Source organism: Brassica rapa, chromosome A09 (assembly GCF_000309985.2).
Source record: "Brassica rapa cultivar Chiifu-401-42 chromosome A09, CAAS_Brap_v3.01, whole genome shotgun sequence".
Taxonomy (NCBI): domain Eukaryota; kingdom Viridiplantae; phylum Streptophyta; class Magnoliopsida; order Brassicales; family Brassicaceae; genus Brassica; species Brassica rapa.
In genome coordinates, this window is record NC_024803.2 from 2,339,210 (window position 1) to 2,464,066 (window position 124,857).

At 33.6% G+C, this 124,857-nt stretch overlaps 22 protein-coding genes, 1 long non-coding RNA gene, 1 other non-coding gene and 2 pseudogenes across 35 annotated transcripts; 11 read left to right on the forward strand and 15 right to left on the reverse strand.

Annotated features, from left to right (window-relative positions):
* Positions 1 to 11,482: 11,482 nt before the first annotated feature.
* Positions 11,483 to 13,306, forward strand: LOC103837200 (NAC domain-containing protein 59). 2 transcript variants are annotated; one of them, XM_033281294.1, is made up of 4 exons: positions 11,483 to 11,907; positions 11,986 to 12,263; positions 12,557 to 12,683; positions 12,717 to 13,306. In XM_033281294.1, the coding sequence occupies exons 1-4, from the start codon at positions 11,709 to 11,711 to the stop codon at positions 13,064 to 13,066; spliced, it is 954 nt and encodes a 317-aa protein (XP_033137185.1). In that variant the 5' UTR covers positions 11,483 to 11,708; the 3' UTR covers positions 13,067 to 13,306. The 2 variants fall into 2 exon arrangements, with proteins under 2 accessions (XP_033137185.1, XP_009111778.1); XM_009113530.3 differs by having other exon boundaries at positions 12,557 to 13,306.
* A 114-nt stretch (positions 13,307 to 13,420) lies between these two features.
* LOC103837201 (phosphate transporter PHO1 homolog 9) lies at positions 13,421 to 19,485 on the reverse strand. Its single transcript, XM_009113531.3, has 13 exons — positions 18,747 to 19,485; positions 18,361 to 18,619; positions 18,236 to 18,284; positions 18,093 to 18,164; positions 17,886 to 18,015; positions 17,697 to 17,817; positions 17,358 to 17,616; positions 17,153 to 17,257; positions 17,036 to 17,080; positions 16,803 to 16,955; positions 16,190 to 16,468; positions 15,960 to 16,099; positions 13,421 to 15,892 (listed from the first exon to the last, which is right to left on the reverse strand). The coding sequence occupies exons 1-13, from the start codon at positions 19,423 to 19,425 to the stop codon at positions 15,796 to 15,798; spliced, it is 2,388 nt and encodes a 795-aa protein (XP_009111779.1). The 5' UTR covers positions 19,426 to 19,485; the 3' UTR covers positions 13,421 to 15,795.
* Positions 19,486 to 21,240: 1,755 nt separating this feature from the next.
* On the forward strand, positions 21,241 to 23,005 carry LOC103837202 (transmembrane emp24 domain-containing protein p24delta11). The gene is made up of 4 exons (XM_009113532.3): positions 21,241 to 21,520; positions 21,647 to 21,856; positions 22,019 to 22,095; positions 22,608 to 23,005. Exons 1-4 carry the CDS (start codon positions 21,302 to 21,304, stop codon positions 22,750 to 22,752), a joined length of 651 nt encoding a protein of 216 aa, XP_009111780.1. The 5' UTR covers positions 21,241 to 21,301; the 3' UTR covers positions 22,753 to 23,005.
* A 2,461-nt stretch (positions 23,006 to 25,466) lies between these two features.
* LOC103837334 (uncharacterized protein At5g39570) lies at positions 25,467 to 31,109 on the reverse strand. Its single transcript, XM_033281298.1, has 2 exons — positions 26,734 to 31,109; positions 25,467 to 26,511 (listed from the first exon to the last, which is right to left on the reverse strand). The coding sequence occupies exons 1-2, from the start codon at positions 27,073 to 27,075 to the stop codon at positions 26,158 to 26,160; spliced, it is 696 nt and encodes a 231-aa protein (XP_033137189.1). The 5' UTR covers positions 27,076 to 31,109; the 3' UTR covers positions 25,467 to 26,157.
* Positions 31,110 to 32,381: 1,272 nt separating this feature from the next.
* LOC103837203 (pectinesterase 31) lies at positions 32,382 to 34,812 on the forward strand. Its single transcript, XM_009113533.3, has 6 exons — positions 32,382 to 33,139; positions 33,212 to 33,316; positions 33,478 to 33,555; positions 33,887 to 34,074; positions 34,159 to 34,332; positions 34,402 to 34,812. The coding sequence occupies exons 1-6, from the start codon at positions 32,879 to 32,881 to the stop codon at positions 34,562 to 34,564; spliced, it is 969 nt and encodes a 322-aa protein (XP_009111781.1). The 5' UTR covers positions 32,382 to 32,878; the 3' UTR covers positions 34,565 to 34,812.
* A 107-nt stretch (positions 34,813 to 34,919) lies between these two features.
* Positions 34,920 to 34,991, forward strand: TRNAP-AGG. The gene has a single exon. It is a non-coding gene; the product is annotated as a tRNA-Pro (tRNA).
* A 149-nt stretch (positions 34,992 to 35,140) lies between these two features.
* LOC103837204 (vesicle transport v-SNARE 13) lies at positions 35,141 to 36,870 on the reverse strand. 3 transcript variants are annotated; one of them, XM_009113536.3, is made up of 5 exons: positions 36,660 to 36,870; positions 36,325 to 36,429; positions 35,973 to 36,031; positions 35,691 to 35,879; positions 35,141 to 35,620 (listed from the first exon to the last, which is right to left on the reverse strand). In XM_009113536.3, exons 2-5 carry the CDS (start codon positions 36,416 to 36,418, stop codon positions 35,297 to 35,299), a joined length of 666 nt encoding a protein of 221 aa, XP_009111784.1. In that variant the 5' UTR covers positions 36,419 to 36,429; positions 36,660 to 36,870; the 3' UTR covers positions 35,141 to 35,296. The 3 variants fall into 3 exon arrangements, with proteins under 3 accessions (XP_009111784.1, XP_033137190.1, XP_009111783.1); XM_033281299.1 differs by having other exon boundaries at positions 36,325 to 36,446; positions 36,658 to 36,870; XM_009113535.3 differs by having other exon boundaries at positions 36,325 to 36,424; positions 36,660 to 36,863.
* A 1,716-nt stretch (positions 36,871 to 38,586) lies between these two features.
* LOC103837205 (chorismate mutase 1, chloroplastic) lies at positions 38,587 to 40,632 on the reverse strand. Of its 2 annotated transcripts, XM_033281293.1 has the most exons (6): positions 40,606 to 40,632; positions 40,021 to 40,499; positions 39,842 to 39,928; positions 39,261 to 39,404; positions 39,088 to 39,180; positions 38,587 to 39,020 (listed from the first exon to the last, which is right to left on the reverse strand). In XM_033281293.1, the coding sequence occupies exons 2-6, from the start codon at positions 40,435 to 40,437 to the stop codon at positions 38,772 to 38,774; spliced, it is 990 nt and encodes a 329-aa protein (XP_033137184.1). In that variant the 5' UTR covers positions 40,438 to 40,499; positions 40,606 to 40,632; the 3' UTR covers positions 38,587 to 38,771. The 2 variants fall into 2 exon arrangements, with proteins under 2 accessions (XP_033137184.1, XP_009111786.1); XM_009113538.3 differs by lacking the exon at positions 40,606 to 40,632 and having other exon boundaries at positions 40,021 to 40,599.
* Positions 40,633 to 44,370: 3,738 nt separating this feature from the next.
* Positions 44,371 to 45,603, forward strand: LOC103837208 (UPF0301 protein Plut_0637). Its single transcript, XM_009113539.3, has 2 exons — positions 44,371 to 44,674; positions 44,747 to 45,603. Exons 1-2 carry the CDS (start codon positions 44,530 to 44,532, stop codon positions 45,487 to 45,489), a joined length of 888 nt encoding a protein of 295 aa, XP_009111787.1. The 5' UTR covers positions 44,371 to 44,529; the 3' UTR covers positions 45,490 to 45,603.
* Positions 45,604 to 45,691: 88 nt separating this feature from the next.
* On the reverse strand, positions 45,692 to 47,256 carry LOC103837209 (histidine-containing phosphotransfer protein 2). Its single transcript, XM_009113540.3, has 6 exons — positions 46,980 to 47,256; positions 46,586 to 46,716; positions 46,424 to 46,495; positions 46,282 to 46,353; positions 46,126 to 46,198; positions 45,692 to 46,042 (listed from the first exon to the last, which is right to left on the reverse strand). Exons 1-6 carry the CDS (start codon positions 47,043 to 47,045, stop codon positions 45,986 to 45,988), a joined length of 471 nt encoding a protein of 156 aa, XP_009111788.1. The 5' UTR covers positions 47,046 to 47,256; the 3' UTR covers positions 45,692 to 45,985.
* Positions 47,257 to 47,431: 175 nt separating this feature from the next.
* Positions 47,432 to 49,210, reverse strand: LOC103837210 (plant-specific TFIIB-related protein 2-like). The gene has a single exon (XM_018654845.2). The coding sequence runs from the start codon at positions 48,871 to 48,873 to the stop codon at positions 47,890 to 47,892; it is 984 nt and encodes a 327-aa protein (XP_018510361.1). The 5' UTR covers positions 48,874 to 49,210; the 3' UTR covers positions 47,432 to 47,889.
* A 340-nt stretch (positions 49,211 to 49,550) lies between these two features.
* On the reverse strand, positions 49,551 to 53,988 carry LOC103837212. 4 transcript variants are annotated; one of them, XM_009113543.3, is made up of 7 exons: positions 53,817 to 53,988; positions 51,421 to 51,463; positions 50,678 to 50,879; positions 50,515 to 50,563; positions 50,204 to 50,415; positions 50,041 to 50,118; positions 49,551 to 49,942 (listed from the first exon to the last, which is right to left on the reverse strand). In XM_009113543.3, the coding sequence occupies exons 2-7, from the start codon at positions 51,437 to 51,439 to the stop codon at positions 49,750 to 49,752; spliced, it is 753 nt and encodes a 250-aa protein (XP_009111791.1). In that variant the 5' UTR covers positions 51,440 to 51,463; positions 53,817 to 53,988; the 3' UTR covers positions 49,551 to 49,749. The 4 variants fall into 4 exon arrangements, with proteins under 4 accessions (XP_009111791.1, XP_009111792.1, XP_033137187.1 ...); XM_009113544.3 differs by lacking the exon at positions 53,817 to 53,988 and adding an exon at positions 51,620 to 51,682; XM_033281296.1 differs by lacking the exon at positions 53,817 to 53,988 and having other exon boundaries at positions 51,421 to 51,562.
* LOC103837211 lies at positions 51,646 to 53,823 on the forward strand. 2 transcript variants are annotated; one of them, XM_009113542.3, is made up of 6 exons: positions 51,646 to 51,784; positions 51,863 to 51,995; positions 52,076 to 52,110; positions 52,183 to 52,258; positions 52,463 to 52,579; positions 52,720 to 53,823. In XM_009113542.3, the coding sequence occupies exons 1-6, from the start codon at positions 51,699 to 51,701 to the stop codon at positions 53,665 to 53,667; spliced, it is 1,395 nt and encodes a 464-aa protein (XP_009111790.1). In that variant the 5' UTR covers positions 51,646 to 51,698; the 3' UTR covers positions 53,668 to 53,823. The 2 variants fall into 2 exon arrangements, with proteins under 2 accessions (XP_009111790.1, XP_018510360.1); XM_018654844.2 differs by having other exon boundaries at positions 51,677 to 51,784; positions 51,866 to 51,995.
* Positions 53,989 to 54,236: 248 nt separating the features above from the next.
* Positions 54,237 to 55,759, reverse strand: LOC103837213 (ninja-family protein AFP3). The gene is made up of 2 exons (XM_009113547.2): positions 55,086 to 55,759; positions 54,237 to 54,684 (listed from the first exon to the last, which is right to left on the reverse strand). The coding sequence occupies exons 1-2, from the start codon at positions 55,555 to 55,557 to the stop codon at positions 54,389 to 54,391; spliced, it is 768 nt and encodes a 255-aa protein (XP_009111795.1). The 5' UTR covers positions 55,558 to 55,759; the 3' UTR covers positions 54,237 to 54,388.
* Positions 55,760 to 59,874: 4,115 nt separating this feature from the next.
* On the reverse strand, positions 59,875 to 61,456 carry LOC103837214 (malonyl-CoA:anthocyanidin 5-O-glucoside-6''-O-malonyltransferase). Its single transcript, XM_009113548.3, has one exon. It carries the CDS (start codon positions 61,392 to 61,394, stop codon positions 60,042 to 60,044), a length of 1,353 nt encoding a protein of 450 aa, XP_009111796.1. The 5' UTR covers positions 61,395 to 61,456; the 3' UTR covers positions 59,875 to 60,041.
* Positions 61,457 to 62,659: 1,203 nt separating this feature from the next.
* Positions 62,660 to 64,351, reverse strand: LOC103837215 (annotated as a pseudogene).
* Positions 64,352 to 64,639: 288 nt separating this feature from the next.
* LOC103837217 (probable disease resistance protein At1g59620) lies at positions 64,640 to 69,025 on the reverse strand. 2 transcript variants are annotated; one of them, XM_033281292.1, is made up of 7 exons: positions 68,609 to 69,025; positions 67,563 to 68,425; positions 67,302 to 67,448; positions 65,416 to 67,176; positions 65,218 to 65,318; positions 64,990 to 65,125; positions 64,640 to 64,890 (listed from the first exon to the last, which is right to left on the reverse strand). In XM_033281292.1, exons 2-4 carry the CDS (start codon positions 68,416 to 68,418, stop codon positions 65,486 to 65,488), a joined length of 2,694 nt encoding a protein of 897 aa, XP_033137183.1. In that variant the 5' UTR covers positions 68,419 to 68,425; positions 68,609 to 69,025; the 3' UTR covers positions 64,640 to 64,890; positions 64,990 to 65,125; positions 65,218 to 65,318; positions 65,416 to 65,485. The 2 variants fall into 2 exon arrangements, with proteins under 2 accessions (XP_033137183.1, XP_033137182.1); XM_033281291.1 differs by having other exon boundaries at positions 67,563 to 69,025.
* Positions 69,026 to 69,289: 264 nt separating this feature from the next.
* LOC103837218 (ubiquitin-like domain-containing CTD phosphatase 1) lies at positions 69,290 to 71,878 on the reverse strand. The gene is made up of 7 exons (XM_033281295.1): positions 71,410 to 71,878; positions 70,792 to 71,225; positions 70,604 to 70,685; positions 70,201 to 70,267; positions 69,936 to 70,121; positions 69,798 to 69,858; positions 69,290 to 69,694 (listed from the first exon to the last, which is right to left on the reverse strand). Exons 2-7 carry the CDS (start codon positions 71,183 to 71,185, stop codon positions 69,528 to 69,530), a joined length of 957 nt encoding a protein of 318 aa, XP_033137186.1. The 5' UTR covers positions 71,186 to 71,225; positions 71,410 to 71,878; the 3' UTR covers positions 69,290 to 69,527.
* Positions 71,879 to 72,918: 1,040 nt separating this feature from the next.
* LOC117128367 (probable mediator of RNA polymerase II transcription subunit 15c) lies at positions 72,919 to 73,928 on the reverse strand. Its single transcript, XM_033280590.1, has 2 exons — positions 73,777 to 73,928; positions 72,919 to 73,693 (listed from the first exon to the last, which is right to left on the reverse strand). The coding sequence occupies exons 1-2, from the start codon at positions 73,893 to 73,895 to the stop codon at positions 73,498 to 73,500; spliced, it is 315 nt and encodes a 104-aa protein (XP_033136481.1). The 5' UTR covers positions 73,896 to 73,928; the 3' UTR covers positions 72,919 to 73,497.
* A 160-nt stretch (positions 73,929 to 74,088) lies between these two features.
* LOC103837219 (probable mediator of RNA polymerase II transcription subunit 15c) lies at positions 74,089 to 82,566 on the reverse strand. Of its 3 annotated transcripts, XM_033280587.1 has the most exons (11): positions 80,906 to 82,564; positions 80,708 to 80,810; positions 80,535 to 80,631; positions 79,508 to 80,239; positions 79,333 to 79,403; positions 79,156 to 79,230; positions 78,400 to 79,059; positions 78,049 to 78,306; positions 77,770 to 77,955; positions 77,609 to 77,697; positions 76,937 to 77,527 (listed from the first exon to the last, which is right to left on the reverse strand). In XM_033280587.1, exons 1-11 carry the CDS (start codon positions 81,013 to 81,015, stop codon positions 77,326 to 77,328), a joined length of 2,583 nt encoding a protein of 860 aa, XP_033136478.1. In that variant the 5' UTR covers positions 81,016 to 82,564; the 3' UTR covers positions 76,937 to 77,325. The 3 variants fall into 3 exon arrangements, with proteins under 3 accessions (XP_033136479.1, XP_033136478.1, XP_033136477.1); XM_033280586.1 differs by having other exon boundaries at positions 77,609 to 77,955; positions 80,906 to 82,565; XM_033280588.1 differs by lacking the exons at positions 76,937 to 77,527; positions 77,609 to 77,697; positions 77,770 to 77,955; positions 78,049 to 78,306 and adding an exon at positions 74,089 to 74,450 and having other exon boundaries at positions 80,906 to 82,566.
* Positions 74,450 to 76,565, reverse strand: LOC103837335 (probable mediator of RNA polymerase II transcription subunit 15c). Its single transcript, XM_033280589.1, has 4 exons — positions 75,975 to 76,565; positions 75,655 to 75,760; positions 75,058 to 75,573; positions 74,450 to 74,972 (listed from the first exon to the last, which is right to left on the reverse strand). Exons 1-4 carry the CDS (start codon positions 76,112 to 76,114, stop codon positions 74,517 to 74,519), a joined length of 1,218 nt encoding a protein of 405 aa, XP_033136480.1. The 5' UTR covers positions 76,115 to 76,565; the 3' UTR covers positions 74,450 to 74,516.
* An 11,293-nt stretch (positions 82,567 to 93,859) lies between the features above and the next one.
* Positions 93,860 to 97,078, forward strand: LOC117128452. Its single transcript, XR_004451751.1, has 2 exons — positions 93,860 to 95,431; positions 95,511 to 97,078. It is a non-coding gene; the product is annotated as an uncharacterized LOC117128452 (long non-coding RNA).
* A 1,958-nt stretch (positions 97,079 to 99,036) lies between these two features.
* On the forward strand, positions 99,037 to 107,051 carry LOC103837220 (cytochrome P450 85A2). The gene is made up of 9 exons (XM_009113554.3): positions 99,037 to 100,872; positions 101,017 to 101,341; positions 101,669 to 101,818; positions 101,902 to 102,147; positions 102,233 to 102,319; positions 102,415 to 102,493; positions 102,746 to 102,852; positions 102,953 to 103,077; positions 103,182 to 107,051. The coding sequence occupies exons 1-9, from the start codon at positions 100,682 to 100,684 to the stop codon at positions 103,267 to 103,269; spliced, it is 1,398 nt and encodes a 465-aa protein (XP_009111802.2). The 5' UTR covers positions 99,037 to 100,681; the 3' UTR covers positions 103,270 to 107,051.
* Positions 105,261 to 107,710, forward strand: LOC103837221 (myb-related protein 305). The gene is made up of 3 exons (XM_009113555.2): positions 105,261 to 105,495; positions 106,261 to 106,390; positions 106,845 to 107,710. Exons 1-3 carry the CDS (start codon positions 105,318 to 105,320, stop codon positions 107,338 to 107,340), a joined length of 804 nt encoding a protein of 267 aa, XP_009111803.1. The 5' UTR covers positions 105,261 to 105,317; the 3' UTR covers positions 107,341 to 107,710.
* A 251-nt stretch (positions 107,711 to 107,961) lies between these two features.
* LOC103837223 (truncated transcription factor CAULIFLOWER A) lies at positions 107,962 to 116,121 on the forward strand. Its single transcript, XM_009113556.3, has 8 exons — positions 107,962 to 112,218; positions 113,594 to 113,672; positions 113,759 to 113,823; positions 114,233 to 114,332; positions 114,505 to 114,546; positions 114,756 to 114,797; positions 114,970 to 115,097; positions 115,299 to 116,121. Exons 1-8 carry the CDS (start codon positions 112,034 to 112,036, stop codon positions 115,402 to 115,404), a joined length of 747 nt encoding a protein of 248 aa, XP_009111804.1. The 5' UTR covers positions 107,962 to 112,033; the 3' UTR covers positions 115,405 to 116,121.
* Positions 116,122 to 116,366: 245 nt separating this feature from the next.
* On the forward strand, positions 116,367 to 120,377 carry LOC103837224 (annotated as a pseudogene).
* The last annotated feature ends 4,480 nt before the right edge of the window (positions 120,378 to 124,857 follow it).

Below are 124,857 nucleotides of genomic sequence, written 5' to 3' on the forward strand. Positions count from 1 at the left end.
TAAATGAAAACGAATATAAAAATAAATGAAAACAAAAATCCCCGCGGTTGCGCGGATCAAGATCTAGTGACATTTTAAATTTGTATCTCAATTGGTACGGTTAAAATTGTCATATTGTTTTTTTTCCTATTTCGGGGAACTGTTAAGACGTTTTTTAAAGATGGATAAATTTTCTTTACAAAAGATTAGCTAGAAACTGCAAAGGTTGGCTTGATTAAGATCCATCCGCTCCAAGCGAGCGGATTGCATTTCTAGTTATTGACTTTAGGATAAACTGATATAAAAGTTACATCCATTCAACATTTTACGTGTTTTTGTTATTAAATGTTTTTAGTTATTTATTTTTATGGATATAATTCAGAGTAAGAATCAGATGAATTAAAAAAAAAAAGAATACTATGACTAAGACAGTTAAATTTAAATTCTAGACGACATAAATAAATAAGTTTTTATATGTCAAAATTAAGTTTTTTTTTGGTCCTAGAATGTCAATATTAAGTTGTATAATATATTATGCTATATACATTTGATGGCAATATTTGTTGGTTAGCTTTGATGCGCAATCCTACTATATAAAAGAAGCTAAATCCTAGCTTTTCTAGAAGTGCCACATAGGCAAAATATTCTCCACCTATCAAACTGCCATGTCACTAGCGGATTGGGCTTCGAATTAAAATTGCAATAAAGATTTGGGCTTTGTTGTCGCTTACAAAAATCTCGGTTTGTCTACGATTTGCCGGTGGGCCAGGTAAAAAAAAAATCTCGCAGCCCAGTCCATTAACCCAAATCACCGTCTTCGTAAAACTATTTCCTTCGGACAATTACTTATTTCAACTGTCAAACTATTTTCTTTTGAATTTTCTATTTTTTCAGACAATTTATTATTTCTACTGTTTCCTTTAACAATGTGTGAACCGGCTAAGTTTTCTTTCATCTTAAAATTGTCCGTCCAAAATAACACAACCCCCTCATTTCACACACAATCACTATAAATTTCTAAAAAAAAACTAAATTCTACTATCAAATGCACCCAACAAATTTACAACTACCAATTCCAGTTACTTATGCATCGACCTCATTCAAATAATTATGGGCCGGCCTACTTTAATTTTTAAATAACCATGTTAATAATTTAAAAAAAAACAAACAAACCATAACTATGTTCACTTCAAAAAAATATGAAATTAATAAAAGATGGGCAATACAAAATAATTCTCATTCTTATATGTGCAGAACATGCAGCAGAATATCAAAACAATTGGGGCGACACCCTCAGACCGCATCCAATAATCGTTAGGATCATTAGGATGTGGCCCATCACAAATCACAAAAATAAAATTGCTTTCCTATGAACAACTTTCATTTGTCTTGATATCCAAGTTTGTCTTAAAAATATTTACTTTTAATTATTCAAACTACATTTCAAATGATGGTTTTTAACCACTAAACAAGAACAAATAATTGAAGGGAGGGTGTCTATTTCTACGTCTGACACAATCCACCAACGCTTCGAGGAAGGGAAAATTTATCACATTAGATATTTTAATCTTCTTCCCAATAACCAACGGTACATGTTTACCGCTAAACCATACATAATCAATATCAATGAGACAACAATTATTACACTGATTCAAGAAAACATTCAACCGATCCCTTCATACATATTCCGGCCCCAACGCTACCACCAGTTGATAAGCTTAGCAAATGCAACCAACTTCCTCCCAGGTAAAAAAAAACCAATAACTCTCTCACATACAAATAAACACTAAATGTTTGTCCTTAAAACCAAATTATTCCTACAGATGTTGTTGGCCGCATATGCCTCATCCAAAGAAGTGATTTATATAACCACTACACAGATTCAAAAATCACCATTGGATTGCGTTTAGACAGGTACTAACTTTTTATTAAATAACAATTGGTTTACAACTAAACAAAATATAATACAATAATTATTTGTAGATCGAAATTGGTAAGTCTAACTTTATTGGACAAGGAGGCCTCTAATTTCAGGGAGTTAAATCACATATATACCAGGAAAAAACAAATCGTAATCATCACAAGTATTATTCCACAGTTACATGAAAGTAATAAACTAAACATAAAGTTTATGTCAAAATAAATGCTTACAAATATTTGACTTTTTCATGAAAACTATCACTCACAACCACATCTAGATCGCGCTTCTACTTTGACAACGATATTGGTATCATACAACGCTTCCAAAAGAGGAATAAACTGCTATCTTAAGCTTCATAGCAAACGACACCAGTCAACTTTTAAAAATTTTACGTTACCGATTCTTACGTCAATTAAATAGGCACACTGAAATACTGTTTTCTCTTACGAATATTGAATTCCTCAAAACAATTTATTATTAAAACTTACTGTTGTTTAAAAAAAAATGATTACCGCTTCTAACGTCTTCGCATTATAAAATAAACAAAACATAACTTACCCTTTCAGAAACTTCAAAACCCCCAATTTTAATTGAACTGGACTTTTATTAAACATGTAATCCGCGCGAAGCGCGGACACCGACCCTAGTAGACATAATTACCAGTATTTTGGTAGGCCTACATTCAAATAAAATCACAATAAGTCGGAAGGAAAACGAAAAATGAGACGACAGACGCGTAATATTGTAATAAATTGGTGATAACATTTTGTCTTGGACAATTTTAAGCCCACGTATTGAAGTCATCGACCTGGCGTGGCAATTTTCTTTTCCTAAGTTGGGTGCCAAAACTTTATGCGCACATGCAGATTTAGATTATAAATTGAATCTAAAAATTATAAATTGTACAAAAAATAAAACACATTAAAATAAACTATAGTTTATTGGTAATGTTATGTTATCACTATTTAATGGCATTTGCACATGTGTTAGTCGATCCTAAACCCTTTGGCCAAAAAAGCTATCACTATTTAACTATAAGTTTCAAAGCTATATTATCCATACTATTGATAGAAAAGTTTAAAAAAAACTAATTATTTAATTGGTCACCTGGAGCGGACATTTATTATGCAGTCATTCATATGTGTATATCCAAATCGACATATACTTTTGAGTAATTCTTCTAAAGAGCACAAAAATATATTATCAAAATAGTATACAATAGAAAAATACTACTCAGGAGTCATTTATACAATTTAGCCAAAAATTCATTTATACATTTAATATAAATAAATATTTTTATTCTAAATATATACCATTGTTTGCAAAATAATTTTTTTTTTGCAATTGAGCTCTCATGTTAAGAATAAGAACGGCTAAAGTTAATGATACCATTAATGATTTTTATATAATTAAAAATTAATTTTATGTTAATAATATTAGATTATATGTTATTTAAGATAATTGATTATAAAATATATTTTAAAATAAAATAATTCTTATATATATATATATTGTATTTTTATTTATCATAATATTTTATATTATAAATTTAAAATAAAGATATAAAAAATTATAATCAAGTATTAATCAAACAAAAAAAATTATATAAAGATATTTTCTAAAATATTTCTAGTATATGAGGGTTTTCAAAATTTCAACACAATAATAAACATATATTTTGATGAAATAAATTTCATATCTAAATAATTTGATGTTTGATTTAAACTTTTTAAGAACATAAATAATAACTTATTATATTAGTTTTAAAATTACATGAATTAATAAATTTTTCCTAAGAAAATTATGCCCGCATACGCAGAGAAAACACCTAATTTTTTATTATTAATCATAAATTCTAGATCCAAAATCTTCACTCCGAAAATCTAAATCTTAAATTTTAACTATTTAACCTTACTGGTATCTGTATTTTCATATCCACTAATAAATACAAGTTTGATCATTTTTCTTTTTGTATGCTATTTATGGTATAAAAACATGTTTTATTGATAACTTAAGATATTTATAAATATTTTTCTTGCAAAAGCAAGCCATGTTTAACTGGTTGAAGATTTTATTTGTTGGTTTATTATATAATTCAAAAATTCTCACTACAATTTTTTGGTTTAGTTATTTTTAATTGAATGTTAAATTTATTCATCTAAAAAATTCTTATTACATGAAATGCACGTTTTATTTGATAAGATTATGAGATCTAAATTACATTAGTCATAGTTTCATTGCGAGTTTGAAGCCAAGTGACTAGTTTCTCTTCTGACGAGTATGCCTGGTCCGGAGCATAGGTAAAAGTTAAGACATCACGATTTTTATTCGATGATTTTAGTTTTATGTAAAGTATTATAAGAACTATATGAAGAATAAAAGCACAAATTTTTATTTGAGCGTATAGGACTACAATTTTTTTTTTAATGTGAGATTGGTACTGCTGACGAGTACAGTCAGTGGAATGGTACTGAACCTGTTTCTTATGGGTTTCGTCGATGAGTTTTATTAGCCGATACGTAAATGAATGTAGTTCGCCATGCTTTTGCCGTTTTTCTGCCTCCATATGTAATAAGGGAAAGCTTGGAAGGTGTATCTTAGGATCAAGGTTCAAATGTATGAGTCTGAATCGGCTAAGACGATGTAGATGATAGCTCTCTCAAATACAAATGCCAAGAAAGAGATTCCTTGGATAAGGGTCTTCTCTTAGCTTGATTAAGAAGGGCTTTGCTCCGCATGAGACAAAGTTATCAAAAAATACTTATTTCAATTTCGATAACCCTGATTAGAAAGAATCTCTTAGCCTTTTTTTTTGGTGTTGTGAAAAAAAAGAAAGAAAGAATCTCAATCCATTGTATGCTGCTGAGAAGTAGACCTTGCCAGAGAGGAGTCCATATCTGGGTTGAGCATAGGCATGAGAAACACTTTAGTGATCACCAACACAGTATATTTGGTGGAATTTATACCAAATAGCCGGTGAGGCAATTTATTTCCAATCACGAATAGTCGAATATGTTGAGCTAATAAATTTTTTTTTTTTTTGCTAAAACTAATAAATTCTTTTACAGTAAAAAATATCAAAACTTTAAAATACCTTTCAGAACGTAAATAGAAATCACAAAAAATAGTGATTTCCTTTTCAATTAAAAATTTAATAAATAAATTCAATTCGGGCAAATACGTTTATTATCAAACATGTGCCAATCGAGGAAGTATTAAATATAAAGCAGATCGATGAAAGTAACACTTTGGATATTGATAAAGAAAATTTCTAAATGATTCTGCGTGCGGTCACGTCTACCGACAAAACTCGTAACTTGTTTCTCTAATATAGTGAGACCCCATCATCCCAAATGACTTGTATATATGTTGGTAAACGAAATATGCCGCAAAGGATTGACAATGTGCTATAGACCGAAGAATCATAAACATATTGACAATGATATTTAGGAGATGATCAAGAGAAAGGCAGTACCGGTTTATGAAAAATGTGGTGTACGAAAAATCGGATGGACGTGGACTGAATGAACAAGAAAAAACATGTAACGAAGAATTTTTTTTTTTTGGGTAAAATGAAACAAAGATATATATATATATATATATATATAGAAAATGTTAGCATTACAAGTTTTCGCATGAAAACTTGTTTCAAATTTATATGCTATTAGCAATAGAAAATGTGATGAATTGGAAGCATGGTACATTATATATATATGTTACTAAATTAGTAAAAATAAAATATGGCACCAATTCTGTTTTTTTTGGGAAAATCGCATTTTAAACCCTCAGAGTGTCACATTCTCGCATTTTAAACACTGAACGTTTTTGACTAGCACTTTAAACTTTCAAAGTGACATTTTTATCATAACAAAACTCCAATGAAGTTTACTTGTTTACCAAGTCAACGAGGTGACATGTACTGTTTATTTTGTGATGACGTGTCAGTTTTTTTTAATAAATAAAATAAATAGAAAATTCAAAAAATCGAAAAAATCGATTTTTTGAAAAATTCAAAAATATAAAAAATAACATTTCAAAATTAAAAATAAAATAAAATATTTTAAAAAATTAATCCAATTATAAACCAATAAATATATATATAATATAATAACTTGAATGGTGATACTAGATTCTGTTTTTTTTTTTGGTTTTTGATTTTTTTTTTTAATTTTTGATTTATTAATACTTAACTTATTAAATTTTTGTGAAACTAGAAAATATCTCATAGACCACTTAAAATGTTTTTGACCTTAACTAAAATATTGTAAGTTAGTTTGAAATATAATTAAGAGATAGAGAGGTATGCCTTTAGATTTGTATATGTTAGGTTTTGGTATGAGTGGGGCTTCTTAGATAAGTAACATATATTTTAGTTTCTCTAAAGTTTGATTAGTTATTTATTTAATTTCAAAGTTATTTACTATTTTCAGAACTTCACTTATAAGTTAATTTCTTTTTAAACAAACTTAAAATTACTAAAATAAATATCATTTTAATAAATAATACCAATAATAGGATTAATTTTGAAAATTTAACAAGTTAAGTATTAATAAATAATTTTTAAAAAAAAATCAAAAACCAAAAACCAGAATCTAGAATCACCATTCAAGTTATTATATTATATATACTTATTGGTTTATAATTGGATTACTTTTTAAAAATATTTATTTTATTTTTAATTTTGAATTGTTATTTAATATATTTTTTTGAAATTTTAGATTTTTTGAATATTTTCGATTATTTTCGATTATTATCGATTTTTTTTTAATTTTTTGTATTTTATTTTTTATTTAAAAAAAACGACACGTCATCACAAAATGAACAGTACATGTCACCTAGTTGACTTGGATGTTTGTTATGATAAAAATATAACTTTCAAGGTTTAAAGTGCTAGTCAAAAACATTTAGTGCTTAAAGTGAGAGAATGTGACACTCTCAAGGTTTAACATGCGATTTATTCGGTTTTTTTGTAAAGTTAATTCATGTACACAGTAGCATGTAATATACAACATGCGAATATTTTTGCATGTTTTACCATTATACGAATGTAATCTTTGGCACAATTCTCCTAAAACGCATAAAATAGCTCTCTCATTAACTGACTTTAATGAAAAACGACTAAACAACATTCATTAAAAAAATTAAAACTAAGTTATCCTTAATGAATTATATTTTTAATATAAAAAAAAATTAAACATATTTATTTAAAATAATATTACTTTAGAATGTATACTTTAAATTCTAAATCTTTAATCCGGAACTCATACATACCCCCTAAAAAACCCTTAATTTTAATCATTTAAACATACGTGTATATATGGTTTTATATCTTTAACGAATACTATTTTAGTTATTTTCCCTATCAATACTATTTTTGTTTTGAAACAAAAATATGTTTTAGTGTTATCATATTGATTTTTTAAGTCTTAATCCATACTCAAATTTTGTCTAACACTATAGTACCACTTCTCACATGGATGGAGCATGGTGGTTGTCTGGTTGAAATATATTGACTTTGACATGACGCTAACTCAACTATTATGTCGGTGGCTCAGTTTATCAGCATACTTTGTTTAAGAAAATAATTTTGTATGATTAAAATTAATTAAGACCTTATCTACCAAAATCCTGACTAATTCCTTAAACATGTAAACAGTCGGGATATGTTTGCCAATCATAACGTCTATGATGGCGCCAATCATGGTTTGAAGTTCGAACACATCTTAGTAAAGTGACGTGGCCGAAGTTCGTAAGATATGAGACTATAAGGGTAGGATGAACTGAAAGAATATAGAAATAATTTATATTTATATGTTGGAAGTTGGAACTCTGAAATCAATCTGGGTTCATATGAAAATAATAAAATTCATATTTAAGTGGCCCAATATTAGTCCATCGAATATAAAATATGGCCCGGACATTTCGCCACGATCCTTAATGTGTTGTGTTAAATTTCGATCATGTAATCGAAGGTGGTGATGATTAATTATATATACAAGTTACCTCATTTAAAAAAAAAAATCTACATTCTAGGTTCCATGCAAATTGAATGGTAAGGCGAATTGCGTGGCTTGTGGTATCCATTCGACTTTTAGATTTAATGTATGTAAGCTATATTATTTCAAACCTTTTCTTTTAAACTCTTTAAAATAAATGTATGATAATTTAGTTTATTGCATATTTTCACATATAAAATTGTTTTTTTCCTTAATTGTCACCTAACATGTCGAAGAGTCAGGGCTAGGAAAAATATCCATAAACTTTTTTATTTGATTTGTTATTCGTTTCGATTCGAATAAAAAAATTTGGATATCTGTAACTCTACGAAACAAAACAAATACTAATATTTTTATGAACGGAGATCTGATCCGTTATATACATACATATATACATATATTTTTTAAAATATATATATATAACTTATAAAATAATATATTTTATATAAGTGCTAAATACTTTTTATTTATTAAATTTATTGTACTCCCTCCGTTCCTTAAAAATATATATTATAGAGAAAAATTTTGTTTCTAAAAGATTCATTTTTTACATTTTCAATGTATGTTTTATTAACTAATTGCAAACTTCCAAATTTTTAATTAAACTAATTGATATTTTTTGGCTTAAAATTGTGAAAAAAGATAAACACAAAAAATTATGCAAATTTAATGTGTTTTATTAAAATGTGTGAAAAACTAGAATATGGATCTTTTAGGAACAAAGAGGATATTTTTTTTTTTAATTTTAGTTTTATTTATGCGGATCGAATTGGCTATCCACTTAAAAATCTAAAATTTTTTAGATATCTACGGATTAACTCAGATTGGATAATTGATTGTTCGGACAAATATATCGGATTACAAATATTTCCAAAAACCCTTTGAATAACATGGCTTGTATATCTAAATGAGCCAAGGCCCAATAAATATGGATCATCTGTTGGATCCATATCTGACCTTATTTAGTGGTTGCAATATATTATCAAGTTGCCAGCTCCATTTTCGATACTCCTGATTAAATTGAGACTTTAGAGAAAGGAAGCATTAAAATGATAATTAGTTTTTTTTATTTCAAAATGTTACATATTTGGTTCTCAATAATGAAAGTAAACAAGATCAGGAAGAGGTGGAGATTCCTGTGGTTGATATCAATCCTTTGTTGGTAAACACTGAATCAAGTAAAGAGACACCGGTGAGCAACATGCCTAAGGTGAGCACAGATATATTGCCAATTCAAACAGTAGCTAAATTTTCAACAGTGCTTCAGCCTCATCATTCTCCTTCCCAATCCGAAGGTTCAGAAACTTCCTCAGAATCTCAGGGAGCTACTTCTCCTAAGAATAGCTCCATTGCTTTCGAACACTTGTCTCCTAGTGCCAAGTCAACTTCAGCCTCTATACTAGCAGGTTCACCATCTGCTCACACTACTCCAGCCCAAGGTATGGACAATGTTCCATCTGCTATTATCAGTAATGAGGGTGCTACACCCTCAGGAAATGATCCAACAATCATGACCCCTCACTCAACCAAGTTTATCCAAGAGCATGGTAATATGGAAAGTGATTTCCATATTAATGAGCAAATGGATGAATATGGAAGTGTGTCAAGAGGGGGTAGGCTGCTCAAGCGTACACAAAGGTACCAAGAGATGGAATGGCATACAGTTCGTGGACGAGGAAGCCGAGGTCGTAAGGGTCGAGGTTCCTAATCAAGCGCACAAGAAACCTTTCAAGTTTGGTTAAACTAAAGAGTTGTTCTAACTCATTGGGTTTCTATAGCTCTTTCAATGCTTACTTTATGTACTAAACTTTCTCAAACTATGTGACTTAACAAATCACATCTTGTACTTTGTTTTTTTTTTAATTGAAAGCTTTTTCACAAAAAAAAAAAAAATGTTACATATTTTAGATTTATTGTACATTTTAATAAAATGGATTAAATGTGTATAATTTTTTGTGATTATTTTTTCCATGATTTTAAGCTAATAAAAATCCAATAAATGCAACTAATTTTTTTAAATTTTGCAATTAATTAATAAAATATATATTGAAAATGTTAAAAATAGATTGTTTGAAATAAAGTTTTTTTTAGAATATGTAATTTTAAAACAGAGGGAATACTTTAATATGGCCACAAAATTGGGTCGCCTAACATGTCTTTACATGACAAAATATCCATTAGTAAGCCGATACGTGTGTCGTTCCGAATCGCTTACTGATGTTTCGCGCCAGGAAACTGGTCGAACCCCACTTTACGAAGTTAAATTTAAATGATTAACAGAGCTTCTTAGTGCTAAACCTTTTGAAGACCATTGAGATCTATCTAATCACGTGTCTTCTCTGGCTTTTTCATCTACTATTTATGACGTTGACCGTCTACAGTAAGTACCAAACCGTTTGATCAGAAGAAAATTAAAGGTTGGAACTCTTGCCGGTTATAGACTATAGAGACAAAACCGCCACGTGATTTTGAGGGATAGGGGCTCAGAAGAAATAAAATATTTATACAATTGTTTATTTCTATAATATAAAGAAGTCACATATTACTAAGTTCATCTCCAACCCGACTACAAAACATTATTTTAATATAATTTTAGATCAAATCTTCTTGAACTGCAAAAATCACATTAGTTTAGTACAACACTAAAATTTAACATCAAATTTGGTATGACATTATTCACTACACAAAAATACTATTTACTTATTTTATTACTAAAATATATAATTAAATAAGTGATAAATAAAAAAACTTAATACATATAATATTATAAAATAGTTTTAGTGTGAAGTTTAGTGTTATGGTTGAAAAAGACTTTGGTTTTAGTGTTGAAATTACACTAAAATAGTATAGTTTTGACACTAAAATAATGTCAAGGGTTTATACAAAATTTTTTTTGGTAATCTATACATCCTATTATTCTTTGAATTCCATTGATTAAAACCTGGTGCATCATCCATGTTATTCATTTAATTAAAATTACTGAATTATTCAACTACCTGGTAATTAAGATATATTATTTCTATTAAAATTACGACCATATATCATAATATTGTTTTAAAGTTTGATAGTTAGCTTAAAGAATGGACAAAAGCGTCATCCGTGATGTGATAAAGATTGTTCTTATCGCATCAAGAATAGAATTGGGTAGCCACCGGTGAACTGTTCTTGGTCAAACTGTGAAAGCTACTTTGAGATTATGTATTAAAGTTTCTAAAAAAGAAAGATTTAATTATATATTAATAAAACAAAATATCTTCATAATTAGCCATCTTAAGGTTCCTATCGTTCTACGCATCTTACTCTCCTCTATCTAACTGTTAAGAAAACTAAATATAGGATCAAACCAAAATCTAATTTATAAGAATTTTTGGGAGCTATGTTATAGTTGTGTTGGGTCTACAGTTATAGACTTTTATTAACATATAACTGATATTTCTATATTATATAACTTTTTTGGTACAATATTATATAACTTTGTTTCTCTCTTCTGCTTATAGTTTCATTTTTATAATCATATTAATTAATTAAAATAGTTTTAGAAAATAATAATTTGATACCAAATAGTGACCAATTATTGGTGGATAAAAAGTATTTAGTTTTTGGTTATTCGTTTGATATAAACTACTATAAGAGCTTGGCTGCTCTGTTTCGAAAAAAAAAAGAGCTTGCCTGCTCAAACTAACTTCTCTTCTCTCTTACAAAAAAAATCAAGTTCTTCCTCTTCTTTCACATCAAGAACTCTTTCTCTATCTTCTTGTTTCATCTTCAACACCAATAACGAGTAGCTTCACCTTTGATAATTTCTGAAGGAAATGGATGGCGAGGTATCAAGAACCTGGGAGATAACAGAAGATTCGGAGCAGATTGATTTGCCACCTGGCTTTAGATTTCACCCAACAGATGAAGAACTCATAAGTTACTATCTGAGACCAAAGGTTCTAAACACCTTCTTCTCCGCTATAGCCATTGGTGAAGTTGATCTCAATAAGGTTGAACCATGGGACTTACCATGTAAGTTTAGCTCTTTTTTTACTTTCTGTATATTTCTATGTTTTTTTTCGTTTAATCATTGTTTTCATGGTGGAACAGGGAAGGCTAAGATTGGGGAAAAAGAGTGGTACTTCTTCTGCGTAAGAGATCGGAAATACCCGACTGGTTTAAGGACGAACCGGGCTACTAAGGCCGGTTATTGGAAAGCTACAGGCAAAGACAAAGAGATCTTCAAAGAAAAATGTATTGTTGGTATGAAGAAAACTTTGGTTTTCTACAAAGGAAGAGCTCCTAAAGGAGTAAAAACCAATTGGGTCATGCACGAATATCGCTTAGAAGGCAAATATGCAATCGACAATAATCCTAAAACTGCTAAGGTAAGGTAACAATGTAATAACAGTTACAAAAAAAAAAGAAAAAAAAAGAAGAAGGTAACAATGTAATAGTTACAGTAACTGACCTTTGATACACATCACACTTGTTGCTCAAGTGACACGCTATCTTACATAATAGTTTGTTACGTATGTTACATGCAAAAACATCTCTTATTTATGGTTTTGTCACCATATTACAAATTTAAACGTTATATTGCATACTTGTGTGTAATTTTTTTTTCTTTTGTTGTGAAGTTGGATTTGATATATGAATGTGTTGTTGTTTGTGAATGCAGAACGAATGGGTTATTAGTAGAATTTTTCAGAAACATGCAGATGGTAAGAAGATGCATATCTCCAGTTTAATGAAGCTCGGTTCAGGGATCAACCATATTGAACCGGTCGGTTTACCTCCCCTGATGGATTCTTCTCCATACCTCAAGAGCGGAGGAGGAGACACTTTCGCCGGGTCGTTGTCTCACGTGACATGCTTCTCCGACCAAACAACCGAGGACAAGAGTCACCTCTCCGAGTCAAGAGATGAATGTAACTTTACCATGTTTGGTTCTTCATCGACTCACTTGATGATACCGAACATTGGTTCTATACTACACTCTGATCCTATGATTATGCAAGATAATTCTCCAATATTGAAGATAATGCTTGACAGTGAAGAAACACAGTTTAAGAAAGATCTCCAGGATTTCAGTACATCGGAGAACGAATTAACCGCGAGTTCTTGGCACGGTCACGATATTTCTGGTTCAGCAGCTCCGGTTGAGATGGATTGCTTTTGGAATTTCTGAATTTGGAAAGTGTAACATATCAAATTGGGGGAAGACAATTATAGGGTATTTTAGGGGGTTATGGTGTTTTGGCTTTGCTCTAGGTTGTAGACTCTAGGACTTTAGGTTATAGAAAGATATTGAAAGAAACTTGTAACATTTTGTATAAAAAAACTAGCCTGCGAAGATTGATTCTCTTACCATGTACAATAACTTACCAAATGTACTCTTATTTAGACAAGGCTCCATGATTCTCTTTCCCTCTTTAACATGACAAGAGGAGCAAGGTTCTCATTCCACATAATACTTAATACCAAGGCGCAGGTGGGTTTATTTGTATATATTATCGATAATTTTTTTTATATATATTTGATCATTTTATTTATACATATACAATGTTTTTGTTGTTATTATATAATTTTTTCCGATGGACTGGATCAGTTTTTCATTAAAAATTGTGAAACTAAAATATAATTAATATATCATGGGTTGATCGGATTGAATATTAAGCAAATTATTACACAAAAATCTTATTTTTTTCCACCGAACACATTCTTGAAAAAATTGAACGGTGTTGTTTCCACAGTTGAATTGTTTTGATTTTTATTTTCCATATAGTTTTGAAAGGTTTCAGATCAATCATCAAATTAATACATGTTATTTTAATGATTTTAGTCGTATGTTTTAGAAAAACTTACATTTTTATAATTTAAAATCGTTTTAAAAAATTCAAAATATAACATATAAGAAAAAATCTAACATATAAGATTTGATTTCCTCATTTTTTGTAATTTAAAGTCGTTTTAAAAAAATTAAAATATAACATATAAGGTTTTCTCATTTTTGTAATTTAAAGTCATTTTAAAAAAATCAAAATATAACATATAAGAAAAAATCTATTTTTTTATTATATGGTTAATATGATTGTTTAACTTTTTAAAATAATATAAAATTAAATAAAAATGAAGAATGATGCAAAAATTCTTATCAAATATTTATTATTCATAGTCATTAATTGACATATATATGTTAATCATATTAGATAATTCTGTAGTTTTTATTTAAGGAAAAAATACATACTTCTTAAATTTAGGTTAATATAATGTTCTCTAGTAATTGAATTTAGACCAACATTTTTTTCCAATTGATTATTAAGCTGCCACGTAATCTAAATTGACATCTTAATTGAGTGACACCTAAGAATGATCTCTTTTTAATTAGTACAAAATTAAGATTACAACTTTTTAAATGATTCTCAATTAATATATCTAGCGCGTCCGCGCGGGTGTATGTTCTAAATAATTATATATTAAAAATTCATGTTACAGTTTCATAGTTATAGAGTTTTGAGATTGATGTATTTTGTTCAGTTTGTTTAGTATGTCCAAGTAGAAATTAGGATGATTTATAGGGTTTGGAACAACTTTTCTATTTCATTAAACATTATTTAATCACAATATAAAGTATATTTTATATACTTTATAAAACTTTTGTGATTTAAAGTATATTTTAAAGTAATAATTAAACAGTAATAATCTAAACTAACGAAAAGGTACCAAAAAAACAAAAAATACATGGTTCTGGTAATTATAGCAAACCCAATATGCTATATTTAATTGGGCCAGTTTGTTATCATTTTAAAAATGGTACATCATATTTAACAAAAAAAATGTGGACCTTTTAAATTATTTGATTTAAATGTGATTTGCAAAAGTATAAACCAAAAAAATATCATCTGCTAGTTACGTGAATGATTTGATATTGTGATTGTTAAGAAGATTTGATTAAATATAGGAATAGATTTTGGAAGGTCTTTTTATTCTAGGAAATTAATAAATGATTAGTCTGGATTTTGAACAAAATAATTTATACTGGTATTATCAAATTGTTCTGATGTTGAATTTTTTAATATATATAAATCATGAAATATATTATGAACGAAAGAATAAATTTTCAAGCTTAATCAAGTACATCAAATTGTACAGACTGAAAAAACAGGAGCTGTTATAACAATGGAATATGATGTACACGAAGAGGAAGGAAAGTAGTATCACAGCCAGCATATAATAAAGTTAAACGTTATGTTTTAGTAATAAGGCAAAATGTTGTGTTTTATTCAGTGTACACAACTATATGTAGCAACCGAGGATTAAGTGGTTTAGTGATGGCTTTATAAATCTAATTTATTTAAGCAATCGTGTGTGCCGGTTTAATTTAAATGCAAAACTCTGTGTCTAATACTAGTGGTATGAGAAGGTAACTTTCGCGGAAAACTTACGGCTAAGTACAAAATTTTTAATAGATTAGATGAATAATGTATGATTGGTTACAAATATATAAGATAAGACAAAAAATAGTTAAATATAATTAAATGGTGTAACAATTTTGTTTAAGTAGATTTTTAAAGAATTTTTCTCTTTTAATAGCATAGATAGGATGTATAAAGATTACAAGCACAACATCTTCATAGATGCAGAACCTAATCACATCTTATATATTTCATTAAAAAATAAAAATGCGGAAGAAGTCCAGTTCATCTACATTTTGAATTTTGTCTGATAATATGTTTATAATATTAACCTTTTATATATTTTTGTGTACATATCTGTTAATTCCACATTAACAAATAAATAACCCAAAATTAATTTATGAAAATTAGGAAGAATCAATTTTCATACGATATAATAAAAAAATTAATCCAAATTCAGCTGCTATTTGTTTTTGGTTTTGGGAGAAATTATATGTATAGTTTACATGCTCTTGTTTCCTCCAGCTTCTTGAAAAGGCAAAGGTACAGACTTGAAGGCTCTGTACTTCCCCACATTGTTCAAATGCTCATTCTCCAACCTGGTTGCAACACACCAAATTATAACATAAATATTCATCTTTCTTGATTTAAAAGTAAAATTTGAACCTGAAAAAGTTCCAAATGCCACGACGAATAATCTCTAAGATGGCAACAACAGCAACCAAAGCTCTTTTGTGCAAAAATGGAGCTTCTCTAATCCCAAGAACCGTCTGCATCCAAGCCAGCCTCAGCACCACATTCACCACCTTCATTTAATTTACAACATCTCAGTCCAACAGTTAATAAGTTATAACATTCCACGAAAAAGAAAAGCTTCTGTGTTTGTTTTTAATTACCATGACAATGAAGTATGTGCTTTTGTGAGGGATTAAGAGTTTGTCACGAAGCCAAGGATTTTTGGAGTTGGGGTTCATGAGACCCCAATCCATGAAAATGTCCCAGTAAGTATTGAACAATGTGGCAATGGTCGACGTTGCTACAGCCACAGTAAGCAAGTACCTCCCTTTCTGCATCTCGAAGATTGTCCTAGTCGCAACCGCCAATATAGTCGAGAGATACTTTAGCGCGTTTAGGCCCTGATTTTTGTCTTTCTCCTCTACCAACCTCCTTATACACTTGCAACCAAAACAAAAAAATAGTTTTGAACATTTTGAATATATATTAAGATAAATAGGCAATCCAAGTCCCAAAATAGTAGACAAAAAAAATCTAATACTCCATATAAATAGTGTCCAACTCCTCTTATGATGATGAGATATTTTGAAAAAAAAGCTTTCCAATTTTTTCTTTTACCAGGGCTTAGGTTTAAAACGGATAATATCATATTAAAAGGAGTTGGCATCTGGTGACGAACATCTAACTCTAATATAAGTCTAGTCCAGGGAAAGACGTCTGATTGGTAACATATACAAACATTGCTTTTCATGTAAACGTATATAGATTTAGTACCTGAGCAAAGCGGAACCAGTAAGGAACGATGGCAACGACAAGGTAGAGTTTTTTATAAATCTCACTCTCATAGCATTCATGTGTTCGTTTCTTGAAATCCCCGGCCCATCCATAATAGCAAACATAAAACAATAAGCTTCTAAATGCTTGCACCTGCCAAACCAAAACCTAATGATATTCTAAAGAAACACACAAACTTGATAACCGGATCCTAAAACGAACCAACTCGTTACCTGGCTCGTTAATTGATCTGCGAGAAAGAAGTCCGGGAGAATAACCTAGCAATATACAACAAAGTCATCAACTCTATGGAACAGTATACTACAGAGATTACTTGGATCGCACGTTACCTTGTAGAGCGGGCTTAGAACACAACGGATGACGGATCCGATGAAGAAATATCGGCTTGCCCGATATATAATATCGAATGGACAGAATGATACCGTCAACAAGCACTGTGATCATAAGCCAAAAATAACATTTCACAGCTAACAACAAGCACTGTGATCATATATAATATCGGATGTACATTGATATCAATGATCAAGAACTTACGAAGAGAAGAGCTAAAGGAACTAGCTCCGTGATGACACTAAAACTTTTGGTTCTTGGATCCATTTCCATGTCGAGATTCGAGAGTACTCCTCCGAATGTTAGAACTGCTAGACCAGCGCCAACTAGAAGAACTTCTCTGTAACCAAGATCGGTCCCATGCTCAAAACCAAAGATAAACGGGTAGTTTACTCTATATCTACTCCAGAAGTATATGTTTCCTGCAAACATAAACAGATGAACCGCAACGAACCCCAACAAGCTGCGGATAAAAGGCGTTACAATAACCGCGGATTTGAACTCGCAAAATGATGAATGTAACGTTTAAAAAACGAAACGAACCTGTAAAGAGGGAAGATGTTCTCCATGTACTGATGTCTGCCTTCGCTTTTTGCTATGCCTCTTATATGTACAACAACGGCTATTGAAATTGCGAGAGCGGCAGCGCAACCAGACAAGAAGCCTGTAGACATATGAAGATGATGTTTTAGTCTACCAGAAAGAAATAAAACTTAAAAGATTTTTGAGTACCGAGGCAGTATGTGACTCTGTGTTTCTCCCTCTTAGTTTTAGGCCTTAAAGATTTCATCCCGTCTCGGTGATTTCCATTGGCGAAATGTTTAATAAACGTGGCTTCCACTCTTGACATGAGCCTCGAGACCTGAAAATGTTAAGAGATCAAAGTCTGGTTTTAATGTAACATGCAAGAGGGGTTGGTTGGTTGGTTCTTATAATAACCTCATCGCAGCTGCCTAAATAAGAATGGTCCACTGTGTTTAGATAAGGCTTTGATGTATTCCTCGAAGTAGTCTGTGAAACATTACAAAAATAAAATATCAAATCAAAGCAAGAACAGATGCTTAGGTTAGGAGGTTACAAACCTTGTCATACTTCTTTAATATCTTTGAAAATGCCAACTGATTCAAGAAGCTGTAAACACATAGAGAGAGAGAGATGATGAGAATACATAGTTTTTTGGGAAGATCTAAAGAGTAACAATTCTTACCAATAACTCTTTAGGAACCTAAGTTTCTGGTAGAACTCAACAAAAGCGCGGCTCATAAGCTCCTCAGCACCCTTAAGCTCAACTTTGCTGAAGGTTTGCTGGCTTGTGAGACCCATGATCATGCATTTAAGAGTTTGCAATGGAGTTTCCGCTTCGATCTTGATCTTTATATGATCCAACATTTCCACTGGAGCAGGTTTGTAGACTTTCTTGTCTTCCTTTTGTTCCACTTCTTTGATCACTTCCAGTGGTGAAGTGGCTATACATCAAAACATTCACAAAAGTTGATTCTGAAAGTGACTTAAATCTCTGTGCACCAGTAAAATGCCACATATCTAGAAACCCTTATTATAAAACTGTTATTTTGATGAGAGATAGAGCTAAACCTGGAGCCCTAGGGGTTGAATGTGGAGAAGAACTAGCACTAGAGACAGCACTAATGTTGGGAAAAACAATGTTTGGATTCTCAACTTTAACCCTAAGAGCGATCAAAACGTTTAGTTGTCTACTAAGCTCATCAGCTTCCTCCATAACACTCTCCACTTTCTGCTTATAGAATCTCAACACCTTGTTGAACTCTCCATCAAGCCGCCGGAAAAACTGAACGTCCATATCTCCTCCTTCCTCGGCCGAGCATAGAAACGTCGTCGTGTAGGTTCCCGTCTTGTCTTCGTTGATGAGAATGACTTGATCCTCGTCGTCGTCGAAGAGATGGTAATGGTGGTGGCGTTTGCTGCTTAGAGGATTGTTTTGTTTGTGTGATTTCTTCGGGGAGCCTCTGGATCGGTTGGTCAGACCGCTAAATGCGCGGTAGAGAGATATGGTTCTTGATAACCCTGTTGGACCGGTTTCCTCTCCGACTTGGTTTGCGCCGCCGTTGGGCTGGAGCGACGGTGCACTCTCTCCGTTTTGTTGAGAAGGAGGAGGAGGTGGACGTTGTTGTTGTTGTTTTTTTTGGTGGTGACGGAGGATCTGTTTGACGATGGCTTTGAGAGAACGGTAATCCATGTAGGCTTCACGCCATTCTTGGATCATCTGCGTCTCGTATTCTTTTCCAAACTTCATCTTCTACCCCTGGATCTGGTTTATTTTCCCGTAAAGATTGGATTCTCCCGGGAAAGCCCTAGCTGAAACAACAACAAGAAGTTCTTGTTTTTGGTTGTTAATCCTTTTTTTGTTTTTCTCTTGAGAATCTCTATTTTTTCTATAAAAAAATTGTTTGAGTAAGAACTGGAACTAGATCGGTTTCACTAACGTCACATTCGAGTCTGTCTGACTATCTTTGTATGTATGTACACCACTTTTTAATATATCTATTTTTTTAACACCTTTTTTATGTATATAATTATTTGGTTTTACATGTGTGTGAAAATTTATTTGTCAGAAGTGATCTTTAGATATATATATATCGGAATACTGTAGATTGCGAAAAAGTTGTAAATCCATAACACATATTAAATTCCTTTATTCTGGAGTATTCAAAAATTCAGGCTTCAGATCCCATATAAACGTTTGATAACTATCCTAGTTCTAGGAATTATAATTTGCAAATAGATATCTATAGTATGAAAAATAAACATTACTAGTAAAATTTGCGTTGAGAAATCCACTTAAGAAAACTACTAATAAAGATGCTTTCAGGGTACTTCATCTATTCATGGGCGAGATTAGGAGAGTTTTACCCTATTTTTGGGTTTCAGATCTTCATTAGGCTGTAACTGGTACTCAAGTTTTGGAATACTATGAATTAAAGGAATTGAAGAAAATGGAATGCTAAATAATGGAATGATGGAAGTTATGGAATAACAATTAATGGGATGAATAATTGCAGAGAAATATTTTTCTAACACAACTGGTAACTTTTTAAAGGAATTGAATGGAATGAGTAACTTTAGTTTAAATTAAATTAATAAGAATATGTTAGAATATATCAATAAAACGTGTATGATACTAAAATAGATTTCATGTAGCATGATTTGTTGCTTTCTTATCCATCATATTTCGGTTGAAAAAACTGGAAAATTTAAAGCTTTATGATCTCCAAGAAGAAAATATAAAAAATAAAGTTTGGAGAAGTTCTCTCCTGTAAATAGTTAAAGCATTGAATAATTAGAAGTGTTAAAAATAACAAAAAAGGTATTTTGATGTTATTTTGCCCAATTAGTAACAATCGCATACGAGAATTTTAAACTTCAAGAATCTTAGCAAATCTATTAATTGATTGCAGTAAATAAGTTACATAATATCTAAACTTAACTAAAAGTATTTTTTATTAATTTGATTCCATTCCATCTCATTCACGTTACTTTTTTATCATGAATGAATTATAACTACCTTCCTTTTGATTCCATTGATTCCACATGAATTTTTGGAATGAGATTTATTTTGGCTGCAACTGGATGCACATATTTTGGAATAGAATTGTGTGGAATGAGTCATTCATGAAGATTCCACAAAGATGTTACCATTTGAGATGAATTAAAAATAAAATGCAAGGAATGGAATGGAATGGAATATGTAGAATGTAATGGAATATAGTTGAAAAACATTCAGCAACAAAAAGTCTCATGAATGTAAGGAATGAAAGGAATGAAAGATAAATTAAGAATTTTATATTAATTAGAGTTTTTATTTAATTTAAAATAAATCTATTTTCATTCCACTACATTCCTGCAAATAACTACCATTCATGTTAAGTAGATACTTATATTTCCATTCCATTTATTTTTATAACTGCTACTGTTCCATTTACTCGTATTCCATTTTTTTGAATTCATCATATTCCTCATATTCCTGTAACTTAAAACCAGTTGCAGCCTAAACTTATCAGTTCCTTGTTACACGGAAGCTGATCGTATAAGCTACATGAGAATCAAAACAACTACATATATTTTCTTCCAACCATTTCTTTTTATTTTTTAATTTCTTGTGTTATTGGAAGATGGATTTGCTAAAGATTCAGCTGACAACGTTAAGATGGATCATAATGATGACACTGATGCTGAGAATAGGAGAATCGATGAGACTGGATCTGGAATCAGGCATCACCAAATGCATCTCCGACGACATCAAAATAAATTATATGACTGTAGGAAATTACTCCGTCGTCAATCCCAACGAAGCTCTGCATCTTCCTGCTTCCCACAAAATATATGTTACTGTAAGCTTTAGTTATAAATTATAATCTATGATTCAATATTGTTAAAACCGGATCAGTAACTAAACCGGAAAAGTTTTAACCTTAACAAAAAAGACTCATTGTTTACGTATAAAATGTATGTATAAGGTGACGTCGCCTAAAGGGCACAGTCAGCATCATGCAGAAAATGTGGAGTCTGGAAAATTCGTTTTCACGGCGATGGAAAGCGGCGATTACACAACGTGTTTTGTGGCTCTCGGTTTTAGACCTACGGCCAAGTTCGCAGTTGATTTCGAGTGGAAAAGTGGCGTGGAGGCTAAAGATTGGGCCACCATCGCCAAGAGAGGCCAGATCAACGTACAAACTATATATCTAAACCTTGCTTTTTGTTTTTTTGCCAAAACCATATATATCAAAACCTAGCTAATTAGTTTTTTTCTCCGTTACTAAGCGCATGTCGATCTAAACCGTATTTCTCTATGTGTAATTTAATTTTAGTAAGATGATGTTTATGCTCAGATGCTGGAGGTGGAGGTGAGGAAACTACTAGACGTGACAGAATCTATACACGACGAAATGTTTGAACTCCGGGAAAGGTACAATTAAGCAATCGAATTTTAACCTAAAATGTTATTTCTTCTTCATTATCTCTTCTTTTGTTTTAGAAATCATAATTTCATTTGATTTTTCGCCTGTACATTTGTTGATGATAAGAGTATTTTGGTGATGAGTTGTATACAGTATTTACCTTTTTAGGATTTTACGTTTGGAAACACACAATTCACTATTTTACCACTTCAGACATTCATCAAATTGTATAGTTAGAAAAACCTAAACGTCTTCTGGCCCAAAAAATCTATCAAGTAATGTTCTCTTATATTCTTTTGAAATTCTATAAAAAAAAAGTAAAATGTTTCTATTAGTTGTTTATTTGTCTATTTCATCATTCCGCTACTAATCTAACATACATTGCAAGATACATAAATTTTTTAGCCCATTTTAATTAGATATAGGTTATAAAATTATTGAGTATTCGATTTACACGATCCATTTTAGGAAAACAAAACCAGTATGATGAGTTCGTAATCGCTAATGTGAACTGTGACAGGGAACGGGAAATGCAGGAGCTAAATCGATCGACAAACTCGAGAATGGCTGCTCTAAGTTTACTGTCATTCGTGTTTACGTTGTCAGTCGCTTGTCTACAACTATGGCATCTCAAGTCATTCTTGGAAAGGAAGAAGCTTCTCTAATTGTTGGGGGTGGATTTACATCCTCACTCAAGGCCCATTAGACAATAAATTAGGTCCATTTTACTATGAAGCCCTAGCTTCTTCCCTGTATAAATAAAGAGATACCTCTCTTTATCAAGGAATCTTTTCTTCTATATTTTAGACCTAGAACACTTCTTACAAAGGGTTTATGGATTATTAGATTTATTTACACTTGTAATCCTACATGTAATACAATCTTAAATCAATAAACTCTTTTGATGTTCATTTCTCATTTGATTCTTTTAAGATTTCTCCTAAACCTCAAGAATCTAAGCTTTTATCTTTAGATTCTTTATTTGATTGATTCCAACAAACATCACAAAGATAAACACCATTTTTGGATCAAACAATTGGCGCTAGAAGGAGGGGGTAAGGAGAATTATTTTCAAAGCGAATCGAACTTGGGAGCATGATGGATCTCGTCGGTTTCTACTCCATCTCGGCTTACAACAGCCACAGATCTGGGCTCAAAGACAATGAGAATTTTTGAGAAAAGAAGCCCAAGTTAGGCCCAACCATATCTCGTCGACACTTCACCCTCATCGGGAGCTCCGGGAGAATCACGACGACGGAACCGCACACGAAACAGTCAGGAGCCGACTCTCCCTTTGGCGGAGAACCTGAGCGGCGGAGAGTGATGTCTGAGCACGGGGGTCGCATCCTCAGCTCTTTGCGAAGAAGCTGTTCGCGGCGGAGGAGTATCTCGCCATCTGGTTGCACGACGAGGAGCCTTCGGGGATTCTCATCAGCTTACGGTCTCATCCTTTTGCTCACGAAGACTCTGTGGCGCTGCTCCAGTCTAGGTCCGCCGGCGAAGCCGTCAGGACTGCTCGAGCTTCTTCCAGTCCATGAAAGCTCGTACTGTTTCCAAGCTCCGTCAATGGCGGCTGTGAGCTGATAGCAGCTCTGTTCTGATTTCGGTGTTTGCCAGAGAAACACGACTTCTTAACTGTGTCTGTGCCGCGATCCATGGCGATCCATCTAGAACGGTTAGAATGATGGATCTGTACTCGCCGATTTCTACTCCATAGTCGCCTACAACAACTATGCAATTTTGGCTCAAAGACGACAGGTCTCGTATCATCCCGTCATAAGCATCATCTCACCGTTTTGTTTGTAAAGAGAGAAGAAGAAAATAGGGATCTTGCTAGCTAAGCTCATTGCTTTCTGATTTGGGTCTTTGCCATAGAGATCAAGCAAAGCTATTACAGTATGTTCCGTCCATAGACAAAGCTTCTCCTGAAGTAGCTGTGCCATTCAGACAAAGCTCTCGAGACGGTGGCGTAGTCGTTCTCAGGCAAAGGAAACAGAGGTGGCTCTGGGTTGGTTCTTAAGTTGATGAGGTATCGGAGCAATGGATCAATTTTGTTTCTGCCATTTCCGTCGTTAGCTATCGCCGGGAAACAGAGACCAAGACGAGATTCTTTGTGGGATAACCGTCAAGACGTCGCCAAGTTCTGGCCTTTCTTGAGAAGTTGTAACTAGAGAAGAAGACCTGATTCAGTTGATGCTTGACATCTCTCATGAGCATCTATCCAAAAGCTACTCTTCATCTCGTCGTCTGTTCCGCACCAGCAGCCACTTCGGCAAGAGCATGATCTCCATCAGCAATTCTCTACAGAGTTCTCAAGCTTCTCGTCACATAAACCAAATTGTGATCTAGGCGTTCTCGGTTCATCTCGGCAGTCACGGTTTGATATTGGGAAAGCTCCACAAGCTTGCCACAACCGGTTCATCTTAAAGTTTGGTATCTCCAGCTCGTGATCACATGACAAGCATCACCAGCTCATGATCACAAGACAAGGCTCTTTTACTCGCCACCATTCACAAGACGTCAAGCTCTCCCACCGCTTGTTTCATCTCCACCGGCAAAGAGTTGATTAGATCACTGAGCCAAAGAGAATCAACAAGTGACTGCCACCATCATGTCCTCATGCTTCGAAGGACGGCCCTGAGCTACGAGCTTGTCGGAAGCGGTACAAGTGTCACAAGCCACAACGTTTCTCAACGTCATCATAGCCTGACGAACACACAAGCCAACAACTTGCTCGGCACACATGATCTCAACACGAGACTTCGGATCGGCAATAGTTCGGTAAACGTGTATTTTAGGCACGAGTTTAAATTGAACTTGCTTTTTATTAGGCACGAGTTTGCGGTCGACTCGCTTATTGTTAGACACGAGTTTACAAAAACTCATCTTTGGCTAGGCATGAGTTTACAGAAGCTCTCCTTCCACTAGGCACGAGTTCTCAGTAAACTCGCCTCTTGTCTTAGCATGAGTTAAGTAAACTCGTCTTTCGCTAAGCACGAGTTTAAAGCAAACTCGCTTTTTACTAGGCACAAGTTCAAAATATACTCGCCTAAACCGTCATAGGCATGAATGTGTCTAGTTCATTGTCTAATAAACCCTATTCGTAAAATTCACAGAGATCGACTTCATCTCTCTCTACGAACTTGGGGGGACTTATTGTTGGGGGTGGATTTACATCCTCACTCAAGGCCCATTAGACAATAAATTAGGTCCATTTTACTATGAAGCCCTAGCTTCTTCCCTGTATAAATAAAGAGATACCTCTCTTTATCAAGGGATCTTTTCTTCTATATTTTAGACCTAGAACACTTCTTACAAAGGGTTTATGGATTATTAGATTTATTTACACTTGTAATCCTACATGTAATACAATCTTAAATCAATAAACTCTTTTGATGTTCATTTCTCATTTGATTCTTTTAAGATTTCTCCTAAACCTCAAGAATCTAAGCTTTTATCTTTAGATTCTTTATTTGATTGATTCCAACAAACATCACAAAGATAAACACCATTTTTGGATCAAACACTAATCAAACAAGTTGTTTCTCTTACTTTTATCAGATTTTTGTGTCCTCGGATTTAGTTTCTTTTTGTACTAAAAGAATAACTTTCTTTATCTTGGATTTTGAGAATTTAACATTATATATTCTGGTTATCCCAAAGTCGTACTAATTAATGTCTTGTGTCTCATCTTTTATACTTCACTAATGGTTAACAGTGTTGTAAGATGCTCTGCCTGCTCGCATGGGATAGACAAATCTCTCGTTCCTAGCCGTATATGCGGACACCTAAACGGGGGGACGGAAAGGAATATAGCTAGACAGCTCATACTGCATAAAATCCTCTTGTAGGTCATTAACAGGACGGAAAGGAATATAGCTGGATTTGTTAAACCAAAAGACATCATCACTAGAGAACAAATGATATCATGGCTTCTTGAAATCTTAAAGATGGTAGCACAATTTCGAAACAAGAAACAAAATAACAGTTGACAAAAACTTAAGAAAAAAGTGTGCGTTGGTTTCTTAATCAGGGATAGACACTTAAAGAGATGTAATCCCGGAGCAAGATTAGTCATCGTATTCACGATGTCCCTTGTTGTGTTTGTAGTGATCCTTCTTCTTATTCTTCTCATCATCACTATCATGATGGTCCTTCTTCTTCTTCTTTTCATCATAACCATCACGATTGTCTTTCTTCTTCTTCTTCTCATCATCATTGTCATAATGATCCTTCTTCTTCTTTTTCTCATCATCATTGTCATAGTGGTCCTTCTTCTTCTTTTTCTCATCATAATCATCATTATGATGATCCTTGTATTGTTGCTTGTCCTTCTTCTTCTTCTCATAATCATCGTCATCTTTCTTCTTATCCTTCTTCTTCTCCTTAGTCTTGCTCTTCTCATCATCAGTGTCCTTGCCACTCTGCAACATTTAAATAACGATCTAGATGCAAGATTTAAAGACAATAAACATTCAAAGGATCTTCTCTGAGACCAAGATCAATGAATATAACAATAAATATCACTAAAATATTATACATTCCATGTTAATACATATTTTCAAACATTTTGCTTCCATACGCAAATCACTTATTAAGTGGAAATGATTGTTGACAAAAAAAAAATTGAAAATAATCAAACTTACGTATTTTTGTTGGCCTTGGCTCTCTTTCTTATCATCATCATTGCGATGGTCATAGCTAGCTTTCTTACCGGATCCATGCTTGGTTTTGGGCCGAGCGTAGCTACTGTACTCGGTGTTGAGAGCCTGGTCGTCATAAGCAGAAGGCTCGTGGCTGGAAGAGAACACGGGCCTCTGGTACTCAAAGGCGTCACCGGAGAGAGACAAGAGAGGGTAACAATTCTCGTCGGACGGCGGGAGTGAGCGGCCGTACGTCACGGTGATGTCATAGCCTCCGCTATACGGCGTCGGGTCGTACTCGTCGAAGTCATCCACGTCAGCGTCGTCTTTGGTGTAGTACGGCATCGTTATAGAGTCTCCTTCTCTTCCTCCTCCTCTGGTTGATTCTGTTGTGATCTCTCTCTCTATCTCTCACGTTGTTGTTCAGTTTGTTTCCCTCCTGTTTACATGGCGATCACTAAGCGGGAAAGTCAATTCTGCCACGTGGCTTTTTTCTTTGTTGTCTAAGTCAAAATTAACGATGTGGCATATCCGGTCGAACCGAAAACCATACTGGATTACCCTGACCGACTATCTTGAATCTTATTACAAGAAATAATACTTTACCACAAAAACTCCATTAAAATTACAAAATAAGATTTATTAAAAATTAAAGATAAATATCTATATACAATACTAAAAGCCCCATATAGTGAGCAATTAGGCTATCCACATCAGCAATTATAATCAACCAATCACAACATTTTGTTTTGACACATCAGATGGGCTCAGATAGATGGGCTCAAATGCTTAATTTTTACATCGCATAATAATAATGCCCTTTGCTACGCTATCTAATATGCGCACATTTACATCGCATCAAACCTTATGCTTCATGTAAACAATAGTACAAATTGATACAAATCCATGTGCATATATATTAAAGATTTCAAAATTTGGAGTGGGCCATGGGGCACGGTTGCACTGACCACCCCCAATACTAAGCCTCCCCTGGATCCGGGTTCAGTTATTTATTGGGCTTGCTTATTTCCCCTTGCACAACATCCAACTTTCTTTGCACGATTGCTTTTCCTGCGAAACAAATGGTTTCACTTCTAGATACATAACAAAGAATAAGCTCTCATAAATAATCTTAAATGCAATCAAATAATTTCCTACATCACTTTTCATATGTTGCAAAGCAAAGTAGGTATCAGTGACATCCTTTCACATATCAATGGACATGTAATTAAGTAATACAGTTTATCTTTTAGGCTTAGATGTCTTTTACCGTCGCTTCTTTAAAAAAAAAAAATTCATTGATGGAACACGTAAATAACAAGAACAACATGACCTTATACCAACCACAAACTGGGTGTTCCAAGAAAAAAAACACAAACTGCAACATATAACGTAGTTTCAAATTACTTTCCCTCATATTATTCATTTCTATTTGTTGTTGTTTTTCAAGAATTACAAACGTCAATGTCTCTTTCCTTTCGTACACTGTAAACACTAAAAGATTTGTATTATTATTATTTTTTGTTTAAAACAATACTAAAAGCCCCATATAGTGAGCAATTAGGCTATCCACATCAGCAATTATAATCAACCAATCACAACATTTTGTTTTGACACATCAGATGGGCTCAGATAGATGGGCTCAAATGCTTAATTTTTACATCGCATAATAATAATGCCCTTTGCTACGCTATCTAATATGCGCACATTTACATCGCATCAAACCTTATGCTTCATGTAAACAATAGTACAAATTGATACAAATCCATGTGCATATATATTAAAGATTTCAAAATTTGGAGTGGGCCATGGGGCACGGTTGCACTGACCACCCCCAATACTAAGCCTCCCCTGGATCCGGGTTCAGTTATTTATTGGGCTTGCTTATTTCCCCTTGCACAACATCCAACTTTCTTTGCACGATTGCTTTTCCTGCGAAACAAATGGTTTCACTTCTAGATACATAACAAAGAATAAGCTCTCATAAATAATCTTAAATGCAATCAAATAATTTCCTACATCACTTTTCATATGTTGCAAAGCAAAGTAGGTATCAGTGACATCCTTTCACATATCAATGGACATGTAATTAAGTAATACAGTTTATCTTTTAGGCTTAGATGTCTTTTACCGTCGCTTCTTTAAAAAAAAAAAATTCATTGATGGAACACGTAAATAACAAGAACAACATGACCTTATACCAACCATAAACTGGGTGTTCCAAGAAAAAAAACACAAACTGCAACATATAACGTAGTTTCAAATTACTTTCCCTCATATTATTCATTTCTATTTGTTGTTGTTTTTCAAGAATTACAAACGTCAATGTCTCTTTTCTTTCGTACACTGTAAACACTAAAAGATTTGTATTATTATTATTTTTTGTTTAAAACAATACTAAAAGCCCCATATAGTGAGCAATTAGGCTATCCACATCAGCAATTATAATCAACCAATCACAACATTTTGTTTTGACACATCAGATGGGCTCAGATAGATGGGCTCAAATGCTTAATTTTTACATCGCATAATAATAATGCCCTTTGCTACGCTATCTAATATGCGCACATTTACATCGCATCAAACCTTATGCTTCATGTAAACAATAGTACAAATTGATACAAATCCATGTGCATATATATTAAAGATTTCAAAATTTGGAGTGGGCCATGGGGCACGGTTGCACTGACCACCCCCAATACTAAGCCTCCCCTGGATCCGGGTTCAGTTATTTATTGGGCTTGCTTATTTCCCCTTGCACAACATCCAACTTTCTTTGCACGATTGCTTTTCCTGCGAAACAAATGGTTTCACTTCTAGATACATAACAAAGAATAAGCTCTCATAAATAATCTTAAATGCAATCAAATAATTTCCTACATCACTTTTCATATGTTGCAAAGCAAAGTAGGTATCAGTGACATCCTTTCACATATCAATGGACATGTAATTAAGTAATACAGTTTATCTTTTAGGCTTAGATGTCTTTTACCGTCGCTTCTTTAAAAAAAAAAATTCATTGATGGAACACGTAAATAACAAGAACAACATGACCTTATACCAACCACAAACTGGGTGTTCCAAGAAAAAAAACACAAACTGCAACATATAACGTAGTTTCAAATTACTTTCCCTCATATTATTCATTTCTATTTGTTGTTGTTTTTCAAGAATTACAAACGTCAATGTCTCTTTCTTTTCGTACACTGTAAACACTAAAAGATTTGTATTATTATTATTTTTTGTTTAAAATTTGTATCATTAAACTATTTTATATTAAAACTATTTTTTTGACATGCAATTCACCATTGATAAAAAAAAAATTTAGTATCGTCAGTCCATTAATTGTAGATTAAGATATCAACATATAGTGATGTATTCGTATATGGAAGCAGCCTTGGACATCGTGGTGGATTTGTTGTTATCCAGTTGTCTGATATTATAGTCGATGTGCCGTCTCGAATTGTTTTATATAACTCTTTTTGTATCAACAACTTCCGACTAAACAATTTGTTGCAAATAGCACTGAAGTATTTTTAAAACATCGTCATTTTAATACCCGGTATAATAATGACTTTGGTCTGTGATTTATATGTGATGTGCTCAGGTGATACTTGGCGAGGAAGTTGTAGCGTCTAAGCTCACAATTTTTGGACATTTTTAAACATGTCTAACATGCAGTACAAGCAGGAGCAGGACAAAGTCTAATTAACGAAACTATTATGTGAAAGATTTTGCAGTCATATACCTTTTATAGGCACCAGCAAGATTCATGGAGTCATTCTCATTCTGAAAAGGATTATAGAAAGTGTTCATGAAGTCTACTCATTGTCAAATGTGATGATTTGATATTATAAACGTATGTATTTAATGTGTTAAGAAAAACATATGTATTTATCATTTTGTAGCTCTTTTCTTCTTTCTCAATACTGGATGTTGTTTTTAGTATAGATATCTCATGTCTACTCTGAATTTTGTGATGCAGGAAATTTACGTATTCCTTATGCAGGATGTAACTGTTTATAAGATTTCTACAGGCTCTCAACTCGACATCTACTATATTTGGATTTCTTCCCTTATTCACTGACAAACAGGTTTGAATTCTTGGTCAGTAGATTTTTTTTTTGTTTTACCAAAGAAGCAAACAAGTATGGATGCTTACAAGATGCTCATTTGTGTTGTTACAGTTACTTCTCCATCTTGAGTCTGATGATTCTGCTCAGGTAGCCCATGTAAGAAGAAGAAGAAACCAACATATATGCGATAATAAGTTATTAAGGAAAATTTGGAATAGATAATGCTATTCAGAATTTGGCCAATACATTTGGTTAGTAGACCTCTTTAAAATTTGTTGACCGGTCTTCGTTTTGCAGGCAACTATTGGGATTGATTTTCAGTTCAAGACAATGTACCTTGAGGATATGACTCTTTGTCTCCAACTATGGTAGATCATCTTCCTTTTTTGTTCCTTGCACAAGTATTTTAGAGTAGTGAACTAATAGATGAGGGTCCTCCAATGTTTCTTTGATTCCAAATTGTTTGTATGTTCCAGAGTTGAATCTTAAGAGTTTATGATTGCATTTCTCTCTTATGCAATCCCAGTCAATATGTTACTATTTCAGAACGTTTTGAGCAGCTTCAGGATCACTGCTGATTCTTCACATATAGGTATTATCTTCTCTTCCCCTTGCTAAAGTTTTGAGATTCCAGTTGTTCACTCATGTCTAGCTGCTACCTAATATCTACTTTCCGTTTCAAACTTAATTGTCGTTGTTGTTCTTTCTATCAAGAGCTGAAGAAATTCTCCACTCAAACAAGTGATATAAGCGTATAACAGCTGCTGCAAATAAAGCTCTTAAAAGATTCAGAAACATCTACGCCAATAATCATTTCAGGAAGATTGGTAATTGTCTCTGTCTTCTCTTATTACGAATGATACATCTCAAATGTGATTTGCCTATGAATTAATTATCTTATGATGATAACAAAAAACTTATACGAATACCCGGGCGTAGCCCGGAAAAAGTCCCTAGTATCTATAAGATTTATGGTTTATGGTTTGGAGTATGATCTAGTTTTAGGATTAAAGATTTAAGATGATAAATATTATATTTTTACAACTATTTTATTTATATTCGATTTATTATTAATAAATATGTTTTCATTTTGAGAAAAAGACTAGAATAGCACTAAACCAAGTTTATGTTCCCAAAGTAGCATTCAAGGCTCAAAGTCACAAAAAGAGGTTTCATTAAAGAGGTAAATATACATTTATACCCCTTGGGTTAATTAATCGAAACCTTAGGGTTTAGAGTTAAGGGGTGGGGTTTTGAAATTAGGGTTTAAAATTTTATAAAAAAAAATATTAAAATAAAAAATAAAAATTTTAAAAACAGTTTTAAAAAGTATTTTTAAATTATAAAAAGAAAATTTGAAAAAAAAATAAAAAAAAAAAATTTCGAAAAAAAAAATTATAAAAATTTCGAATCTGAAAACATATAATCTGAAACTATAAAAAAAAATCTTTTTTTCATTTTTTTAATTTTTATTTTATTTATTTTTATTTATTTTTGTTTGTTTATTTAATTTTAAACCAAGAGTATTAGGGATATTTTACCCTTTAATGAATGTCATTTTTGTGACTTTCTCCTTCTAGTGCTATTTTTGAGACATAAACTTTAAAAGGTGCTATTATTGACAATTGCCCTTTCATTTTTTCTTGAATATTTTTCGTATTTTCTTTTTATGTGCTATTTTATGAAATGTTTTTGTGATTATTAAAATTTGTTCAAAATATATCAACTAAAACTATCGATAAGTTTTTCAAATTGACCATTAGTAAACTTATATTAAATGACATACTAAATAACTTTTGAAACATTAACTTTGTTCAATTGGGTTAAAGATTGCCCTTCGCGAACTACGGGGTGCATTTGCAAATAACTGAAACCCGAAGGGTGAAACTTAAAATAAAAGTATCTAACCCGATCACGAGAAAAATACGAAGAACTAAACAGAACAGCACACGGATGGTATGATTGGTTGAACAATACGAAACCTATTAACCGAGTTTAAAGCATCTTCCTTTCGAACAGCCCCACCAAGATTCTGTTACTACTAGGTTCTTGTCACTAGATAGAGAAGAAAGATGAGTTTGGAGAGAATGGCGACGAGTCGAACGGTGACGGTTGCGCAGGATGGTTCCGGCGACTACTGCTCTGTTCAGGAAGCAGTTGACTCTGTTCCTCTTGGAAACACGTGTCGTACTGTGATCTGTCTCTCACCGGGGATTTACCGACAGCCGGTGTACGTGGCCAAGAAGAAAAACTTCATCACTTTCACCGGAATGTCCCCGGAAACCACCGTTCTCACTTGGAACAATACGGCTTCCAAGAATGAGCATCATCAGGTTTCGAGGGAATTTTTTATTTTTTTTGCTGAAAACGTTGGCAGATCATCTGATTGGTTGGCTTGTTTGCAGGAGGCTAGAGTCATCGGGAAGGGAACGTTTGCGTCCGGGACTGTTATTGTCGAAGGAGATGACTTCATCGCAGAGAATATTACTTTTGAGAACTCTTCTCCTCAGGTAAATGTCTAAAGTCTCTACCTTTTTTCACATAGTAAACTAGAGAATCCGACAAAGTTTACATTTTGTTTACCAGTTCTGTATGGTAAATTTTCACATTGTAAACTAGAGAAATTCTCTAGTATACTATTTATGTTTTTATTGTTTTGACCTTTATACAGGGATCAGGGCAAGCTGTGGCGATAAGAGTCAGTGCAGACCGCTGCGCCTTTTATAACTGTCGGTTTCTCAGCTGGCAGGTTCGCTTAAATCAGTCCTTTTATAACGTCAAATGAATATGTTTTCACAAACAAAGTGTTTCACTATATACTGGAATTGATGTACTTGTTTAGATTTTAGATGCGTGGTATATAATCAAACACCACGCATCATTTAGCTGATGGCAGAGGCATCCATAAAATGTTGGGGGTCATAGACATTTTATTAAGGTTTTAACAAAAAAAAAAAATTCACAAATTTGGGATCCTTTTTTTAATGTAAATTCTTTAAAAAAATTTGGGGATACTATCCAGTATTTCATTTCGCTATGTCCAGGACCAGCCATGGCTAATGGCAAACGTTGAAATGCAGGATACTTTGTATTTGCATAGTAGGAAACAATATTTGAAAGACTGCTACGTCGAGGGAAGCGTGGATTTCATATTTGGAAACAGCACCGCACTCTTGGAACACTGCCATATCCACTGTAAATCTCCGGGTTATATAACAGCACAAAGCCGAAAATCACCTCAAGAATCTACTGGTTACGTATTCCTAAGGTCTTTTATTTATATCAAGGATTAGTTAACTTTTTATACCTTCGAACATTCTCCCAAGGAAACACATCTTGTAACATGTTGCAGATGTGTGATCACGGGCAATGGTCAGAGTGGGTACATGTACCTCGGAAGGCCATGGAGACCATTTGGGAGAGTGGTCTTTGCGTACACTTATATGGATGCATGTATCAGAAATGTTGGTTGGCATAACTGGGGAAACGAAGATAATGAGACAAGCGCTTGCTTTTATGAGTACAGGTACATCATCTGAGATCTCTTTACTTGTAAGAAACAAAGTTTTTGATATTGTGGATGTAAAAATCTCAGGTGCTTTGGTCCGGGTAGCTGTTTGTCTGAACGGGTTACGTGGTCGAGAGAACTGATGGATGAAGAAGTTGGACAGTTCTTACATTATTGTTTTGTGGATCCAGATCAGGACCGACCTTGGTTGTGTCCGAGAACGGGAGGCAGGACACCTTGCTCGGCGTAGAGTTACATATTAGGATAAGAAAACTCAAGAAATTAAAACTGTTTTCTTCATTAAGTTAATGTGAATGTACATATGATTCTGTGTATATATACAAAGTATAAGTTGCCTCCTTATAGCTGTATAAATATAAAGGCAATATGTTCAGTATGTATATCTAGTAGTACTTGAAAAAAATGTTGTAATTGACACCAAGCGTAGAATAACAAAGGATTTTGGAGAATCTACTGTAAGCCAAGTATTGAACTTGAGATGTTATCTGTCCAAGTGAACAAGTGCACACACCCAAAACAAAAGCCAAAAAATTCAATGATTATTATTGTATAATAAATTATATGTAGTCAGCTAATAACAAAAAGGGCGTTTGGTCTAGTGGTATGATTCTCGCTTAGGGTGCGAGAGGTCCCGAGTTCAATTCTCGGAACGCCCCATCTTTTTGTTATTTTCCCTCTGACGAATCAATTTAGCTAAGAAGAGTGGAGAAGTGACTGACTATATATCTGCCTCTTCTTCAATGTCATTCAGATTCTTCATTTGCTTTTACAGATTTTGATGAACTTGGAGGGGAACACAAAGCAAAACGTTAACAAAGAGCTTCCTCACCAAATCAATCACAAGAGGTATACAAATAGTAGTAACTTTGATTAGCATAGTCATAAGACCAAAGGCAGTAACATACACTCAAGAGAAGACACAAGAGTTGTTCAGTAACATAGATATTTGACCAGGGAGGCTTCACCTGGTGAGTTTGAAATACAAGATGAAGATAATAGCAAGGACAAGGACCGTGATGATAGCCCCAATGGTCCACTTGTTCCTATTCATCCTCCTCGTCATTGCTGTCAATATCTTCTTACTCTTCCCCACGTTATCATCAACTCCATGAAGCGTCTCATGTGCGCGTAAAAGAGACTGCCTCTGCCCATGCAAATCCTGAAGGATCGAAACACCAAGCTCCTCAGTCTCCAGCATCGTTTTCCGACTGTCCTTGATTCTGTCTGTGGTTCTGCCTAAACGGTCTGTAGACATCATCAATCTCGATCTTTGATCAGCTGAGGCCTAAAAACCAAAACCACAGAAATCAAAACATGTCTTAGCAAAATGGTATCAAGAAACAAAGTACACATACCGTCACAGTGTCTGCCATACCAGCTTCTAGCAACTCATCTCGAGCAGATGCGTTAAGGTTCCCAGACGTGATCCTCTTCACTTCAGTCTTGAAGTTATTCAGGTCTGATTTGTATTCTCTTAGCTTCACAAGGAGGCTGGATTTAACACTTGGTGGAAGGCTTCTCACCTCAAGGTCCATCTTCTTAATCTGGATTAAGATGTTGTAGAGCAGTTATTTAAAGAACATGTCCATATTTTGATATTTGGAGCTACATAGATGAGAGGAGAGGAGGGGTCATACCAATGTTTCCGCATCCTCAACTCCGGATTTGATTTCAGACAGCTTCTGCTTCTTTTGTTCTGTATAAGGAAAAGATCTATTCATATATCATTATTTGTGTTGATATCACTTTCAATAATAAAGATTTGTTATGTTCGTGTGGACGTAGCCAATTTGGTGAACCACGTTAAATCTCTGTGTCGAATTACTTTTTTGTGTGTTACATCATTTGTTTCTGGCATCAGCTATAACAATTTAATTATTCATAGTCGCATTCACAAGCTAAATAGCTATAGTTTATATGAATCTTCAATCATTTATTTACATAAAATTCTCTAAGAAACGTTGAGGTTGTTGTTATCAAATTTTTTACCTCCATCAAGAGCAATAGCTGAAGTACATTTCTTGGAGAGATTTGCAGAAAGCTCACAGTATTGCCTCTCGTATCCTTCGAACACGCGACTCATCGTTCACTAGTCTCAATTTAAAAAAAAACCTTCAAGACAATCAGAAACACACACGATTCACAGCATAGTTCCTTATATACAAGTATGTATCCGGTTTAATCATATATACATAACCGGTTTAAATAATAACTCTAATAACATCCAATCCTCGAATGATTATCGTCTACTTTGAGCTAGATCGTGGCAAACAACATCGAAAATGAAGCCCGAACCAGAGAAGACGAAGGGAAGATGAACTTACGGGACGAGAATCGATCGGTGAAGAAGAGGAGCGACGGCGACGGGATGTGGATCGACGCGGAGACCCGGAGGCGTTACGCGATTTCTGGAAGCAGAACGATAAAAAGATTAATTTGTTTTTTTTTTTTTTGTTGTAAATGATAAAATAGAAAATTGGTTAAGTTTGTTGAGAGATTATACCGGACGGTTATGAGTATGGTTTATTTGATGCACCAGCACGTGTTCATTTTGTTTCTAAACCAGAATAGTACTTGGTTTAGTGATAGTGATATGAGTCAACATCTTACCAAAACAAGCTAGTTCTATTAAGAGTTATTCTTTCGTTCATTGAACCAACCAATAAAATTTAGTTATTTTAAATCTGATATCTTTTAAAAAAGAAAACAAAATATTGTCAAATTATATTACGTTTTTAAAATTAAAAAAAAGTATAAATGAATAAAAATAATAGTAGCTGCAAAAAAAAGTTTTCAAAAAAAAAATTAATACCATAAACAAAACACTAAACTCTAAATCTAAACCCTAAACCCTTTGGTAAACCCTAAACCCTTTGATAAATTTTAAATTTTTGAATTTAAAAAAAAAATATTTTTAATACAATCAACAAAACACTAAACCCTAAAACCTAATCCTAAACCCTAAACCCTTGGGTAAACCCTAAATCCTTGGGTAAACTCTAAACCCTTGGATAAATCCGAAACTCTTAGATCGAATCTTAAACTTTAAGATTTATGATTTATTCAAGAGTTTAGGGTTTACCTAAAGGTTTAGGGTTTAATATTTGTTGGCAGCGTTAAAAATACTTTTTAAAAAAATTCTTTTTTTTGCGATTAAAAAATCTTCTTTTTATGATTAATACAATTTTTATTTTAAGAATATAATATAATTCGATATTATTTTGTTTTCTTTTTTAAAAGATATTGAATCTAAAATGACACAATATTATTGGTTGGTGAACCTACAGGTTCACCTAGGAAGTGAACCCAAGAATAAGTCTTCTATTAATAACCATATTTATCAACAAAAATATGTTTTTTGAGAAAATGTTTTCACTATCTCAATTTTTTTGGTAAAAAACATGCTACGGTATACATGGGTTGTGGTAACCCAAAACCTTATACAATGAACTTCCAATCATCATCGTTCTCACAAAATTATAGTGTTTCAAAAAAAAAAAATCAGAGTTTTACTTTAATGATGATCTTGGACTTCAAGAACAAGCAGGATAAGGGATGCCACAAGACGCTAGGGCCAAGCGACCTTGCTCGGAAGTAAAATATGGTTTCAAAGCTGGATTCTTTATGAAATCACAAAAACATGGTTCTTGTACTTTCAGATTCTTGCAACACTGTGGCGTTAACTTATCTCCAATAATTATAGCTGGAAAGCATCCTGTGATATCGATAGTGGTGCAAGGTGGTTTCGTAGATTGGGGTTTGATGCCTGTTGAGTTGATCGGTGCCATAGACGACAAGAGGGTTACAGCAAACGCGATGCATACTAGTGTTGGAATCTTCATGCCTTGTGACTTTTCTCTCTACTTCCAATGCTTTTCTCTTAGCTTATCTTGTGCTTAAAGAGATTTTTATGAGTATGTAGTGTTTAACTAGGGATGGTGGAACTATTATATATAAATTATGAACATCTGAACAATATGAGATTGTGCAATGAAACATTTCTAAATATATATCAAAAATGTAAAGCAATAATATTTGAAAATTTGTTTAGTATATATATCAAAATTAGAATGCAATATTTTTATTGAAACTAGAATAATTTTTTACCTCTCTTAACAAAAGTCAATCAAGACATGAGTTTATAGCCAAGATGGAAGAATCCAAGTGTATCATGGAAACATCTAAGTGTTTATGATGTGTATATTATATCTACACTTGGTATCCAATCATCACTAACCACGGGGCACCAAAGACACAACATGTCAACTCCTTGTATGTACATAAACCACACTGTTTAGCATGTAATGATGTAACCTTGAAAACTACTAGCAATCATCTTTGTACAGTGGAACTTAACACGGAACAGAGATTTCTAAAATTGAAAAACATTCCCAAAGAAGAAAACTTTACTACATTACTACCAAAGCCATTTTTTTTCAGTCTAGTCTTCTGAGCAAGTACTCCACTTGAACTTCTTTTGTCAAAGGCATAATCCAATCTCCATACAAGTGCCCCACCAAGATGGGACTGATTTTGTAAACATGAGACTCATCCACCTCTTCTTCTTTCTCCTCCATGCCCACTTTCACTTCTTGACCATATGTTCGAGTTTTCATCTCAACTCTCTTCTTCACCGCCTCCTCCACCGTCGGGAACGTCAGCATATCCATCAACGCATCCTTATCCTATAGAGAGAGTGAAAGCACATCATAAACTTTGTGTATAAGAAACTATGGAGAAGTGGATACATACTTGTGCTTTGATGGCAGACTCATATGCCTCAGGCGACGCTTGGAACTTGGCCTCTGCCACAAACTTACCATAATGGATCCTCTTTGAAAGAGACTGTAACGGACATTAAAAAGATCATCAAACCTTGTTTCTAATAACAAGCAAAAAGGTTATTGGGATGTTTAAAAACGAACCTGAAGACAGATAGCGTCACATACAGCTGTTGAACCGTAGTTACCATCATCCCCTTTCCTCACTAGCCTTGGGAGAAGGTCTCTAAAGTACATGTTCCATATCTTCTTGTTTATGTTGATCGAGTCAGCAGCAAAATGCAAAACCTACTTAACAAGAAACAAAACTGAACCCCCTTAGCACCTAGTACACACAGGGGCCTGTCTATAGGCCAGTGACCTATATGACCCCCAAATTTTTTTAATTAAAATTACAAACAAATACGCCACCAAATTTATATAATTTTTTTTTAATATTAAATCGTCAATAGCCACCAAAAAATTTGAAAAGAAAATTACAAAGAAATAAACAGCCAAATTTATAAAACTTTTTTATATTAAATCGTCAATGGTCTCCAAAAATTTTAAAAGAAAATTTCAAAGAAATAGGCAGCCAAATTTATACTATAATTTTTTTATATTATCTTCTACAATTTTAGGCGCCAAATTTATATATTTTTTTTTTATATTAAGTCGTCTAAAATCTCATGGCCAGCCATGAAAAAAAAACACTAAAGACTCAAATATTTAAATTAGTTAATCACCTTTGGGTACTGGAGAGGAGGCAACATAGGCTCTGGCAAATCCTCAGGGAAGTAAGGATGTTCATCAGGGCTCTGGAACCTACCAACCTATTCATCAAAAAAGGTTCCATCAGGTAACCATAATCTCGAGATATACATACCATTAGTGATTTTTATCATTCATTATGTTATTGTTGTACCTTAGCGTGAAGCGTCTCAGTGCCTTTGACCATGTACTCAACCAGTGAGCCTTTGAATCCGTCCATGTCGAAAGCAGTGGGATCATATGTATCTTCGTTGTAACAGTACTTGGCTCTCTCTAGCAGACCGAATATAATACTGTCCTCTTGTCGGATCAAAGAGTTTCGGATGCCTTCGAGAGTTAAGCTCTCGCTTTCGTCCACTCGTTTCTTTCTTGTTGATTCGTGCCCGTTGAGGGTCGTGACGGCGTGAACGGAGCTGGTTCTGTAGCGTGGTGACTTTGAGGGAGGAAGAGAAGAGAGGACAGAGAAGGAAGGTTTGGATAACTGAGGAGGGGATAGCACGCGTCGATGGTCGAGGAATCCAATCGCAGGGGAATAACAAGATGATCTCGTCGACAACAGTGACGACTCCATTGATGAGAAAAAAAACAGAGGAGGTGGAGAAAACAGAGGATTGAGAATCAGAGGAAGAGACAGAGGATCACGATTCATGAGCAGAGGAAGTAGAGATGTTTAAAGGAGTAATAGGCATTTGGGGTAGGTGTGTAGTTGGTGAGGAGAGAGAGAGAAAGTTGGAGGGGTCAGAGGAGGTGGAGAAAGGTAGGCTTGTTGTCGGCATACACGACTTTAGCCCACTAAAAAGTGTTATTATGACTTGAAAGGTTGGTGTTCAAAAAAAAAGAAAAAACCTAATTAGCCCACTAAAAAGTATTTTTTTTATTTGCTAAAACTACCGAGTGGTTGGTTGAGTTTATTTTGTTACTTTAGCTTTATTTATTTTTAAATTATTACTAAATTTTACTAATTATATTGTAGCTTTATTTTTAATAGTTAAAACTTAAATCAAGTTTCTATAAACTTTTACCAATTATGCTTTAGTTTTATTTTTAAAACTACAGCAAAAAAACTAAAGCAAAATTTTTTTTAATGTATTTTAGGTAAAAAATCTAAAGCTTTCTTTTATAGATAGTAGAATCTGTGAAATAAAAAACTATCTATAATATCAAATAAATTAGATAATCATAATTAAAAATATTTATAAATATTTAATTCAATTTTGGATGTTGTAAAAATTATTGAAATATTTTAAATAAAATATATATCATTTACATATCACATTTTAAATAACAATAAACTTTGAGAATTTATCAAAATATTAATATAAATTATTTGATTGATAAACAATAGTTATTTTATATATACATCACATATTTTATTTTAAAATATCTACAACATATAATTTACAGCTACAACAAATTTAATTACAGCAAATGTCTCTGCAAATTATAGTAACAATTTTACAGCTACAACCAATTTACCTATAGCTAAACTTTTACAGCTAAATTTTTAGAACCACAGTTAAACCAATCATCACCTATATCCCATATAAAACAAAGCAATTAATTGGTGTGGTGTTACTTACTGGTCCGAGTGCTGTCGTTTTAGTATTTACAAGTACAACTAGTCAGTTTTGCCACACATGCCCTTAATGGTTTCATATACAAAACATATAAACTTATGAAAAAATCAATTATTCGTTGACCAAAAATATATATGAAAAATCCACTATTCAGTTTATAAGAGTTATGGAGTTAATTGTAAAGATTATCATGAGATTTATACAATCGGTTTCCATATCACATTAATATTTTTTTAAACTCATTGTTAAATCTTTCATTGAATTTGCAAATAATTGACCATAAATTAGTGAATACATTATTTACATCAATAAATATCCAAATAAGAGGTAGAAATTTTTTGTTGTCATCATTAAAGAAATGCACGATAAGATTAAAACTGTAGAAGAAAATATTGAAAACAACTAAAATGCCCAAATTTTGTGATATTTTATACTTGCTATATCATTTACTAAAAGTTTTTAAAACATATTTCTTAGATAAAAAAAATATTTCTAGGCCCGGTCGTACATGGAGGCTGCTTTCACCTGCACATGCCACTCCATCACATTGCTCTCTGTTCACTCAATATGGAAGGTCTATCTTCGAGTCTCGCCAGGGTTTGAATACTCAGAGGTGACGGTCAGCTGGAATGAACTGGACATCATCAATATTTTGCTCCATCTGATACACGTAAACGCATTCCTCAAAAGCAGTGGGTTTCTTGGAGAGTGGAAATACTCCAGAGAACTAAAAAAGAGTCTGAATATCATCATATCCTAGCCATTCGTAATTGGATTTCTCGATGATGTCCTCGATCCTTGAATCTGAGAGAGAGACTACTATAAACACAAAAGCTTCGATATAAATAGAAGATATAATCCTGAATCTGAACATCTGAACCAACAAAATCCTAAAGGATCGTTCTTGGATAACAAGAAACAGAAGACAAAAGGAAAAGAATGTACAGGTGAAGGTTTTCCGCCATGAGAAGAGAAGCTTCGATGGTAACTCCATATACTTTGAAAAAACTATAGATGATGATGATGATGGAGAGGAAGAAGAAGAAGGTTTACTTCATAAAAGCTCCACCTCTACTAACAAACTCTTTAACAACATAACCGCCTAACTAATGCTATCTCCACGTCAGCTTTTCTGGATTGGATTACATGACTTAGAGGATTTAGCACTTCTTTTTTGGATTACATGCGGGTTTTTTTTGCTATAAGTATTGTTGATGACTGAGGTTTTAGCACTTCTTTTGGATTAGATGCAACTTCTTTTTTTTGGGCTAAAAGTATTGTTACTGGCTTGTGATTTGACATTGTGGTTATCTTAGAGAAATGGAGACTACTTTCTTAAGAAATGCTTAGATTTGTGAAAAGAAAAAAAACTAACCAACTCCTCTACAAATTAGCTTATAATGTGTAAAACTAAAGGTAATCGAAGTCTACAGATTAGTTTCTAATGTGTCAAACTAAGGGTAATCGACCTCATTCAAAATCACAGATGGCACTGTAAACACATTCTAATACTAAACAACAATGAAAAAAACACAGTAACTTACCACCACATTCTTTCTCCTCCCAGTTCAAATACTAGTCCGGTAATACCCATTTCACCTTTGGAACACACTTGACTTTATCAACCACATATTGGGGAAATAAAGCTCCAAAGTCGTAATAACACCTCGTCGATACGGAAATATCCTCTTCTTAGCCTCATCTTCACTGCAAAACAAAATAATCTCAAGGTTTAAAAAAGGAAAAATGTATGATGATTAAAAAAATTGGGCTTGGAGAGTACTTGCCAACGATTTGAGCTAGTGTTTTGATGTAGTTTCTCTATCTTTTGCGCCACATATCGTTTTGATGTATCTTTCTATCTCTTGCGCTCACGTATCGTTTTGAGGTAGTCTCCTCAAACTAGGTTTTGATGTAGTCTCTCCATCGCTGAAGACAAAGATTATATTATATTCGATCCTAAACAAACATACACTAAACAGTCTCAAACGCATCCGCATTGGACAATGGTCTTCCATGCTTATACCATATCCTTGTTTTGACTAATCATGGATCTGTCTCGAAAAACATTGAGTTCTTCCATTGATTTTTCTTCGAGAGGATCGGTTGCTATGATACCATTGATAGGTCTTGGACCAAACTCATCTAGCTGTAACAAGGAATGAAGGAGAGACTGAAGAGTGTTAGTGAGAAGACAGAAGTTTTTGGAATTTACATTTTTGATTTTTATGATTATTTTTTTTATAATCGTTTCTTACAAAGATAAGATTAAATAGAAGATATAACAACCTATCAACCCATTTAAATGTATAAACGATGCCCAATAGATTGGTCCATCTTCATCATCGACTTATCAGAATCCTCTCTGATTCCACCCCTCTCTGCCTTCTGCCAAGTTCCGACAAGGCTTGTCCTCTACTCAGCAACACATCGCGCCGAAGCTAATCTACTCTCTTTCTCTCTGCAGCCAAATAACGTTGGCTGTTAAGTTTTTTTAATAGAGTAATGCTTTAGTCTTGGTTCAATGTACTAGTTAGTTATCTCATTCCGGTTAACTAAAGTCTATATATAGACGCATAGATTGTAACGAACACTAATGACGAATAACAGAATCTCATTTCATCATGTAACAAACTCTTCTCTTCTCTCTGTCACTCAGCTTAATAGATGGGGGGTTCTACGTGAAAAGGTTAAACAAAAAATATGGTTAGGTGATCCGGGGAACTTGAACTGTAATAGGCTTAGTGACATGTAGTTGGTGGATTTAGTATTTGTATTTTTTTTTTCTACCACATGTGTGGTTTAACTGTTTAAGTAACTTCAGAGGCAAAAGGTGAGTGGCCACTAGGCATACACATCATCCAAAAAGTTGATAAAAAGATTTTGTCTCTTATCCAATATCCAAATGTCTATCTTAAAATACATCAACACCTTGAAGTTAAAGTATATCCATTGCCCATCCCTCTGACTAGGACCCTTAGAACCAGACGCATACGTTCTCATCTGTCCACTATCTTATATGTAGATGTTACTTTTATTCTCTGTCTTCTCTTCAGAGGAACTAAAGTGAACTGAGTCAGAGAAACATGGATGCTTGTTTTCTTACGTCAAGATCAATCTCTGGTGTCAAAGAGCTTGTCCCATTCATCAAAACCAGAATCTTTTCCTGCCACAAAAGAAATTCCAGCCAGTTTCTCACCAGGAAGGTTGCTTCTCCAATCTCTATAAACTGTAAGTTGTTTGAGTTTCACAATCACAATCACCTGTTTCAGGTCTAATGAGAGTATTGTTTTGCTTGTGTAGGTTCTCTTTCGGATTCATGGAAGCCACTGGAGGATGATGCTGATCTCTTCAAGGACTGTGTTAACAACAGTTCTACACCAGAGGCTGCTGACTGGAGAGAGTTCAGGGCAAGGCTCGTAGCTGGAGAGCAAGCTGCAGCCCCTGAGAAGGACTCTAACAAATGGGCACACAAGATCCAAGAGCCAGAGACAGGATGTCTCCTAATAGCAACAGAGAAGCTAAACGGAGTCCACATCTTCGAAAAGACGGTGATCCTCCTCCTCTCCGTTGGCCCCTCAGGTCCCATAGGAGTCATCCTCAACCGCCCCTCGCTCATGTCAATCAAGGAGACCAAATCAACGGTCCTAGACATGTCAGGAACGTTTTCAGACAAGAGCCTCTTCTTCGGTGGGCCTTTGGAAGAAGGGCTGTTGTTCCTGGTGAGTCCTGGCGAGGACAACGAGGTTGAGAAGAGCGGGGTGTTCAGACAAGTGATGAAAGGGTTGTACTACGGGACGAGGGAGAGTGTAGGATTGGCTGCAGAGATGGTGAAGAGGAAGGTGGTGGGGAGTAGTGAGATGAGATTCTTTGATGGGTATTGTGGTTGGGAGAAAGAGCAGTTGAAAGCAGAGGTGTTGGGTGGGTATTGGACTGTGGCTGCTTGTAGCTTGAGTGTTGTTGAGGTTGGTTCTGCTGTACAGAGTCAAGGTCTTTGGGATGAGGTTGTTGGTCTTATTGGACCTCAAACTGGTTCTGTTATCTAAATTAACTGTGTTTTTTTTTTCTGTAATGGTTTATATCAGTGAGTTATGAGTTATAACTGTTGTATATGTTCCATCTCTAATTTATTAATGTGAGTGTTTCTACTTTCTATATCATGAGTTACTGTTGAAAAACTTAAATGTTTTAATATTTTTCTAAATTTATTATGATATTACAGTTACGGAAAAAAATTAGATAGACTACTTTCTACAACCGACAATACTACTTTCCTTATTTAGATAAGCGTCTTTCAATAGCAACATCACCCGGAAGGGAAGTTTCTGATAACAGAAACTCGGTGCAGAGAAACATAGCCAATCTCATGGTAGCTTCATTCATCTCATGTCTCTCAAACTCGGTCATAATAGATCTTTTGAGTTTCTTCTGAGCAAACAAAGATCCAAAAAAAATAAAAATAAAACTGAAGAATGCAAATTTGAGTCATCATCATCTTGTTCTTCTCTTCATCCACCAGAGGATGTGCAAGTCTTGATTCTTTTAGTTAATATCCACTTGAGGAACGATACCACCAGCTTGAACTATTTGTTTCTCAAGCTGCAACCAACAACACAATTGCCATGAAAATTTTATTCACTCTTCACCAAAATGATTCACTAAAAGCAAAATCATCAACTCACATTGAACATATCTTGAAGCTTTGCCTTTAACGTCTTGTACTCTATATCCACTTGCTGCAGACATCTCACACACCTGTAAGAAAACATCAGAGATTAATCCACAAATCCTCAACCGATGAGTCTCCATACAAAAAAAAAGAAGATAAAACCACTCACCCTTCATAGTTCTTAGCCTCACAAAGTTCCTTGAAGTTAATACACAAGCCTTTAACCCTCTTGGCACCAACACTGCACATTAGAAACAAAACAGAGCTTCATCAATCAACCACAACTCAAGAAGATAACTAAAGAAACATACCTTGAGCTACTACCCTTCAACTGATGCACATTAGCACCAACCTGACTAAAATCTACAGTTCCTGTCTGGTCCCTGAAATAAAAAACACACGCAATGATGATAATGATGATGATGATGGTCTAGCAGATGTATGATGAACATGTATGTGAGCAGGAGACTTACAAAGCTCTAGCCATGTTACCGACAAGCTTGACACAATCATCAAAGAAGAGAGAGAGAACCTCAGCCACAAAATCAGGACTTCCATCATCTTGCAGACTTTTCAACTCAGTAAACTGATCATCCAGAAAGCCCTTCACAACCAAAACAACAAACAAATCAAAACCAAGCAATGATCTAACAAAACCCATCACAGTTTCCAACCAAAGATTCAACCTTTATTCACTTTAAAGCATCTCTAGATTCGATTATCTATGTGTCCCGACCAAAAGGTTCAACCTTTATTCACTTTAAGCATCGCTAGATTTAGTTACCATCGATTATCTATGTGTCACGACCAAAGAGACATGTGGTGGAATGAAATGGGTTTTGTGTGGGGGGGAATGATGAATCAAACCTGTTGGTAGAGAGAAAGGATGTAGTTACGATATTGCATCTGCAGCTGAGCGACGTGAGCGTCCATGGGGTAGAGAGAGAGAGAGAGAGAGAGAGTGAAGCGAAGAAACTGAGATCGAGAGAGAGAGAGAGAGAGAGAGAGAGACAGAGTTGTCGTTTTGTTTCTTTTGGACTGGGTTTGACTTGAGTTTCTAAAAAATAGCCAATCCCTAGAGAGAAGAGACTTTTTGTCCTTCTTACAAATTATAACGCCTCTCGATCTTAAAGACTTCTTAACTTAAAAAAAAATAAAATAAGACACCTATATTTGGACATTTATATATTTACAAAATAAATGTATGAACGGAATAATAGACTAGTTAAAATTTAAGTGCATGAACGGAATAATAGACTAGTTAAAATTTTAAAATAAACAAAATAGCCTCATTTTTTCATTTTAATTTTCCTTATCGCTTTTATTTATTTTTTTAAGAGAAAGTCCAATAGGAAAACAATTCAAAGGAAAAAGGTAAATAAAAACCCATTTTCCCTCCTCAAAATGAAACAAGCAAAGAATAAATGGTTTTGAGGATAAATCAGTCGAGACATTTTAGAATATTTTAAAGATCTTCATTTGCGTTCATATCATATTTACTAGATTGTTTTTAAAACATGATATCAATACAATTAAAATACATTGAGATATGTAAATTAGTTTATTCAGAATGTGAATTACTAATCTGTTCTTAGTTCTCAGTGCACTTCACCAAATAATACTTCTCAACAAGCTCAATATATTCCTTCATTCAACCATTGTGTATGTCAACAAAGTTCTATTATACAATTTGTTATGTAAAGCAGAAAATAGACCACATAGATCTCTAATCAGAACATATCCCTTAACTATCTTATACTATAAGTTTTGCACCATCTCAAGTACCTATGAGACCTCCTCCTAAGCTCTTGATAATGTCTTCTTCAGAAGCATACCATTTGGGTATAATCTTGGAGGCGTAAGGATACATATCATTAGCAGACTTCTTGATCGTATTCTCCACAACTTCAGAAGCCAACGCAATTTCTGCAATAGGTCTCCGTTTGGTCTGAGATAGCTGACAGATCATGAAGATGATAGCAGCAAGAACCGACTTAGGGTTTCTCCTGATATCGAAATTCTCAGCCATTTCAACAGCTTCTTTAACAGCCTTCCTCTCTCTTTCGCTTATGTCGAGTTTAGAACAGAATCTTCGAACAAGTTCTCCTGTCTTCATTATCACCTGAGGAGCGGCATCAGAAGAAACAGCCTCCTCTTGATCTGACCTTAGGAGACGCTTTATCGCCATACTAGCTTTGTTTATATCCTTCAAACTCACACCACTAGCCACCGTGGAGATCTCTTTCAACGTCCTCGAGAGTTTCAGCTCACGACAAGCCGTTGAAACGGAGGCCGCGCAGAGAGCAGTTAACTGCTTCCCTCTCCGTAGCTTCTTGCTGCTGTCAACATCGAACTTGGAGACGATCTCGCAAGCCCTAAACTCGACGCCGCTTATTAGGTCAAGATCTTCAGTCATTCTCTTGATTGCGTCGCACGCTTTCTTGAAAAGGTCTTCTTCCTTGTTCCTAACGAGGTTATGTGCTCGGGACAAACCGAGTAAGTCGTTCTTGGAGACGGAGGAGAAAGTGTTTTCTTTGATGATGGTGCCGATACCGCCGGATTTGAGAAGAGGGTTGGTCGGAGCGCCGACGCGGTTAGGGTCTTGGTCGCTGTTGTCGTCGTTAGCGAAGGTTCTCCATTCTTGGCAGTCGTCGATGTAGTGATCGGAGATGACGAGGCTGCACTCTGTGCAGATTGTGTCGCCGGTTCTTAGGTCAATCACCGTTTCGGTAGCTTTCTTGCAGTCCAAGCAAGTCTCCATTCTCAGGTCTCAGAGTTTTTTTCTTTCTTCTTGGTGTAAGTCTTTTGTTGTTGTTGCTGTTGGATGGATTGAGATTTGAGGATTGATTTGTTATCCAAAGAATTGTATTTATAGAGGATGGAGACGGATGAGAGAATAGAGTAAAGGTAAGTTTCCTTTTTTTTCAACTAGTGAAAAGGAAAATTTCCTTTTTCGATTTGTTTTTAAATTCCATCAATTAATTTAGTTTATTATCTCATTTTTATTGTCACGGTTTCAAACAATATATGAAATTTTTTAGGGAAATTGCACCCTATATACATGAAAAAAACATAAATACACTAATTAACCAAAATTCCCCCCTCTCTCTTACTTTCTCTTCCTATCTCTCTCTACTCTCTCTCCCAAAATCTAATTTTTTATTTTTTTTGGTTATTTGGCAAATAAGCCCAATTTTTTATTGGTCATTTATTTGAAAATAATCTTTCATTTATTATATGGATTTATATCTTAAACATATTGTTTTATCCACTAACAAACTATTTATACATAAAACGACCGTAATTTTATAAAATATATTTTTAGTTAAAAATATTTTTATTAAATATATTTTTAGTAAAAAAAACTATTTATACATAAAAACACCACCTACTTTAGGTATACCATAGTTTTGCGCATTTTTACCTTCAATATACTCATCTACCAAAGTATCCATATGCATATCTCAAAGAGTCATTACATAAACATCTTTGAACCAAAAAAAGTCATTACATAAACATCAAGGTAATTTACAGATAATGGGCCATAAGGTACATATTTATACAAAGAAAACTATATATTAAAAGGTTTTCTTCCAGATCATCCCCTATATTTACCTCCCCCTAAAAAGCCTGATGATCACAGAGAAAGACATTGTAGTGGCTCAGGTAGGTTCCCTGGCTTTTGTAAATCAACGTATCTCTGAGGAACTGATCTTTTAGTATTGGTCTTTGCACGGCTATGAAACTTGGCCAGACGGTTTATCACCGAGAATCTTTCAATGTCCTGGATTTCTAAGATGATGTCTAACATCGATGTGGCACTCTCCGAGCTGTATAGACATTTTAGAAGAAACAAAATGTAATATTCAAGAATACATTTATCTCTCTTAAAAGATAATTAACACTCGGCCATCAGCTTGATCCTTACCTTTGGAAGTCCTCTTCAAGGTGTTGGAACTTCTCCATGAAAGCTTTGACAAGTGCAGTATATCCTCTTTCTTGATCACTAGACGTATTAAAAATAAGGGAAATGAGCAAAAAAAAAAAAGAAACTGAGATAATTTAAGATTAAAATCATAACTAGAACTCACTTTGTGCTCTTATCAAAATCCGAGTGGCACGTGACAGAACATGCATCAGCGAGGGTGATTCTGGACTCAAAGTAAAGCATAATCTCGTAGTTGAAAGCTGACTTGATGTCCGAGAAAACAAACGTTGGTGCTGGTTGGAGAAGTTGTTGCATAAGATTTGTGGATAATACAAGCCTCTTCTTTGAAGGAGAGACCACCTCATTTGGATCGATCTTAGCATCAGATGGTACCAACCAACAAAAAAGCTCTTTATTTGAAAATAGAGATTTTTTGGTAAAAGAAGAATTGATTAGTATAAGAGATATTGGTACCTTCTCACAGAGTGTATTTGCCGCAAGGGCCCACTCTTGTTCTGACACACTATATATACAGAGCAAATGTATTAAGCATCAAATATGGTAAAAGAAAACGATCACTCTTCACCTAGAATGTGATATTCGAGTTATATTATAAAAGACGTTAGGAGGTAATGACCTGATGCTGTGACATAACTTTGAAGGTTGCAGATAGACTTTGTGCCATGGTGATTGTAAGAAGGTTGAATCTTTGCGCTTCCTCGGTCTTGAAACATTCATGTTTTGGTTCATAGTGCTTGAGTTACTCGGTCTAGCGTTTAAACTCGAAGCATTACTATATATCCCCTGCATTTCCGGATCCTTGGCAGCTTCGGAATAGCCTGCATTACACGGTGAATATTAAACAAATTGTAAATAATTTAAAAAAAAAATGTAAATAGTATTGCTAAGAGATTTTAAAATGTAGTTGACGCTGCTGAATCTTCCTATGATCCATTCTAATACAAGATTCAAGAAGCCATATAAGTTTATATATTTAATGGCATTACAGTGCTTCGACATTTATCGACAGATCAAGAATTAACTCTATAGATCTAAATAAATATCAAGCAAAAAAGTAGGATACAGAAACATTTAGCCAGTAGAAGCATATGATAAGGATTCAGCAGTTGATAATGCATGCAAGTCATTATCTTATATATATGAACATGCAAAGGGGTTTAACATCTGAAAACAGACAATAGAGTTCAGATGGAACCTTGGAACATAACTCATAAACAGACAAAAAAAAATTTGGATTTTTTTCCAACAAAAAAAAGAAGAAAGAAAAATCAGTAGAGAAAGAATACAATACTATAAACCAACAAACAATAACAAGAAAGAAAAGTGAATAAATATCCAGAAACTAAAATGACACTTTACCTATGAAGTGCATCAACATTGAACAACAGTCTCTCTTGTCTCTCTTTTCCGGGGAAATGAAGGAGAAAATGGAGTTAGTTGAGCAGACAAGTTTGTATTGGGCACAGTTTTTTTATCATCTTCCCGATAAAACCCCAATACTTTCCCTATCTATCATAATCAACCCCAATTAAAAAACTAAAGCCCAAATGAGGCCCACCAGTTTTAACTTGGGCCGAACAAAAAGAAGAAGATAAACACATTCTTTTGATTTGTTGTTTCCTTCTTTCGTAGCCGTGATGACGGGGGAAGACGACGAGGCACGTAGGGCTTCTCCGATCGAATCAGCTATAACGAACGATGATGCTTCTCGGCCGATTCAAAGGTAACCGATTTAAACCATTCCCAATCATCGCTTGCTAAACCAATTTCGCATTATAATTTTTTTTCTAAACCGACGCAGTAGAAAGAGAAATTGGGATCAGCTTGTTGCGTGTAGGATTCGGGATGAGTTGATCATAGCGAGAGAAATCGTTATCAACGATGCTGAGGCTTCTCTTAGGCACAAGCTTACTCTACGCTCTACTCAAGAAGAAGTAAGTGTGTGTGTGTGGCTTTCTATACATATTGTGATTACAGTTTCTAGTTTAAGCCTTGTTTATTCTTCGTCTTGCAGATTCAGAGGTGTACTGGTGCTGTGGTGATTACTAGGTTTGTAAAAGTTTTTTTTTTTTGACAATAAGTAAATTAGACTGATGAATTTTTTTTTTTTTGTAATTGAAGGGGAAAGTATCGTTTTCTGAATGCACCTCTTGATGGTGAAAAGCCGTTGTATCTTCACATATCTGCTGCTTCTCATGTATGTTATCCATCCTCTTTAGCTTTGTAGAACACTAACTAGTCAAGGGGGAGTTGAAGTTAATAAATAGGGGATGATTTGTGCTTTGAAGTTGCTTCGTTTTTTTAAATGGATATTTATTGGTATTACCCAAATCTCAGAAGCTTTATGTGACCTTTGAGAATGTGGTCTGGTCTTTTAGTGTTTGTTAATCACAAAATGCAGTTAAAAGAGACCACAGAACGTATTTTAGCCGTTGATCGTGCAGCGGCTATGATTGAGGAGATGATGAGACAGAAACCAAGTTCACAGCTCGGGGTTGTTGGTTTTCACACGGTCAAGGTGAGGATTGTTTCCAGTTGCTGAGCACGAGACATGTTCTCATATTTCTACATTGGTTTCTTGGTAGATTAGGACATAGGATTGGTATAGCTGTAGATAATTAGCATATTAGTGAATGAGTTTTTGAATTGTTTTGGCAGGATTTAATGAGCAACAATGTGAACATACATTTTAAATGCCAAGGTCGCATGTATAGTTTAATGATAGTGGAAGAGATAACTCTGCCAGTGCTAGAAGCAAGGATATGCAGAAAGGTTGCGTTGGATGAAAGTACGGTGAAATTGAGATTGAGTTACATTCCACTGCTGGTGGGTTGTGAGGAGCAGTTTACTATTTCTGACGACGAGGATCTTTGTGTTTATCTAACATCCGCTGATAGAGAGAATCGTAGATGTGTTTTGTATGTGGATGTCATCACTATCACAGAACACCCCGAGCAGCTTTCGAGAGCCGGCGAAGGAAGTTCTTTAGGTATAAACTATGAAGAGCTGAATTCAAAGGACGATGAGATCGGAGCTCTGTACGTGAAACAAATCGAGGCGATTGAGATGATGGAGGAAGATGAGGACGAATATGTGGCAGTTCGACCTGTTTCAGAAGCGAGTCAGTGTGTAGAGGCATGGGAAGACGGTTTGAATATCACAATACAACAAGAGTTTCCTGATAAAAAGGCAGTGCAAGAAGTGGTGTATATGGGTGCATGTTCAAATGGTTTTGGGTTTGATGTGAAAAAGTCTGATAAACAGCGATTAGTGCTAAAATGTCCTAAAGAAGGATGTAAATGGGGTTTACGAGCTTCAAAGATTGAAAAGACTGAAATGTTCTCGATTAGAAGTTACACCAAGATGCATACGTGCTCTCGTGATGGTCAGGGTAAAAGCAAGAGGGGGAAAGTCACGCCACAGTTAGTTGCATCTCTATTGCATGAGGCTTATCCAGGAGAGGTGCAAACTCTGACTCCTAAAAGTATCATTGATTTTGTTTGGACAAAATTAAGCGTGAAAATATCATACGCCACTGCATGGAGAGGTAAAAGTTTGTATTCAGGCTCTTTTGAAGATGAGGTGACTATGTTAAAGAACGAGTAGAGCTGCAGTATTTTCTCTTGGTGTTCGTTTGAAAATCTTCTCTTCTCTTGTAGGTGTTTAACTGTGTTAAACATATCTATGTTATGTTTGTTATATTTGTTAAACTCTTATGATAATATATATCTATGTTAAGGTTTACCGAGTTTTACCTGGTAATACTTGAATGTAATATTTGGTTGAGAACCTTGAGAACCAATATGGTGAAGGTAATATTTGCTTGAGAACCGTCGTACCAAGAAGGCGTGGTTCAGGGAACCTTGAGAACCAATATGGATAAGGTAATATATGCTTTATTTGTGTTTGTGTTTGGTTTTGTCGTGTCTTACTCTACTTAAAAGGTGTTATAATGAGTTATTACAGATGCACAGCAACCATTGCATCTGTTATTTTTCTGAAACCTCTAAGCTAACTAGCTGATTCTGGTATATAAATCAAACTATAAAAAGACTCGATATACAATCAGTTTCTATCATGTAACTCGTTTATTTGGAAATTCAGAGCTTAAAAAAATAGAAATAGTTAAAACCAATATCAAAGAAATTCCAATAATGTTCAATTATTGTAAAACAAGAACGAATTAGAGTATTTCCTTTACGTATAAAATCTGAAATGGGAGTTGGATAAACTTTCTGTTTATACACTTCGAAATATTTTATAACATTTGTTCCGAATCGATACAACAATATGGTAATAAGACACTATCCCAAAGAGACCATAATGGTCACAAGAAGGGAGATGGATTTACAACAATGTGCTTTAAGGGATGCGCCACGTCTCGGCCACCTGCATGCTTAACGAACTCAGCAGGCGTTAGGAAGCTTCCGTGGCACACACACACAATCCTCACCTCATCGCCTTTCCTGTACCGATACAGAAACCCATCTATCTTTCTCCCGTTGGGTCCATCGCCTGTTGTTGACACGCATGGCATGTCGTCTATCATGTTACGTGCTGCTTGATTCTCGGGCAGAGGTTGAGTACTTGATGGGCTTCTTTCTATGGATGCTTTTGTTGTTGCTTCAAACACAAGTAATTATCTCAATAAAACAAGCCTAATCAAAGACAAACAAAACATAACCAAGTGAAAGACCCTAAGCCTAGAAGATATACTAGTATGAGTTTGACCTTATCGCTAACCCTCTAAATACATTTTTTTTTAAAAACGGATAATCATAGACCCAAGCCAAGACTAGTTTTGTGAGTTACTTGATCTACAGATCATACCTAACATTATATGCATTTTGATGAAAACACAAACAAATATAAAATAAGAATATAATCATCATAAAAGAATGATATCACGAATTCAAGATTTTGTTACCCTATTGATCAAGAATCAAAGAAACAAGGCAAACAATCCCCACCAAGACCATAGAGAAAGCATTTGTTATTGAAGATCATGACAATATTTGTGGTACCTTGAACAGGAGGAGAAGGGGAGGTGTCGAGTTCGGACAAACCAGAGGAACCACTTCCGGAAGATCCAATAGATCCTTCTTCTCCTCCTCCTCCACCAGCTTTGTGTTTCTCCCTAAGTACTCTCACGTTTCTCTGCTTCTCTAACCTCTTTCTCTTAGCCTCAAGCCTCCTCAAGCTCTGCAACTCCTTCCTCTTCCTCCACTCCTCCGTCTCCACAGGCAACGAGCAAGTCCTACTCAACTCCGTTCTACCACCGTTGACCACAAGATCAGGAATAGAAGATGATCGTGTGAGCAGCCTTGTCTTCGCAAGTGGGTCCACACCGAATCTACCGTTGAGAGAAAGCCCTAAGTCCAGCTCAATCTCTACCTCTCCGGCTTCAACCGACGACTTCTGTTTCTTGGACATGAACCTCTGCAGCAGATCTCTAGGGATCTCTTCTCCGTTGTCCCTTTTCTCAGCTCCGGACATATTATTTACAGAGAGATTGGAACTTCAACAGAATCTTGATAGAGCAATTCAAATCCCAAGAAACGAGCAAATATCTATTTTGGAAGATTCCATTTTCTTCAAATTGTGACCTTTCCTTTACTTAAATAATTCCCACAAATTTCAACATTATTACCGAAATTTTCTCCGACAAATCTCGAACGAACACTGAATATTAAGGAAAATAATAAATCAAAAATAAGATATAAATATCGAAAGTACGCTTTATTCGGTGTAATAACGACACGTGGTACCATGGCAAGGACTTTTAGAGCACCCACGTGGTGTTCCGGAATTCAGACATCGAGAAACAAAAACAAGACTCGTAGCCGAAAGCGTAGACGTGTCACATGTTCAGTGGTATTCACGTTGCAAGATGTGGATTTTGTAGCGACAGGTCGTCACGTGTCATTGTTTTTTACTAACAATCACATTATCTTCTTTATCGTCACATGTCCACTACGTTCTCTCATGGAAAAGTTGACACGTGGAATTTGCTCTTGGAATTGGGCTGTTCCTATCTGTCGCTTTTGCTTTGATAGAAACTTTTTGTTCGTGGAAAAAAATAAACTTTTTCTTTAAAGTAAACGCAAGTACGCAACATGACACAAAAGTCTTAAAGACTTTGTATTTTTTTTCAAATGAATTAATAATCAAAATTTATGTTTATCTTCTACGGATTGCATTGAGCTAACCAAAATAACTGTAGCTTAGATTACGCTGAACACATGGACCAATCCACCATTCAAACTCATATATTGTAATATTCTGAAATGTATATGTTGATACCGGTCAAAACAGTTAGGAAACAAAATTCGAAAAAGATGAAGACAAAGCATGTGAAAGATACGTATGAAATTTGACAACAACAAAAGTGTAGATACTTTGTGACTTTTACGGAGTAAGAGAATCTCTAGACAACACGCAAGAGATCAGATGGTAGGGCCTCACAACGATTTACCCTTTTAACTCAACTTGCAAAATCTATCGACGCAATTCCTCTGGATGTTTGACACATGTGCACACTCGACACTCACACACATGTCTCCTTCCGATAGCATCACAATAACTAAGCAAAGCAATCAAACCAACCTTTTTTTTTTTTCACTGGAATTTTATCGAAAGGGTTAAAGCCCAACAGAGCCCAACCCAATACGTTTACAAACAGAAGGGCCAAAACAAAGATCACGGAACAACACACAACACTAGGGATGTTAACATGGGTAATTATCCATGGGTTTACCCAAACCCACTAATAACGGGTTGGGTTTTTACCCGTCTAATATTTATTGGGTCGATCATGGGTATTAATTTTGAAACTCATATTTATGTTGGGTAAATATAAAAGGGTAATGGTCTACCCATGGGTTTTCAGTTATATTATTATATTTTCACCATTTAAATTAAATTATATAAAATTTACAAAAACGTTTTTTCCATCAAAACCAAAAAATGATTTTTTCCTCCAAAACCATAAAAATAAATTTTCTCACAGAAACCAAAATATGAGTTTTTCCGCCGAAACCGAAAAATCGAGTTTTTCTGCCGAAACCGCAAAACCGAGTTTTCCTGCAAAAACCATAAAACCAAGTTTTTCCATCAAAACCGCAAAACCGAGTGTTCTCACCAAAACCGCAAAACCGAATTTTCTCGCTAAAACCGCAGAACCGAGTTTTTCCGCCAAAACCTTAAAATCGAGCTTTCCGACTGAAAACCGCAAAACCGAGTTTTCCCGCCAAAACCGCAAAACCGAGTTTTCTCCCCAAAACCGCAAAACCGAGTTTTTCCGCCAAAACCTTAAAATCGAGTTTCCCGACTGAAAACCGCAAAACCGAGTTTTCCCGCCAAAACCGCAAAACCGAGTCTTCTCACCAAAACCGCAAAACCGAGTTTTTCCGCCAAAACCTTAAAATCGAGTTTTCCGACTGAAAACCGCAAAACCGAGTTTTCCCGCCAAAACCGCAAAACCGAGTTTTCTCGCCAAAACCCCAAAACCGCGAAACCGAGTTTTTCCGCCAAAACCTTAAAATCGAGTTTTCCGACTGAAAACCGCAAAACCGAGTTTTTCCGCCAAAACTGCAAAACCGAGGTTTCTCGCGAAAACCGCAAAAACAAGTTTTCCCGCCAAAACCTTAAAATCGAGTTTTCCGACTGAAAACCGCAAAACCGAGTTTTCCTGCCAAAACCGCAAAACCGAGTTTTCTCCTCAAAACCGCAAAACCGAGTTTTCCGCCAAAACCTTAAAATCGAGTTTTCCGACTGAAAACCGCAGAACCGAGTTTTCCCGCCAAAACCGCAAAACTGAGTTTTCTCACCAAAACCGCAAAACCGAGTTTTTCCGCCAAAACCTTAAAATCGAGTTTTCCGACTGAAAACCGCAAAACCGAGTTTTCCCGCCAAAACCGCAAAACCGAGTTTTCTCGCCAAAACCCCAAAACCGCGAAACCGAGTTTTTCCGCCAAAACCTTAAAATCGAGTTTTCCGACTGAAAACTGCAAAACCGAGTTTTCCCGCCAAAACTGCAAAACCGAGGTTTCTCGCGAAAACCGCAAAAACAAGTTTTCCCGCCAAAACCGCAAAATCCAATTTTTCCGCCAAAACCGCAAAGCCCAAATTTCTTGCCAAAACCGCAAAACGAGTTTTCCTGCCGAAACCGAAAAACTGAGTTTTCCCGCCAAAACCGAAAAACCGAGTTTTCCCGTCGAAATCGCAAAAGCGAGTTTTTCCGCCAAAACTGCAAAGTAAGTTTTTCCGTCAAAATCGCAAAATCGAGTTTTCCCGCCAAAATCACAAAATGATTTTTCCCGCCAAAACCGGAAAATCAAATTTTCCTGCCGAAACCGCAAAGTCGAGTTTTTCCGATCGAAAACGGGTTTTCCCGTTTGGCGTAAACGAGTTTTTGCGCTAAAACAAGTTTTTCTATAAAATTGCGAAATCTTATTTATATATTAAAACTGACATTAATGATATTAATATTTTACATAATATTTTTTGAGTAAATAAGATAATACTTTGGGTACCCATGGGTAACCCTATACCCTATTGGGTTATTTTTTGGGTTTGGATTTCAATCTTGATGTTTCTGGGTTTTTGCAGGTTGGGTATAAACTGGGTTGGGTTATCTGCGGGTTGGGCTGGGCTGGGTTATTTTACCCTACGTTAACATCCCTACACAACACTATGGGCCAAAGCCCAGTAAAAAAAAACCGTCGAGGAACAAGAGACACGCCGCTCACCACATGTTCGATCGCCCAGCGATCAATGAACACGTGTCAGACGCGCACCGCCTGCTTCCACCGGAACCAGAGAAGATCGCATCGTAACTCCGCCGACGGCGAAGTCGAAACAACGGGAACCGTTCAACCAGAACGGCTAACACGAAGCTCGAACCGAGGAGACAGCCTGGCAGATCTGCGAAACGAAGAAGATACACAACCGCCTACAATCGATCGAAATCCTCTGACTATCTTGAAAACTCAAACGGACATCTTTAAAGATACCAATAAGCTTGAAGATGCAACAACCCAAAAATGCTTGGGGGAAGAAACATCAGAGAAACGATCGAGAGGCGATGGGAAGAAAAAGACCGGAGACACAGATCTAGACGGAATCTGGATGAACGCGGAAGATAGCCGGCGAGATCGATGTTGGAGAAGCCACCGTCTCCCGGAGACAAAAGCTGGCGAAGTCTGCAAAAGGAAACACGGCTTCCCAGAGACAAGAGCCCGACAATGCGGGAGTCAGAATCCGGTCAACACCGGTGATAGCTTCGTCTCGATCTCATCTCTGTGAAAGATGAAAAGAGAAAGAACAGAGAGGAGAGAGACTAAAGGAAGCAATCTGCACTTTTTCACAGTTCGCAATCAAACCAACCTATTAAAAAGATAAGAAAGCCGAGAAACAAAAGAAACTAGAAAGATATTTATTCAGACGTTATAGTGTAATTTCAATCCAAGTATTTTTTTCACGTGTAACTTTTAGTACTCTACATCATTGAGTTTATACAAGTTACACATGATTTATTTAAGTAGTGGTTTGTTAATTGAAACAAGTAAATATGTATGGAGTGAAAAGTAGGAAATAATGGAGAAAGGATCTTGTAGTTCTGTTTCAGATTGGAACTTATAACAATGTAAGTTATGTAACCATTTACGAATAAAACTCACTTTAAAGCGATTTGAATTATGTATAAATTAGATTTTGAAAAAATCGTTTTGGATATTATCGATTTGCCGTCTAACCATAGAATAACACCATACGTGAAAGATGGTTTTTAAGGAAGTGCGATGATTGTTTATTTCAGTTTGAAAATATTTTAAACACAAACATGTCCAACCAACATGTAAACGAACAACAATAGAGATTGCAAGACTACTTATGTATGCAACTCAAAGTAATTAATAGATTGGAAAACTAAAACCTCATTTTAAAAGAAAATATTCATGTAAAAATGAGAATCACATTTCTCATTGCGGTTTCAACCCGCGGGAAAATAACGAACCAAACCGTTCCACATCATCCTTCCTCAAGCAAAGCCCAATCTCAACTCCGCCGGTTCCATCTCCACTCTCCGACAACGAAACCGACATGTCCTTATCAATCGTCACTATCTCCACCTTCACCGGTTTTCCCCACCCAAAATCCGACCCGTAAATTCCCAACCGGGTCGACCCAGCAACTGATATCATCTGTCTACCCGGTTCCATCCTCTTGAACGCCTCGAACGGCGAAAGCATATTCTTCTCTATATTCTCCGGACACAACCCGTTGACCCATCCGCTCAGACTCTCCACCGCCGAGACAAACCCTTCTCCTTCTTCCAGTATTGGCTCCGCCTTCGCGTCGAAATCTCCGGCACCGACAATGCAGTTCCCGAAATACGTCGGCGGCAACGGAGGGTTTAGCCGTGACCGAAAGTCCGACGCGAAACCTATACACACGCGCCGGGTCGGATCACCGCCACGCGCTTTAACCAAACATGTTATGACGTAGGCGTACGTGATGACGAAAGTCGACAGACGCAGCTCGGCTCCGGCTTTTGACTCGGTCTCGACTCGTTCGCGGAGCTTCTGGATGTTTTCCCGAGTCAAACGGTACGTGACTCGGACAATGTCGGCGCCGATTTCCTTGGAAGGGAACAGCTTTAAGCTTGGTTTGTTGTTGGAAGCGGACATCCACCGGTTCAAGAGTTTTGTCTCGAGTCCGGTTGGGTCTCTGACAACCGTACGATCCATAGAAGGGGTTAGATCGTGCGGTAGAGGATCTTGTTCTTGTTTGCAGTTGTGGGCCCATGCTTTGAGAAACATGGCTGTTGTTTTCCCGTCCAAAACGGCATGATGTGCGGTCACGCCGAGGGAGAACCCTTGGTTTGGGAAGAAAGTTATCTGAACGGCGAGAGCACGAGCTGACTCGTCGGAGACAGGTAACTCTGGGACTAAAGGATGAAACTCGGTGGCGGTGCGAGGTTCGTTTCCGGTGAGACGAGTGATATCACCGTTGGACTCAGCTACCGTGACGTAGACGGCATCTTTTTCGTCAGGAGAATAGACAATTGACGGTTTTGTGTCTGTTGGGTTCCACACGAGGCGGCCGGCGAGTGGGAGATAATGGTGGAGTGTGGCGGAGAGAGAGGATTTGAGTTTAGATATGAGGACAGAGCGAGATAACTCGGGGACGCGGTAAAATAGAAGACGGTCAACGGGGTGGAGTTTGAGCCAACCCAAGTCAAAGAAAGTGAGTGGAAGTGTGATTGAGTCAGAAGGCGGTGGGCTAACTCGGACCACCTCGAGTATGTTAACCGTTGGGCTGGACTGCACCATGACTCGGTATCAATGTACAAACTTATTTGTTTGACTTTTGCTTTTGTGAGTGTTGGACTATGTATAGGCGCACAAGCTTTCTTTGGAGGTTGTGGTCTTTGTTACTTGCTTTTCTTCCAAGAAAATCAACCACCGGGTAGGTTTGCTGAGAAATTTGCACACTTTACCCAACCGGTGGGTGTATATTCGATATTATCATTTAAAATCCTAGTAAAGCATATTATATACTATATATATTGCTTTTTTCTTCTTCTAATTTTATATCAAAGGTACCTACAAGAACTAGATTGCATATGCTAAAAGGTTTGAATAAATTACAAAGACCCCACCCTTTGTAATTGCACTATCCACAAATAAAATATATGATAGTCTGTAGTAAATTTTACATCACCCACAAAACCCTAGTGCATTTTTTTTTGCTGTAAATTCCACATACTATTATGCTTCTTCTGTCGGTATGATGGAATTTTAACCACCGTACGTCAAGAGAATGGGAGAAGCAGCTAGCGAGTCTTTCGTCATGAAACGAGTATTGAGTTGACTTGAGAGATCTTGATATTTAGAGCCATTGATGATAAACAAAAACATATACTTTTTCTTGATTAGAAGTAAATAAAAATTACACATTTCTGAAATAAACCTTTTATAATTCATAGGCCCCATTATGATATAACGCTAGATTCGTTTTTTTTTTCTGCAAAAACGAACTTTAGTCTTTTATAAACCAAATAGCTACACAATACTACAAGTGGAGTACTAGAATATGATTTTGACTTAAGATTCAAACCAGCTTTCCTCTAAGCATGTGGAGATGCTTGGCAATACATTTTATAAGTTATGTGGTTTGTTTATAAATTTGAGATGCTTTATTATCAAACTTAACTTTACACAATTTGCTGTTTTAAACGACAATATATAATTTTTTTTTTTTATAAAAACCATTATTTTTTTGTTTATTTGTTTATAACTATAAATCATGTCAATATGTTTTGGAAGATATATTTCGATAACTCCACTTTTTCACATGAATTTTAAACTTCAATTTTCTTTTCGGTGAAGAAGCCGTATATATATACATGCATTGAAATTTATCATCTAGATTATCCGTCTAATAAGGTTACTCAAGCAAAATATTTTTTTTACGAAAACCATTACTCGACGGATAGCATAACTACACATAGATAACAAAAGGCGATGGGGCGCGGGGGCGCCTAACAATATTTCAACAAGTAGCTCTTGAAATTGGAACATGTACGGCGTTACATCACTTACATAATATATCTTTGGTCCTGGAAAGAAAAGTTGCATGCATGCAGCGTTAAATACGTGATGATATTTTTCCTAAACCATATTCAAACAAAGAAATAAAAGTGTCCATCTCACTCTTCCGCAAACACAAACCTATCTCAGCGCCACCGGTCTCATCCCTCCTCTCCCACATCGAATACGCTGGATACCGGTCAATGGATACAATCTCATGGTTAACCGGTTTTCCCCACGCGAAATCCGCCTGGTACAACCCCATCCGAGTCGACCCAGAGACGGACTCAACATGAGTATCCGGTTTCACTTGCTTCATTCCATCAATGTAGGACTCCCAAAGTGCTTCAATCCCTCTTGAACCCAAACCTTTAACTGAGTCACTAAGAATCTCCACAGCACTAACAAAGCCATCTCTTCCCAGTAGATGCTTTCCTTTGTAGCCAATGCAATTGACAAGAACCACGCAATTACCCATGTACCTCTCAGGGACCAGTGGATCTAACCGGTTCCTAAAATCAGCTGCGTACATGAAAAGCAACGGCCTCTCTTTGTTGCCTCCACGCGCGTTCACAAGGCAGCTCCAGACATAAGCGTTTACTATAACGAACGTTGATAAATGAAGCTCATGCTGAGAGCGAGTTGACTCTCTCTTGGCTCGCTCTTTGAGTTTATCCACATTCTCCTGAGTCAGCTCGAGTGTTATCCGGACAAGATCAGTACAAATCTCTCCCACTGGAGGCGGGTCCATGGTTCTCTTGCCATCTTCTTCATCTGAAAAGTATGACATGTATTCCAAAATCTTGGATTCAAGACTAGGCCTAACATTGATGAGAGTACGATCTAATATTGGAATAAAGTCACTAGGTAAAGTCATTATTCCTTCTCCCAGTGACTTACAAATGTGAGCCCATGCTTTGATAAACATTATCGATCCTACACCGTCCTTCAAAACATGATGTTCTGCTAGACCGATGCAAAACCCTTGGTTAGGGAACAATGTGATTTGGAGAGAATATAGAGATGAGGAGTCGCACGAAACCGATAACTCCGGCACCAAGACACGTAACTCCGTCTGTGGACGTACGTAGTCCCTTGCCGGAAACAAAGAGAAAATCAGCGTTAGACTCAGCTACCGTTAGCGAGACAGTGTCGTGGCTGTAGACAACAACTCGGGGCTTAGGATCTTGTTGGTTCCACTTGAGGTGACCAGCCAACGGGAAGTAGTGGCGGAGGACGAGGGAGAGGGAGAGCTCAAGCTTAGGGAGGATCACGGAGTGAAAAAACTCGCGAGATGACACTGGGAGTTTGTAGAAGATGACTTGCTGAGTAGGATGGGATCTTACCCACCGCAAGTCGAAAAAGGTGAGTGGGAGAATGAGTGGATCGGCAGAGTCGCGGGACGAGTCAGTTGCGGGGTTGACTCGGGTGATCTTGATTACTTTTAGCCCCATTGATGAAGATAATAAACCAGCGTTATATGTTGAACTCGAGCTCATTGTAAGGGAGATAGAGCTTTCATCAAAATGCAAACGTAGTTTGACTTTTTTTATAATAGATGGTTCAAACTATTATTTCACTTGAAGTCAAACCTTAAATTGGAGATACCTATATGGTAACGTGAAACACCAGCTGTTGTCATGTGATTGTGAAGATTAGTTCTGTTCGCAAAGGAACTTTCGTTTTTTTGAATCCTTAAATATTGGTTTCCATAGAAACTCCTAAATCTTCGTCACCAATTACGCAACTTGTCAGTGGAGATTGCCCATATATAACACTTCTTAACTTTTATTCCGCATCTGAATTAAGACAGCTTGAAAACATACAGAGTTTTTGTTGTTGTTAGTTAATGGTTGTTTTTATTAGATTTGTTAAGGTTAATTGGTTTATTTAGATATAAATAAACCACCAAAACTTAGGTACATATAAATGTAATCAATATTGGAATTGGCCGTTCCCCCATGTCAGGCTTCTGCTGGAACAAATTATTCAAGAATTGTTGCTGTTCCTTGTACTTTACCATTGTTAAAAGCAGACAAAATGTTGATCTCATATGCTTTCAGCACAAAAAAAAACATTACAAAAGACAAAGCAGTTTCAATGGCCTTGCATGTCCAATATCTCATTGAGTTGTATAATCCTTTCTAGTTCTTCACTAATCAGATACCTGATATTTTGCTTGTCCTTGCACTCGTTGTTCTTTTCCATGTCCATCTAATACTCTGTTTTAATTCCCCTATTAACATGAATGAACAAATAAGAACTACTATATCATTCACTAACTTTGATCATCAAATGGGTACAAGAAGTGATCACAAAACGAGTAAGCACTAACCTCTAGCATCAGAAGGAGCCATGTGAAAATACATAACAGAGTCTCAGGACAATATGATAGCCATCTTACAGGTTAGAGGCTCTTTTCTAATCGGATTAATCCAGTTTTGGCAGGATACATGAACATGAGGTTGAAACTGACAGAGACAAAGAAAAGATACTAAAGTAATTAAGTAACTTTCAAATAGTACTGGTGATATAAATAAACAAAAGATCTTTTGAAACTCACTTGCTCTTCTTCCAATGTTAATATCAGCTTTACAATCTGCAAGAGGAGAAACTATATCTGCAAGCAACCCATTCAGGTCAAGAAAGAGAAGTTTTCTCCTCCTTAAAACCGATGGATTCGACACAATTATTTCTTAATCATTCCACCCGAGAACTTCATCTTAAATAATACTATAGTTTTGGGGGAATCATATCTTACCTGATAGTCCGTAATTTCTGAGAGCCTCCTTCAGCTGCTGACTGATTCACCTTTGCCAAAGAAAAGTTTACTAATAGAATTCAACGGAAGGGATGTGTTGGATTTTGTAATAATCTTCTCCTTCTTCCAACAGTCTCTTCCCCCATTGCTCTCCCATATATGTAACACTCAAATCCTCCAAGGAAGTGATGAATCGAAGCCCTTCAGGAATCTCCTTTAGTTTCTTGCAAGCATCTATCTCGAGAGTATAGAGAAATGGCATGGAGCCTTCTTCTACTATCCAATCTTCCAGCTCCTCTAGTTTCCTTATTCGTAGCATCTGTAACTGAGGAAACCCACCCCTCGAGCAAACCATTCTCCTCCCACGGAAAGATTGATACAGTAAACTAACCTCTTTCAAGTGAAGCAACTTCTCTAGAACTGGCATTGGATCCTCTTTCAAACAACACTCAGTTAGAGAAATGGTTGTAAGGTGAAAAGGAAACTGTTGCTCATCAGGAAACTTTGGCATATAGATATACAACTTCAGCTTTTTGAGATGAATGCAATCCAAAAAAAATCCTTCTTCTTCATCATCATTCGGGAGAGCATACCATATCCTCTTATCTATAGTAAGATTCTCCAAGTGTGGAAGTTTACTTAGAGATGAAGATAGAGTTTCCATGTTACATTTTTTACCTCTGATATAGATAGAAAGAGTTTTGAGCCGTGTCATACCTCGGAGGTCATCCACACTCCCATGCTCTGTTGAGAAATTCTCCAATGTCTCCAGCTTGACCAGATTACCCAATTCCATCTTTACCTTATTCTTTATTTCCAACGGAAAATGGAGGTATACCAATTCTCGCATCTCTTTCAAGATATTGGGCATGTAAACTCTATTTGAATGTACTTCTAGGTTTAAATAAAGCAGCTGTTTCATATTCCGCATAGAAGAAGGTAGACAATTTACACTTGCACAAAATAAACTCAAATATCTCAAGTGGATGAGCTTTCCGATGCTAGAGGGTACTTTCCATCCTTCAAACTTCACCCGAGAGAGATCTAACACTCTCATCAGTTTATGCCTTGTAAAGAATAAACTTGTTCCCCTCCATCCTCTGCACTTGATAAACAAGAGAGTTCTAAGGCTTGGATTCTTCACCTCCGTATCCACATTAAATGTTTCATCAGGCTTGTGTACAACAAGTCTGCGAGATTTACAAGAAGATTTGGAGTTTGCAGTTGATGTGCCTTGAATAATTTCTACAAAATTCTCTTCTTCAGCTTTGAGTAAACAAACATCTCTCATCATGTCATGCAACTGACATGTTTTAAATCTTGAAGTTTCAACGTCTCTTTTAGAAATAACCATATTTCTTTTCACTAATTCTTCTATGTATCCATCTGCAACCTCTCGAATGCTCGCTCCAGCGTAATACCTTGGCCTTTGTATTCCTTCTGCAGCCCAATAATATGACAAATCCTCCACATCTATTTTATAATCTTCTGGAAAATGGGCTAAGTAGAGGAAGCAATGCTTCAAATAAGCAGGCAGCTCTTCAAAGCTCAGATACAAAACATGGTAAACAACATTTCTTTCATTAAAGCTAGTCCCTCCGACGATATAAGATCCAATATTCTCATATATCTTTTTCCACTCACACAATGTGTATTGCGCAGCTAACAAACCTCCTAACACTTTTAAAGCCAAGGGTAGACCTCCACAATGTTTGATCATCTGTTTTCCCATCTCTTTCATTTCTTCATCAATCTTGAATTCTGCACATCAAATTATAAAAATGTTTCCGAAGGATCATATGTCTTGGGGATATTGTATTATAGTCAATTTCCTTTAATTTACTTGAACAAAAAAAGTTCCAAATATATCATCCTTAAAAACTTACCAGATGTGTCTTTCATTGGAAATGCTATCCTTTGAAAAAGATCCCAACTTTCTTCAAAAGTTAGGCATTTTGGTTTGAATGTAACACAATGTCTATCTGCATGTAGTGCTACTCCTTCATTACGAGAAGTAAGTAATACCTTGCATCCTGTAACAAATTATATTCTTATAATCTTTTCATGATAAAATCATGAACTTCAAAAAGATGAATGTATGTAACAAAAATCGTGTACTTTAAAAAGACGAACGTACGTAACATAACCTTTTTTTTGCAGAAACACATACTTGATTCGGTCCCAATCTCCTTCTCTCCATATATCATCAATGACAATCAAAGCCTTTTGTGTTTCCAACACTTCAGAGAGTTTTTCTTGAAGTACATACTCTGTCATCTCTAACACCTTGATTTCGGGCCTGAGTTGTTGCAAAATCGTCTGCCAGACATCCTTCTTTGTAAATTGTTGTGAAACACATACCCACGCCAGTCTTGGAAAGTGACTTTTTATAGTCTGATGATTATAAACTTTTCTTGCGAGTGTTGTCTTACCAATACCACCCATCCCGGTTATAGAAACCACTTGACTGTTATCCTCGTCAAGCAGATAGCCAACCAAAATCTCAACATTTTTCTTCCACCCAACAAGATGGTCTCCATTATCGCCAGAAAACGTTCGTATTTCTTGTAGAGATTGTGTATACCCTTCATTGACAATGTTTACCTGTTGTACCCCATGACACATCATATCACGAATCACCTTAGAGATCCTCTTACTTATGGCTTCCATACTGAAAGCAAGTCCCCTGTGTTCAAAGATACTGCAAGAAAACTTCCTTGCGCTGTTTTTGATACCCCGTGTATTTTTGAGTTCTTCTTTTAGAAGAAAGGTTTCGACCATATCTTCCGCATCCAAAACAATTTCTTTGATATCTTCGATAATGTTTTCCATCATGGCACTTGTGTGTTTCTTGGCATATGCATCTTCCAGAAAACACCTTAACATTTTCATATCATTTTTTAGTACATTGAGTTGCTCATTGAATCCCTGAAATCTCTCAGATTCTCGGACAAGGAGGTTCCAAAGCCTCTCAACTCCAAACGACAAAAGTGTCTCAGCCATAAATCTCCTGCTCAAACATGTGATAAGTAATCAATAACCACTAGAGGAAGATCATTGAGTTCATAGTCCGGATAATATTTCTCAGCAAATTCTAGTCGAGATAATATATACTATTTTGTGGGATTTAATCTATGAAAGATATGAACAATTGAGATGAAATAAATATGCAAAATACGAAAATAAAAATCACCTCTTGGATATCGATTTTCTTCCAACTGATCTGTATAAAGAAAATATGTGAATGTGTTTTAGTTAGAACTCAGCAGAAGACCTATTATAAGAGTTGATTATTCTCAGTCAACACCAAACGACAAAAACCAGCTATATTCACGATGATGACTGAATCTATTGTAGCCACTATTCACGGACAATCAACCTCTCAAGATAGGAGTGAATCTCTTGTAGCCACTTACTTTTGGTTAAAACTAGTTTTGGATGGAGATTATAATTTTTGAGCAATAGAAAAGGCGATTAGGATTATAATTTTAGATCACTAGAACAGGTGTTTGTTTATATATGTATATCTCTAACAATATCTTTATCTACAATCACACGCAACTCGCAACTGAAGACAAGAAAAAAAATGTCTTAACAATGGACGTTTACCTGTAGATGATCCAGACTGTGGTGGTGCTGGTGGGAGCCTGTTTCCAACCCAATTGACAGCCCTATTTCAAGTATGACTCACAATGTCATCAGTTTTTTTACTCATTCAACAATGGACGTTTCAAGCCAATATATGAACTTGTCGCTCATCAGCTAACTGTTTAATAATATAACAAGTTGACAAGAAAAAAAAAAAGAAAAAAGAGATGGCCTAACAACCTTTCAATGTCAAAAGTTACAAACTGAAGCAAAAAAACCAAAATTATAGGTGAGAAATGAGAATCTCTAAAAACAAAACCAAATTATATAAAAGAAACAAATTACAGGTAAGTAAGCAAATTACTTGTAGTATCCAACCTCTACAATGAAACACCCAAAACAAAACTACAACAACAACATCAAGCTCCTTTCAGTTACTCTTTTTTCTTTCTATCGCCTGTTTTACCAACCACCTAGAAAAAAAATCTTCCAACAATCCTTCTCTTTTCTACCGTATGAGGTTTCTAAATGCGTATATGTGTGTGCATACGAGTGGCCTCTCTATAAAACTCCCAAGTCTCACTAGCTTCAGTAATAGCTTCTTGCCCAAAAGGGTTCTTCTTGATGAAATCTTGAACGTTTTCAGCTTCTACTAACTTCTCCAGATGAAGTCTCAGATCACCACCATTACCTGAATAACACAACACACAAGAGGTTAATTTTTCATAATCTACTAAAACCAAAGTGCTGATTCTTGCTTGTCAAGTATAAGGGGAAAAAAAATGAAAGTTTACCTAAGGATGTGTCTGACTTGTTCTGATGGCTGTATGAGTGTGGGAATATCGCTGTATATGGCTGTTAACATTTAGAAAGAGTTATAACATGGACGAGACTAAATAATGGAGCTCAAATTACCCCAAACTAAAGCTTACAGGGTTAAGCAAAGCCTTGTAAGGAGAATCATCCAGCAAAACCGTGTTAGTTTCGTTGTAATCACCCTTCTGCCAAGGAAGTCTTGGGTCGTGTTTCTCCCAGAGCTGGTTTAGATCCTTGAACACCACGTATTTGTGTCTGTTTTCAAGTGAACCAAGAGTTGTTGTAGCACAGTAAGACATGTCCTGTAAAAGCAAAATAAATGAAAAATAGTCAGACAAGAAAAGAAAAAACAGAGGAGGTCAGTGCAAGAACATCACATACCCAGCAAAACAACAGTTTCCTCTTCATATCTCCGAGCAAGAACTCAGTGATTCTGTCCACATTGTTCCTATAGGAGAAAAGAAAAAAATAGTTAAAAAAAATTGATTATATGATATTAATTTTTACATATATGATTATGTGAATAAAGATAACAACTTGATTTACATATCTATTCTATTAAAACATGAAGATGACCTATTGATATAGGTGTGGTCCAACTATTTTAATGCAATTCTTAAAACCTCTTATTAATCATTGAAGATAAATATTATATAAAGAAAAACACAAATATGACTAAAAACACAAATATCTAAAGAAAATGTAAAACAAAAAATAATTAAATTACATATATGTTTCAAAAAAAAAAAAGATTAGTGTGAATAGATAAAGAGTAATGACTTACTTTTTTCTAGAGGACCAGATACCAACTTCAAACTTGTCAAAGCAGAACTTCAAGAACTCTTCACAAAAGGGTCTCTTAAAAACTGACATAAACAAATTAAAAAAAAATTGCAGATTAATTATAAGTAAATTTCAAATAGTACTGGTGATAGATAAATAAATAAACAAAAAAGATGGTTTGAGACTCACTTGCTCTTCTTCCAATGTTGATATCAGCTTTACAATCTGCAAGAGGAGAAACTATATCTGCAAGCAACCCATTCAGATCAAGAACCAGAAGCTTTTTCCTCCTTGTAACAACAGAAGCTTCTTTGTTCTTCTCCAGATCCAAAGTTGGAACCTTTCCGGTGTTTTTCGCATGAACATCAACTTCCTCTGACATATGCTCTGTATCTGACAAGCTCAGAGCAGCAGAAACTTCCTCTATCTTTTTCTCTTTCTCTTCTTCTACAACTGTGACTTGACCATTCTCGCTTCCATTACCATCGACCACCACAGGGACTGGAACCTCTTCTACGTTATCAACCATTCTCGCTTTCTTGATCACAGATTCGTCCTCTACAAGATGTTCAATTGCTCTCATTCTCCGAGGAACTCAGAATCTGCTGAATCACCAGTTAAGCGAACAAAGAAGTCAAAACTAACTCGAAACCACAACAAAGTATGAATCTTTACGATGATCTGAATCAAAACAACAGTACCAATTACACAATTGGATCAAACTCTAGATTGAATGACATTGGTTTCGAATTGGATAAAAGGAATCAATTAACTTGCTTACAATCAAAGGATTCGTTGGAGTTGACCTTGTTGGAGGAAGAAGCTGGAGGGAAACAGAGTGTTTATGTGAGTTATTATGTGATTTGAGATTTGGTTGGGAAGACGAAGAGATCTCAGACTTCTCAACGATAAAAACGACAGGTTCTCGGTGTCGTTTGGTCTTCTTCTCCATGGACGTGCTTTTTAGTGGGGTCCTTTTATTCCGCGTTTGTTATGTTACTACGGGTCCGGTTTACTCGGGTGGGTTAATTTAATTTCATAACCACTAATCCGGGATTAGTACCAATCCCCTATCTAATTAATTTTTTATGAGTTAGCATTCAAAACCCATGGTCCTTGGCCTGGTCTGTACTCCATATAAATTAATAGATTTCTCCGATACTAATTTGAACTATTTCAGAATATGATATAAATCGATAAAATAATATTTTTTTAGAAAATCTTATGTAAATGTATAGTCATATTAAAATTATAAATTAATAATTTATATGTATACACATTTTATATAAGTACAAACCAACCATTATATTATTTGTTTTATATTCAACAATGGAATTTTTTTATATTTTCTTCATATATTTTGATAAGATTTAGTAAAATTATATCTAAAAACACATTTGAATTTTATGAAACATATTTTATATACGCTAAATAATATAATAAAACTAATATAAATGTCAAATTACAAAATGTTAATTAATGTATTGTATATATACATTAAAATCAAATCTATATTTTTTAGAAAATATATATCTTAAAATTAAAAAGGGAAATTGCCAAAAATACTAAATTCATATTACCACTTTTCTTGTTTACACTAACTACTTTTGCCCTCGCTTTTAATGAAGGGTAAAATACAATTATACACTTACGGTTAAGTAATCTAGACTTAGGGTTTAGAGTTGAGGGGGTCGGGTAGAGTTTTTGGAATGTGAAATTTATGATTCTAATAAATATATAAATAACTAAAAAATATATAAAAAATTTTAAAAAATAGTTTCAAACATAATTTTCGTTTTTGAAAAAGAAATTTGAAAAAAAAATAAAAAAAAATTCGAAAAAAAATTCAAAAGAAAAATTTATAAAAAAATTCGAATTTGAAAAAGTATAATTTGAAAACATAAAAAGAAATTTTTTTTTTTATTTTTTACTTTAATAATAATTTATTATATATATAAATAACAAGGGCATAAGAGTTTTTTGTCACTTAATGAAGAAGATATTTTTGAAAATGTTTCATTAGTGGTTGTAAAAATGAAAAGTATTACCATAAAAGTGGTAAACATGTAATTTCTCCAATTAAAAATTAAAAAATATAAATATAAATTTTTTATAAATTAATAACTTTATATAAATTAATAAAATATCAAAGTACCGACATTATTAATTTATACAGTTGTTACTGTATTAGTATTATCATATTGCAATAGATATATAGTATAAAATACATAGTAGAACCATATTAACTATATGATTAATTTTGTTCGATGTTTCAATCAATCTACTCACCACATCATTTATGCTTTGTTCTTCTTCCATTATGGCTAATGCGTAGGTTGTTTTTTAATTGGTTCATGGATGATGATTATGATTGTTTCTTGTTAGATAGTTGATGTTAGTTGCAATTAATACTTAATTAGATTCTATTCAAGTTTATACGTTTTCATGTCCGGAAAGTCTCCTGTGAAAAATAATATACTTGGACCACATGCGGTTGGGTTTTATGCTTTGCCATCTCTAAACTCTGTTTGGAGTTAAAGAATATGACTTTTGATGATGTAGTTTCTTGTGGAACATGGTATAGATTTTTTTTCACAATTTTTTAACGAAGTTTTTTTGGATCTAATTTATATGTTACTCAAACTTGGGAGAGTGGCCGTCCTACACTGCTGAGTAAGAAGCGTTAAACACTTGTACAGTTTTAATTTCTCATATGATTGCATCTTACATATTATACAGTGGTGGTCCAAAACAAGATTTTGATCTGACGTTACTTCTAACGCAAGGCAATTAAGTAAAACCTAGGCTTTACATTTTCCACCTCTTTACAAGATCCTTGACATCATCCGGAGAGGGCGGTAAGTGATACAAGAAGTATGTAGGACTCATGAAGCTCTAAGCTAGCACAGACTCCCAACGACCGTACTTGGAGCTGAAAGTGCCTCCACCATGCCGTTCAGCGTACTCGAGCATTGTAGCTCTCGCACACTCATCCCAAACTTTAGCTATTTCTTTAAGTGACATTGCTTCCTTCATAGACAAACTAAACCTCGATCTAGCTCTCGCGGATAAATCCTCAAACTTGTGATCACTGCAAGGCAAACAAATCCCATAAGATCAAAACATATACACGTTTAGTTTCCTCTTGTGATCAACCAACTTCTACTCTCATACCTGGCGGTATCAAAGATGACTTTCTCTAGAAGTATTGGGGAAGATGGATAATTCTCTGGAACTAGTAAGCGTAACGGCTGAATCTGTGACTGCATATCAAACATGGGATACGTAAGCATTTGAGAAAAAGGCAGACAAGATTAAAAGTTTAGAGAGACTTACGATATAACCTGAATTGTAAAGAGCTTTGAATGTGGCACTGACAGCCACAGGGACATAATCACACGTGACGACGACTGTTCCTGAAGTAACTTCACTAGGACAAACATCTTCATTGCATATACTCACTACTGTCTCCACAAGTCTCCCATTTATTTCCATGATTTCTTGCAAGAGAGCATAACTAGGCTGCAAGATTGAGACATAGCCTTGTTTCAATATTGCTTTTCAAATGTTTTTAAGTTTAAAAGAAAATATGAAAGGCTCCATGATTGTACCTCAATCTTGTTAACTTTGGAGGAAGATATAGCAGTAACTGAGCGCTTGAATCTCTTGGTGTGATTTGTATCTCCTTGTTGCGCACGGAACCTTGTCCTCTCACTCAAATCCTCCACTAAACGAGCTCTAGATCCTCCAATGGTGTTGACCAAACCAGCAATCATCTCACTCAAACTGATGACCGACCTCATCTCACTTACTGACTGTGCCAAGGATTCAGGTGATGCTGATTGAATCTAGCAAAGCAACACACATACATTAACACTTTGATCAAAGATAAGATGGAGAAACTAAACTTGAAATCATCTTAATATGACTTCTTCACTCACAGCTTTTATCAGACGATCAATAGGCCGCTCTGTGATTGGCTCTGGTGGAAGATGCTCCTGAGCTGCTGTGGACATAGGGCTGTTCTCATCTTCTGGTTCCATCCTAGGCCTTGTTTGATGGGTATGAGAAGGAGGGAGATACACTTGTTGCTGCTTCATTGCCCTCCGAGTCACGTTCAGATGATGATACTCAATGAACCTCAATACCTTTTCCTCATGGAGACTAAACTTATCTCTATGAAACTCTGATACACTGCTCTTACAGACATTTAAGAACGCAAGAACTTGTTCCAACGTCGCTTTGCTCGCCGTTAGCCATTCAACCGGCATGTTCTGCTGACGAAGAGAATCAATCTCCCGCAATTTATCAGATATTGATTTGAAAAATGTACTCAGAACAAGTCCATACTTCTCCTTGAGGACCTTTATCTGCAAAGAGTTGATGAAAGTTATTGAGCTATGAAAAGACAATGCATCATGCAACTTTCACGATGTGATGTTAAGAAGCAGATACCTTGTGATAGGTCTCTTCCCGCCAGTCATGAACATCATTCAAGTATTGTAGCATCAATGGTTGAGACTGCTCCACCTCTTGGCTTTGAGTACCCAACAAACTTGGTCCATGCACATTACAGCTAGCCATATTGTTCTGCTGGGAGGTCGATACCCTAGGAGTTGTTTGTTCTTGCTCCTCCCCTTTGTTTTGTGGATGATTCTTCTGCGTGTCTTGACCATTCATCAGTTGACTAATGAGGTTCTCGCTTTCTAGTTGTTGAATCTCTCTTTGAGGGTGGCCTGGTAGTTTATTTGAATGAACTCCTTCTTCACTCATTTGAATCTTTAGATTCTGAGCCGCAGAAACGGTTAGAGGAACCTGAGTGGGCAAACCAGATGATTCAGGAACGTTGAGATTGCTCTGGCTTGTTGGAGTTTGTGTATATGGCAACGAGGTGGGAAGTGATTGTTCTTGAGCTCTGAAAGGACTATGGGAAGAAAAAACTTTTCTGCAGATTTTCCCCAAGTAAGCATCCTGAGACATTAGTAAAAAAGATTATAGCAAAGTATCTTCACAAAGGTTGAGGTCTTAATTTGTAATAATTTTGAGTTATACCTTATCTTTGGCCATACCATAGATCTTAGCCTCATATTTGATAGCTGCCTTCTTAATATCATTTTCATTGCTAGGTTGATGACAACATTTCTTCAACTTTTTCACTCTACACATACACATGAGAACAAAATAATCAGTGAGAGTAGTACAAAGAATCTAGAGTTTTATGGAGTCTCTAGATCAAATGTGAAGTTAGGTTTCATCACTAATCACGAAAACCCCTTTTCAAGCTTTTAACTGTTGCAGCGTTTACTGGTGTAATGTAAGAATCTGTAATCATAAGCAAAAGCTTACAAAGATCACTAGAAAGAAAGGCTTACATTTCGTAAATAACCCTTTCCCGTAGACCAGGCTCATGCTGTGTTCTCCAATCGTTTGTAAGAGAGTCTCCGCCTTGTTCGTTAGAACTTCCCTCCATTGAGTCTAGCAACAAAAAATGATCAGACATTAAAACACACATAATCAAGAATCATTTGTTAGTATCATCAAGAAATCACTAGAACAAACCAATATCATCAGATTCTTCCATTATTAGTGACCTTAAAGCATCAGTTTTCGCAGTAGCGTGACAATCAAGCAACTTGCTTTCTAGGAAATTTAGGTTAAAAGAACTAAATACGGAGATGCTTTGATCAAACAAAAGAACATCGAATAAAAAAAACAGTACAAGAATGAGAGATCGCAACTTACAAAAAGACTTTAAATCCACGAGACCCGTCGGAGATCGCCGGAGGAGGATGATCGATGAATTGAGGAAGAAGGAATCAAGACTCCAAAGGGTTTTTAGAGAGGGAGAGAGAATGATTGAAGATAAAACTATACGTAAAAGTATTATATAAATAGTCTCTGCTTTTCGTATTATTTAATCAAGTCTTTTTTTTTACTTCATTTCAGTTACCAAATTGCGAATGTACGTATGGAAGAATCTGTAAAGTACAATTTATAAGTCTCAATATAAAATTGTTCAAACTAGCACTGTAGTATTTTGTTTTTGGTAAAATGTTAAATCACCACCGTAGAACTTTGCTGGAAAAGTTTTCGTTTGATTCCTAATTTGGTAAACTAATAACCAAATACTATAAAAGAAAGCTTGGTCATAAGCAAGGATGAGCTTGAGCCCATTGTTTTGAAACATTTGAATGGTCCCAAAATACAAAGGGGCTCCCAATTTTTTTTTAAAAAATTATTTCTATATATTAATCCATATATAAAATACATTAAAAAGGTTTTTTATAAAGTAAATAATTTTGTGATAAAAAGAAATAGAGTTTTTTATATTTTCATTTTCATTTTATTTTTATTTAGATTATTATTATTTTTGTATTGTTTTTTCGTATATAGTTTATAAAACTATAAAAATAAAATTATTAAAAAATTGAAAAGGAGCTCTCGTTTACTCAGTCCCGGCTCTGGTCATAAAAAACCTCTAAAAATCTGAGGAATCTAAACTGAAACCGGTTAAAGTTTCTACAAAATAGATTAGACTTGGACATTCAAGTTTATGGAAACATTATGCATTTACAAATGATAATGGAAACATTATGCATTTACAAATTACAACTGATATTTTTTCTACCGCAAGGCAAATAATAAAACCTAACACTTTAAAGTTTCCACCTCTGTGCATTATCCTTGACGGGTGAGTAAGTTAGAAAAAAAAGTATTTAGAGCTCATGAAGATCTTAGAACAGACTCCCAACGACCGTACTTGGAGCTGAAAGTGCCTCCACCATGCCGTTCAGCGTACTCAAGCATTGTAGCTCTCGCACACTCATCCCAAACTTTAGCTATTTCTTTAAGTGACATTGCTTCCTTCATAGACGAACTAAACCTCGATCTAGCTCTCGCCGATAAATCCTCAAACTTGTGATCACTGCAAGGAAACAAATCCGTATAAAGATCAAAACATTAAAACATATATGTTTAGTTTTCCTCTTGTGGTCAAGTTTCATACCTGGCGCCGTCAAAGAGGATTTTCTCTATTATTATTGGGGAATTTGGATAATTCTCAGGAACTAGTAAACGTAACGGCTGAATCTGTGACTGCATATCAAACATGGGATACATAAGCATTTGAGAAAAAGACAGACAAGACCAAAGTTTAGAGAGACTTACGATATGTCCTGAATTGTAAAGAGCTTTGAATGTGGCACTAAGAGCCACAGGGACATAATCACACGTGACGACGACTGTTCCTGGAGTAATCTCACTTGGACAAACATCTTCATTACATATGTTCACCACTGTCTCTACAAATCTCCTATTTATTTCCATGATCTCTTGCAGGAGGGCATAACTAGGCTGCAAGATTTAGAAATTGCCTTGTTTCATTATTGCATTTTGTTTTTATTATTAATAAGTTAAAAATAAAATTTACAGGCTCACACATTTTACCTCAATCTTGTTGACACTGAACCGTTTGTAGCTATTAGTTTGTGATGGCATAGCGGTGAGTGAGCGCTTAAGTTTCTTAGTTGGATGTGTATCTCCTTGTTGCACACGGAACCTTGTCCTCTCACTCAAATCCTCCCCTAAACGAGCTCTAGATCCTCCAATGGTGTGGACTGAACCAGCAAGCATGTCAGTTAAGCTGATGACCGACCTCATCTCACTTACTGATTGTGCCAAAGATTCTTGTGATGATGATTGAAACTAGCAAAGCCACACACACAAACATTAACACTTTGATCAAAGATAAGATGGAGAAACTAAACTTGAATCATCTAATATGACTTCTTGACTCACAGCTTTTATCAGACGATCAATAGGCCGCTCTGAGATTGGCTCAGGAGAAAGAGTAACCAGAGGATGCTCCTGAGCTGCTGTTTTGTTAGTTGGTGTAGGAAGAGTCTGCTGCTCCACTAACTGAGGAGAAGAGTTGTTCTTCTGCATATGAGGGGATGAAGCTGATGGTTGTTCTTGCTTAGGGAGATGATGAAACTGCTTCTTCTGAAACATACTAGACTGAGCCTGGCTGATATTAGAGTGTACAACCTCCTTTTGATTACTTGGAGGATTCTGTTTAGGAGAATGCACCACGACATTTCCTGATGAGGACATAACCGTGTTCACATCTTTTGGTTCTATCCTAGGCCTTGTCTGCGAGGAATGAGGCGCTGCTGTCTGTGACGCATGGACTTGACCACTTTGGGTTTGTAATGCTGTTTGATGGATCTGAGGAGGAGGGATATGCACTTGTTGCTGCTCCTCCTTTTCCCTCTGATGCTTGGTGAATTTCAATGCAAGTGACTCCAATGCACTAAACTTATCTCTGTGCTGCTCTGATACACTTCTCCTACTGACATTTAAGTACACAAGAACTTGCCCCAACCTCGCTATGGTCGCCCTTAGATTTTCAACCCGCGGGTCAGATGGCATCATGTTCTGTTGAGGAAGAGAATCAATCTGGAAACAATTGTTTTATTATTATTATTATTATTATTATTATTATTATTACTTCTGTAACAATAACAAGAAATAATTAGGTTATGAATGAGGTACCTCTTGCAATTTATAAGATAGTTTTTGGAACAATTCACTCAGAATATGTATATACTTGTCCTTAAGAGCTTTTATCTGCATGCAGGAAAATTATGAAAAAAAAATAGTTGAATTAATTAACAATGGATACGTTTCCATAGGTTACACCATACTTTCATGTTTGTGATGTTAAGATACCTTCTGATAGGTTTCTTCTCGCCAGTCACCACCACTAGGGTTTAACGTCTTGCTTGTAGAATCTTGAAAAGCTACAAAACAATCTTTGTATTAAACTCATATTTAATGAAATATATATTTATTGGTGCTACCAAGAAAAATATTATCATCCAAGTTGGTAAGAAAGGAAACATACTAGGTTTCTGCAATTGATATGGCTGATTCTGTTGGTCTGCTAGGTTCTGGCTTTGGTGCAAAGAACCTGCTGCTTGAAACCTTTGTGTCTCATTCAAATGTTGTAGCATCAATGGTTGAGATTTCTCCACCTCTTGGCCTTGAGCACCCAACAATTTTGATCCATGCACATTAAAGCTAGTCGTATTGTTCTGCTGGGAGATTCGTTGTTTCTCCCCATTGTTTTGTGGTGATGTTAGATGATTCTGCTGCGTGTCTTGACCATTCATCAGTTGACTAATGTGATACTTCCGTTCTAGCTGTTTATGTTCCCTGGACGGCACAGCCATCTGCTGTTGATGACTAGAAAGAGCAGAAGACTGAGGAAAAGACAGCTTAATAGGAGACGATGATCTATGATGAGGCAACAAACTTTGCTGCTGCTGATTCCCGTGATGCTGGTACATCGTGTTGGATCTCAGTTGCTGCTGTTGAGACTTCTGAAGCTGTTGTTGCCTTCCTTGAATCTGTCTTTGAGGACCGGGACCAAGACTTGATTCAACTCTTTCACCCATTTGAACGTTTAGATTCTGAGCCGCAGAAACGGTCATAGGAGACTGAATGGGCAAACCAGAAGATTCAGGAGTGTTGAACTTGCTCTGGATGTTGCTTTGAGATAACCATGGTTGGTTTGTTGGAGTCTGTGCATATGTCAACGAGGTGGGAAGTGATTGTCCTTGATTCAGAGCTTGAGCTGATGTATAAACGCATCCAAAGAAAACATAATAAGCTAATATTTGCAAAAAAGAAAAAACATAATAAGCTAAAAAGATTGTGAAAAAGTATAATGATTCTCAAACTTCTTAAGTAGATTGCCAATAACAATTCAGTAACGTAAATGATCTGAAACAGTTCTAGATATAGAATGTGAGTTATGTAACATGATCTGTTGTGTTTTTCAGGTAATGCACACACACCCAAAGAGAAGTTCTAGTCCTAAAACTAAATTGCCATATTAAAACCAAAATAACAATAAAAATCTTATAAACCTGGATGTGGAGTGTTAGCTCCATTGGCTGAAGTACCAGCTCTGATTTTTCTTTCGAAAGCAAGTATCTTTTCGTGGATTTTCCGCAAGTAATCACCCTGAGACATAGTAAAAATACAAGCAAAGTTATATTCACAAGGCTGAGGTCTACTCTCGTATTTGTATTTTGGGTACCTTATCTTTGGCCATGCCATAAATCTTTTCTTCAAATGTACAAGCGCTCTTGGTAATAGTATCCGTAATATGTCTAGAGAAACATATCTTCAACCTCTCCACTCTTAACACATACATGAGAACAAATTATCAGTTACAAAGTTAATGAAACAGTTGTATAGATACAATAATAACAAACACACAAGTAAGAAGGCTTACATTGCTACAATAACTTTCTTACGTAGATCAGGCTCATGTTGTGATCTCCAATCATTAGCAAGAGAGTCTCCGCCTTGTTCGTTAGGCTTCCAACTAGAAGTTCCCTCCATTAAATCTAGCTATGTAGCAACAAGAAACGATCAGATACTGCAATTTACTAGTAATACTTAACCTTCACATTTTTAAAAGTTAATCTCGCATATGTTGGTGCTAATTATACTAAAACCATATTCTTCCCTTAGTGACCTAAAAACATCAGTATTCGAGTTTGCGTGACGATCAAACAACTTGCGAGCGCGTTTCTAGGAGTTTAGGTTAAAGAAAACCAAAACCGAAACAAAGATGCTTTGATCACATCAACACACACACACAAAAAAAATACAAATCACACGCATTACATGATCGGTTTAAGAACATCATACAAGCAAACAGAACCAGAGTGATAGAACCCATGTTTGGTTCCACACAACATGACTGAAATTAATAAGCAAAACCCACCAGAAGAAAAAAGAAGAGGAGGAGAAGAAAAAACCCACGAGAACGTCGGTGATCGGGGAAGGAGGGTGATCGATGAATTGAGGAAGAAGAAATCGAGAATATAGGTTAAAAATTTGAGAGAGGGAGAGAGATATAGATATTGAATTGAAGGGGAAAAGAGTGGAGAGTCTGATTGAAGAAAGACTAAGACGTAGGTATCCCAAATCTCAATATATAGTGTCTGCTTTTCTTATTAATTAAGTCTTTTTTAATTTATTGCAGTCAATCACCAAATTCGAATAAGGAAATATGTTAAGTATGACGTTGACTTGGCCAATCACAAATTCCTCCATCATAATTATTTTTCTATTTTTTGGAAAAAATATTTATGAGAGTATGTCAATTGAATAGATGTCTATTGGATATCTTACCAATTTAGAATAAGGAGTTTTGACCCAAAAGAAAAAAGAAAAGAAAAATGAGAAAATAAAAGAGAGAAAGTGCAATAGGCTTGTTCTTTTCACGGCCGCAGACACTGCGTCAGCGTCTCAAAATTAACACATCAAAATCACGAAAATATATGGTGGAGAACAAATGACTTGCCGCTGCGATTACTTTTTGCAAGTGCCGCCGGTGTTTTCCGTGACGCTGAGTAAAACAGCGACAGCTAACCGAGAGCTGCGTCTGATTTTAATGATGAAAAGTACGGATGCCTGCGGTGTTCTCCACATATTTGGGCAAAAGTCAGTTATAATTTTGGTCATTTTGCGCTGCGTCTGCGGCGGTGAAAAGAACAAGCCTAATGTATCTCAAATGATATAATTTAAAATATTTATGAGAACCTTTCTTCACAAATATCAATTTGTAAGTAGTTTAATTCTTATAAAATGTTTAAATTTAATCAAGAAACCCAACTTCATTAAAATACTAATATAAATCAAGTAAGAACTTCGATTGAGAACCTTATCGGTAAAGTTGCTCTGATAGTTTCAATGTATGTAAACCCGGTTCATGAACTATATAATGGAGGGAAACATAATGAATAACAAAAAACTAGGTTAAGACCCGCGTATTGCGCGGGACGAACATTATATATAAAAATTATTTTATGTATTAAATATTTTTACATATTATGAAATAATAAATATATATTGAATAATTAAAAGTCAGTAACTATTAGATATATAATTAAATTGGTGTGAACATATAAATCAATTTTATTAATCCAAAAAATATTTTTTTTAATATTTGATAGGATATGTAATTAAATTTAAATGATATCTAACATACATAGTATATTTTAGTATATTTTAATATTAATGTCTATTAAATGATGATTTCTACTCATATATTTTTTTGATCATTTGTATCTTTTAAAAAAAAAAATAAATTACTGATAACAAAATTTTTATTGTGGGATTAATAGTTTTAGTAATTTATATTTTTTAAAAATAAGTTGTCAATGTTCGTTCAAAACTTTTATCAAAAAAATTGTTCAAAGTAAATTTTGAAACTAAATTATTTATGTATTTTATATGGTTTATAGTTTAATTTAAAACGATATATATATATATATATATATTAAAATAATTAGTTAAATTAGACTTTTTACTTATATAATTTTGTAATCATTTGTATTTCTTCATAACAGAAATTTTAAACCATAGATCACAAAATTTGAATGTGAGGTTTTTAACAGTTTTAGTAATTTATAGTCGTTTTCAAAAATTCAAAATATGACATATACAGAAAAATCTAAATTTTTATTATATGGTTATTGTGGTTGTTTAATTTATTTAATAGTTTTAAATTAAACAAATATGATAGTGATACACTAATTTGTTTTTATCAAATCTTTATTATTCAAAATCATTAATTGCCATATATACTTTAGCCACATTAGGTAATTCCGTAAATTTTATTAAAGGAAATAATAAAGTACATTAATGATGAATTTATTGTTAATTTAATAAAAAGTTTATTATATAATTAGATGGACCAACATATTTTTCTAATGATTCTAAAAATCAACCTAGCGATGACATGTGGCTACAAAAAGAAGTTGTAATGCTTCTCAAATAATATATAGGGGATACTTTCCATTTGATCTTCTTCTCCATAGAGATTGAGCTCAACTAACATGGTATTAGAGAAGTGGGGCTCAAACCTCACTATATTCTACTCACGCTTCACTTTCCAATGGTGATTGGAAGGAGAATTTGTCATCATCTAGGAAAGCGACATCATTGGGGAGATCCTCCAATCTCAAGATTTCACCACCAGATTCACCAATCACACCAACGGAATTGTCGATGCATTCACTCTCCATTCTATCTCATTGATTATAATCCAGGTTTTTCAACTATTTTTAAAGTACTTAATGGTACCAATTACGATAATTGGTGTACCAGCTTCTATTCCAATGGCTTCGAGTGCGAAACCCTTTCATGATCCTGATAAACTAATTCTGGATGAGCCTGGTGTGTATAGAAGATTGGTTGGTCGGCTCATGTACCTTACCATAACACGTTTGAATATCACTTTCTCAATGAGTAAGATGTGTCAGTTTGCTTAAGCTCCACACAGTGAAGGAAAAATTCATCTTTTTGTTTTTTTACTTCTTCCAGTTGTTTAGCATTTTTTTTGCTAAAAAAACAGCAGCTCTATTTTTGTTTCAGCGTTTTCATCTTTTCCATCCTTTTATTATTCAATTCTACCAAACATATATAGAGATCTTAGTCATCCAACTAAAATAAACTTGGTTTTAACATTAGTTAAAATAAAAGCATGTGTTTACAAAAACTTCCGATTAACATCCCGACTAAAAGCATATTGCAACGGTACTGGACTGCCATGTGCATAATCGCTGGCTAGGTGGCCACTTTCACCCGAGTTTTCGAACATGGTAGTGGACTGCCATGTGCATAATCGCTGGTAGAACTCTACTTTCACAAGTTCGAACTTATCAATATTACAAATCTTTGTTTAACGAAGTAAATTAATCCTCCTATTTTCAAAAGTTTGACCATGGTTTTACCAAACAAACAAAAAAAAATTGACCATAGGATCAGCGGAGATAAAGATTTTGAGATGATTATTAATGATTAGCAGAATCTATCAGGAAAATAAAAAGACATATGCCATCCAAATGCCAAAGTAGATTTCCCAAATGTAGTTATATAATCCAAATTGTTTCGCATCAAACCATACGTACTACATATGTTAGAATCTTCGTTACTGATTTTGTTTCTTGGTATTATGATATATGTAAATCGTTTCATTTGTAGTTTAGAATAAATTAGTAAAAACATAATAATAATTATTATTACAGTATTATTAACATTCAAATAACTTAAGATACTCAGTGGAAAAAACATGAGTTAGTAATGGTCTTATCGGTTTTATCTTACCTAACCAGATCAGAGAGTAACCAGTTTAGACCAGTTAGGCCATCTCCAATTCAACTCAAAACATTATTTTAGTATAATTTTCACACTATTTTAATGTAATCTTTTCAATTCAATACTAAAAATTATACTATTTTAGTGTAACACTATAATCCTACACCAAATTTGGTGTGAAATTATAGTGTTGCACTAAAATGGTGAACTTTTAGTGTTGGGTTGAAGAGGTTTAGTGTAAAAATCACATTAAAATAATGTTTCGGAGTTGGGTTGGAAATGAAAAAAACGTTTTAGTGTATAAACTACACTAAAATGATGTAATCTTGACATTATAATAGTGTTTTGAATTGGAAATGCTCTTAGATAGAAGAAAGTCCATGAAGGATAACAGAGCCAGTGACAGCGAGCGGGGGGAGAGAGGAGACAAAGAGGTCAACTTCAGCGAATAAAGACGTGAATACGTGGACGCTAGTAGCCACACGTGCACTCAATCATCGCACTTATACATGCATACATACACATATAGTATGCTTTTCTATATACACTGTATAAGGAAATTATAAAATTCTCCTCTCATAGCGGAGGCGTTGGCGGTACGAGAAGCTCTACGACACGCTTCGGATCAATCTTACAAACGCATCTGGCTACGCTCAGACTCCCAAGGGCTTATTACAGCCATCAACTCGAATCTTCCATCGATAGAACTCTACGAGATTTTATCGGGTGTCGATTCGATTGTTTCTTCTGATTTCGATTCTGTTTCTTTCTCTTTTGTGTCAACAAACCAAAATGGGCTTGCAGACTCTTTGGCAAAGCCTGCCTATGTATGAACCCTTCTGGATTGGACCTCTAAAGCCCTCTCCATTTAATTAAGTGAATCTATTTCTGTTGTTCAAAAAAAAAAAAAAATCCCACTCACCAAAAGGCGTCGAATACTTCCAGGCAAACTAGGTCTGCGGATTCAGTTTCTTCAGTTAATTCGGTTCTGTTAGTTTGCCATTCGGTTAGTTCGGGTCAATCGAAAGTGAATCAAAAAAATTTTGGTTCGGTTTGTTTTCGGTTTCACAAAAAATTACCAATTTTCGGTATTACAGTTAATTCAGTTAATTTTTTGGCTCAAACTGAATAAAATTTTAAAAATTTTGGTTAATTTCAGTTTAGATTTTGATTAATTCGGTTCAGTTATTTCAGGTATTTTAATTTGGATTTGATTTCTTTGGTTTAGAATTTTTTAAATATTTTTTTGGAATAACCGATTACCGAACCAAAAACCAAAAAAAATAAAATTTTGTTACCAAAAAAATAAAATTTTGTTACCAAAATTTCGAACGAATTAACCGGAAACCAAATTTTTCGGTGCGGTTCGGTCGGAATCCCAGTCCTAGGACAAACCAAATAACATTCTTTAATTTCTTACTATGTTCAACTTTTTTCTCTAAACCAAATGAGCATGTTACTAATTAAGAGATTTATAAAAATATAAGTTATTAGAATAGAACTAAAAACATAGAAATCCTTACTAATAAAAGGGACCTTTTGAGTCTCCATAGAGCGTCCACATCAGCAAAAAAAACTTCTCCCGAAAGATGACACGTGGCATAAAATATAGTTTTACATTTTAATATTACTAATTTTCGAAAATTATAAATAATATGTAAACATACAGCATAAAAAATGGAAAAACTACATTAAACATATGTAAGACTACCATTTTTCACTAAAAAAAAAGACATTTTATCTCCATAATGTAACATTACTATTTTGTAAAAACAACATTATATATAATTTTGAAAATAATAAATAATATATAAACATACAATATAAAAAATGAAAATATTACATTAAACATATGTAAGATACGGCTTATCTCCATAATATAACTTTACCGTTTCATAAAAAAAAAATTATATATAATTTGGAAAATAATAAATATATGTAAACATACAACATAAAAAATGGAAATGCTATATTAAACATATGTACGATTACCATTTTACATTTTTATTTTAAATAAATAATATGTAAACTTTCAACATAAAAAATAGAAAAACTACATTAAACATATGTAAGACTACCATTTCTCACTAAAAAAAAGACATCTTATCTCCATAATGTAACATTACTATTTTGTAAAAAAAACATTATATATAATTTTGAAAATAATAAATAATATGTAAACATACAACATAAAAAAAAGGAAATACTACATTAAACATATGTAATATTACCATTTTACATTTAAAAATAACAATAATATGTAAACATACAACATGAAAAAAATGGAAAAACTACATTAAACATATGTAAAATTACTATTTTTCACTAAAAAAAGAACAGTTTATCTCCATAATGTAACATTACCATTTTATAAAAAAAAAGAAAAAAAACATAAATATAACTATTTGACTATTTGTCCAAGTTCTTCTTTAAAACATTGCCGTTTTACATTAAAAATGAAAAAATCCATTAATATTTAAACATCTATCTTAAAATATAAAAAATAGATATTAATAAAATATAAAGTATAAGAAAGAGAAATATACAATATATAGAAAAATAAATAATAAGTAAATATTATAAATATATAAATATACGAATTATATATACAATAATAAGTAAATGCACAATTTTAAAAAAATGGAAAGAGTACATTAAATATTAAACATCTATCTTAAAATGTAAAATATAGATATGAAGTAAATAGAAACTATAAGAAAAAGAAATACACAACTTAAAAACAATGGAAAAAATTATATTAAGATTTAAACATCTATCTTAAAATATAAAATATAGATATTACGCAAATAGAAAGTATAAGAAAAAGAAATACACAATTTAAAAAAATAGAAAAAGTACATTAGTATTTAAACATCTATCTTAAAATGTAAATCTATCTTAAAATATAAAATTATTAGTAAATAGAAAGTATAAGAAATAGAAATACACAATATAAATAAAAATTAAATATATAATATAAGTAAATACCCAATTTAAAAAATGGAACATTACATTAAGATTTAAAAATATATCTTAAAATTTAAAATATAGATATTACGTAAATAGAAAGTATAACAAATAGAAATATACAATTTAAAAAAAAATGGAAAACATACATTAAGATTTAAACATCTATCTTAAAAAGTAAAATAGAGATATTAAGTAAATAAAAAGTACAAGAAATGAAAATACATATACAGGAAAATATATAATAAGTAAATATGTAAATCTATAATATATGAATTATATATATAATAATAAGTAAATACACAATTTTTTTTAAAAAATGGAAAAAGTTCATTAAGCATTAAACATCTATCTTAAAATGTAAAATATATAATATAAGTAAATACACAATTTAAAAAAAAGGAAAAAGTACATTAAGATTTAAATATCTATTTTAAAATATAAAATATAGATATTACGTAAATAAAAAATATAAGAAATGGAAATAAACATTTTAAAAAAATGGAAAAAGTACATTAAGATTTAAACATCTATCTTAAAGGTACATATATCTTAAAATGGTAGTAAGTTATATAAAAATGAAAATACCACATTAAACAAAAAAAAATTAAAATGCACTCCCTCCGTTTCAAAATAGATAATGTTTTAGAGAGTTTTTGATGTTTTAAAATAGATGATGTTTTCATATTTCAAGGTATCTTTTAACTTTATCAAAAACTGTGTAACCAATTATATTTTGTAGTATGTTTTGTGATTCGTTGAATAATTTTTAATTTATATTTTAGTGATACCTTTTAGATAAAAAACAAGTGTTTTAATATTTGTGTCCCAACCTAAAACTTCATGTATTTTGAAACAGAGGGAGTCAAGAAAGTCCATACAAAACTCATTATTCCATCAACATCAACCTCATACTATCAAGGAAAACTTCAAAGCACTCGAGCAAAAAAATGGTTCCACCATCAACTATTGCCGTCCCAAAAACCTTTAATGACTTTGAAGGAGATTTTTTATAACAACGAACTTTTTGTTAGGTGGATTCATTGTTGGGAAACCCGCAACTTCCAAAAGCCAAACTTATTCATGGGAATTGAATTGCTTTTCATAGACTCAAAGGTATTCTTACAAATTTAAATTAATCTAATCCATCATTTTGTTGTTAATATTCATACTAACTATTTCATGATCAAACTATTACAGTTAATAACCATTCAAGCATTTATCCCGAAACACTTCCTTCCACGCCGAATTAGATATTGGTTCATGTTGGTTTAGTATTGTTTTTGGTTTATTAACACGTTTAGGATGGTCCTATTGTAAATATAATTTAAGTTGGTTTAGCATATATTATGCTTAAAATAACTTAAATTAAATAATAGTAATATTATGCTTAAAATATAATTTTAAAGAGTTTTCAAATATAGTTTATATAACATTATAGGTGATGAATTTAATTATTAAATTTGTTTATTACTTAAAACTATGTTATTTTAAAAACATACTGAGTTATAAATATCAATGATGGATTGGTGAGTATAACATGAAGACAAAAATATAAATATTTTATTTTCAAGATAAGAAATTCAGCTTTTGCTCAGTTGCTCAATATATAATATCTTAAATTATTTTTTAAAAAATATACATAATTTATATATATAGATTAATCTTCCAAACTTAAACTATTATATTATATATGAATAATGTTTTTAAATAAAAATAATTTCTGATTTAAAAAAAAAATAAAAAACAACAAATGGTTATTTTCGAATAATGGATATAATTTACATTATACTATCATTTACCAAGTATTAGATACGTTTTGATATATCATTATTTTCTATTTCCAGAAAACAATAAATTGTTAAACATCAATATCATCTAGGTTAAGTATACGGACAACACAAATTCAAACATCACAAAAAATATTTACATAAACATTATAATACAATAATTTAATCAAAAAATACAATTAAAAAAGAATAGTTATATACTTAATATCTGAAAATCAAAGATATTTTTGCTAAAATTGTACTTACCTGGCCAAGGAGATCGACCATCTTTTTACGGATCGATTGATTGTTGAGCATGTGGTCGATCCGAAAATACTTAACAGTTTAATTTAATATCTAAAACGTTTTTGTTAACACTCAACATATAGTTTTGCTAAATATGATAACTAGATAGCCAACAAAATTACAAAAAATATTTAAATAGTAAAAAATATGTTAATTTAACGTGTTAAAATTTAAAAATAAATTTTAATTATGACATGCATCTTAACATTTATATAAATATATATCATAACCTAAATATAAATAATTTAACATCTTAAATTAGAAAAAAAATAAAAACGCCCGGGCGTAGCCCGGGTTAATCCCTAGTTATATCCAAATAATAGTAGTTTAGTGGTAAGGGCTGAGGATAAAGGGGAAACAAAATTGATACTATTTGGATAGACAATAATGAAGCTACGCTTTCAATTTCCTTTGAAAAAAAAAAAAAAAAATTCCTTTGAAAGCATAGAGCTTGGTCGTTGATATTGTTTTTTTTAGAAAGTAGTTGGACCTCGGTTTAAATACCCTAAAACATATAGATTATTAGATTTTTGAGAAATTATAATTGAAGTAAGGTAAAAGAGTAACATGTTATTTAAAAAATATTTTGGTGGAATACTCGTGGGCATGCTAAACAACCGTAACTCTTTTTTTCCGTACTTTGGTCTTGGATATCTTCGCATGAACTTCTGTACCAAATATTTTCTATCGGCTGACACATTTAGAATGTTACAGAATGGACTGGTTCAAATTGTATGATCCGAGTATAAAATGCTTTCCAACTAATATCAGAAAATAGACTGATAATCTGTTATATCTCAACCACTTGTGACTAAAACTAAGTCCAGACTGGCTAAACAATGTTTTTATGAATGTCTAAGTACTGATTTATAAATTTAAAGCAGCAGCTAATAAACTATTGTATATGCACACACATGCATGAACAATACGAACACAACCAAAGGACCAACCAATCAACAACACATTTTGGATCCATTATACGCACGGGATATACATATAATAATACGAAAATGTTCACTCAAACATCTATTTTATTATTAATGATACTATTTTCAGTCGAAATGCAATATTTGAGAGAGAGAGAGAAAGGGATGGAGCAAAGGGGACAAAGAAGAGGCACTCGTGCAACTGGAGATTTTCAATGTACTATACGCTACAACTTTAAATTAAGAGTTTAGCCTCCATAAAATAATGTTAGAGCATGATTATTGCTGCCGGTTTCTTAAAAAAAAATTGATGTTTTTTTTAAGTCTGAAATAAAATAAAAAATAAAAAACTAACCAATCGCAGATTCTACGTGTTAGTAGAACCCACGAACAGTGCAATAAACACCCTAAAATCGTTTCTTATTTCATATATTTTGTGATCGATTCCTAACATTTTTATGGGATCCACACTCTAAAAACTCACTAGACTCCGCTATAAAATGGTCTTAGTCTTTGAAAAAAATAGAATAATTAATTCCATTAATTCCCGACTTCGATTTTCAGTGATGTGCAGATCAAAGCATATACTAATAGTCTAATACGAGTATTTAATGTGCGCGTGTGGGTGGACATTCCTCCTCTGGTCTCCATCTATGCACACGTACATCTAACTATTAATTACCTGTATAATTTAAAGCTCTTTTTCAAAACAAAAAAAAAACTATTAATTACCTGTATATTAGTATTTCAACCTCCATGGTGGTTCACACGATATACGTCGATTTATCACATCGAACATTCATTTGCATTTATGAGTGCACGGGTCATGTATATATAATCGACGTCTATAGTGTGAAAGATCCAAACTTGATGTCAATTTTCTTTTTTAAACAAGATTTACTCATCCCAATAAAGGGGATTCAGATCAGGTTACAAAATCGATTTGAACAAAAGTTGAGTCAATGTCAAGTTATTTATAGAGAAACGATAACAACCTGATTAGAACAATAATATTATAGATATTTAATGATTAATTTCGACCAAGACAAAAGACGGGAAGGTGCCTAATTTGCCACATCTCTTTGAAATGGAGAACGTACATGTTTTGAATTCCCTCACATTTGTTGGCTCTTGTAGCCTTCTGCAATAATTTCATTTCCTCACGTAACATATATTTCTAAAGCTACCAAATCAGCCGACACATATCTTTATAACTTTTTTATACAAAAAAGTTTTTCATATTAAAATATTTTTGGACTTTTTGGGTTTTACAACTTTACAGAAATATAATATATCTAAGTATCTAACACTATTACTTTTTGTTCCAGTTGTATATTAGACTACTACGAGCAATCAATCAACACAAACAATTAAAGTAGTAGAAGGAACAAATTCTGCTATGTTCTCATTAGGTTTTCCGGTTATAAGTTTGTGCTGGTCTGTAAGCAAATATTTCCTCAATGGCTTTAATTCCTTTTATTTTTTCACATTTTGAAGTTGTATTATATATCAAAAATTAATTTAAAAGCTATTTAACAGAAAAAGGCAGACAACCTTAATTAAATGGGAAAGATAACATTCCTAAGTCCGTACTGTTAGGATCTAAATCCTAAAATTTATAATGATATTATTAGAACCGATTTTGAAAAAATAAATACAAAAGTGACAATGGCTAAAAGCGGGTTCTATCTAAGGACTACGTCTGTATTCATACAAAAGCAGTGACTGAACTGTCTTTAGCCGTGGCCGCTAACAATGTCAACTCTCAGCAAATGAGATCTTGATGTCTGCGTAGGTGCGACTATTCGAGTTGGTAAACGAAAAAGATGGGACGCATGAACAAACGTCAACTCCAGGAGACACGCCAAGGTTCACAAGTGTACAACGCTAGCAAAAAAAGAAAATCCTTAGTTTATCTTGTTTTCATCAGCCACTCCATTTAGCAGAGTGATATGGAATAAAAATTCTCATGCAAAATCAAAATGGATAAGCAAAGTGAATATTTTTTTTGGGTTTAAGAAATCTTTATTGTTATTTAAAGAGAATAATACTATATATACCATCACTAGTACTAATATCTCACATATTTAGAGTTTAGAACGATATTAATCTTCTTTCTCAAAAAAATATATATTAATCTTTTAGTATAAAACATTTTAAATAGTTATTTACAATTAAATAGTTGAGAATTTCTCACTAAAATTTCTCATTAATTACTTTTATATTCTTCTTGTTTAATCGGGTTTATCTCAAAATCCCAACCATTGTATAACTAGACCTAGCCAATTAATTACACATGCAAGATAATTTTTTTAAATATACTATCTGTTTCATAATATGAAAATTTTAGAAGTAATTTTCTATTTTAAAATATAAATTGCTATTTCATTTATACAAATTTAAAATTTACATGTTTTATTATTTGTCGAACTATATTTAATTTAAATGATACTTTCTGATGCATATTTGATATTTTTTTGGGGTCAAATGTTGATATTTTTAATTTCCATTTTTTAAATAATAATAGAATAAAGTAGTGTTTTAATATGTGTTAAAACTGTAAACATCTATATTATTAAAACTGAAGTACCTTTTAGTACTGTTTGGAAACATGGATAAAACATAAATGAGAACTGTTTGGAAACAAGGATAAAACATAAATGAGAATTGTTTGGAAACATGGATAGCAGATTAATTACTTTCTTTTATTTACACATTTAGTCATTACATTTATTATAAATTATATATTTCCTTTTTGTATTTTTTATTTATAGATTCTGCCACTACATTTAAAATTAATTTAAAGTAATTAATTACAATGGTTGTTGTTTCTTTATAGTGAAAAAAAAAACTAAAATATATAGTACATCTTATATAAAAGAATTTTAAATATAGTATTACTTTATTTAGTTTAGTCAAATATAAAAATTTCGAGAGTTCAATTTTCAAGAAAATAAAATATCATAAAATTAATAATAATTCATAGAAAACTAATGCAAAAATTAAATTTTGGGCATGTTTTCCTTAACAGAAAAAAAACAGGTCAATATATGAATTATACAATTACATCAAATTACATTAAGTTATAAAAAAATAATATAATATTATGTACAAATAAAAAAAATTATTATCAAACATCTATATTATAAAATAATATATTTTATTCTCTTTTTTAACGCTGATTTATTTTGATATTACAATTATGATATGAGAAATATTACATAAACGATTCTACTCTATATGTACATTACAAAACATAAAAAATATATATGGAATTTTTTAATTAAACCAGCGGTTTATGATTTTATGTTAAACACAAATTAAATCAAACACCCGCACGGGGGTGCGGGTCAAGTTCTAGTACAAATTAATAATGGAGACAAACACATAAATTACGTGGTACAAATTAGATAGTCACGTACATGCAAAATGGTAAAAATATGTGTGTGTCATGTCATTTTCTAAGGATCTAGGCTTGGATACACGCTTGGCTTCAAGTCACATTCCACTGCAACTTTATTTGCACACCAAGACAAACCCATTAAACTCATCACTCTCTCGTCGTCATTGGTTTTATTTCCTATAAAATTGAGCAATAGCAGATTTATAGGATTAAAGAGTCAATAGAGAACCGGCCCTCGTGGTCTGGTAGTAAAGGAACCTCGGCTGAGATGCCTGTCATCACGAGTTCGAACCCCGGCCACAGCGGATTTATATAGTTTCCGTTTGGCCTTCAGGACCTTTCTCGCCAATTCCGGTTAGACGCGGTAGAATAATCGGAATAAGAGAGATCTTGATACCAGGATTATATAAAAAAAAATCAATAGAGACTTATATAGAGAATACTAAGACAGTGATTACACGTATCCTTTATCATAACACACCTTGACGTTCACCCGAAAGGTGTACGGACCCACTCATGATTTTTTTTTCTTTTTCATTTATAAAACTTTCTTATATAATTTTTTTTGAATTATTTTTGAAAAACATAAGTTGCAGGAAATACAAAAACATCATATTATATAAAGTTTGGTTCCAGTGACAAAAAAAAATAAAAAATAAAAAATAAAGTCTAGTTCTTCGAAATTGCTAATTAACTTGATCGTGAAACGTAGAAATTAAATTTATGATAATGACATGTGTTAAAATATATTCTAATTAATAAGATAAATATAATAAGATACTAATGACTCAGTAGTAATTTTTGTTTATAAGAACCTAAACAAAAATAATTGTAAAAGATGATTTGATAGTAATTTTTTTTTAATTGTTTCTTTTCTAAAAAAAGACAAAAGCTCAAAAATCTTTAATAAGTTTGAGGAAAAAACCTAAAAATTATTCTGGCCCACAAAAAAGCTGACGAAACAAAAAAAATTCTAATTTATTTTAATCGAGAATAGAAGCCGAGAAAATACACACCAGCGCAACCACATCTTTAGAAAACTGAGAAGAGTAACTGAGATAAAGGGTCATGAGTGGTGAGGCTCGTCAAAGAAGGAAAAGAAGAGAATAACGAGTTGGTGATGCCAAGCCAGCCGTCTCTGATTGTTTCCGTAATCAGTCGCTGCCGGAGAGATCTTTTTCAAGACTCGCCGTCGGTCAATAAACGATGAGCTTACGCAGTGATGGATGTAGGATTTTATTTTGTTGGGGCCAAATCAAATATAAACACAGAAAAAGGTTAAAATATGCTTTTAGTAAGGGAAAACGACTAAAATTTATACATGTTATAAATAATTTGAAATTAACATGGGGGCAGGTACCACCAACTTGGCTCACCTACATCTGCCACTGAGCTTACGCATTGGCGCCCCCAACAATTCAAGCACCCCCAACAATTCAAGCACCCCCAAAACCAACTTACCACAAAAAGTTGTCGTCTCTTCCCTCCACCTCTGCTTAAACTCTCGGGATCTGAAGAGGTTACTGAAAATAAAAAATACCGCACGGGCAGAAGGAGTACGACGGCGGAAGATCTAAGCATGCATGACTGCTGTTCGTCACCGGAACGAAGCCGGAGCCGCCGAGGAGGATACAAGACGTCACATCAGAATAACATAGGAGGCATATATACTAACCGGACCCGCTCATGATACTACTTCGCTAATTTAATACCTACATGGTGTAACCTGCTTTGGAATAATTTTAGTTTAATTAAAATGATCCGTGAGAAATTTTCTGTTAGAGTTAATCATAAGTATTCTAAGGCGAAATCTAGATTAAACCTACGAAACTTATAAAATTTCATATTTTGTCACTAAAAAAAAGCGTCTACGAATTAGTGACATTCCGCCATATTCTATATACATCTATCGTTTTTTTACTCCATTATACCACCAATCATACAGTAACTAAGCTCGAGTACATTTTAAAACTGTTTGATGTATCAAACTATTAATCATTTAGGTTTTTTTTTGACATATCTCTGTTAGGTATATAGCTAGTATAACATTAGTTTTCTTAACAGTAGATTCCTTTCTGTAAATATATTGATTCCGATATTTCTCAAACGTCATGGATGGCAGATGGAAACCAGTGCCGGCTCTAACACATGGCAACATAGGCAATTGCCATGGGTCCATAGGTCTAAAAAAAATTTTAGTGTTATTTTATTAATTAAAAAAGTTTTTTTTGTTTGTTAAATATTAATTAATTGGTAAAATTATAACAAAGAGGTCTATGATTAACTAAACCTAATTTAAATACAATAAGAAAAAGAAAATTATTTTGTAATATTCACAATTTTTCATTAACAAAACCTAATTTACACACAAAAATCCATTTTTTAATTTTTCTTCTTTGAATATCACATTTTTTTGCTTTAATTTAAGAAAATGCAATAAATAAAGGTTGAGAGAAATCTTATAGAAAGGTCTTTATTTATTTTATTTTTTTGGACAGTAAAAAAGGTCTTTATTTTATATTTCGAGTTATCAATTTTTTTTAAGACGAAGCTGATGGCAACTGCAGACGCATGCCAGTGTGCACTGCACTTTATTTACATTTATGTGTATACATTTACATCTTCGTAACACAAGGCGGACAAAAATTCAAACTAGCAGTTAGAACAGAGGCATGAATGTTGTAAAACCAAATTAACCAATGCTCCAGTTACAAAATAAAATAAAATAGAGAGAATTGGTGAAATAACCAAAAAAAAATAAAATAAAGAAACTAACCATTGCCTAGAGAGAGAAAGGAAGAAAAATTCACTTATATTTGTAAAAACATACACGTGAACTTCTTGTAAGTTCTTTTAAGGAATAAACTGAATAAAAAGGTTTTAAAGAAGATTTTAGGTATCTCTTTTCTTGTAGTGCTTTTGGTTTAAATGTACTTTGGTTTTGGGTGGTGCCCATGTGCCCATCCTCATCCCCCCAAGTACCATTCCTCCGATGCTTCCTTACCTTAATTATGTATCAACAGATAATAGTTTTTAATAATACTTTTGTTCTACCATCATTTTACTTAACCCTACTACACTGTGGTATCATAAACATACCTATTAATTTAATCCAGAATGTGATACCGAAATCTTAAAAGTGTAGCGATAAAAAAGCATTTGAAATGTTCGCCTATTTTTCTCTTATTTTGTATTTTGAATGATAAAAGTGTGTTTATTCAATGTACGAAAATATTACGGCTGGTTCACAATTTTTTTTTGTTTTTCTTATAAGCCCTATCGCCTGGTTCACAATTCTTCTGCAAAATACAAATACGGGAGCTGGTGTGCGAAATACAACTTTAATAATGCTCAAAAAGAAACACAACTCCAATATTATTATTTAACCTTACAGTGTCAACCCGAGGTATATACTACCGAGACCTTTTTCATCACAATTATATCGAAATCATTAATGTTTTTATTTATAACAAAACCCATTAAGATGCAACAATAAAGTAATAAACTTTAGTTTACCTGAAAAGAAGAATCTTCTCTCACCCACTACCAAACAAGCATTCATGTCTGAGATCTTGAAGAATGAGTTGGTGGTTTAAGTTCTACTCTGTCTACGTCCCTTTCCCCTGATACTTTATTAAAAATTATCTTAATTTTAACTAATTACCTTTTGAATATTCAGTTTAACAGCTTTATGGGCATTTCTAACACCCCTTTATTCCCTAAGTTTTTGAAGGGTTTGCTCTCCAAACAGTCTCTCATCCCCTCAAATTTTAGAGGAGTAAATAGTATATCTTTAAATTTAAGGATATATTATTCACCCTCTTAAAACACTATAAATTTTTCACTTTAGTCCCTACAACTATATATGTTTGACAATAACATAAATAACTTTTTATATCTCATTTTTAGTACTTATTGTTATATTTCTTAAAATTATTTAAAATTATTTTATTATTATTTTATTAACACCTTTTATTATAAGGTGTTATTTTATATTATAATGCATAATATAATATATATTACAATTTATATTATAATATATTATATTTCTTAAAATTATTTTAATTTAAATTATTTTATTAACACCTTTTATTATAAGGTGTTATTTTATATTATAATGTATATTATAAAATATATTATAATATATATAAAACATAAAAATAATAATATATATAATGTTCTTATAATTTACATATTTTAAAGTACTTATTGTTATATTTCTTAAAAATAATAATATATAATGTTCTTTCTTTTTTGTCATCCTTTAGATTCAGTATTGCAAAGTAAACTAATTCAGTATTTCAATATGTTTTTCTTTAATCCAAACAATCACTTTTCTATTTTATATGGTATATAATTAAATTTAAATGAATTAATATATATAGTGTACTCTTAATATTGATATATATTAAATGATACTTTCTACTCATAAATATTTTTGATCATTTATATATTTTTATAAACAAAAACTTTAAATCACTGATAACAAAATTTTCATTGTGAGATTAATAGTTTTGGTAATTTATAAAAAAAATTAAAAATTAAGGCTATGTTTAAAATTTAGATATTAAGCTGTCATTATTTATTCAAAGCTTTTACCAAGACATTTTTCGTTCAAGCAAATTTTGAAATTAAAATATTTATGTATTTTATATGGTATATATTTTATATTTAAACTATATTAATATATATATATATCTATATATATATATATAAATATAACGCTTCATATTTATTAAATGAGATTTCTTACTTATATGATGTTGTAATCATTTGTATATTATCATAACAAAAAATATTTATATCATAATCACAAAAATTTGAATGTGGGACTTTTAACAGATTTGGTAATTTATAGTCGTTTAAAAAAATCAAAATATAACATATAAAAAAAACCTAAATTTTATTATATGGTTAATGTAGTTGTTTAATTTATTTTATTAATTTAAGATTAAACAAATATGGTAGAGAATATACTAATTTTTATCAAATCTTTATTTTTCTAAATCATTAATTTTCATATATATATATATATAATTTAGCTAAGTTAGAGAATTATATAAGTAAAAAGCTTATTATATACTCCATTCGTTCCCGAAAGTAAGATTTTTTAGATTTTTTTCTTGTTCTACAAAGATAGATTTTCTATATTGTTAACGTACTTTTTTATACTTTTGAGGAACATCAATTGAGAATATTTGAATTGATTAAATTTCATTGGTGGAATTTATTAGAAAGAGTATAATAAAGTAAAAAATAAATTAAAATTATAAATATTTATTAAATTCTTAATAAGCATGAATACTCTAGAAAATCTTACTTTCAGGAACAGAAGAAATATTTAGATGGACCAACATATTTCTTTAAGGATTCTAAGACTCGTTGTGGTGATGACACATGACTAAATTTCTTTAAATTTCTTTGACAATAATTATATAGCAACAAATCTATAGTTACAATTATTAACAAAAAAAATATCACCACATATTACACATATGTGTCATCATCACAATGAGTCTTAAAATCCTATAGCAACAAATTTATAGTTAAAAATAAATTTCTTTAAATTTATAGTTATAACAAATCTATAGTTACAACAAATCTATAGTTAATAGGAAAAAACCTATAAGGATTCTAAGACTCATTCTTTAAATTTCTTTGACAATAATTATATAGCAACAAATCTATAGTTACAATTATTGACAAAAAATATTCATAGTTACAATTAAGAAAAAAAAACCTTAAATTATAAAGTAAAAATTATAATCTATAGTTTCACTCTCATCAATCAAAGTGATTGGTTGAGTTGTATACACTTTCTTTAGTTTTAATTTCTTATCTACAATCTTTAAAAATATCAATTATGCTTTAAGTCAATTTCTAAAACTACAACAAAATGAATAAAAATACCAATCATGCTGTACTTATGTAGGAAAAATATACAGCCACATTAGATACATTTACAACAAAAATTATACAAAAAAAAGTACACACCACAAAATTTTAAACTATATCTCAACCAATCACCTCAATGAATCCACAAGTTAGACAAGCTTTCCTTAATTTATGTATATAATAAATGAATTTTTGCTACCGACTAATTTACGTTCCCCTAATTTACTGCATTTTAGTCATAAAATAAAATTAATGGATAGCCAAATCGGCCATAATTGGTTTGATTTCTTCCCAAATTATGCTAACTTGTTTCCTAAACAATAACGATATCGTCGTTGAAACAACTTTTTTGAGTAAGAATTCTTACACAGAGTTGGTTTAAAATTAAAAGCCACCATCTGTCGTTCGACTCTTTATATATGGTAAACCCGTCATCTTCGCTCTTGCTCTTGCTCTCTCATAGCCTAGCCTGCCCTTTAGGTGCCTATATAAACAATGCCACACACACTCATTGAGTCCCAAACCAAAGGCCCTTAACTATCTCTCTTTCTCTCTATCTATCTCTTGTTCTGTACGAAAACAGAGAACAATATATTTAAAAAAAAAGAAAAAAAAAAGAAAAAGGAGAGAAGATGGGTATAATGATGGTGATGTTTGGTCTTCTTTTGATCATTGTATGCATCTGCTCTGCTCTTCTCCGATGGAATCAGATGCGTTATTCCAAGAAAGGTCTCCCTCCTGGAACCATGGGCTGGCCAGTTTTTGGTGAAACCACCGAGTTTCTCAAACAAGGACCAGATTTCATGAAGAACCAAAGACTCAGGTACAAAGAAGTTTTTCCAGAAAAAAATTCCCCATACTACAATCTAAAAAAAATCATTTTATCTATTTTATTTTAGTTTTTTCTTCTAAAATAAATATATTAAACGTTTTTTTTTGTCTTGATGATGATTTTGGATCATATAAGATATGGGAGTTTCTTCAAATCTCACATTCTTGGTTGCCCAACAATAGTCTCAATGGACGCAGAGCTCAATAGATACATTCTAATGAGCGAGTCGAAAGGATTAGTCGCTGGGTACCCACAATCCATGCTCGATATTCTAGGGACATGCAACATCGCTGCTGTTCACGGCCCGAGCCACAAGCTCATGAGAGGCTCATTGCTCTCTCTAATAAGCCCAGCCATGTTGAAAGATCATCTCTTGCCTAAGATTGATGAGTTCATGAGAAGCTATCTTTGTGGTTGGGATGAGCTCGAGACCGTTGATATCCAAGAAAAGACCAAACATGTACGTTTTTGCCTTTCTTTCTCCTTTCTTTGTTTTTAAACATTGAATCTGCATCTCTGGCCTGTTTCTGTATTGTGGATTTAATGTTTTCATTGTCAGATAAGTTTATAATTTTTGATATATTATATTTTTCACACTTTAAAGAGATTATTATAATATATTTATATGTCCATGTTTAGTGTATTATTAGTTCATGTTTGGTGCCTGCAGGGGTAGAATCGAAATTGTCAATCTGTTAATGCCTGGATCTTTTTTTTCCTCTTTTTAGTGAAAATATTATGTTTACTTATATTCGTTATTGTTGTTGTTGTTGTTGTTGTTATGCAGATGGCATTTTTATCATCATTGTTACAAGTAGCAGAGACTTTGAAAAAAACAGAGGTTGAAGAATATAGAACAGAGTTCTTCAAGCTTGTTGTCGGAACTCTTTCGGTCCCAATCGATCTCCCAGGAACGAATTATCGCTATGGAGTCCAAGTAAATACTCGAATAATGACATCTACAAACATAAAAGATGAAAAAATGAAAAATTTCTAACGATTTTTTTGGTTGCTTTTCAGGCAAGAAACAATATCGATAGGTTATTGACAGCACTTATGCAAGAACGAAGAGGGTTAGGAGAAACATTCACAGACATGTTGGGTTACTTGATGAAGAAGGAAGATAACAAATACTTGTTAACTGATAAGGAGATTAGAGATCAAGTAGTAACGATTCTGTATTCGGGTTATGAGACTGTCTCTACAACTTCCATGATGGCACTTAAGTATCTCCATGATCACCCTAAAGCTCTTGAAGAAATGAGAGTATGTTCTTAAGAAACACTATACCCGATTGTAGGTTTCTAGGTTTTGACCCGGTTGGTTATTGATTCTTTGTTTTGAATTGCAGAGAGAACATTTGGCTATTAGAGACCGAAAACGACCTGACGAACCACTCAATCTCGACGATATTAAATCGATGAAATTCACTCGAGCTGTAAGCATCTTTTCCAACACAAATTAAATTATTAATATTTATAGTTCTTGATATTGACATTGTGATTTAATATTATTTTGGACCATTTCTAACAGGTGATCTTTGAGACATCAAGATTGGCAACGATTGTCAATGGTGTCCTAAGGAAAACTACTCACGACTTGGAACTCAACGGTAAGAGTATAATGATTTCGATTGTTAAAACTTCATGAATTTTATCATTATTTTTTTTTTTTGGTGTCTTTGTGGACCTTATATTACATCAATTATTTACAAATATAAATCAACCAATCCAGCAAAGCAATCATCTCCCTGTGACCCTCCATGGTGTTATTTCAATTATTTTGACAGAGGAGAAAATCAACCTTTACGATCTTAATAAAAATTATTCTATATGTATTAATAGGTATTTTATAATAATTACAGGGTATTTAATCCCAAAGGGTTGGAGAATTTATGTATACACAAGAGAGATCAACTATGATACATCTCTATATGAAGATCCAATGATCTTTAACCCATGGAGATGGATGGTAAGTATTTGCAATACTCAGTTTTTTTGTGCTCTAGTATTTTGTTCTTTGAAAACTTTTGGCTCACATAGAGAGTTTCTTTGGATTTTTAAATATGCAGGAAAAGAGCTTGGAAACAAAGAGCTATTTCTTACTCTTTGGAGGTGGAGCAAGACTTTGCCCTGGAAAGGAACTAGGAATCTCTGAAGTTTCCAGCTTCATTCACTACTTTGTTACAAGATACAAGTATATTCTTCACCCATGTTTGTTTAGTGTGCAAATATATGATTTTGTTGTTGTTGTGATTGATGATTTGAGACCTTAATATTTGGATTTGAATTTTTGTGCAGATGGGAGGAGAAAAGAGGAGAGAAGCTAGTGGTGTTTCCAAGAGTTTCTGCACCAAAAGGATACCATGTTAGGGTTTCACCTTACTGACTTTGTTTTGTCCTAATATTGAAATTATGTTATAATCAATTAACGGTCTTTTGTTAGGGTTACTTAACCTATTTTATCTCTCGAGTTCTTAGAGAAGTTGGATAATGTACAGAGAGGAATATAGAAGCCAAAAAAAAAAATAAGTATTAAAATGTTGAGCTGTCTTTTAACTTGTAAAGTTGTACTTGTACACATAATTTTTACATTGCATAATTATTGTCTGGATAATGACCGTTTTAATTCCAGTTACAATAGTTTTCCTTTCACTTGGATGATGCTCAACAAGTGTTTTCGCGAATCTGAAAATCACAAAAGTAGAAGTAACATAGATCATAATTACTAATTAGGACACCCCTCCCCCCCCCCCCCCCCCCCCCCCCCCCCAAAAAAAAGAAAATAATCTTTTCACAATAAGATACATAATTAATTACATCATTTGTGAAATGATTTCTGATTAGATAATTGGTCGTGATTTGATGGGCTTGATAAGCCCATTATACATTATAGCCCATAGTGTTGACCAAATTTTAAGACGAATATTTATAAGAAAAGCACAACCCAATAAAGCACTTTCAAATTATTATGAGTTAATGACGTTAGGTAGCCGAACTCAAGATTTTAGCCATTCTACTAATTAAGTTTTACACCAAAGGCTCCATTCCTACTATGAAAAAACATGGAACTCTCTGAAACTAACGCGGAGGGAGTCGAACCTCGAACGAGTCAAGTGATCATTAAGTATTATTTTGTCAAATCTCACAGATGCATCTCGTGTATATGCCAGAATAGCTAATATTTTTTTTTTAATATCAGAAATGAATTTAGTTTCTTACGTCATTAGAGATATTTTCTTTGATGCTTATCGAATATTAAATTAAGTATAAGCTTCATGAAAATCTTCCAAATTGGAGTATATATATATATAGTTTATCAAAGGAATATCCAAAACCACAATTAGGATTATAAAAGAACTAATTACAATTCATAACTCTGATGATAATTTAACTTGTAATGAAACATCATCTTCTAAATTTCGTGAACAAGGGAAGTTGCCATCTCCAAGGTACAAAGATTTTTTAATCTAATTTTAAAGTTCAAATCTTGATTTTTTAAAAGGTTGAATCGGCTTAACCAATTCAAGAAAACCCTAACATTACCATAAATGTTGTTACGGATAGCCGAAAGGCCACATGGATACAAGGTGAGTCATCGATGTTTTATTGTATGCAAGGCATTTTCTGATTTTACTATTGCCCGAAATAGAATACACTTCAATAGGCCTATTATTTTAAGCATAATATAAATATTTTAATTTATCAATAAACTATTTAAGAATTATCTCTTAAAGCATGCTTGCCTTTTTCATTATTTTATTTCACAGGTGTTGAGGTTCAACTGGCTGATATTTTCGAGAAAAAAAGAACCCACTAGTATTTTTTTATAATATATAGTTATATACTTTCCCCAAGAACTGAATCCAAAACTCAGTTATGCTTATGCGATGATGTCTAAAAAGCTTTTCAAGTGTCAAAAGATAAAACATTGTTGTTCAAGAATAATTGTTAGTGGTGACGAATAAATTTATTGTACGGATCTATGTATGGATTTGGTAATATGGTACTTGTAAAATCCTAATTGGGTAAGAAAAATAATGAGCTGGTTCTCATTATGTATCAACACATGTTTGAAGGATAGTGGCTTACCAAGATTGTTTCTGTGATTGTGGAACTCAAGTTAAAACTTATATAATAAATAAGGCTAATAATAGTCCATAAACTCACATATGACATGATTAACTATAGGGTCTTTAACTAAAGTAAATGAAAATTATGAAATAAAAAATAAATAACTAAACACCCATAAACAGTAAGAGGTGGCTGTTACTAAGCATATATAGATACACATAATACATATATATATACACGCACATGTTCAACCACAAACATGAACATAATAGAGCAAATCACAGAGTCTTACATGCACACATATAGACATAAGTTGTAGTATACTGGCTTGCGTGTGAAATTGTTTCTGAGGATCGAAGAGATATGCTTTATTGGGGAGTTGATCAAGTCCATCACCCAAACCATGATCAGGATCCTTATAAACAACAGCAACAACAAGGATGTAGAAAGGGACCATGGACACCTGAAGAAGACAAGCTTCTCGGTGAGTATGTTTCTTCGAATGGGGAAGGAAGATGGAGCACTGTTGCTAAGTCTGCAGGTAAAATATTTTGATTTTCTCATTGCTACATATATATTAGCTTCTATATATACATAGTATGTACATGTTTCTCATCTGATTTCCATCGGTTCTATAGCTTGTGTAGACATATTAAGAAGCAAATCTTTTTCCCAAAAAAGAAGAAGCAAATCTAGACTGTTTTACTCCATTGACATAGATCTTCTTTCTTATCAAATAGTAGTTTCTTTGGTAGATTTAATCAACAATTACATAGAAGTAATCCAATTAGTTAGTATACATATGCTTTAATGACGATCAATAAAAGACAAGTGGAAAGATCATATATGATACTATGGTTCTAGTTGACTTAATGAAGAGTTTGATAATACATTTCATTCTTGTTTTCTTTCGTCTTTAGATATATATAAGCAAGTCTTACACTTTTCATGGTTAGAAATGGGACAGTGTCATGGTGGAATACGCTTTTAGTGTTTTTTTTTTTGAAAATCGAAAACTGATTCTTATTATTCCTTATATTGGGGGAGTTGACTTCGATCAGTTAGGCATTCTTTTAACAGATATTACCTTTTTATTCGAACAATTTGGTCGAGATAATGTAAAATAGAATATATTCATATACACTCATGTTATATAGATAAAGATCATCAAGTTTTTTTTTGTTTTGTTAAAAGGCTTATAAAGATCATCAAGTTGCCATATATTTGTACACATTCATGTTTTGTCAAGCCCATTCTTAGTGCTCTTTTCAATATTTGTTGTTTATGTCTTGGAACTGAAAATCAGGGTTGAATAGAAGTAGCAAGAGCTGTAGACTAAGGTGGGTGAACTACTTGAGGCCAGGGCTTAAGAGAGGTCAAATTACTCCTCAAGAAGAAGGAATCATCCTTGAACTTCATTCCCTATGGGGTAACAAGTAAGCTCCTTTCTTCTTTTGTTTTTGTTGAAAACGCTCATTAAATGCCAAACTCTAGGAGCATCTGCATCGCGGGTCTCTAAAGGGAGGGCCCCACAATTTTGCAAAAAACGGTATACAAAGTGTGCACAATAAGAAATGTGTGTTGTGTGTTTTTTGTACTGTTTAGGGGTCCACCAAAACATGACAGTCTGCGATTGGTGTATTTTTTATTTATTTTTATTTTTTTTAATCAGGAAAAAAAATAAGAGACTTTAGCGATGTAGATGCTCTAAACGGATACCAACATAGTACATACTAGTTATCTGACAGCATGATTGGTATATACACAAATAGTTTTTACTCATAATATGCATGAGTCACTATTGCATGGTATTTTACGTTAACTTTATGTACGGATTCAAACACTTCATGGAAATGCATTTTAATATAATCTTAACAAAAAAAAATATAGGTGGTCTACAATCGCAAGATATTTACCAGGACGAACTGATAACGAAATCAAGAACTATTGGAGAACACATTACAAGAAAAAAGAAAAATCTTTTTCAAAGCAAGAAAAACTCAGAAGATCCCGGAAACAATTTGATCTAAAACCACAACCGCAACTGCAGAATCAACAGTCTAAGCTGGTGTCTGAAGACCACATAAATCTCGACAACAAACAAAATATAGCTACATATTTCTCTTACCCGACTAGTGTCTACAATGACAAATTTCATATGCCTCAAAACGTTGCAGCAACCTCAAGCGACCACTCCATGATTGATGAAGGTAACTTCTGGTGCAGCTTGTGGAGTCTAGAAGACGATGATCCACATGGTGGCTCAGAACAGAGAACAACTACTAGTATTGCTGAGAAGTTTAACGGCGGCGGAAATGAGGCTCCGTCGTGTGGATCATGGGATTATAGTTATAATGAATTTTATAATGGAGGCTATATTTTTTAATTATGTAAGGAGATATACAGACAGATCTGTCTTCATAATCTACGGATATCTTCGTAATCGTGTAGTTTAACCTTTTTAACGATGGATGTAACATATTTCCTGAAGTTTAAAATTGATTTCTTGACTATAGTATAAAATGTGGCAGAATATATGTTTATAAGAAATACAGTATAATAGAATTTTTAAAATACAATAGTTTGATGAACTAATATAAAATATATATATTATTAATAAGATTATTTATATCTTTACTATTATTTGCAAATTGGTTTTTCGCAAAAGTTAGACAAGTTAAAATCATTGTTACCTTTAAACAATTAATCATAAATATTTAATTAAAATCAAAATTAAGAAAAAATAAATAAATAAATAAATACATGTTTTAAGAAAAAAAAATATTTTCCTAGCTTTTTTCTTTGTTGATGCGATCGTTAAATATGATATCTTAATGGTTTATTTTACAAACTTATTAACTTATATTCTTTTTTAACGGCATAAATTTATATTCTCAATTTATTAAAAATTAGGATCAATCTACATTTTTCAGTTTACTCTTTTCCATATATTTTAATATTATAGATCAGGATGTTTGTGTTAATCCATGACACATCTAAATATTCTATATATTATGTAAACTTTTATAATGTCATGTACACTTTTATAATTTATTTAAACATTTGGGTTTCAAAAAAAACTACCCCATGCTTATAGTACTTGTAGTATATACTAATACACTCATTTAGTTTGGGTTTTGAATTGCTTTACATATACTGATATACATAAGGAAGTGATAGATGTTATATTTCGTATATAAAGATGTTATATATTAGTGTTTCCAGATTTATTTTACCTAGTTAAAAGTATTTAAACATTTGATCTTTAATTTATTATTAAAAATGTTAAATGTATGAACATTTCTAAATTAAATTTAGGAAATAAAAAGTATTTATGTTATGATAAAAAGGTTTGATATATAAATTTTGATTTTCAGTTTTTTACTAAATACTTTGAACCTATAAAAAATAATTCATTGGTGAACTTTAATAAAAATATCTATTTGTAAATATTTGTAAAATTATTATGCCCGGGGTAAAATATCTACTATGTTATTTGAAAAGTTAGTCACAAATCATTTTCACATTTAAGGATTTGGTTGTAACAATTTCCAATCCCATGCAAAGAGAAATTAAAACGGACTAAATTATAAATAACCATAAGCTAAAAGGCTAAAAATTATTATAATAGGTCCACGGGCAAAGGCGTAGTGTTAGGTAAATTACATGGGGTACATTTAACAATTAAACCAATAAAGTATCAATATGAAATGTTAGTTTTGTTTCTGTCACAATTACAAACTGAAAGTTTATGAGAAAAGTAATATACTTATTTTGTTTTTTTAATGGAAATTAGTGATCGTACCCCATTCGTGATTACAGAATAATTCATCGATAGTAGATAACTTCATTCACATCTTGTACAAAATAGTTGGATGATATTTTTAAATTTATAGCCTTAACACTTTCTATAAGAAATAGCATCATCTCAAGTAAACTTTTATGAGAAAATCTGGACTTTTTTAAATGGGCTTGGTGACCGCTGTGTACTCAACAAACTCTAAGCCCTCAACTTCCCACTGCGCTTTCTGCTTCTTCAAGATGTTTGTAACAGCCACCACAAGCAAATGTTACTGTCAGACTGGTACAACAAATATCTTCAGAGTATATATATAAGCTCTCATAGCTCCAATAACCAGGAGTCAGGACTCAGGAACTTGCGCGCGTGGTTGAAGATTCAACATCAACATTTACTTGTCGTGGTTGTTGCAAAGCTCTGCTGGAGGAGCATCATCGAGGTGTGAAGTAGAGAGCACATCTTACCACTATCCACTGGATATTACAGTGCTGGCAACGTCTCAAATATGATATGAACGTGTGCGTTTGATTGATGCTGGCGGCAAGTAAGTTTTTGCTGATGACAAGTGACAGCATGGAAAGATGGATTTAGCTTGTTGATAAAAGCACACTGAAGTGTTGTAGAAGCATTCAATGACTTGATTGAAGGAAAAGGAAACTTTAGAAACATGTATGCTTAATTTGTTATTTTTAAAGGTCTTCATATTACTTTTTTGTATTTTTGGTTTACAAAGAAAACTAGAAAAGATTAAAGTAGAGGATGCAAGAAAAAGAAAAACAAAAGAAAACAAAAGCCTATCTTCAAGAAACATGTATGCTTATAGAAATGAACTTTGAGATTCTGTGATATCATGTAGAAATTAGTATGATTGATTATCTTACATAATCTTACACATCACATATACATGCAAAGTGAGAATCGTGCCAAGAGTAATTACATCTAATAAGTTAGTTCTTATAATTTTCGTCTGTACGTAATTTGATATATGGAAGTTGATACATTTGTATGATTGCTAATTGTTCTAATAATACATTTTGTGTGGTCATTCAACCCACTTGGATATAATAACCGAGCTCCTTTTTTAAAAGAGGTTCGATTCATAGTTCAAAATTATTGTGATGGATGCTCCAAAGGGAAAAAGGTTGGAAAGGTTGATGGTGTAAATTGGAGCATGCAAGAATGGTGCCCAATTATATATATTCACAGCATCTTCCCTAATCCTCAACTAACTTTATTTTGGTTTAATAATCTTCTCATGCTTTAGTTATTTTAGGAAACTCTTATTGTTTTCTAGCACAATTTGTGTATTATTAAAGATGTTCTACTGCTTTGATCTCTTTTCACCTGACTGTCTTGAAAACAAATTTCAATCATGATAATTTTTCTATTTATTTTTCTACGTATATAGCTAGTTTTTTTTTTTTTGCCAAATAATCAAATATATTTTTTTATAATAAGATTAAAATCACATTAATCCCATTTTTATTATTATTGGTCAAAATTGTAGACTGTGGTTTAGACTGCACCACAAATAACAACTGTGTAAGTACATATGTTTTGTTTGGATCTCCATAGAAATATGTAGATTAGTGTGAGTAGAAACTTACATATTTGTGGTAGGGACGGTTTTTCTCTTTGAAAATGTTAAGAAATTTATATCAAAGATAAGACAATATATAAAATAAGATACGCCAATCCAATATTATGTGTAAATTCATAAAATTAGCATGAAGAGCATTGGGTATATAAAAGATGATGTCCCTAAATCTCACTAAAGGGTCAATAGTAATATACAAACTACTTTTGTCTTCGGAATTCCAACATCGTGTAAGAGTTCCCCTTTGGCCTACATATGTGGTACCACATCTACTTGATTCTTCATATATATCTATATATACACAAGGAGCATGTCATCCATCATCCTAGTAACTACATCTTATAATTAACCCCACTAATGAAAAAAAATCTTTATCGTAGATAGAACTTTTCTACTATTCTTTGTCTGACAAAAATATGTTATGTTTAAAATTGTTACAATCCGGACCGCGAAATCGGATGGTCCCCAACCTTTGATAGCTCAGCGTGAGATTTGAATATTAGAGTTTAGTACCATTTGGAAGCATATATGCATTTTGGTCCCCATAATCTTCGATATATAAGTGGGTAATTAGTACACAAACTTTCGGAAGTTGGTAATGGTACACAGTTTTCACTAAATATAAATAAAAGTGAGAAAATATTATATTTTAGTGGACCACATTTGAATGTGAACCCATGAAAGGTCTACCGCGCTCAGATTTTAGTACTAATCTAGTACTAAAACGCATTAACCCAATTTAACGCATTATTAATTTGCGATGGACCACATGTTAATAATATGTATACAGGACTATATATATATATATGCACTTACACAAACTTAGACCATATGTACGTGTATTGGATTGTGCATATGTATATATATTATCCCATGCATTTGTATACATTATATAAAACACTTGTCTAAGTATACATTTTATGTCAATTACCATATAGAACCCCTATAGTTTGGCCTTCTATGTGATGGTCAATCTTCTTAGATTTTATGTTCAAAGTAAGTTTCATCGTTTTTCCTCGTATGCATTTGAATTGGCCCTTGTAGATGATATAAGCCAAATTCTTAAGCCACTGGTGTACCTTATATGAAAAACAATTTTATAAACTGTATATATCTTGTTTATCAAAGTAGTTGTAAATTTTACAAAAAAAAAAAAAGTTGTAAATCATTGCATTACAAAAATTTCAGTTTTTTATAGAAAAGCTTAATCTCTAATTTAAAGAGAACATTAATTAGTGGGACGGAAATAACTTGGGATCATTTAAGCGACTAGCAAAATAACATCGATGGTTAGTTTACAAAGAAGGGAGAAAATTGTTGGTTTCACACTTCTTTTATCTGTACTAGAAGTGTAACTTCTTTTTATAATAAGTTTTATTTTATAGTACATCTAAATTATTAGAACCGAGAATTATTATTAGTCAATGTGTCTGCTTTCACTTCCCCTAATTGTATCATTTGGTACTTTTTTTTTCATTTGCTTTTGCGTGTGTGACGAATTTATATAGAGTAAGTTCACATAAATAGAAATTTACATAAAAACTTTTTGAGCAATTTCTCATCTTACTTTACTTTTCTTCTTTTTAAGAGAGAGAAACTAGGGTTTTTTCTTCTTCATTTTTCTGGTCAAAGTTCCAATTCTTTCAGCCCTGGCTTTGGTTTCTTGACGAAGATTTTGAAGAAATGGGAAGGGGAAGGGTTCAGCTACGGCGGATCGAGAACAAGATAAGGAGACAAGTGACATTTTCAAAGAGAAGAACGGGTTTGGTGAAGAAAGCTCAAGAGATCTCAGTGTTATGTGATGCTGATGTTGCTTTGATTGTCTTCTCCCCTAAAGGCAAGCTCTCTGAGTACTCTGCTGGTTCCAGGTTCGAATTCTTTCCTAAATAACTAATTTACTTCGGATCTTATTTTACCCTCTTACTTTTCGTTTTTATGATTGCAAATCTTTTTTATGAGCAAACCGCTAGTACTATTGGGAACAAAACCTCATAGGTTTTATGCTGTAATCTATTTTTATCTATCTACATAGGAATATCAGCTTATATTTCATGTTTTGACAGATCAGGGAAAATGTTTTATAGGTTTTAGGCTTTTAGCTAGTGGAGAATGTGAAATTGGCTGAGATATTTTGATTACATAGATGAATTTGTAGCCATGTATGTGTATGTGAGAGATTAATATACACATGTTGAATTCTTGCATCTCTGCTTAGTTCTTGCATCACTAAACTAGAGATGAACATGCAAAATGAAATATTGTATATCATATATAAATCAAATTAACAGAGGTAAGTAGATACAACTGACATCAAACCATAACTGTGAGATATAACATTTCGTATGATTATATGAATTATTCAGAAACATATGGAGGAGAATATTCTAACTGTAAACCAAACTTAAGTTGAATATACCATGAAATGATAAGAGATATTTCTTTATATTTAGGTGTGAGTTTGTTCTTCAACCTTACGGAAAAGGTTATTTATGGGAAAAAAGTTCAAGCCTTCTTTTTTTTTGTTGGAAGCATGTACAAGCCTTCTTTTTTTTGACTAAAGGCTTTTGTTTTTTAATGGAGCAAGACTTTGTTATGGAGCTTTGTGCCTTGCTTTGTCTTTTTGTTTGTCGAACCTAGGACTAACCTCGATCTTCAAATGAAAACATATACACACCCATGAAGATGTTACTTTTCTAACTTCTTAGTTATAAGCAGTATGTCAAAAATGAAACTTCTTCTAAACATATTGTAAGAAATTTGGTTAAGTTTGATCTAATATTTATCTTAGTCTATGAAATCCCACATGTGGGGTGGTATTGGGTATATGGAAGGACTCGTTACAATCTCAAATTTCATTTCACAGTGTGTAAACTCTGCGTGTGGGCTACGTGGTCACTAATGCCTCGGTTAGAATGCTTAACCCACAGTAGGTTGTGATATCTCTTTACGAAAGGGCATGTTCTCACTCGAAATTAGTCTGGCATGCATGAAATCAAAATAGATCTGGTTCCAAATATATAGTGTTTAAAAATGTATGAAAATGTATATCAGTCTTCTCGATACTACCAAACATTAAATGTGTGATCACTATGATGGATATGAATCCAGAAATGTTTTTGTTAAATTTTACAAAACTAAAAAAAATAATAAGTGTAGAACTATATTATTTATGTTCAGTATGCGATCTGATGATAGTATCTACAAATCTGAGTGGTCATTGAAGTTTAATTAAACGATGTTTAGCATGGAGAGAATTCTCGAACGGTATGAGAGATGTTCATACGCCGGTCAAGATATTACTACACCAAGTTTGAATTCACAGGTTCTTAAGCACATCAATCAATATCTATTACATATTAATCATTGTTGTAAATTTAATATTGTCTGTCTACTTCTGGTTGTTTGTAGGGTGAGTGTTCAACAGAATGTTCGAAGCTTTTGAGGATGGTTGATGTTATGCAAAGAAGCCTAAGGTTAGAAACTTATTACTAAAGGATCTCCATCCATAAATATATAAATGCACACATATAATAAAATAAACAGAAATACCATATGACAACAATAAAATATATTTTTGTTCTAAAATTAATACACAAAGGGAAAAATACCCAAAATAAATTAACTAAATTTTTAAAAAACAAATATTTTATATTTGGATTTAGGTTTCATAATCAGAGTTTGGGTTTAAATATTTAGGGGGTGGGATCAGGGTAAAGATTTAGGATTTTGATTGATTTAATCATTCTACTCTTAATTAGCGTGCTAAGAAGTTTTCTATTTTTATGTCTTGTTGTCATAGACTCATAATATTTTTCTGTGCTATCTAAGGGATTTGGCTATATAGATTGTACCTTCATTTATTAACTATTTATTTCATATCAGGCACTTAAATGGAGAAGAGGTGGATGCTCTAAGTATCAGAGAGCTTCAGGATCTGGAGATGCAACTTGATACTTCCCTCAAGAGAACTCGCTCTAGAAAGGTTATTCGCATATATCCATAAAGCATTATATCTTGTATACATGTATCCGCTGATCATTTCTACAAGTCTTTGTTTAATAATGTTTAGTGTCTGTATGCATATAGTCACACAGATATATAGATATACTACACCTAATTAATCATGTGGCTATTGTTTTGTTTTGGGAGCACAGAACCAGCTCATGGTAGAGTCCATAGCACAGCTCAAGAAAAAGGTAATATATTGGTTTAGAGACGATTACTCATTGTAATGGATTTGTACCTTGCAAACGTCTTTGCCTGTCGGTCTTTTTCGCTATTGGGTTTGTGTGTTTGTGCTTCTTTTTTTTTTTTGCAATTAAGAAACGCAATTTTATGTCGAGAATACTTTGAGTTTCCAACGAATTAAATTAATAAATGTGTGATCTTTTGTTGGCACATATAGGAAAAGGAACTCAAAGAACTGAAGAAACAGCTAACAAAGAAGGTGAAACGGATGTCATCATATTTCGATCCTACTTAATGTGGAGTTAAATTTATGCCAAATACATTAGTCTAGGTTTTAGTCTAAAATCTCCCAATTGCATATATTTAATTTATGTGAAAACAACTACAAAACGAAAAAAAAATGTAACTATAACAAGTGTTGAATTTGGCAGGCTGATCCAAGAGAAGACTCTGAGCCCCAAACCCTCAACCAAGGATTAGCCTCATTGGCAACGCCACCATGCGAGCCACCGCACCCGTTGCCCGGACCTTTATCTCCCCATCGTCCTCTATCTCTTGGGTACTCTACATATCAATTTCACTTGGCTACGCATATATCAAAAATACCAACTATAATGTGTTACTATTGATTAATAATAAGAGTAAGTTAATGTTACTAATAAACATCACAAATTTATAACTTGTATCCAGTATTTGCGTACGTAGCTACTAGCAAATTGTGTATCAGTTATATGGAATGAATTAATATTGTTACTTATAGGGACACATCGCAAAGGAACGAAGATGGAAAAGTAGATGCCGGAACCCTAATTAGGGTGACAAATACAACGTTGCCGCACTGGATGCCCCGGCTCACTGGAGAATAGAGGTCCCAAGTCCATCTTGGGTTGTTAAATTTTCAGTACGTACTTAATAAGTTGAACCAAGCCAAATATCAGGATATTCTGTTTTGGCATTCTTATTATCTGCAGAAGATGTCCTCAAGTTTCAAACTTCTAAACGAATATTATAACTTTTTTTTATCTCAAATGTGATTCTGTATATTTTATTAATGATTGTACCTTACATTTTGTGAGCAACATCCAGTATTTTTTTTTTTTTTTGCAAAAAGCAACATCCAGTATTGTGGGTTTGACTTTGTTGTGTAGTGAACTAACACAAAAATAACCGTTATATATGCTATATATGTCTTTGTTAATATTTTGTAAATTCTTTTATTTATGTAAACACAACGGGAGAAACGAAAGAGAAAGCTAGCAGAGGTGAGCTTCAACGATGAGTAGAATTATGAATTAGATTCTTTAATTAGTGGAAACTTTTTTTATCTAGTCGTTCAACCAAAAGTTTATTAATGCTTTGATATTAAGAAATTACAATAAGAAATTTAGATTTTCACTCTCATAAAAAATACTTTATTAACAATTATGTAAATAAATAAACAGAAAATTCATACGAAATTTGCAAAATGGTGCAAATAGAATTATCGATATTTTTATAAAGCATGTGAACAAAAACGTTAAACATAAAACTTTCGTAAGGCATATATAAGTTAACCGGAGATTGTAAAACCGTGTAAATAAAACCGTTAAACATAAGTTTTTATAAAGCATGTAGAATTATTAGTTGCATCATCGTTTATGTAATCATTTTATAATTTGTAAATAATAAGTTACTGTTAAAAATCTTAGATTAACCTAAAAACCCAAAAGAATACGGTGGTGTAGTGATACTATAACGAGATTGGTTCTTTTGCACACCGGTTTAAACCTTCGCATGGGGGTGATGGTTAGCAGCGGTTCGGTTTGCTTTGAGTTGAGAAAATAGATTGTCTCAGTAAACCCCTGCATTCGTTTCGAAATTCAAATTTGACCCCACATGTTTTTTCCGTCTCATATGATAAATCAAATTATCAAACAATCACCCACTTACTAACCGGTTCGAACCGGGAACCGGATCGTAATTTCAAATCCCCAGAAACGCAGAGTGATCATCATCATCATCATCATCATCATCATCAGCGATTCTCATTCCAATCACAATCAAAACCTTCGCGGTGAGTAATCTCTATCGAACTCCATATAGAAATGCAGAGCGGATCGAGCTCGGCTCCGTCGCCGGAAGCGATACTAGAGTGGCTTCAGAAGGAGATGGGATACCGAAGCAAATCCCACGCGCCTTCCGTCGATTCCGTGAGAAAGATCTGCAGAGGGAACATGATCCCCCTTTGGGCGTTTCTGATCAATCGAGTCAAGTCTGAGAAGACTGTTGAGAGCATCAGGCGTAACATCACCGTTCATGGTAGTGTTGATGCTGTTAGTTTAGTGAAGGAGGAGAGTAAGGTCAAAGAGAGTGAAAGGGAGGTGGAGAGGTTGAGGAATCTTGTGAGGAGGCAAAGGAAGGATCTTAAAGCGAGGATGCTCGAGGTGTCTAGAGAGGAAGCTGAACGGAAGAGGATGCTTGACGAGAGAGGTAGTTACAGGCATAAGCAAGTAATGCTTGAAGCTTATGATCAGCAATGTGAGGAGGCAGCAAGGATATTCGCTGAGTATCACAAAAGGCTACAACTTTATGTTGACCAAGCGAGCGAGAGGGAAGCTTTTTGTTCCTCTGTGAGAGCAAGTAAGTCCGCGGATGATGATAGGAGTGTTAGGGAAGCTTGTGAATCACTTGCGTCGCGCATGGTTGAGAGAATATGTAACTCTTTCCCTGCTTATGAGGGAAGGGGAGTTCATTCGCATCCTGAGCTTGAAACTGCTAAGCTGAGTTTTGAGTATGATGGAGAGATATCTGATGAGATGAGAGGTGTTGTATTGAGCTGCCTGAGTAGTCCTCCTCTTCTCCTTCAGGCTATTGCTGCACACACACTACGCCTTAAGAACTTAATAGCGAAGGAGATAGAGAGGGTAGATGTCAGAGCTGATGCTGAAACATTGAGGTGCTTCTCTGCTTTTTCCTTAAAATGACTCTCTTCAAATGTGCAATTCTGCTTCGGCCGGTTTTCATTAACTCGAATTCGTAAAACTGCAGAGGAATGTGTCTTGTCTGGTTGATTTAGGTTGTTCCAGAACTTGTTTGATCAATGATATCTATAATTGACTCTCTTGTTTTTACTGAATGAGATATCTGCACTCTCTGAAATTCATGTTCCAGTGTATTGATTAGCTAATGGAAGCCATTTGATGTCAACCTATTCTACAGGTATAAGTATGAAAACAACCGGGTAATGGAGATTTCTTCTTCTGATGTGAGCTCGCCATTAAGTTATCAGTTTAATGGTAATGGGAAGATAGCCACAGATACTCATTCCAAAGGATCAAACAACCAGCTCCTCGAACGACAGGTTGCTCTCCTCATCTGATTTTTGGTTTCTTTCTGGTTATTTCAGGAGATAGTGTATAGAAAGTACATAGTTTCAAGCTTACTGTCTAGCAATGGCTTAGCTTGCACTTACAGATTTTGTAGGCCATCTGCTGCTGCATTTAAACTAGTTGCACGATAATGATCACACGGTTATAATCCATATATCTTATCCTGTACGCATGCCTATATCCAGAAAGCACATGTTCAGCAATTTTTGGGAACTGAAGATGCGCTAAACAAAGCCGCAGAAGCTCGGGTCTTTTGTCAGAAACTTAAAAACCGTTTGCAAGGAAGTGCTGACACAGTTTCTTCACATTCACTTGGTGGAGGCACGTCACAGAATGTTAGAAATCTTAGGCAATTAGAGGTAAATGCCAGATTTTTCTTGGTTTCCAACTTTTCATGATTTATGTTTATCTTAGTTAATATATATATATACATCTTTGCCTGTGATCTAAAACACTTTCCTCTTCAACTTACCTCTTTTCTTTAGTAGTTTATACAATTAATGCTCTTATGTTTAGCACCACCAGGGTTAATATTTCACTCTCCAGTCTGCATTATAAAGCTAATTCAGTTATCAAGAATGTCTAGTTTAAGTTTGGTATACTTGCTTGACCATGCTATTTAATTTTTCCCTGGCAGTTAGACGTATGGGGCAAGGAACGAGAAGCTGCTGGTTTGAGGGCTAGCTTAAATACACTTTTATCTGAAATACAACGGCTGAATAAATTATGCGCTGAAAGGAAAGAAGCTGAACATTCATTAAAACAGAAGTGGAAAAAAATTGAAGAATTTGATGCTCGCAGATCCGAACTTGAAACCATATATACTACTCTTCTCAAGGCCAACATGGTAAATATTCTTCCAACCAATTGATTTTGTTATTGAACAAAAAACATATTAATTGCAATCGGCATAACTCTGTGTGATGTTTCGCTCAGGATGCTACTGCATTCTGGAATCAGCAGCCACTAGCTGCAAGGGAATACGCAATGGCCACTATAATTCCAGCGTGTGAGGTTGTTGCAGACATTTCGAAAAACTCCAAAGATTTCATTGAGAAAGAAGTGTCTGCTTTCTTCCAGAGTCCTGATAACGCCCTCTATATGCTTCCAGCAACTCCGCAGGTCCTTATTTTCTCTCCTCATCGGTCTGATAACAATCTATATTATATATTTTACACAGAATTGGAGAGATATTATTTGGAAGATATTGAAAACTTACAAATTGAAAATTGTTCATAACTATTCGACTCTTTTTCTTCATCAGGCCCTTCTGGAGTCTATGGGAGCTAATGGGTCAACAGGACCTGAAGCTTTTGCTTCAGCAGAGAAGAATGCTGCTTTGTTGACGGCAAGAGCTGGTGCTAGAGATCCATCGGCAATTCCTTCTATATGCCGCATTTCAGCCGCCCTTCAGTATCCTGCGGGTTAGTCTCTTTTCTTTTCCTTCCCCAAATACATCTTGTGGCTTTAACGTAAGGCTTGGTGTAACCATTATTTCTTGCTATTTTCAGGTTCAGAGGGTTCAGATGCAAGTTTGGCATCGGTTCTAGAGTCTCTTGAGTTCTGCTTGAGGCTCCGTGGCTCCGAGGCATGTGTGTTGGAAGATCTATCAAAAGCAATCAATTTGGTGGACATACGTCAGGATTTAGTTGAAAGTTGTCGCTCTCTACTAAGTCATGCTTACAATGCCCAGCAAGAATATGAAACGTAAGTCTTGTTTCTCAGTTGTGCCATTTTATTTTTCTGCGTGATACATTCTTTATGCGAGAATACAATGTGCAGGACAACTAAGCATTGCCTAGATCTTGCCACAGAGCAAGATAATACAATAACAGAGAAATGGTTGCCTGAGCTCAAGACTGCAGTCTTGAATGCTCAAACTTCATTGGAGCACTGCAAATACGTATGGGGTTTGGTAAGTCCTTTGACTTTATAAGCTCACTATCATTGTTATTAATTATGCTTTGGACATGGTTATTATAGATTTAATTAAACACACTTTTTCATTGATGAATGGGGTTAATAAACAGCATTTTAATTGTGTATGAAATGCAGCTGGACGAATGGTACGAACAGCCTGCTGCAACCGTTGTGGACTGGGTCACGGTAGATGGACAAAACGTTGCGGCTTGGCATAACCATGTGAAATCATCCTATTGTCTTTTACGATAAGGATGAATAAACGTCCATCAGAAGTTGAAGTTGAAAGTCTATTTGAAACATTCGGTCCCAGGCACTACAAAGATTTCACCAAAAGGTACAATTGTATAGAGAACGTTTTCTATTCTCCATAGTAATTATCCACTGTTTTATTTAATAGGTCTCGAGTTTCTTTGTGGGTTTGATGATTGTTTCTACGCCTAACACTTGTGTTTTGTATAAACAAGTGGTTGAATAGCTCTGTTTTCATGGACTAAAAAAAAAGACATTGCAGAAGTGTTAATATGTGTTACAATTTGTCTCTTGCTATCCTCAAATGTGTTACAATTTGTCTCTTGCTACCCTCAAGATCTTCTTGATCTCAAGCTGGCCTTTCTAACAGTATCATTATTAGTTCTGTTCCTGTTCCCTCCACTTCCCTTGTGGCCAATAAACAGTCCCGATGAAGACAAGTCCTTTTCATCATCAATACCCTCCTGTTTCTGCATTCTTATCATCCTTTGATCTTTCAACTCCGACACCATCTATCCATGTATCACCCGTTATCCGCGTTTAAGACTTCGACGATACCGCCTAATGCAAGAACATTCGGGCGAAAGAAAACTAGAGGCTTTCAAACTCTTTTTGAAGATTAGATTAGACCTCGAGTATGCTTCTCTTGAGAAGCTTCCTAACCGATGGTATCCAAGTGTGACTCGCCTCGTCGTCGGAGTGTGCTTTTGCAGTTGTCCTATTATCTTTTATTGAGTTTATACTGAGGCATGGACCCTCTCAGTATTTGGATTCATTGTGCTTCTGATAACAAAATACCATATAATAAATCAGATTTAAAAATAAATATTTTTTATCAATTTGCTTTGAATTATAATGGCAACCCAACTTGGTGTTGTCTTCTTTGTTTAGTATCTTGAACAAAAGAAAAGCAACGTACTAAACATCTTCTCAACTATTTTTATAAAAAAAAAAAAATTTTGTCAATTATTTAATTTGAAATATAATAAACTGTCTATAGCCATTCATTTCAGTTTTGAATTATTTTTAGAATAAAAAAAGATGGAAGTAATCACTATTAAGATGTTATTACCATTTTTGAATTTTGTCAGAAGTTATGAAGAATCAGTGTGGATCATTTGGAATTATGTTTCCAAATATGACGTGATGGTAAACAAAAATTAAGAAGAATACGATTTTGTGTATATGTTGTTATTAACAAATTACTATGTAATATCATGTAAATTAGCATGCTATCGAATAAAATAGTATAACAATTTTATAATTTGCGTGAATTTTATGCTATTGTTTAAAAGATGCGCAATAATTCATCCCCATTAGTTTATGATTTCTTCGCCACTTCATTTTGTAAATAAACGTCAGTCTATTTTACGCATATAAACAAAAATTCTTCTTCTTATATGAGAATATAAATGAATATATTAAAATATTAGCCAATTTCATTTCAACTTAACTTATTAGTGACCAAGGCGGCTTTTACAGGTCGTCGACTTAAAAAGTAAAAAATATCTAACTGGTTTATTCGATCTTAGTGTCGGAACAACAGTTTTTTTCTAATATTTTTCTTACATGCATGTTTTGTGAAAAAACGGTTTATGAAATGATGGTTACACGTTCTAAAATGAGGAAAACATAAAAATTGAAAAGAATATGAAAACATTTGAAGAATGAAAAATGGATATATTTTCGTGGCCGCAAAACCAGCTTGAGCAGGCTAAAAGGTGCATATACTTTATGTTAGTGTGTTAAATCATCCCACACTGGTAATCTCAGAGTCATTCAAGTAATATATAATACACATAAGCCAATTCACCTATTATCTTAAAGTTTTGGGTTGAAAGCTTATGATTATCATGGTATACCATGAGAACGTGTTTTTCGATCGTTGGGAGCACCTCGTGGATATGGTGCCATAAAAAAAACTCTACGCATCAGATGATCATGTCTGAGCGCGAGAAAGGTGTGTTATTGTGTTAAATCTCTCATTGGTAATCTCAGAACCATTCAAGCTATAAGAAATAATACATACTAGATTTTGACCCGCACGCCCGTGCGGGTGTATTTTTTTAAAAAAATTATGATGTTATTTGATTTTTATGTCACTATTTAGGATTAGACAAAAAACTCGAATATGAAGAATTGAACCGATCCCAATCCGAATAAGTAGCACTAAATCCGGACCGGAATTGATTAAATATCCAAATTATTCAAAATTTTGGTATTTGAAAAACTGAAATCTAATCCGATCCGAACCGAAGTATTTTGGGTATCCAAAATAGATTTATATACTTATATATATTAATTATTTTTAGATTTTATATATATAAAAACATCCAGAATATATACGATACTTTTAAGTTTGCTTAAATGCTTGAAAATATATACAAATAATCAAACGTAAATATCTTAAATAGTTAAAATATACTCAAAACTCCAAAAATATTTAAATAATTATTAATTCTCTACTAAATATTTAAACCAAACCTATTTAAATTGATTATCCAAATCCGAACCAAATCCTCAAAGATCTGAAATAAACACGAAATCCCAAAAAGACCCGAAAATGAACCCAAACGCCCACCCCTAATATGTGTCATATATATATTATATATGTGTCATCATAGGTTACAAAATATGTGTTATCATATAATTAATCATATTTTATACGTACCATCAAATAAGTTTTCTTATAATTAATAATATTTTATACGTACAATCATATAAATAATCACATAAATTATATTTTAAAATTTAATGTGAAATTTAAAACCATAATTTAAGTTGGTGTTTAAAATTGGTCTTTGTATTGTATTTTTCTTATATATATTGAAAACATTTTTATAATAGTTATTGAAAAATATGTTAGTAAAAATCAAATTTTGAATATATGTTTATTTTTGAATGAATTTTTGATATAAATCAATTTTAAATTATTATTTTGATTTGAATATATATATTATCAAGTAACATAGACCCATTATTTTTTTGATATAATGTAATGGACTTCCAATTTTTTAGTAGAATAAGCCCATTATTTTTTTTTCTAACTTACTACTATCTATGTATCCAAACAGTATTATTTTTTAACTACTATCCATATTGCCAAACAATCTCAATGTGTACTTCAACTTTAATAATATAGATGAACCAATTCATCTACTTTAAGGTTTAGGTTGAAAGTTTGGCTTATCAATTTATGTCTTTAATTGTAAAAATAACAACTCATCCACATATTTGGAAAACATGATTAAAACAATTAAATGTGATCAAAGTTAAAAAAAAAAACTTAACTTTAGGTTTTAATTCGTTGATGTGGAACGTAAGTAACAATATAATTCACGGATGAAATGGATGGGGGTTGAACTTAATAAGTTATACAGTTAGTTGCAAGTTGCAACATATATTTAGATGTTCAAATAAGGCAGTTATGTTTTGATCAGAAAGGCATATGTATAAGCCTTAGTTTCAAAAAAAAAGAGAGGCATATGTATAGCTTAAAATAACAAATAATTAGAATATAAATACTTAAATGTATATTTATTTTCAGAATATAAAATATTCTTACATTTTAAGAGAATTTTTGAATTTATTTTAAATTACCATTTTTATTCAACCACCAAAAACATCACAATTATCTTGTTAAATGATGATTAGTAAATCGAACTCTTACATTAGAACAATTTAATCGATAGAAATCTGAATTTATTTCAGTTACAATTTAGAAAACCAATTATTTCTATTAACACGAGTCGTTTTTACCAAATAACAAGTCAACTACTTTTACTTAAAAAATTATTAAATTGTTTGAGAATAGAAGATGCATATATATACTCATATACAAACACCATTGGTCTAGTGGACAATAGTATAAGTATATTTTTAGTACCGAGTTTCGGTTTTAACATTTGGTACGTAAAACTCTTTGCAATTGTGAATGCAAAAGTTTTAGTGTGCTGCAAAGTTTTTATCAAAAACAAAAAAGTGTGCTGCAAAGTTTTTAGGGATTTTTGCAAAATTGACCTATAACTTAAAGTCAAACACAAAACTAACCTCCTTTTTTTTTGAAAATTGGTTTTGCCCTATTCACCCCACAAGTTCATATAATTTACGAAAATGCCATCCATTTTTTTTTTATTTTTTTTTTCGAAAATGACATTTTTACTCTCTCACCCTCATCATCTTCAAGTAATTACAAGATTGTCATTGTCATCAATACCACAACCACCATGAACAACCAATTTGAAGCTCTTAATGCTCCTAAAATCGATTTACCCTTCTTCTTTTTCCATTCTTGTGACCTAAACACAACATATCTCTCACTTTCTCTCCACAATGAGCTAAAAAAACTCAAGATTTTGATTCTAAAATTTTCATGGTTCATAGAGTCATAGAAGCTAACGATTATGGGTGGGTGACTTCCGTTTGTGATTCTGTGTGCTTGGAGAAGCCTTATGTATGCTAAGGAACTTATCTCACTAATTTAAGGTATGACATCGAGTTTTTTTCCAGATCTGTTCGTCAGACGACTTACTTGGGAAGTCGTCTGGCTGTAGACGACTTACCTTTCAGTCGTCTGGCTGTAGACGACTTACCTGGAAGTCGTCTGGTCAACGCAGAGGTTATTTTTGCAATTGACTTTGAAATCTGTAACCTGAGACGACTGAAAGTTAAGTCGTCTACTATTGTTTGGTTTCAAAAAAAATTCCAAAGAACCTAGACGACTTACATTTCAGTCGTCATAGGTTAGTTTTGTATTTGACTGGATAATTTCAGAAGTTT

Excerpts from the sequence above, each read along its gene's own strand:
- LOC103837200 (XM_009113530.3), top strand. The coding sequence starts at position 11,709 with ATGGATGGCGAGGTATCAAGAACCTGGGAGATAACAGAAGATTCGGAG. Across the intron at positions 11,908-11,985 it reads TGAACCATGGGACTTACCAT|GGAAGGCTAAGATTGGGGAA; the intron begins GTAAGTTTAGCT and ends ATGGTGGAACAG. Across the intron at positions 12,264-12,556 it reads ATAATCCTAAAACTGCTAAG|AACGAATGGGTTATTAGTAG; the intron begins GTAAGGTAACAA and ends TTGTGAATGCAG.
- LOC103837201 (XM_009113531.3), bottom strand. The coding sequence starts at position 19,425 with ATGAAGTTTGGAAAAGAATACGAGACGCAGATGATCCAAGAATGGCGT. Across the intron at positions 18,016-18,092 it reads ATTTAGGCAGCTGCGATGAG|GTCTCGAGGCTCATGTCAAG; the intron begins GTTATTATAAGA and ends TAACATTTTCAG. Across the intron at positions 17,617-17,696 it reads AACATCTTCCCTCTTTACAG|CTTGTTGGGGTTCGTTGCGG; the intron begins GTTCGTTTCGTT and ends TTTTATCCGCAG.
- LOC103837202 (XM_009113532.3), top strand. The coding sequence starts at position 21,302 with ATGGATTTGCTAAAGATTCAGCTGACAACGTTAAGATGGATCATAATG. Across the intron at positions 21,521-21,646 it reads CCCACAAAATATATGTTACT|GTGACGTCGCCTAAAGGGCA; the intron begins GTAAGCTTTAGT and ends TGTATGTATAAG. Across the intron at positions 21,857-22,018 it reads CCAAGAGAGGCCAGATCAAC|ATGCTGGAGGTGGAGGTGAG; the intron begins GTACAAACTATA and ends GTTTATGCTCAG.
- LOC103837334 (XM_033281298.1), bottom strand. The coding sequence starts at position 27,075 with ATGCCGTACTACACCAAAGACGACGCTGACGTGGATGACTTCGACGAG. Across the intron at positions 26,512-26,733 it reads GCCAAGGCCAACAAAAATAC|AGTGGCAAGGACACTGATGA; the intron begins GTAAGTTTGATT and ends TAAATGTTGCAG.
- LOC103837203 (XM_009113533.3), top strand. The coding sequence starts at position 32,879 with ATGAGTTTGGAGAGAATGGCGACGAGTCGAACGGTGACGGTTGCGCAG. Across the intron at positions 33,317-33,477 it reads TTGAGAACTCTTCTCCTCAG|GGATCAGGGCAAGCTGTGGC; the intron begins GTAAATGTCTAA and ends ACCTTTATACAG. Across the intron at positions 34,333-34,401 it reads GCTTGCTTTTATGAGTACAG|GTGCTTTGGTCCGGGTAGCT; the intron begins GTACATCATCTG and ends TAAAAATCTCAG.
- LOC103837204 (XM_009113536.3), bottom strand. The coding sequence starts at position 36,418 with ATGAGTCGCGTGTTCGAAGGATACGAGAGGCAATACTGTGAGCTTTCT. Across the intron at positions 36,032-36,324 it reads AGCTATTGCTCTTGATGGAG|AACAAAAGAAGCAGAAGCTG; the intron begins GTAAAAAATTTG and ends TTCCTTATACAG. Across the intron at positions 35,880-35,972 it reads TTGAGGATGCGGAAACATTG|ATTAAGAAGATGGACCTTGA; the intron begins GTATGACCCCTC and ends ATCTTAATCCAG.
- LOC103837205 (XM_009113538.3), bottom strand. The coding sequence starts at position 40,515 with ATGAATCGTGATCCTCTGTCTCTTCCTCTGATTCTCAATCCTCTGTTT. Across the intron at positions 39,929-40,020 it reads CTGAGACGCTTCACGCTAAG|GTTGGTAGGTTCCAGAGCCC; the intron begins GTACAACAATAA and ends TTTGATGAATAG. Across the intron at positions 39,405-39,841 it reads CTCCTCTCCAGTACCCAAAG|GTTTTGCATTTTGCTGCTGA; the intron begins GTGATTAACTAA and ends CTTGTTAAGTAG.
- LOC103837208 (XM_009113539.3), top strand. The coding sequence starts at position 44,530 with ATGGATGCTTGTTTTCTTACGTCAAGATCAATCTCTGGTGTCAAAGAG. Across the intron at positions 44,675-44,746 it reads TTCTCCAATCTCTATAAACT|GTTCTCTTTCGGATTCATGG; the intron begins GTAAGTTGTTTG and ends TTGCTTGTGTAG.
- LOC103837209 (XM_009113540.3), bottom strand. The coding sequence starts at position 47,045 with ATGGACGCTCACGTCGCTCAGCTGCAGATGCAATATCGTAACTACATC. Across the intron at positions 46,717-46,979 it reads TCCTTTCTCTCTACCAACAG|GGCTTTCTGGATGATCAGTT; the intron begins GTTTGATTCATC and ends TTGGTTGTGAAG. Across the intron at positions 46,043-46,125 it reads AGCTTCAAGATATGTTCAAT|CTTGAGAAACAAATAGTTCA; the intron begins GTGAGTTGATGA and ends TGTTGGTTGCAG.
- LOC103837210 (XM_018654845.2), bottom strand. The coding sequence starts at position 48,873 with ATGGAGACTTGCTTGGACTGCAAGAAAGCTACCGAAACGGTGATTGAC.
- LOC103837212 (XM_009113543.3), bottom strand. Across the intron at positions 50,119-50,203 it reads GATTTTGATAAGAGCACAAA|TGATCAAGAAAGAGGATATA; the intron begins GTGAGTTCTAGT and ends TAATACGTCTAG. Across the intron at positions 49,943-50,040 it reads CTTGAAGAGGACTTCCAAAG|CTCGGAGAGTGCCACATCGA; the intron begins GTAAGGATCAAG and ends ATGTCTATACAG.
- LOC103837211 (XM_009113542.3), top strand. The coding sequence starts at position 51,699 with ATGACGGGGGAAGACGACGAGGCACGTAGGGCTTCTCCGATCGAATCA. Across the intron at positions 51,785-51,862 it reads GCTTCTCGGCCGATTCAAAG|TAGAAAGAGAAATTGGGATC; the intron begins GTAACCGATTTA and ends AAACCGACGCAG. Across the intron at positions 52,111-52,182 it reads GGTGCTGTGGTGATTACTAG|GGGAAAGTATCGTTTTCTGA; the intron begins GTTTGTAAAAGT and ends TTGTAATTGAAG.
- LOC103837213 (XM_009113547.2), bottom strand. The coding sequence starts at position 55,557 with ATGTCCGGAGCTGAGAAAAGGGACAACGGAGAAGAGATCCCTAGAGAT. Across the intron at positions 54,685-55,085 it reads CCCTTCTCCTCCTGTTCAAG|CAACAACAAAAGCATCCATA; the intron begins GTACCACAAATA and ends TTGTGTTTGAAG.
- LOC103837214 (XM_009113548.3), bottom strand. The coding sequence starts at position 61,394 with ATGGTGCAGTCCAGCCCAACGGTTAACATACTCGAGGTGGTCCGAGTT.
- LOC103837217 (XM_033281292.1), bottom strand. The coding sequence starts at position 68,418 with ATGGCTGAGACACTTTTGTCGTTTGGAGTTGAGAGGCTTTGGAACCTC. Across the intron at positions 67,449-67,562 it reads TGTGTTTCTGCAAAAAAAAG|GATGCAAGGTATTACTTACT; the intron begins GTTATGTTACGT and ends AATTTGTTACAG. Across the intron at positions 67,177-67,301 it reads TCCAATGAAAGACACATCTG|AATTCAAGATTGATGAAGAA; the intron begins GTAAGTTTTTAA and ends TTTGATGTGCAG.
- LOC103837218 (XM_033281295.1), bottom strand. The coding sequence starts at position 71,185 with ATGAGAGCAATTGAACATCTTGTAGAGGACGAATCTGTGATCAAGAAA. Across the intron at positions 70,686-70,791 it reads CAACATTGGAAGAAGAGCAA|TTTTTAAGAGACCCTTTTGT; the intron begins GTGAGTCTCAAA and ends TGTTTATGTCAG. Across the intron at positions 69,859-69,935 it reads ACAAGGCTTTGCTTAACCCT|CCATATACAGCGATATTCCC; the intron begins GTAAGCTTTAGT and ends AAATGTTAACAG.
- LOC117128367 (XM_033280590.1), bottom strand. The coding sequence starts at position 73,895 with ATGCTTACGTATCCCATGTTTGATATGCAGTCACAGATTCAGCCGTTA. Across the intron at positions 73,694-73,776 it reads GTCATCTTTGATACCGCCAG|TGATCACAAGTTTGAGGATT; the intron begins GTATGAGAGTAG and ends TTTGCCTTGCAG.
- LOC103837335 (XM_033280589.1), bottom strand. The coding sequence starts at position 76,114 with ATGTGTGTTTTAATGTCTGATCATTTTTTGTTGCTAGACTCAATGGAG. Across the intron at positions 75,761-75,974 it reads GAAAGGGTTATTTACGAAAT|AGTGAAAAAGTTGAAGAAAT; the intron begins GTAAGCCTTTCT and ends GTGTATGTGTAG. Across the intron at positions 74,973-75,057 it reads GGGAAGAGACCTATCACAAG|ATAAAGGTCCTCAAGGAGAA; the intron begins GTATCTGCTTCT and ends AACTCTTTGCAG.
- LOC103837219 (XM_033280586.1), bottom strand. The coding sequence starts at position 81,015 with ATGGAGGGAACTTCTAGTTGGAAGCCTAACGAACAAGGCGGAGACTCT. Across the intron at positions 80,632-80,707 it reads ATGGCATGGCCAAAGATAAG|GGTGATTACTTGCGGAAAAT; the intron begins GTACCCAAAATA and ends ACTATGTCTCAG. Across the intron at positions 79,404-79,507 it reads ATATCAATTGCAGAAACCTA|CTTTTCAAGATTCTACAAGC; the intron begins GTATGTTTCCTT and ends ATTGTTTTGTAG.
- LOC103837220 (XM_009113554.3), top strand. The coding sequence starts at position 100,682 with ATGGGTATAATGATGGTGATGTTTGGTCTTCTTTTGATCATTGTATGC. Across the intron at positions 101,819-101,901 it reads ATTATCGCTATGGAGTCCAA|GCAAGAAACAATATCGATAG; the intron begins GTAAATACTCGA and ends GTTGCTTTTCAG. Across the intron at positions 102,494-102,745 it reads TCACGACTTGGAACTCAACG|GGTATTTAATCCCAAAGGGT; the intron begins GTAAGAGTATAA and ends TAATAATTACAG.
- LOC103837221 (XM_009113555.2), top strand. The coding sequence starts at position 105,318 with ATGCTTTATTGGGGAGTTGATCAAGTCCATCACCCAAACCATGATCAG. Across the intron at positions 105,496-106,260 it reads CACTGTTGCTAAGTCTGCAG|GGTTGAATAGAAGTAGCAAG; the intron begins GTAAAATATTTT and ends ACTGAAAATCAG. Across the intron at positions 106,391-106,844 it reads CATTCCCTATGGGGTAACAA|GTGGTCTACAATCGCAAGAT; the intron begins GTAAGCTCCTTT and ends AAAAAAATATAG.
- LOC103837223 (XM_009113556.3), top strand. The coding sequence starts at position 112,034 with ATGGGAAGGGGAAGGGTTCAGCTACGGCGGATCGAGAACAAGATAAGG. Across the intron at positions 113,673-113,758 it reads CACCAAGTTTGAATTCACAG|GGTGAGTGTTCAACAGAATG; the intron begins GTTCTTAAGCAC and ends GGTTGTTTGTAG. Across the intron at positions 114,798-114,969 it reads AGAAACAGCTAACAAAGAAG|GCTGATCCAAGAGAAGACTC; the intron begins GTGAAACGGATG and ends TGAATTTGGCAG.